Source organism: Rhinolophus sinicus, chromosome 5 (assembly GCF_057876585.1).
Source record: "Rhinolophus sinicus isolate RSI-liver-muscle chromosome 5, RSI-T2T, whole genome shotgun sequence".
Taxonomy (NCBI): Eukaryota; Metazoa; Chordata; class Mammalia; order Chiroptera; family Rhinolophidae; genus Rhinolophus; species Rhinolophus sinicus.
This window is the reverse complement of record NC_142505.1, coordinates 90,055,072-90,196,170: the sequence shown is the minus strand read 5'-3', so window position 1 is coordinate 90,196,170 and position 141,099 is coordinate 90,055,072. Positions and strand designations below refer to the sequence as shown.

Below are 141,099 nucleotides of genomic sequence, written 5' to 3'. Positions count from 1 at the left end.
CCATACCGGGCTCACCGTGTGACCCGACCACATCAGAGCCCCCAGAGTCTCTCATTTCTTTTATGTGTCAAACACCTCACCACAGCTCAATGATTCTCAGCCTGTGCCAGAAAGGGAGAATTCCCCAGACCGTTCCTGCAATGGAAACCACAGTCTGGACGCCCTGCGAGGTCAGTGTTTGGAAGATTCGGTGGAGCATGACTTGTAACTTCCATAGCGTGATTCATCACCCTGGGACAGCTGGAAACAGGAGGTCCCTGCTAGAGCAGAGAAACACGTCTCCTTGGCTTTTTCAGTTGTTACTACAGACATACGTGATATCCTGAAGCTCAGCTGGGCTATCTCGGACGTGCTCAGAGGATTGCAGAGTGGCCTGCATGACACAAAAGAGCGTTATCACGCTCAACTACAGCTGTCCATCTGTTTCACCTCTGCTTCCTCATTTTACAGATGGAAAGGCAAGGTCCAGACAGTGGAAATGCCCCAGGCAGGTAACTCAGAGTGTCTCCTGACTCCCCAGGAACTGTTCTTCCCACCCCCACTCCCACCCCTGATCCCATTCAGGCGTTCACAACCCTTGCTGACCGCTTACCCACTGCAGTGGAAGCACAGATCATAGCAGGTGTGCAAGGAATCTGATACTTGAATGAGCAGCTTTCACCTCAATAGCCTAGAGCTTTGAGGACTCTAGAGAAAAGGGACACGCATGAGCCCCAGGGGCCAACAGGACCCGTGCTGTCAGGACTCAGGACGACACAAGTGGAGATGCAGGAATACGAGTCTAGCCTTGCCACTCAACCAAAATAAGAAGCCCGGACGGTAGTACAGGTTTGTATGGCTCACTTCCCTCATGGCTTTTACTCAGTGACCCGTGTTGAGCTCCTCTGTGCCAGGCCGTGTGCCAGGTGCTGAGGATGCCTCAGCGATGAGCCTAGCGAGAGTCCCTACTATCAAGGAATTTGTGGCGGGCACACGGTACGAGAGAACCAGCACCCGGAACAACCGAGTCCTCAGTAAAGGGGTGGAGGGAGGAGAGGAGGGAGCCTGGAAGGAAGGCTTCTCTCCAAGATACTTTGCACACCCCTTTCTGACCTGATTTCTGTATGCAAAGGCTCTCTTCTCCGCTTCACAGATGGAGAAACAAGGCTCGGAGATAGGATGGTGAAAGCGCTAGTGACAGACCAGGGCTGAAAGCCACCACTCCTGGTTCCAAACTTCTATGTGAGACTTTGAGAAAAGCAAGACCGACAACCGGACAGAAGCCTGTCTCCCGTAGGGCTGGGGGCTCACCCATCCAAGCTCCAGCCTCCCCAGAGGCCCAAGATCGTGTGTGGCAGGCAGCTGGAACGTTAAGAGCTGAGAAAAGGAGAATAGGGAACTGCAAAAGTGATCAAGGGAGAAATGAAGAAGAAGAAGAAGAAGGGCTAGAAGAGGGGATTTGGGAAGGCACTGGGGTAGGGGCAGCGCGAGGACCGGAGGGAGCCCCACGCACGACACCCAATGGCCCCACTCACCCCGGATCCGCAAAGTTGCTTTCAAAACGCGCGGCCCCTGCCGCAGCTGGATCGCACCGGGTCTGCGGAAAGTTCCCGGGACAGGAACGGCTCCCGAGCTTCTCCGGGCCCCCAGGGCCGGCCCCGGCTCGGGCAGCGGGAAGCGGCACCTAGCCCTGGACTTTAGGCCCAGAATGTGCCCGGCTCCTCCGAGGAGCGCGCAGCACGGCCGGGACGCACCGCTGGGCACTCCGCGCGCTGATCCGGTGGCTCTGGAATGCACTGCCGCCAGGAACCGCCCCGGAAAGCCGGGGCCCGGGGCCCGAGGCCGCCGCCACCAGGCGCAGCTCCTCCCCCTGCTCCCCGCGGGCTGCGGGTGAGAAAGAAGCTAGCAAGAGAGAGAAGATAATGAAGAGTCTCTCGGTTTCGCAGCCTTGTCACGCACTCGCCATGTGGCCCTGAACAATCACTTCCCCCGTCGCGGGGGCTACGCTTTCTGTATTGTAAACCGAGAGGGCGGGCCTAAAACGCGTCCTCCAAGAGCCTTTCCAGCTGTAATCTACACATGGGAAAGTCTAGCCGAAGGGTTTGGATGGAAGAGCGGGATTCGGATTCGGAGCTCCTGCCTTGCAATGTACTGAGTATAGGATCCTTAACAAGAGGCGTTCCCCTCGCTGACTGTTTCATTCCCTGTAAAGTGAGGATGATAACATCTGTCTCCCAGCCCTGTCCAGAGGAATGACTTACAGGTCCAGCGTGAAACTAGTTGCTTGTCTGTTGTCACATGCTTCTGAGCATCCTGTTTATTTAGTGGAAGCAGTGAAATGGCCCAATCGGAGGTGATCAATGGCCCATTGGAGTTCAATGTCTGAAGAGACCTCCCATGCCCCCCTGCCAGTCCAGGCCCAGCTTTCACACAGGACAGTCAACGCTGCGATTTCCTGCCTGCCTCTGTGATTCACCCAGTGACCAGGACTCCCCGTCCCATCTTGGCACCCACAAATTTTAATTTAGTCGTCCAGCGTTCTTCAGTTGTCTTCTGACAAACAGGAGCTCAGGCCTTGAGCATGTCCAAAATTAAAGAGAAAATTAAAAATGATCTAATCCAAACGCCTCCTTTTACAGATGGGGAAACTAGACTGAGACTCAGAGCGGTTGAGTCACTTCCCAAGGTCACCATCTGGCAATTGTCAAAGCCAGATTAGGACTTTGATTACAGAGCCTAAATTCTATGCCACTCTGCACTAACAATTTGGGGTAGGGTCTGATTTTTTCAGGGCCTTAAGTTCAGAACTCTGGTTGCAATATTTTCCTTTTTCTATCACCAGCACCATTTGTTGAATGAAGATGCTGAGAGGAAGATGAGAGGTCAACCAAGGCTTCCCTTTCTAGTTCTGGGGTTGTGCCTAAAGGCAGTGTATGCTTGAAAATGTATTGTATTAGTCATAGTTCTCCAAAGAAACAGAACTAGTTGTGTGCGTGTGCGTGTCTTGTGTGTGTAAAGAGAGCTAGAGATAGATAAATAGAGATTGATTTTAAGGAGTTGGCTCACATGATCGTTGAGGCTGACAACTTCAAAATCCATAGGGCAAGCCAGCAGGCTGGAGACTCAGGGAAGAGTTGGTGCTGCAGCTTGAGTCCGAAGGCCATCGGCTGGCAGATTCCCTCTTCATCAAGGGTCATCAGTCTTTTTTCTTAAGGCCTTCAACTGATTGGATGAGGCCCACCCACATTATGGAAGGTAATCTGCTTTACTCAGAGTCTACTTATTAAAATATTAATCTCATCTAAAAAACACCTTCATAGCAACACCAAGACATGTTTGACCAAGTATCTGGATACCATGGCCCAGCCAAGTTCACACATAAAATTTGTGTTCCCTTCTGGCCATCGCAGCTTGAAGGTAATTATGTATCTAGAAGGTAAAATTCCTCTCAACTTCTAGAACAGACTAAAGAAAGACAGAGCTGCAAGAAACCAAGCTTTTTGGTCCGGAGATGGGGGCACTTGTGTAGACTGTGGGGACCCTGAGCATACCTCTGAGGTATATCCTGGGGCAGAGGGAGCTGAGTTGAGGGACAACCGAGAGCTAGTGTCAGTGGAAGAGAGGCAGGTCTCAGCTCACTGTAATGTCCTGAGCTCCCTGACACTGGAGGTATGCAAGCAGAGAGACGTTGCAGAGGATTTTATTGGAAAGGTGGTAGGGCTGGGGAGACAGAGGGAAGTGGGTGTACCAAATGGGCACAATCCAAAGGGCACTAAACTGCACTAAACCGGGGCTTCTTATCCTGGCTCTAGCACAAGTCTGCCATATAACCTTCAATGAGTCCCTTCCCCTCCCTAGGTCTTTAGACCCCAAAAATGAAGAGAAGAGAGTTGAATTAAAGGAAAAGGAAGGGTTCTGCTCTGTGGCTTTGAAGTGGAGTGATGGTCATGTGGTCTCATGAATGTGGTTATAATTATTTGAATCAATTCTCATGGCTTAATTCCAAAGTGGTCCATTATCACGCAATCATGTAGCCAAGAGAGAAGAGAATGCCTATTACTGGTAGATATATTCAGTCCAGTCAGTCTAATTTTTGAGGAAATGTGGGCTCAAGAAAAGAATATATACGTGTATAATAAAAGCCCTTTGCCTCCCCCCCCCAAAGGATTATTTACTTTAAAAACACTTCTTCAGCACTTACCATGTAGCAAGTGTTTCACATATATCATACCATTTCGTTCTTGCGACAATTCTACAATGAAAATGTTACTAACCCCCGTTTTACACATGAGAACACAGAGGCCCAAAGGAAATAAGTTAACTTGGCTAAGATTGCCTAGCCAGTAAGTGGCAGAACTGCTTCTAAATGTCCTACACCTAACTGACTCTTACTGAGTTAAGTGCTCTCTGTGCCTGTCTTTTACCCTATGAAATAGGCTAATTCCTGCCTAGCTCGTGCACAGTGCAAAATGCAGATGCACAATCACTCCATTAGATACATGGTAGAGGACAGCAACCGTGAGAATCAACAGGAAAAATTGTTTTGGCACCTAAACAGTGATATTCCATTTTAGAGAATATTGGTAAATATTGCTTATTTACTTCACATATGCAGGTAAGTTTGATTTGTCCTTCTAGAGTCACCCTCCACACACTTCTCCATCCTGCTTTGTGCATGGGGTGGTACATCTGTACCACATCTGGCCCACAACAAAGGACCCTGTAGCAGGCACTGTCAATGCCCTGCCCAAATTGCTTGGACCTCACCCACTTCAGTTCTCCCCAGACTTCTAACTGACAGTATCTTTGTGTCTGAGGGCTTTCTCCAAACCCACAGACGGCCAGTCTACCAGGCTGGCAATCCAAAGTACCCAAGGAATAACCCATCCTGGGAAGTGGCCCTCAAGCAGACTTTAGGGGCACAAACGCCCCAACTCCCTCACCCACTGTTAGAATAATTCTCCGGTGTGTGTTTACATTGTTTTCCAGAGTTTTTCTGTGGGCCTAAGCTCCAGTCACTCTCTATTACAGCGGGCTTAATAACACAATCTTATTGGCTGCCTTCTCTTCCTCGTATCACTTCCTCACTCTACTGGTGTACCAAGAACCTCTCAAATACATTTTCACTTAAACTTTTCAGTTCAGTAGACTTTCCTTTAAAGCCTTGTCCCATAGTCTGCTCCTGAGAAACCCAAACTAAATTAGGTTTCCTCGATGACTGGCTTCCTGTTGGATTCCGCTAAGAGGGAAGTGCCTGCAGGAGCTGAGGTATGTTGCATTCTATTTTCCACCCCAGAGTCTCCCAAAACCTAGCTCTGTCCTGGACCCAACAGTCCAACTCCTGTCAGGGGGACCTCGTCACACAGCTCTCTGTCTCCAGGTTCCAGGAAGTTAAATGCTGCTTACCCTTTACCTTTTCAGGCCTCAGGCCATAAACACCACCCCACCTTCACTTGCCCTGGGGTACTGCTGTATTCCTTGTAATTACTTTCTACCCTACTTACACTTTTGCAAATGGTCCCTTTATTAAAGTTCTCTCAAATTCTGATTTTAGCCTACCATCTGCTCCTCTTGGTACTATGGGCAATTCAGCAGGTTTGATGACTTCTGGATTTGGCCTCAGATAGTTGGCGACAAGGATACATGGGGAGCACACAAGGCAATGACAGGATGATGGAGGTGACAGAGATGGAAAGACAAGTGCACAGAGCAACAAAGGCTACCTTTTAGGATGGTGGTAAGGGAAGGTGGGTATATTCGTTACCTGTTTCTGTATAACAAATTATCTCAATATTTAGCAGCTTCAAACAAACATGTATTATCTTAGAGTTTCTGTGTAACAAAGTATCTCAAAATTTAGCAGCTTCAAACAAACATTTATTATCTTATAGTTTCTGAGAGTCAGGAGTCCAGGAGCCACTTAGCGAGGTGTTCTAGCGCAGGGTCTCTCATGAGATTGCAGTTAGGCTACAAGCTGGGTCTGTAGTCATCTCAATACCTAAGTGGAGCAGGAGAATCCACTTCCAAGCTTGTGTACTAGTTGTTACTTCAGTCCTCACCAGCTGTTGGCTGGAGTCTTTAGTTCCTTGCCACATGGTCATAAGGCTGCTCACAAAATGGCAGCTTGCTTTTCCCAAACAAGTGATCCAAGAGGTCACACAAAATAACAAGAGAGCACCCAACAGAGAAACCACAGACTTTTTTCCCCCCTTTTTATAATCTAGTTTCAGAAACGTCATATTGCCACTTCTTTCGTATGCTGTTGGTCACACAGACCAACCCTGGGACAAGAATATACAAGAGTATGAACACCACTGAGGGTTAATTTGGGGGCTGGTTTCCACAGGTGCTCACGAGTAGTAAAACACCCCATTGAACTTCCCTGTGAGGGCAGAAAGATTCACAGACACCGACAGCTAGCTCAAGCTAAAAGAGCTTCCCAGAAGTAAATTGTAAGGGGCACCCAAGAAGCACAGATGGGAGTGTGGGCAGGACTGGAAATCCCAATGACCCAAACATATAAAAAGGAATCAACTTTGTGTTCATTAAGTAAGCTGGAGAACCAGTGTAACTTCAGACAAACTACTTCCTCTGTCTGAACCGGTTTCCCCACTTACAAATGAGGAGATTGGACTAAGTTCTATGGCCTAATAGCAAATACTTACATAGCAACTTATGATGTTCTATGCCCACTTTAACTTTTATTAATTCACTTTACCTTCACAGCAATGGGCAAAGTTTGTTTAGAAGAACCCTTGGCACCATTCCCAATGAGCGGGACCCTCTCATCCATCAGCTTCTCCTTCTCAGCCTGAGATGGAGCTCTGATGCGATTCATGTGTTTAGCAACAGACTGGCTCTTCCTCTGGGCCGCTTGTGAAATACGCTTTCCTGTGCGGTAATAAGAAAGCTTTGTGATTTGGGAAAAAGTAGACTCAACAAGTTAGCTCCACCTCCTTCTTCCCATGATGTCTCAGGGAGAAGAAACAGATAGCCTTGATAATTTCTGAGGAAATAAACTTCCAGTAGCTGAATTCAGCCAAACCATGAAATGGATTGTCTTCTGGCCCAAAAGGGCCTCCCTGGTGCATGACTCCAAACTACCCTTCACATGGCCGTCTATGTGCATGACGTCCCGGAGGTGGGCATCAGGCTCTACCTTCAAAATATAGTCAGAATCCCTGGTCCAGGCCACTGTCATCTCAGGCTTGGCTCACTGCTGTCATCTCCAAAATGAGCCCCTGTTTCTGTTCTTGTCTCTCTATAGCCCAGTCCCAAAACAGCGTCCAGAGGGACCCTTGTTAAATGTAGATCATGTCACTGCTTTGCTTGAAATCCTGCAACGGCTCCCCACTTCCTCCAGAGCTCTTGAGTCAGTTGTGAATGCCAAGGGGCAAATGTGCAGGAGGAAGAGACGAGTGGACTAGAGAGTACACGTCCCTGAGTGTGCTCTTATGAGCCAGCAGTTCAGAGGCTGGCGTTTGCCTTAAACACTAACAGCGATTGGGTAACAGCTGCAGTGGTTAACTCAAGGTCACCCTGTGCTTCCTCTGTCCGAAAGTAGTGGATGCCTAGCTCACGTCTCTGCATCCTCAGCAGAGCACAGAGGAAGTGTTCCATGGTGCCACCAAACTGATGTTAGCTTCCGGTTAGTCCACCAACCACAGGGAAGGGAGTGGGGCGGAGGGGACAAGCTTTGGTTAGGCGTGAGGTATATTTGAGAATTCCCACGGATGCCAAGGGGAGAGCATTCTGGAGATGTGAAACTCATGTGCCCAAAATGGGAAATGATGCAATTCCAGCAAACTTCCAGGGCAAAATTAAACAAGTTATCCATTAGCGTCGCTTTCCCTTGCACTTGCTTTCTTTTCTTTTTAAGTGCTGTTAGAAAAGCAATCAGTTTCCTACTTGGGTATGGATATGAATTGACTGATGTGGTGTGCGGGAAACTGCATTTACAGAATTAGAGAACAGAATATGGTACCAGAAGGGAGAAAACCTGTGGGTATGTTCCTTTGACTTTCTGGACCTCAACTGGGTAACAGCTGCACCTCTGGACTTCATTTTCTCCATCTGAAAAATACAGGGATTGAACTAGGATCTTTCTAGTGCATGATGAGTCTAAGTCATTCAGTCTAGTATACGAGGTCGCTGTAGCATCAACAAACTCCAACCCACCGCTGCTGCCTGCTTTGTAAAACCTGCCAAGCACCACCTTAGCAGGCTGGCCCTGTAAGCCTCGGAAACCAAGCTTGAAGTCCTCCTGAATTCCCTCTTTCTCCCTCTGCTCCCAGTGCCTGTATTCATGCCAGTTCCTGTGCTTTGCTGCTGCCCAGGCCCCATGTTAGTTGTTATCTATACACTGGGGACTATGTTACTGGCGATTATAGTGGAATCTCATTCAGCTTAAGAAAGAAAGAAATCCTCCCATTTGCAACAACATGGATGTACCTAAAGGACACTATGCTAAGTGAAATATGTCAGACTCAAAAAGACAAATACTGCATGATTTCACTTATATATATATATGGAATCTAAAATAGTCAAACCTATGGAAGCACAGAGATAGTGGTTGCCAAGGCCTGGGGGAAAAAGGAAATGGAGAGATGTTTATTGGTCAAAGGGTACAAAGTTTCAGTTATGCAAGATAAATAAGTTCTGGAGAGCTAATGTACAACAATGTAACCATAGTTAACAATACTGTATTATATACTTGAAATTTGCTAAGAGGGTAGATCTTAAGTGTTCTCACCAGAAAAAAGAAAGAAAGAAAGAAAAAAAGAAAGAAAGAAAAGAAAAGAAAGAAAATGGTAACTGTGAAGTGATATGTTCATTAGCTTGATTGTGTTACTTCACAACGTATATCAAATCATCAAGGTGTACACCTTAAATATATATAAATTTTCATTGTCAATTATGCCTCAATAAAGCTGGAAAAAAGAAATTAAGAAAATATGCGGGAGGCAGTATGCATAGGAGTAATGCATGCGAGCCGTGGAGCCAAACAGAACAGAGTTCTGTGTTATTTATGAAACCTTAGACAAGCAATTGTAATTCTATGAGCCCCCATTTCATGTGCTGTAAAATAGAGATAATGATAAAACCTGCCTTTTGGAGTTTTTGTGAAAATTAAATGAGACAGCGTATATAAAGTTTTGACACAGTGTCCTGCAGTCAAGAGCTAAGTAAATATTAGCTAATATTATTCAGTTTCGTTTCTTCTCAGTCACCAACTCTAATGTTATACAGGTAATACAATACTAGTACAGTGAGAAAAGCATGCCGGAGAACTGATGGCAGGTAACATGGGCTCCAGTCTCTGCTAGGCCAGTTCTAAGTGGTCACTTTACACATCTAAGCCTTAGCTTATACATTAGAAAAACCTAAATGACACCTAGACCATGGTTCATTCATTAATGTCATTCCTTCATTAATCAATGCTTATTGAAAGCCCACCGAAGAGCAGTCCTCTCTTATCCACGGGGCATTCGTTCCAAGATCCCCGTGGAGGCCTGAAACCACCGATAGTACAAAACCCTATGTATGTTTTCCCTATACATACATACTTTTCACTTAAAGGAAGCACTTTGTGGCCTCTCTTTGGCATATCCAAATTGTCAGCATCACTACTCTTGCTCTTTGGGGCCATTATTAAGTAAAATAAGTGCTCCTTGCACACAAGCACTGCAATACCTTGACTGTGACATCAGTAGATCTGATGGCCAAGCCAGCTGCTAAGTGACTGATGGGCGGGTTGCGTATACAGCGTGGATATGTTGGTTCACTTCCTGAGTGGGACAGAACAGGATGAAACAAGATTCCATCACACAGTACAGAACGGCACACAATGTAAAACTTATGACTTGCTTATTTCCGTAATTTCCCATTTAACGTTTTTGGACCGCGGATGACGGCAGGTAACTGAACTGCAGAAAGCGAAACTGCAGATAAGGGGTGACTACTGCATAGACTCAGTCCTTAATGCTAAGTTCTCGAAACCTGTGAATGAATATGGCGTCTGCTTGGAGGAACTCACAGTCTAAGAAATTCCAAATGAGATAATGTCTGTGAGAGTTTCCTACAGGTCAGTGGCAAGACTCTCAGAAGAAAGTGCTGGTGTGGCCCTCAGCTTTCCAGTGCCCAGCGGACTCTGTTCCTGAGACCTTCCATCTAACTTCTGGACATTTGCCTGGAAGGTGAGGCCGGCTCTCAAAGCAGTTGTAAGTAAAACAAAGAGCAGCCTTCCTTTCTGGAAGAAACAAAGAACAGGAGATCATTAAACCTGTCTGGACTCTATCTGTAATTGTGTACTTAAGGATAGGAAAGCCTTAGTTGCACACAGGCCGCTGACGCTCACTAAAACCCTGGAGGGGAGGGCCTACGGTGGGGGCGGGGAAATCCGGAATCCCACCCGCGCATGCGCACTTTGACCTTCGCCCGGCGCAAAGCCCCACTAGGTAGGAAACCTTACGTCAAAGTCTACGTTGAACGACGTAGGGAAGGCGGCGAGGACACGCTGGCTCTCGGGTCACCTGATGCGGCGGGAGCGCCGTTGACTCCTCCCTCGCCAAGATGGCGTCTTTGCTGCAATCCGAGCGGGTTCTCTACCTAGTCCAGGGGGAAAAGAAGGTTCGCGCCCCCCTCTCGCAGCTTTACTTCTGCCGCTATTGTAGCGAGCTGCGGTCGCTGGAATGTGTGTCTCACGAGGTAACGCACTCGTCCCATGAAATGTGTGTGTGTCTGTTGGGGGATGGGGAGGCGTTCATATTAGTCACCGCGACGGGCGGGCAAGCTCCGCAGGTTGAAGGCGGGTGGTCATTTTCACAGTTTGCTGATTGGCTCTGTCTGCCGTCACTCAAGATTTGCTTGAGCTTTAATTTGCTTATAATTTGTCACTTGGAAAGTTGGAGCAGCCTTGGGTGGAGCTGAGCGGATCTTCTGGTTCCAGAGCACCCTCTGATTGGACAAACTTGACTAGGAGAATTTTGGTTGTCTCTTAGGGGGTTTGGTAATAAATAGGGTGGGTTGGGGAGAAAAAGGTGTGGGCGTGCTTAGTGCGCGCCCCTTGAGGGACGAGATACTGTCTTTCCAGGGTTGATTTGGATGGAGTGGATGCAGGCATTGTCATCCATGCCCCTCCCATCCTGGAAGTTCTGTTTTGCTTTGTCTAGAAACTGGGCCCTCAGCAGACTGCCTTGCTCCATATCCTGGCTCAGGCCAAGGCCTGCACCAGGGAAGAGGTTGGGATGGGACCTGCTGAGTGAAAAGTGCTTAAAAAACTGTTAATATTCATAGCGCTTCTCCTTGAGGGTAGGATGCTGTCCTCCACGGGCACAAATGGGCGTTGGTGGTGGTGGTGGTGAGAACTGCAAAAGACCACACCTCGTAAAAATCACCAAATAACCAAACCCAAAACTTCTGCAGGCTTGGCACCTCTCATTCATTCAGTAAGTTTGGGGTATTAAAAGATGAATAAGACATAAATCCTACTGTTGAGTAACTTACAGTCTAATGAAAGAAAAGCTGATAGTAATAGATACCATTTATTTGGTGCTTTCTATATGCAATATGCTTTACATAATCTCCTTTAATCTTCCTGCAACCCAGTGGAGTGCATACATTTTTAAAAATCATTTTACAGGTAAAGAAACAGATACATCATGTTTGCCCTGAGTCACACAGCCAGAAATTTGGAGATTAGAGGAAAGACCAGGATTAGAAAATGAGCATCCTGACTCGAGAGAATTTCAGTCAAGATTTGGACTGTTAAAAATGCATGTGAAAAAACATGTTGTATGCTATAAAGCACTTAACATATTATTTTATTGGGGGTATTTTTCACAACATTAAGAATCATCAGGGAAAGCATTTAAATAATGCCAAGAAAAATCAATGCTACATATGTTTAATATGGTGTTGGTTTTTCATGTATATAACATGGCGTTGATTTTACTTCATTAACACCGTGTGTGTGTATGTGTCTGTGTGTCTCCTTGGCAGATTCTTTCTCTTCTAGATGCTTCCCTGTTTCAGCTCCACCTTCAGAATTCTCATTTGGTGGTTATTAGGGAGCAGAGTCTTCATGACCTATAATAAGGATCTCTTCAGCTATGACCTTCAGTCTGTAACTGCATCTTTTACAGACTGGTGTGTATCTATGAGGTGGAGGCCAGTAGGGTTTGAAGAAGGATGAGACTCGTGAGGGCTGGAGCAGTCCAGAAAGTTCTGATGGAGAATCTGGGATTGGAGTTACACATGAAGGGACAAGCATAACTCAGAAAAGGGGCACAAAGGATTTAATTATATTTTGCCTTTTGTAATGAGTGAGTGCAAATATTAGTTGGCAAAACTATAGTTTATTTTCCTTGAGATTATTTGAGCAGCAATTTTATTAATTTTTCCAAAGATGGCCCTGTTTATAACAGATGATGAAAAAAGAAGCCAGTTTGTATCATTGTATTTATGTTCAAGTGAATTTGTCTTCCCATCTGCACTTGACTAGAGTTCTAGAATTGTCAAATAGAACATTTTAAGAAATGTTTAAGAAACATTTAAGAAAATAGTTATACAGACCTTAATACATACAATGAATTAAATTTTTATACTTTGAGTTAAATACAGTAAGACTATCTTGTTAGTTTAGTACTTTGTCATTTAAAAATCTCTATTTGGTTGGCTATCACTGACTTTGTACATGTTAATTTATGCTGTTCTTCAGTGTACATGTATTACTTCAGTAATAAGAAAACTTTGTCTCTCTAAGTGTGGTCAAGTTACTGTATTCCAATAAAGCTAACCTGGATAGAATGATATTTGGTCACAGCTTTACAAATTAGGTTATTTGCTAATCTATTCTTTAGCTTACCATAGAGTTGTTCTTTTATGTAGACAATATTTAAACACATCTAATACATAAAACCCTGATGAGAGGGAACAGGAAAAATCAGAAAAGAAAAATAGAAAGGTTTTAGAAAATCTGGACGGTTAAAAAAAACAAAGAAAACAGGTGACTGAGGAATAAACCTTAAGCTGAAAGCAGTTTAGGTTCTTTGCCAGATCAGTGATTTCTCACCTTCTGCTTCAGTATATTTTAAATTTTACTGTTTGGCATGGACATAATGCACAAGCTAAACTGAGTTTCTTTTCCTCTGATGTTTTGATTTCTTGTTTCTTTCTAGGTGGACTCCCATTATTGTCCCAGTTGCTTAGAAAATATGCCATCAGCTGAAGCCAAACTAAAAAAGAACAGGTAAGCTTGGGATCCATTTTTTCTGTTTTCCTCAACTCTTTTTTTAATAGCTGGTAAGAAAACACAAGGAATTAACTCTTTTTAACTAGCTTTTTTTTTCACTTTTTAGCATCACCTTTGCCAAAGATGAAATGTCCTTTGATTCTTTAAATAAACTTTTTGTTTTAGAACGGTTTTAGACTTAAGAATTATTGTGAAGATGAGAATAGAGAATTCCCACTTACCTCATACCCAGTCTCCGCTGTTGTTAATACACTTTAGTGTGGTATGCTTGTCTCAATTAATGAACCATACTGGTACATTATTATTAAATAAACCACATTTTATTCAGAGTTCCTTAGTATTTTTTCCTAATCTCCTTTTCTGTCCCAGGATCCTGTTCAGGATATCCACATTATATTTAATAGTTAAGTCTCCTTAGGCTCCTATAGTTGAGACATTTCCTTGGTGTTGGTGACCTTTAAAGTTTTGAGGAGTATGGATCAGATATTTTGTAGAGTGTCCTTCATTTGGAATGTGTCAAGTGTTTTTGGCATTAGCTGGGGGAATGTGTTTTGGGGAGGAGGACCACAGAGGTAAAGAGCATCTTTCATCACGTCGTATCAAGGGTATCCAGGCATGGGATGCTATCCATATGACTTACCACTGTTGATGTTAACCTTGGGTACCTGGCTTGAGCTAGGGCTTGTCAGGTTTCTCCCATGTGAAGTTACTCTGTTTTTCCCCTCCTTTTTCATGCTGTCCTCTTTGAAAGGAAAATCACTGTCCCAGCCCACATTTAAATAGTGGGGCGTTATGCTTCCCCTCCGTGAGGGCTATCTACATAAATTATTTGGAATTCTTTTGCATGGAAGACTTTTCTGCCCTATTTATCTATTGAATCATTTACTTGAAGCAGTATGGGCTCGTGAATATTTCGGTTATAATCCAGTACTACTTTTCTTTGCTCAAATTGTTCCACCTTTGGCTGTTGGGAACTCTTTCAGTAGACTCCTGTATCCCTTTGACGTACCCCCATTGTTTTGTGTGTGTGTTGGGGGTGGTTTGTTCACTCATTTGAGCACTTTCTTACTTTCCGGTACTACTAGATACTCCAGGCTCATCCTGTATATTTTCAGCCTCTGTCCTAGAATTAGCCACTTCTCCAAGGAGCCCTGGTTCCTTTTATTGGAGAGAGGTATTAAAAACCAAGATCTGGGTAGTAGGTGTGCTCATTGTTCCGAGGTGCCTTTTGGTTCTTAGTTTGGTGTGAAAGTCCTTTGCTTCCAGTCACATTCCTACATCTCCATGGATGCGAACCACGATTATCTTTCCTATCCTCTTTCCTATCCGTGAGAAATACCTTCTGATAAGCTAAACACTGTTTTGTATGTTGTCCACACATTAATTTTATCATTTTATCTTCAAAATATCCCAGTGAGTTAGGTACTCTTATTATTCTTGTTTGAGGATAGTATCCAGATGGCGAAATATTGCAGATAATTGGAGTTATGGAATGGAACTTCAGAGCCACACTAGAGGTGAAATCTTGGTAATCTCAGGTGGTGGGAAAGTTAAAAGCAACAAGGCACAGTGGGCCCTGAAGGGGAAATGTTGGCTGAGCACTAGGAGGAATAGTGCCTGAGGAGAGAGCAGAAAGCCCTGAAGATGGAACACTTCTGAACCATTCCAGTTTTTTAGCATTGTTTGGTATCTGTTGCAGCTGTTTTCCAAACAAAAAGTTATTTTCCAAATCAATTTCATAGGTCGTTGTATTGTTGCCTCTCAGTTTTCCATTGTGCAGTTAGTCTCTTCGCTCTAAAGGCATAAGCTGTGACATTTCTGTTTTTCTCAGAATTCTTTGTGGTCTGTACATGGCATAAAAAGAGTCTGAAATAGTTAACTCCAAACTCTTAAACCTGATTCTCTCTGTGGAGTAGATTGGGCAGGCTGTAATTCTTCAGGAACTTTGGTGATGATTGCTTTTTTTTTTTTTTTTTTTTAAATAATGAACATACAACACTTAAGAAATTTTAAAACAAAGTTTGTAAGAATCTCAGGAATACTTATTTCATTTTGCTTGTGAGACACTTCTCCATTACAGTTCTCTATTGAATTCCTAACACCTAAAACAATGTCTGATACATAGTCAGTACTTGGTAATATTTGTTGAGTGAATAAATCGTTGTATTTTTGTATCATAGATGTGCCAACTGCTTTGACTGTCCTGGCTGCATGCACACCCTCTCCACCCGGGCAACAAGCATCTCCACACAGCTTCCAGATGACCCAGCCAAGACCACCATGAAGAAAGCCTATTACCTGGCCTGTGGATTTTGTCGCTGGACATCCAGAGATGTGGGCATGGCAGACAAATCTGTGGGTAAGTGAGGTAGACTTCAACATGAGCTTTTGTGAAATTAGCAGTGCTGTAACTGCCTGCACATTATTTCTGTTATCTGTTGGGTGGTAGGTGCTAAATTCAGAGTATTTTGTCATAAATCTGCATTCCCAAATTCTCACATTTATGGACAGTATTTCATCTGAGACTAGGTTTCACTAGTTAGTTCTTAGAGTTGGTAAAACAGCTTTTATAAACCTGACGCTTCCTTAGAATCAAAATATTGATGCCGTTCATAAGTAATACATGCTCTTGATGAAACACACCATGTACAAAACTAAAAGATAAAAGTGACAAGTTAAGAAAATATTTGGGTCATATATAACAGACTAAAGATAATGAGGAGCTCTTATGAATTGATAAGAAAATGACCTAATAGAAAAATAGGCAAAAGGTATGAACTCTCAAGAGTGGAAATAAAAATGGGCAATGACCAAAACGTGCACACTGAAGGGGCCACAGTCATGTACAATGATCTCTGCCTTCACCCCAAACTGCTCAGTAACCTTGCAGAGTCCATGGAAAGACCCGAACCTTTTATGAAGTTACGAAGACAAGTTCCACCCTCTCATGTTTCCCTCCTCTCAAATTTTATAGACCTTTCTTTTTATTTCTACTCCTTTGGGTATCACAAACTGCCTTGTACTATTAATATTGTTTATATGTGAATTTTTCAACTGTTTTCAACTCTAATATCAGTTCTTTGGGAACAAAGTCCTTGTTTTGAATGTCTGAATTCTTTGTTTAGTTTTCATTGTCTAGTTGATTGGAGTTTTTATTTTCACACACAACTTGGTGAGGTAATATTTTTTTTAAAAGTTAATAAATACGCGGAAAGATACGTTCAACTTTACTAGTAATCAGGGAAATGCAAATGAAAACTTCATTGACTTTGGCAAAATTTTTTATATCTGGTAATACCAAGTGGTGGCAAGAATATGGGAAAATAGTTCTTTTATACACTACTGCCTTGAAAAGCATTTTGACAACATTTATTAAAATTGTTATTGCTTTTTTTCCTTCTGTCCGGCAATTCCATGTCCCAGGTATCTATTCTGGCACATTCAAACACATGCTCAAAGATACATGTGTATATATGAAATGTCTGTCAATGAAACAGAAAAGTTGTGTGTGTTTAGAAATAAACATCACCTAACACATTAATTACCGGTTCATCATTTGAGCCTTTCAGATCTGAGGTTGCACTTATCTTTATTAGGAAACTTCCTTTATTTTTACATTTCCCATACTTCATGGTAACATCAGAATAGAGACACTCTTTATACAGTCAGTTCAAAATCTTCACTTGCTATTTATTTTTTATATAAATAGTAGCATTGCTCACTCCCCATTTTCTTTTTTCTGACTTTCTGAAATTTCATTTGTTTAATTTCCTGAAAACTATTTAGACTTGTTAAAAATTCCCATTTTTTGAATTTTCATAAAAAATTTTAGCTTACCTACTAATATATGAGGAAGCCCGTAACAAACTCATGTCATTTGACATAACTAAAATGAAGATTGACTTTAATTAAAAACTTTCCATAGATTCTTACACAATTTGGAAGTAAACAGGAGTGAAGTTTCTTTAGATTCAACTCTGTTCTTAAAAATTTAAGCCTTGATTCTGTTTACTTTGCCACTTGGTTCAGAATGCTTGAGCGCCTGGTTGGTTTTCTGACTTTGTATATTAAATTGATAAAATATTCTTCCAAAACAAAAATGTTAACTAAACAAGTGTATCTTAATTCTTTAAAAATGTTCGTTGGTGGGTAAATATTTCCTGAAATGTGATTTATATTGGAATGATACTGTAACATCCTTTTAGATATGAGTAAATATTTGTGTGCATATGTTTTAATGTGAGTGTAGCAAGCACGTTATTTGAATTTTTTTATGAATCTAAGTTAAATGTGAAAAAACAACCTCCAAGTGCCTCAGTGAGTTAAAGTGTATTTTTCCATGTTTGTAGTTTGTCTCTATCAAGTTAAAGAAACAAAGCCCATAAATCCAAATAGATTTTTTTAGTTTGTTCCTCCGCAAGTGAATTTTTATGCTTTTTAGGTTATTAGTCATTAAGATTGGAGAATTTGTATTTCAGAACTTAAAACCTGTGCTTCCTTCTAGAAATCTTATTTCCTCTATGTTATCTTGACAGTGATGATTGAATACTGGGAGCTCTTAAAGGAGTTCGCATAATTTCATTTTTTCCATGATGTCATCGCTGTCTAAGACACTCTGAAACCACTTTAGTTGGAGCTATTTGTTTATTTATAAGGAAGCCTTTGTATCAGTAATGTGCAGAGAAAAGCTTAACAATGAGATGATTTTGTCTCCCAAATTGCTGTTTAGAATAAATTACCAATTCTAAAGAAGCAATTAGGTAGAATATTCCGATCTTTTAAAATATTACAGCTGAAATGTTTCTTTTACATAATTATTTTTCATGATTGCCTTAAGTAAGGTAACCTTTAAAATACGAATATTGTACTAAAGGATGTTATTGCTGCCATTTCTTTCAAGGGAATATAGTGTCACCTTCCACAAGAGTCCTTTTTGTTTTGAAAAAAGGTGGTTTAAAATTGTACAGATAATACACGTTCGTGTATTTATCACCCAGCTTAAGAAAGTAAACAAACAAAACAGTATAAACCCCTGTGTAGCCTTTGCCCACTGCATCCCCCTTCCTCTGCCTCCCAGGGAGGTAATCATCATGCCTGAATTCGGTGTGTATCAGGTCCATGCATGTCTTCTGTCAGTATTATGTTTGTGAGAGTAGATTTCGTGGGTGACTTAACTACAGTTTACTTACTCAGACGCTTCTTGATGGACATACAGATTGTCAGTCTTTCCTTTTGACAACAGTGCTATTAGAAACATTCTTGTGTGTGTTTCGTAAATCACAAGAATTTCTCTGCGTAACTGAAAGTAAAATTGCTGGTTTTAAGTTATGTCCATTCCTAGCTCTCCAAACTGGTTTACCAGTTTTGCTCCCACTAGTAACGTATACCCGTAGAGTACCCATTGCTCTCGATCCTCGGCAGTTAGTACATAGTAGTGTTTTTCCAAACTGATGGTTGTGAAACTATAATGAGATAATGGTATCTCATTATACTTTACTTTTTTGATTAGCTTTATTGAGATACAATTTACATATAATGAAGCTCACCAATTTTAAGTGTAGTTCTGGTTTTTTACAAATATGTGCACTAATGTAGCCACCACCACAATCATGTTATAGAACAATTCCATCACCCCAAAAATATTCCTTATGCCCCTTTGCAGTCAGTTTCTTCTTGGCTTCTGACCCACTAATAAGCTTTCTGTCACTATAATTTGTCCTTTTCTAGAAGTTTATATAATTGGAGCTTTGTAGTACATCTTCTTTGTGTCTGTCTTTCATTTAGCATAATGCTTTTGAGGTTTGCCCATGTTTTTGCTTTTTATTGTTGAGGAGTATATCGATTGTATAGATATACCACAATTTGTTTATTCATTCTCCAGTTGATGGACATTGATTTTTTCCCCCAGTTTTTGTCTCATATGACTAAAGCTGCTGCCGACATTTGCCTGCAAGTCTTAATGTGGATATATGTTCTCATATTTCTTGAGTAAATACCTAGGAGTGGAATTGCGAGATCATAGGCTAAGAGTGTGTTTAATGACTAGAAACTTCCAAACTATTTTCCAAAGTGGCTGTACCGTTTTTTGATTCTCACCAGCATGCAGGAGAGTTCCAGTTCTTTTTCATTTTGGCTCTTCTAGTGGGTGTGTAGTGATAAACTCATTGTGGTTGTAATTTGCATTTTCTTAATATGCTTATTTGCCATCTATATGTTTTCTTTGGTGAAGTGTTTGTACAAATCTTTTGCTCATTTTTTAACTAAATTTTTGTCTCTTTATTAAGTTATAACAGTTCTGTATTCTGGATACAAGTCCTTTGTTCAGTATATGTTTTGCAAATGTTTTCTCCCAGTCTGTGACTTGCCATGTTATTTTCTCAACAGTGTTTTTTGAAGAACACAGGTTTCTAATTTTGAGGTCCAGTGTATTAATTTTTTGTTTTGTAGTTTGTGCCTTTTGTGTCCCAATGAAAAAAAAACTTAGCTTCACCCAAGTCACTAAGATTTTCACTGATGTTTTCTTCTAGAAAGATTATAGTTTTAACTCTCCCATGTAAGTCTATGGTTCATTTCAGTGTAACTTTTGTATATGTTCTGAGGAAAGGGTCTAGGTTCTTTTTTTTGGATGTGGGTATCCAATTGTTGTAGCACCACTTGTTTATAAAGTATTCAGTATAGTTTTATTTTCAGCTTTCTGTAACATTCTTTTATGATTTGTGCTGTTCATTTTTTACGTAAGAAAATTTCCTCCAGACCAAAGTCATAAAACATACAAATTGCACAGTGTTGCAGATAAGAGCAGTCTCTGGGGTCAGAGTTTGAATCCTGGCTTTGGACAAGTTATTCAATTGAGTGGCTTTGAGCAAATTATCTAACTCTCTGATCTTCAGTTTTCTCCTTTGTAAAATGAGACTAATAACCCTACCTCAGAGGGTTATGAGAATAAAATGAAATGAAGTACATTTCAAGTGCGTGGCACAGAAGCTATGCAGGTGTTAGTTGTGGTGGTGATGATGATTATCATTATATTTAAAGAAAAAGTTTTATTCTGGGCATTCTCATCTGTATAATTTCTAGGACTCTTTCTTGGAAGTTCTGGCATTTTATGTTTTTAAGTTTAACTTTGTGGCCTGCAGGTGACTCATTTTTGTGAAAGTAAAATTATCAAGTTAGAAAATTTTTGTTTGATGTTCTTCTGTTTTGCAGCTAGTGGTGGTTGGCAGGAGCCTGAAAATCCTCACACTCAACGGGTAAGTCAAGAGTCATCAGAGAGAGGATGAAACAAGCAAAGTTAAAGAGAAAGACTGAAGGTCTTGCATTTTATCAGTGACGTGACCTGTGCTTAGAAATCCATCGTGTGTGTTTTGGTGTCTGTTACACATAGAAAGTGCTTCTCATTGTATGACATTAAATCACAATGGCAGTTTCTTTCGCTAAGTTAATAGAGAAACCTACATGTAGTTTTAGTTCTATACTCAAGATGTGAACTGAAAAAAGGAAACGGTATGCTTTTGTTTTTCACATACCCACCAACTAAGTTAAGGTTCCATTTGTTCTCAGATACTCTTGGAAGTATCATCAACATACAGACATGTTAACTCCTGGAAACTCCACTAATTTAGAAGATGCCCTAGGGCTCAATAGTGGTTGCTTGTAGAATCATGACTTGAACACCCTTTAAGAATTCATAGTGAACTGATCTTTGTAGTATGTATACATTAGAACTGATTTCCCCTGCTGGAACTAGACTATAAGAAAGATAATTAAACAGTATTGAAATGAAGTATGAACGATCAAGCTGCAAATTAAACAGTTTGTAATTATCCACTCATGACATCAGCAAAAAATAGAAACACTGACTATATCTTGGATAATGGTGTGAGGAATTGGACCTTTTTACATATACTGTTGTTAGTGTAAATTAGTACAGATTTCTTAAGCTCTCAGCGGTGTCTACTTACTGGACTTTGACCAACAGAAATACTTATGCACAAAAAGATATATATTCATCAAATATTTATTGAGCACTTGCTGTGTGCCACGGACTATGCTGAACAATAATAGACGTTGCCTACCCTCACAGAGCTTAAGTCTAATGGGAAGACAGAAATCAAATAACCCCCAGATAACGGAAAGCGGTAAGGAATGGGAATAAGAGATAAATTGTGTTATAGAAACATTTAGGGAAATTTCAACTAGTTAGGTCCACATATGAGGAAGTCGCTAAGATTTGAGGAGAACAGGCACAGAAGGGAAAGAATTCAAGGCAGCGGGACAGCACATACAAGGAGCTTGTAAGTGGAAGAAGCACAGCAGGTTGTAGACAAGGTGAGCGTGACTAGAGCGTGAAGCATAGCATCAGGCGGTTGGAGAGAAGTGTCTGCAGTCAGACCATGTAGACCAAGGTAAGGAGTTTGAAAGCCTCTAAAGGTTTTAAGCAAAGAGCATAACATTCGTGTTTTTGAAACGAAATTGCTACTGAATTTAGAGGACAAAAGTGGGTACGAGGAGACGATTTAAGTCCTATTATAGGAAATGGTTAAATACCTCAGGACATCTGTACAATGCAATAAGATCCAGCCTTTAAAAAGAATGAGGTAGATCTATTTGTACTGGAAGGGACAGTTCATGATATTTTCCGTATAAAAGAGTTATCAAAAGTTTCTTATATGAATTATAAAAAGACTATGTTTATTTTTATACATATAAAAGCTATATGTCTATACATGGTTTTTTTTTTAATGTATACAAAATATAACATCATACTTGTATCTGTAAGTGTAACAAACATAGCTAAAGTATAGTAGTGGATACCTCTGGTGAGAGGAAAGGTGGACTTGAGATAGAAGTTTCACTTTTTATTTTTTATGTTTGTATATCGTTTGAACTTTTCACCATTAATATATATGTATTGTTTTAATGATTAAAATAGATTTTGAGAATGAAAATGTGTAGCAGAAAATAGAGAAAATAGAGTGTGAAATGTCACATTTTTAGGAATAGGTGGTCCTGTGGCCATGCAGAAAAAATAGCAGTTATGGAGGGAAATAAGTAATGAAGTAAAAGCAGTGAGAAGAGAGCCTGAAATTTTCAAGCCTTTTCATTGCCCGTTTCTACCTGTTGTTGAACTTGAAAGTTCCGTTTCAATTCTGAAGTAGACCATGTAATGAAGACAAATTCGTTTTGAAGAAGAGGGCAAACTTGCCCACCTTAATAATTTGTCTTATATATTTATTATGTGTCTAGTAAGTGGTGTTGATTAGTCTTGTATGTTTCCTGTTAGCTTTTTCATGAAACAAATACAAAGTCTTCAATTTCTTACAGATGAACAAACTGATTGAATATTACCAGCAGCTCGCTCAGAAAGAGAAGGTTGAGCGAGATCGCAAGAAACTGGCACGGCGTAGAAACTATATGCCTTTGGCCTTCTCGGTGAGGACTTGGTACAAAAAGGAGTTTGCACTTTGTTGATCGTGACGCATATGGCATAAGGACGCTGTGACCGTTTCGGAAAGTGGCCATTGTACCTAGATTCGTGAAATTATGGAAAAGAGAGAAGTTCCTTAAATGATAGATGTTTAAATCAAGCAGTGATGCTTTTGCCATATCATTATGAGATTTAAGGAAATTTGTTTTTTCTTTCTTCATCCCCTTTTTCTCTTCTGATTATTCCGCAAAGAGGCCACCATTTATAGGCACCACAGAACTCTTAACAGCTTTTAGATATTACGGAAAGTCAGAAGAAGTCGGCAAGTGGTAGATTTTATTCATAGTACCATGGCGCCCACCTTTGACATCCTGGTTGCCAAGCTTTAGGTAGCATAACTTGGGGGGCAGCTTCCCATATTTCTCTACTATGAAACCACTGACTTTCACACGGTGCATTTGTGTGGTTAAATAAATAGCAATATATGCAAATGTAATTTGGGATAGGAATTATTTATGGACATCATTGTCTACAAGTTTGTATGCTACCAATGAGAAGCGAGAGATTAGTATTTGGAGCTTTTTGTTTTTGTCCCCAAGTTTTATTTGCTCTCACAGAACAATGTGTTTTCTGTGTGTTTGCTTGTAGCCATGCAGGTTGGCATTTAATGAATAATAATTATTGAATGGCAGTGATGTGTCGAGCCTTGTGCTAAGCCCTTTGCACATATTATTTGATCCTCACAATAATCCTGTGGAATAGATGGTATATCCCCATTTTACAATTGAGGAAATGAGGCTTGTAAAGGTGAAGTGACTTGTCATACTGCTTCTGCATGAGAATTAATTAAGCCATTGGAACTCTAAGAATTGTAAGGTCCATATAAAAATACCTAGTTTAGAATTTAAAAAAACAGTAAAACTTGGAAAGCAACTGATGAAAACCAAAGATTTTAATGAAGTTTTAATGAATGTTTCTGCGTAGTTCAATGGTACAAGTAGCATATGCACTAGCGTATTTAGGAGAAGAATTGGAATGAAATGCATTATTCTTCCAACTTTCCCATATAACCTGCCTGCTGTATGAGTTTGCTTCTATCTTATGCTGCATTTTTTTTGTCTCTGTTGCAACCCGCTGCTAATTTGGGGCCTACAGCAACACACTATTCATGTAGTGGTAAGTTCTCTTTTACGATTCTTGCTAACCCTGAAGAAGTTAGCAGATGATCACTGGTGTTCCTTCCAAGAGGACATTCATCATGTGTCTTAGACACTCTACACAGTTCTAGTCTAAGCCATAGCGTAGATTTAGATTAATAGCAAAAGAAAAAAACAACCCACACATTTTAAATTTTACTGTATTAATGGTAGTTTCAGTCTCCATGTTTGGTGCTTTTATTATTATTTTAAAAATATGATACGAGGCTGCAAATTACTTTTTCTAAAAGAAGATTGTTTTTGTTTTTTTGTTTTGTTTTGTTTTGTTTTTTGCTTATTTCCCTAAGCTTCTCATGCTGTCCCACCCAAAATTCTTTCTTTTGCTAAATAGGATGTATAAAGGTAGGACGTCTAATAGGAATTTCTGACCTCTGTTTAGGACAAATATGGTCTTGGAACCAGGCTTCAACGACCACGAGCTGGTGCAACCATCAGTACCCTTGCCGGACTATCGTAAGTTTGAACATTAAGTACCTTTGAGAAAAAAGCAGGTATCAGAATGAACACTGGTGGAATGCAATTTTTAAATAAATAATTGCCAATGGTGAAGAAGATTCTTATACTTAGAAAAGACCTAAGATGGACCCTTGAAAAATTACTGCATTTTCTCTTTTAGCCTTAAAGAAGGAGAGGACCAGAAAGAGATAAAGATTGAGCCAGCTCAAGCTGTAGATGAAGTGGAACCTCTACCTGAAGACTATTATACAAGACCAGTAAATTTAACAGAGGGTAATTTTATACATAATTCTACTTTGTTTATATTTTATAACTAATTGTACGTTTGTTACTTTGTGATTTGAGATTTTCAGCAGCATAGTTGTTAGTAAAATGAATCGTGTAGAAAATAAGATAGCTATAACAGAAATCATTTAACTTTAAGTTTCTATATGGTTGTTTTTTGAAGAACACTCTTCACAAAGTGAAGTTTTATGTATTATTTCATTTACGTTTGGTTTTGAGCAAGTTACTAAACTAAGCCTGGTTTCTGCCTTTCATGCTAGTCACCACCCTTCAGCAGCGCCTCTTACAGCCTGACTTCCAACCAATCTGTGCTTCTCAGCTCTATCCTCGTCACAAACATCTTCTGATCAAACGGTCCCTGCGCTGCCGGGTAAATATTGCATTCTGTCGAAGTGCCTTTTGTACCAGGGAAAAGCAAACATAAAATTAATATGATGGCTATCTGGCCAATATCAAAGCCTCTGAAATGTAGTAAATGCGGAGAATGTATAGTTGTCCAGGCACTATTTTAAATGCTTTCAAGATAAACTCAATCCTCATAACTCTATGAGGTAGGTACTGCTATTACTTACTCCTGTCTTGCCCCAGATGTGGAAACGGAGGTATCTGAAGTTTAAGTTCATAGTACTAACTGCTAAAAGAATGGTGAAAGAATATATAGCTAGTACTCTAGGAGAGGAAACAAAAAAGACTAGTGAAAAAGAAGCAATTTGAAAGAAAGCAAGAAAGAACAAAAATTTGCAAAATCCAGGCTCTGAGAATCTATAGAAGAAACAACAGAGTTTCTTCAGTAAAAAAATTGTAGGAAAAAAAAGGAAACCTTTTAGATCAGTCCTGTCCAATAGAACTTCATGTGACAATGAAAAGGTTCTTTATCGCACAGTCCACCATGGCAGCCAGTAGTCACGTGTGGCTATTGAGCACTTGAAATGTGATAGTACAGCTGAGGAACTGAACCTTTCATTGTAATTTATTTAAATAAGCACGTATGACTAGTGGCTGCCGTCATCAAATAACATAGCCCTAGAGTAGAAGAGACTTAATAGGCCTGTCATACTGTGTAGACTTGAATTCCTGATTCAAACAAAACATAGAAAGAAAGGGGCCAAAGGAAGGGAAGGATTAAGGAAAGAATGTGGAAGGAAAGAAAAATTTATGAAAACTTTGGGTAACTTTAAACACTGTACTTTATATGCGATTAAAAGAATTGTTCTTTTTTTTTTTTTTTTTTTTTAAGTGATAATAACAGTATGGTTACTTTTTAAAATACCTTTATCATTTAGAGATACGTACCAAAATATTTGTGGATGAAATGACATGACGTGTGATATTTTTTTAAAAATAATCAAGCATGAGGAGTGCAAGAGAATGTAGATGAAACAGGATTGGCCATTATTGCTAATTGTTGAAGTCGGGTAAGGGGTACCTAGGGATTTATAACAGTGTTCTGAATTTTTGCATATGTTACAAAATTTCTGTAATGGAAAACCTTATTAAAAGAAAGGAAAAACCCAATTTAAAGACATAGATTTAATGTAAATGGAGAAAAAATATACCATGCTAACACAAAACTCAAAAGAAAGCAAGAGTAGCCATATTATTTTCAGACAGATCAGATTTCAAAGTAAAGACACTTATCAGGGGTAAAGAAGGGCATTACATAATGAAAAAGGGGTCAATTCTGCAAGAAGTTATAACAATTTTTAACATGTACGTGCCTAACAATAGAGTGCCAAACTATATGAAGCAAAAAATTAGAACTGCAAGGAGAAATAGGTAAATCCAGTATCATAGTTGGAGACTTCAACACCGTTTTCTTAGAAATGAACAGATCCAGGGGCGGCCGGATGGCTCAGTTGGTTAGAGCGCCGGCTCTTAACAACAAGGTTGCTAGTTCGATTCCGACATGGGCCAGTGAACTGCGCCCTCCACAACTAGATTGAAAACAACAGCTTGAGCTTGGAGCTGAGCCACTGGTGGGCGGGCTTAGTGGTTGGAGCGCAGTGCTTATAATACCAAGGTCACCGGTTTGAGTCCCACATGGGCCAGTGAGCTGTGCCCTCCACAACTAGATTGAACACAGCAACTTGACTTGGAGCTGAGCTGTGCCCCCCACTAGATTGAAAAACGACTTGGCATCCTGGAAAAACATACTGTTCCCCTAATATTCCTCAATAATAATAATTTAAAAAAGAACAGATCCAGCAGGCAAAAATCAGTAAGGACATAGGTGAATTCAATTATATGCATCCATCATTGAATATTATTGCTATCTGTAGACTATTTTGACCAACAATAGCAGAGTATGCTTTTTTCTCAAGCTCACATGGAACATGGACCAAAGTAGACTACATTCTGGGCCATAAAAAACACCTTAACAAATTTAAAAGAATAGAAATCATATAGTGTCAGCTTTCAGATCAAAATGGAATTAAACTAGGAATCAGTAACAGAAAGCCCCCAATATGTGGATTAAACAACACTTCTAAATAACACATGGTTCAAAAAAGAAATCTCAACAGAAATTTTAAAATGTTTTGAACTAGCTGAAAATTAAAACACAACTTATCAAAATTTGTGGGATGCATTTGAAAGCAGTGCTCTGAGGGAAATTTATATCATTGAATGCGTGTATTAGAAAAGAAGATCTAAGAGATAGTAATGTAAGTTTCTACCTTAGGAAACTAGAAAAAGAAGAGCAAATTAAATCCAAAGTGAGAAGAAGAAAAGAAATAAGAATTAGAGCAGAAATCAATGAAATTGAAAATAAAATCAGTAGAGAAAAGTAATGAAACCAAAAACTGTTTTTTTTAAAGATCGATAAAATCAATAAGCCTCTAGCCAGGCTAACTAAGAAATAAGAGGGGACGCAAGTTACTAACATCAGAAATGAAAAAGGGGGCATCACTACAGTTCCATGGAAATGAAAAGGATACTAAAAGAATACAATGAACAAATCGATGCCCACTGATCTGATAATTTAGATGAAATGGACCACTTTCTTAAAAGACACAATCTACCAAAATTCACACGAGAAATTGACGATCTGAATAGGTTTATGTGTATTAAAGAAATTGAATTAATAACCTTCTAAAACAGAAAGCACCAGGCCAAGATGTATTCACTGGTAAATATTACCAAACTTTTAAGGAAGAAATGTACCAAATTCTCCATAATGTTTTTCAGAAGATAGAAGCAGAGGGAATACTTACTAACTAATTTTATGAGGCCAGCATTACCCTAATACTAAAACCAGAGAAAGACATTACAAGAAAATCCACCAAAAGTAAATAAGCTATGTGTCCTGTTGACCCACCAACCTCACTTTTAGGAGTCTACCCTGAAGACACACCTCTGCACAAACCAGAATGAGCAGAGATTGGGATATAGCCACATAATGAGTTCTATAAATCTATAAAAAAGAATATACTAATATGGGATATATTTTTAAATGCAAAATGCAGGTTGCATGGCAGGTACACTACCTTTTGTGTAGGAAAAGAAGGAAAATACATGTATATGAAAACAAAAAGAAAAATGCATACGTTAGGTTAGTAGACTTGGAACAGAATAGAGAAAGTAGAAACAGACTCATGCATGCGAGGAAACTAGATTTTACTAAACATGGCATTACAGATCATTGGGGAGAGCTGTTAAGTTTTGCCAGGTCAAATGATTATATGAAAAATATAAAATTGGGTCTGTCTCACACTACACAATAGTCACTTTCCAGAACATTGGAAACTTTAAAGAATAAATGTAAAGAGCAAAACTTCTAGAAAGAAATAGAAGAGAATATCTCTATAACTTTTGGGTAAGGAAGTATTCCATAAGGCAAATCAGCACAAACTATAATGGAAAAAGTTATATATTTGACACATTAAAAGTAAAACTTGCACCCCTGCTCCAAAGAAAACCCATACAGTAATGAAAAGATAGGCCATAAACTTAGAAGGGTAATTGGTAAGGCATATAATTAACAAAGGATTAGTGTCCAGAGTATGTAAAGAAGTTTAGCAGATCAGTAAGGAAAAGCTATCCCAGTATAAAAATAACCAGTAGATACTAACATACAAGTCACGCAGAGGAAATCCCAATACTCAATAATAGGAAAAATACTCAAACTTATACAGCAATCGGGGAGAATGTACGTTAAAACTACAGTGAGATACCATTTTATAATTACCAGATTGGCAAAAGTTAGCAGTTTCACAGTACCTATCAAAATAACTAATGCACTCACCCATTGGTCCACTTTTAGGAAATTATCTTACAGACACATTTACAAGTGGGAAATGATTCATGTACAAGAATACTATTGCGACATTATTTGTAGTAGCAAAGTCATGGAAACATCCATCAATTTGGGTCTGGTTAAATAAGTTACAGTAGGATACAGAGGCACCTCTGTGTGTGCTGGTATGGAATTCCAAGATAGATTAAGTTTAAAAAGCAAAGGGCAGAAGTGTATATAGAATGCTCCCGTTTGTGTTACTGTGAAAAAGAAGGATGATGTATATAGCCTATCTGAGAAAACACATGAGAAACTGGTTGGCTCTGGGGAAAGGAACAAGGGGACAGCTAAAATGGATATCTTTATACCTTTTTTGTACTGTTAAAAAAATTTTTTAACCATGTTTGTGTGTTATTCAATAAATAAATAAATATTACTCTGTTTTAAAATATGAGATCTGGAATCACACTGCTTGGTGTTTAAATCCCAGCTCCAGTTCTTACTGGCCCTATGAAGTTGCACAGATTACTTACTCTTCCTGTGCCTCATTTTCATCACCTGTGAAATGGGGGTAATAATGGTTACAGTACCTATACCTGGTACCTCATAAAGTCAACATTATATTTAAATCCACTTAAAGCAAGAATGTATAGCTTTTACGCTATTTAGAGAGGAAATGAAAAGGACTAATAAAAAATAATCAGTTTAAAAGAAAACAAGAAAGAAGAAAAATAAGCAAAATCTACATTGTTCAGCACACATAGTAAGTACTCAGTGTATGCTAGTTTTATTATTTCAATAATTCTGTAACACTGCAAAGGTATAATATTTGATAGTGTGGTTGCTTGTATCCAAAAGTCCAAAACATCGTTTTGTATATTTTGGTTATCATTAGTATACACTATTTCAGAACATATGTGGTCTTGCAGCAAAATGAAACAAAACTTTAGTAAATGCTGTTCTTCTGAATTTAGCAGCTCTGTGGACTATCAGATACGTTTTCATTTGCCTCTGAGACATGTTTTTTTCTTTCTAGAAATGTGAACATAATTTGAGCAAGCCAGAGTTTAATCCAACTTCTATCAAATTCAAAATCCAGCTGGTTGCTGTGTGAGTATTTTGGTTTGTGTTTTTGGTTACTGTTTTTTAGTTTTCCATGAGAAATGTGCTTACTCTTGGCTTAAAAAAGGGGGAAAAAACTATATCAGAATAATCCTGTTATTCTGTTCAGGTTTAGGTTTTGAATTATGTCATGAAATTTAAGGCAAATCTATAGATACAGAATCCAGGGTGTGTGTGTATCAGGGACACGGTGATAGTATGGTCTTTGGTGATGTGGCATGTTGATTATTGGATGGAAAGTTACTAGTCATTCATTACAAATTATAAAGTACCTAAGTTTAGGAATGATCTTTTAAAAAATTAAAGTGAAAAATAATAAAGTATAGTAGAGTGTCCCTGTCACAAAGTTAATTGTATTTAACTGCATTCTAATAACACTTCATTGAGTGGGATAAAAGTGATTAAGTTGGTGTTAACTCACTGGGACTTGTCACTAGAAGGGAATTTTGTGTATGAAAATCACCTATCAAACAAGAAAAATATTTTGAAAAATTAGGAAAATATTGTCTTGACTTTATGGTGAGAGACTCCTCCTATATAAGGCAGGAAGCTCAGAAGCCACTAAGGAAAATTGAGAGCTTTGACCTTAGCAAATATGAGTTGTAAAAAAATTGACAACGAAGTCCTGAGACAAATGGTAGAACAGGAAAGAATATTCGCCGCTCCGTGACAAATAAAAGTTTAATACCCTGGAATGCAGAATTCCCACAAATTGGAAAGATAATAATGGAGGTCATGATGTGCAGCAAGATGGCATCTGCCAGCAGCAGCATTCAGGTAATCAAGCCACATCCTCCATTAATAAGGTTCCCTGACGGAAGAGACGATCACACACCCAATGCATCAGAAGTTTTGAGGTGAGCAGGGCTACTGTCTCGTCCCTCTTCAGTTTCACAGCGTGCTAAGGGAAGTAAATCACTAGACTGGCTGATGGATCAAAGTCCACCGACACTGCAGAAGTAATACAAACATTACCTCAGAAATACAGAAGGAAACTTGTGTCAAGAGGAAATCGAATTTATCCAACATGACATGGATGGAGGTCCAGAATAATCACTGACAGTGTGGCTGCCATTTGTCATCAGACAAAAGACTCCTCTTTACGATAAAGGACTTCCAAAATGATACATGAAAAACTTTACATTAAACAACTTTAATAAATTATATATATAAAAGAAAACCCAAAATTTAGATGGACACTTGCATCTCCTAATTTATGTATCTTGGTCAGCTTCTCCACAAGCTTACCTAATTGTTTATATACTTTATACTTATTAAAGTATGTACACACTTCTAAATATTAGAAAGATAAAAATGGAAGGGGGATGAGAGGGGCACAGAATTTGAACAGACACCACAGAAGAGGAATTTCAAATGGCCAACGAACATATGGAAAGATGCTAAAACTTGATAGGAAAAGTTTAAAAAACTAAACAGCTCATGTGCTCATGAAAATGTGGGTAAACATTTGCATACATTGATGGTAGGCATACGAATTGCTAGTCTTTTTGGAGAGTGGTCTGGAATGTCAAGACAAACTTATGTAGATCTTTTAACCCAGCAGTATTATCTCAGGACTCTATTTTGTGGAAACAAAAGCACCAGTACCTAAAGATACATTTATAATAAGGATGTGTATTGGCAACATTTTCATGGCAAAAACTGGGAACAATTTCAATGTCAAACGGATTAACCATTAACAAAGAAATCGTTGATTAAATTGGAATACACTAGTGCTGTAGAATATTATGCAGCAATTAGAAAAAAGTCACTGGCAGTCAAAAGGCTGAGAAGTGTTGGTCTGGTGAGTTAGGAGGAAGAAATTAAAAAGGCCTGATACAGGGTCTGTCACTTACTGTATTTATCTAAAGTTATTTCCTTAATCTCTGAAATAGGAATAATACCAACCCTGCATCTCAGGGTTGTTGAGAAGAAGAAATGAGCTGTTATGTTTGCAAATGCTTTATAACTAAATCACCATAAAATATGTTCTGTCTTCCTACATAACTATTATTTAATACATGACTGGTTAGCAAGGACTAGAATGACAAACATGGTACATGTGAAGTCTGCTATCAATGCCTTTCTTGATTAAGAATTACCCTCATTACAGAAACCCTGAATGGCACGATGTATTTAGCATTAATTTCTTAGGCTTGCTTTGAGGAAAAGTGCTTTTTTCCTGACATGGCAGAATCGCCTGGGAATCTTCATACAGATCTCTGACAAGTCAGACTAGCTAAATTCAAATCCTTGACAGCAGGGCCCTTAAATTTGTATTAAGTTATTCAGGTAATCCTGATGACCAGTATGAAAAATATCTAGTCTAAAGTTAAAATACCTATTGCCTCAATTCTAAGGTAACCTTCCCCCCTCTCTACTTTTAGTGTTTCTGCAATAGGTTTTGTCTTATGTTAATATATGCACAGTTACTAACATTTATATGCACTTTGTACAAGCACTTTTGCACTTACTATTTAATGTATTCTTCACAATGACCTCAAGATACAGATATATTATTGTCCTCATTTTACAGTTGAGAAAAGCAAGACGCAAAGAGGTAAATATTTTGCCCTGGTCTTTACAGAGAGATACCTTGGTATATAATCACTCAGCTGGGGTTTGAACCTGGACAGTTTTGAATCCAGGACAAGCAGCGTATGGACAATATTCTGTGGTCTTCCTTAGAGAGGCAGTGTGACTGATTAAGAGCAACGACCCTGGAGCCAGACTGCCTGGGTTGTAATCCTGGCCACTTACCAGCCAGTTACTTCTCTTGCCAGGCCTAGTTTCTTCATCTTTCTAATGGGGATACTAATAATATCTGTCTCATTCAGTTGCAGTTCATATTTGTGAAGTGCCTAAAACATTGCCTGGCACATGTTAAGTACTATATAAAAATATGTGGTAGTGTTTTTACACCCCTACAATGCATTTTTCAATCAATCTTGGGTCTCATAGCCACTTGCCTTGTAGATTTACAGAAATGAATTAATAAAATCGCAAAATATATCTGATAAATATATAAGGAAGATATATTCCATGGCACACAGACACACATACAGGCTCTCAACTAGAAGTATACATAAGATTTCAGAAAGAACTCATTACCAGTTTGGTTTCATGTCTTAAGTTCTTATTGTGGTGGTGATGATACAATTCTCTACAATTCTTTTTCTCTGACATGGTCTAATTAACGTGAAGAAATCTTTCTTTGGTGCACTAGCTTTTAAGAAAGCAGTAATTTTAAGAGATACCAGTAACCATTAATGTATTTTTTTTTTATTCACACCAGCAATTACATCCCAGAAGTGAGAATCATGTCAATCCCCAACCTTCGCTATATGAAGGTTAGTACTTGCTGAAGTAACAGGAAGGAAGAGAAAGAAAGCTCGTTGTGCGTATATGGATGGCTGTGTGTGTTTGGCGTGGGACACAGTGTGCAAGAGATAGAAAAGAAGAAAGTTTGGAATAAAAAAGAGATTGGGATTTTAAATTTCTTTAAGCTGGGATTCTTGACAATAACATCTTTGGACGTATGCAGAAGGAGCAGTTGCATATTATATAGAGATGGAGTTGTGGGTGGGGAAAAGAAAGGAGATGATGGACCCCCAGGCATCTTTAGCTCTTCTCCACCATCTCATATATGCATACGGAGCGGATAGCAGGAATCAATTAGGTTTCTTCTTTACCACAGCCTCTCTCTTTGAGCTCCTATCTATGGCCCTTCCTTCCACACACACCCCTGCTGAATTACAGAATATTATTCAGCAGCAGCCTCTTTAGTTCTTTCCTTTCATGCTGCCATAAATGTCATGAAGATATTTATATAGTCCCTGTTCATTTTAAAGATTTTTTTGCCCATCTCAACAGTACCAAACAAGGGCAAATTATGGTTCAAGAAATCTTAAAAAGTCTTTTACAGTCTTGGTGTGCCTTTTTTTTTTTCTGTGAATACATCTGACTAGCCTGTGGTTCCATATTTTATTTATGAGGGCTTCCTTCTTTTTAGTCCGTAAGTGGAGGATTAGGTAGAGCAAGAATTGTAAACTTTAAATAACCACTTAGATAATGTACATTCCTCAGAATTTCTGCATCTGGTAACTGGCCCATTTCCTTAGTGAAGCAGCAACTCCAGAGAGTATATGACCTAATCTATAAATAACAGAATAGGAATCAGTGAGCACTTTGAGAATGCTGTGATGTAGAGGTATAGGTGGGTGTTACCGCTCAGGAGTAATAATAGGAGAAGGGAGGATGAAGCATTTGTGAAATATTTGGTATAGCAACTGAGAAAGTGGCCCTAGGTGGCAATAGTGGACCATGTCTGAGATGCTTTTCCTATCCCACAGGAGAGCCAGGTCCTCCTGACTCTTACGAACCCAGTGGAGAACCTCACCCATGTGACACTCGTGGAGTGCGATGAGGGGGACCCTGATAATATCAACAGCACTGCTAAGGTATTTGCCTCATCCTGACTCACGCTGACTTTTCCTGGAGTGGCCTCATTTGACCTGGCTTCAAGGACCCCACACTGTCTCTCAGTTCCACGTCCAAGCAGTCAAGTCCTTTCGATTCTACCTCCTAAGTTTTTTACTTTATCTGTAAATACACAATCCCACTGCCCTATGTGAAGGACTCATCATTTTTTCCTAAATTGTGACCATAACTTCCTAATTGACCTCACTATTTTCAGTCCCACTGCCTCCATTCCAGTTCATCTTTTGTCTTGCTGCCAGGGGGATCTTTCTAAAATCTCATTTTGATCATGACGTGCTGATTATTTGCCGTTCCTCTGACTTGGAGATGAAATTCAAATTCCTTGGCAGAGCTCCTCAATGTGCGTACCTCTTTCTGCTCATCCAGAGTGATCTTTCCCCAGATCCCCAAATACAGCTGTCTCTGAATCATACATATTAGTGGTTGTGATCCAAGCAGATCCAACGGTTGTGCACTTTCATGCTGGAGCATTGCATGTGCTATTCATTTTATCTAGGGGGATCCTTCTTAGTCCCACTCCCCTGATATACTTGCTCACATCTCTCAGTCTAATACATACTCGTTCTTCAAGACTATAGAAAGTAACACCTGTTAAAAGCTAGTATGCCTCCTCCAGATGCCTCTCCTTACATAGAGGATGCATAGCACTAACTAAATATTACAGTAGGTGATTTTGACTCTTGGTGTTAGTTGAATGAATGAAATGTGGCCTTTCTACATTTTGCTACTTGGTGATTCATCTAGTACTTGAAATTTTAGATAAAGAACTTTTCTCTATAGACTATTACTCATAATTCAGCATGATACTCATTAACAGAAATTGGTAAAAAGGATGAACATATATATATATATATATTCTTTTTTTTTTTTTTTTTTTTTTTTTTTAAGGAGGGTGCAGCTCCCAGTGGCCCATGCGGGGATCGAACCGGCAACTTTGGTGTTATTAGCACCATGCTCTAATCAACTGAAGGATGCCTATATTTTTAATTAGCTATTATTCAAACACTATTTATTAGTAGAGAATTTTTTCCCCTTTTTTCTTCCTTGTGCTTTTTAATGATTTCACTTATTAGCATTACTTTCAAAGAGAAATGACACACTCCTTAAGAAAACTCTGAGAGGCTGTTCCAGTGAGGATGAACACAGAAATAAGTGCCTGATGCATATACCTAGCTTGTGGATTCACTATCTTTCTTTACACTCCCCCAGCCCCATTTGTATCCATAAGTAGAAATGTGGGTGATACTGTTACCTGTTAACATCTGACACAGCCAAGTTGAGGACTAGTTAAAACACAAGAAAGAGTCTGAAGGACGCTTAACTGTTTGCCATGACCGTCAGTCAACATACCAACATTCCCATTTCGGAAAATAATGTTGGAACCAATGTTTCTTCTTTTTGTTTTCTTTAAAAACAGAACAAAACAAAAGAAACTGATGAACTGTTTCACATATACACAAAGTATAAAGGATAATCTCGCACACACCCATGTACCTCCATCCCCTTAAGAAACCAAACATTAGAGACACAGTTAAAGCCCCTGTGTCCTTCCCACTTGAATTGCACAGTAGAGGAAGCACTCCGTTGACTTTATCACTCTCTAAATTTTTTTGTCCTTAACATTTTTACTAGAAATGTCCGTATTTTTAAACCACGTTTTTAAATGTTATAAAAGTGCCATGAAGCTGTATGTTTCTTGAATCTTGCTGATGACTTCTGCATGTCTAGATCAATGTCATACTTTGCTATATTCCGCTGAATGAATGTCCTATGACGCACTGGTTCCTTCTGAGGCAGGCCTCTCTGTTTCTCTCCAGGTGGTGGTGCCACCCAAAGAGCTGGTGTTAGCCGGCAAGGATGCAGCAGCAGAATATGATGAGTTGGCAGAACCCCAGGACTTTCAGGACGATCCTGAGTGAGTGATCTTTTTGTGACCCTTCCACCCCCAGCCACAATTGGCTGATACAGGAAGCCCACTTACAGATCCCAGTATTTTTGCCTGGATTTTTTAAAATGGTTTTTCCTGTTTATAAAGATAATTACTATATAAATTTGGGAAATACATATAAAACTATGAAGAAGAAAATAAAATTTCATCACCAGAGATAAGCATCATTAACATTTTGCTGTTTTTCCTTACATATGTTTCTTTCATCATTAGTATAATTATAATTCTATAAGCACTTTTTTTTTAACCTTTGTTTTTAACATAAATATATTTTCCCACATTAATAAAAAATTTTCAGGTGCGTGATTTTTAATGATTATGAACAGGATACAATATTCTTCCCCTATAGGTTTATCATTAGATTTGTTCCCCCCCTTCCTTTGCTCCCTTAGAGTAATTAATAGATTTACTCTCTCATACCTAATAACTGAAAAGTGAAAACCAAACCTTTTCCTGAATTGGGAATGCATCAGTCAGGATCCAATCTAAGGACAGCGATCATGTCAGTTATTTGAATAGAGAATTTTATATAAAGAATTGTTAACTGGGTAGCTTCAAAGGTTAAAGAGAACTCTCAGGTGTCCCAGAGATGGCAGTTTTATGAAGCAGCTACCACCCTTAGGGCTGAGGGAACAAAGGGAAATGGTTAGGATTGTTAAAATTTAGAAGCTTGACGGAGTAGCCCCTCGGAACTGAAATGCAGATCTCTGGGGAGGCGAGCAAGGGGACACTCCTGACTGGTGCTGACATCTCAGGATGGCAGGAAACTGGTTATGTAAGAGTTAGAAAACTGCAGCTGGCTGTTGCCACTTTCTAGGTGAAGGAGCATTGCTGGAGTGATGCCCCAGGGAACCACATACAAACAGGAAGCTCACAGGGAGGTGCCAGCCTGCAAAGCAGAAGAGTGGTTATAGCAGAGTTCTGGGTCTCAAAGCAAGATATAGAAGGTGGGCTTGGACATTAGTAATAATAAGGGCTTAATATACTGGCACGGGGAACATTGAAGGTTTTTTAACAGAAAAATCAAAAGCTTCCTCAGCAAGATACTGGAAAGAAGAGAGAACATGGGATGGGTTGGAAAAATAAGGGAGGACAAAGGTGAGATGAGTGTAGTGATTACGAAACTTGGGTCATCTCCAGAAAGCCCCAGGGTGGGTGTATTCTATAGAGTGCCAGGCTCTACCCTAGAGGTTCTCTTTAGGAGGGCCAGGTAGTCACCAGAAATCTGAATTTTTATTAAAAAATCTTCCCAGACCTATGGTTGCCTGGGAAATTAGGTTAGAAAGACAGACTGACTTTTTCCTTTTCACTATTTTTACCTGAATTTTTATAATGAATCTGATACAAATCAAGAGTTTGTAGTTAGTTAACTACAATACAAAATTCATTCTCTGTAATCTTTTGCTGTATGTGGGTCCTTAAAATACATTAATTAGGTACAGAAATGTGTTAAGACAAGGTCAACTTCTGGAAAGATCATCTGAGGTATCAAATTCCAGTCAGATTAATTACATGACAGATTAATAAAAAAATGAATTATGTTTCATATACTTTATAGGACTTTTAGGTATATGGAAATTAATGTTATATAATACTGTTTAAATATGTAAATGTTTAGTTCCAGTAACTTTTCTGAGGGTATCATTTGGATAGTAGATCAAATTCTGTTTATTTCATTGCCCTCTGACTTTTTGAAGACAAGTTATTAAAGTACGAATCTCAAGTGTATGTCAGAGAAAACTGAAATGGAAACTTCAACTAAGGAGATGCTTTTCTATTGTAAAAATTCCTAATTTACATAGCTTATTTACAAAAACACCGATTTACGTTGTTTCAGAAATTCCTTTAGCTCTGGGTTAGTATCAGGGTATGTCCTATAGAAATAGGACCACATGTGCACAAAGGTGAATGTAAAGGGGTGTTCGCAGCACCTGTGTTTATAACAGAGAGACATTGGCAAAAACCTCAGTGTGTATAAATTATGGTAAATATAGAATAGAATGCTGGGAAATTGTGGTAAATATAGAATAATATTCTAGGTAATCCTTAAATAGAATGGAGAAGATTTATATGTATCAATATGGAAAAGTGTGAAAAATAGCAAGTTGCAGAATAGTGTGTCCCTTTTGTGTTGGTTAAAAAAGTAGAAAAGTAGACACTCAGAAAAATATGTGGTAGGTTAAGAACCAAAGTTTTCTCTTATGCTGAATGGGAAAATAAGGACAAAGACTTTTGCTTTTCCCTATTTGAATTTATATGACGGTATTTTACTTTTATAACATTAAAAAAATGGGATCAACATTTTGCTGAAGAAACTCTTCGTTGCTGATAAATGGGATGGTGGTCAGATCTTGTCATCAGAGATTTCCTGTTGGGCCATAAAATGACTGTAAGTCTTAGCGGCTTGGCTGACTTGTGACCTGCCTAATATTGTGCTTGTTTCCTCCCGTAGCGTTATAGCCTTCCGAAAGGCCAACAAAGTGGGTCTTTTCATCAAAGTGACCCCACAACGTGAGGAGGGTGAAGTAACCGTGTGCTTTAAGATGAAGCATGATTTTAAAAACCTGGCAGCCCCCATCCGCCCCATCGAAGAGGGTGATCAGAGCACAGAAGTCATCTGGCTCACCCAGCATGTGGAACTCAGCTTGGGCCCCCTTCTTCCTTGAAAGGTTTTACTGGTGGGCAGAGCCCAAAGGACAGGATCACCACAAACCCATGTTAAAATGCGGAAGCGCTGCTTCATCAGGCCTTGTTTGGAACGATATACCCATGCACTACTGAATCCTGTTCCTGGGAGGGTGGGGGCACAGGCAAGGCACTGGGAACTCTGGGGAATTGCTGTTTCTCTTGCTCTCACTTCCGTTAACACCAGTATATCTATGTCTCCCTGTCTGAACCCTGCACGTTGAGTATAAACAGCATAGTTCCATCCCAAGAAAGGGGATGGTTATTCCTTGGAGTGGCATTAGATTTATCACCTGAGGGACTCGTACATACTATCTCCTGATCTGATCTCACAAAGGATCACAATCTCACAGATGCAACTTAAAACGGTAATCGGAAGGTAGACCTGCTGGCTATGATCCAGCATTGGTCTCAATGTACTGAGTGCTTTCTGCATTCCATTAGATGCAACCTAGCAGTCTAAACATATCCCTTCACTCGCCATCATGGCTCCCATCTTGCCATAGATTTCCGTTTGACAGAAAAATAGAATTGTCACTTTGTCTTTAGTTTTGTGGTAATTGGAAAAGCCTGTGAAATTCTAAAGGCAATCCTACTTACCCTCTTCTTAGTAAATACGGATACTTATTTATTGGTGGCTCTTAAAATTTTTTCCCACTGGACTATGGAACTTTTTCATTTAAGAACAGTTTGAGAAGCAAGCACTTACATGTCATGTCAAGGGGGGTGGCACATTCCGTTGATTAAATGTTGCCACAATATCACAGGATTCATGCTGCCACAGGGAGGCAATCTTGATATGTCTTACTCCCTTCCCCTTCTATGCTCTGCCTCTTTAACACAATAGATGTTCTGAGTATTTGGGACCTGGAAACAGCCCAAAGAAAACTTGGTGGACAAGTTCACTTCTGGAATGCAGAAAACATTTTAAAGGTCAGATTTTTAGCATGACCTGAACTAACGTTCTTTTCATTGATTTGAAGGGGAAATTAACAATTATAATCTCTTGAATCCAAAACTGGGTATTAAGAAAAAGAACCTTTCCATTTCCTGAGTTTGATTTTTATCATATGGCATGTCACATACGACCATTTTGATTATAAACGACAAAATAGCTCAGCAAGTAGCCCCGAATACTTGCCTAACAGCCACATGCTGTTTCCAATTGGTATCCTGGGGTTGGGTTGTTAACCTTAATTTCTGTGTTTTCTAAAATGAGACTTGACAAAGTAGACAACCAGCTGTACCACATTTTCTGTAAATGCACTGTTAGCAAGTGGCCAACAGACTTGGTGAAATTTCCTGTTTACCCTGGTTTTGTTTTTAAGTTCAAGCCTTAGTTTAAAAAAAAAAAAAAATTAGGATATGTAGTAATCTAGAATACAGACAGGACATAGTATCTTGTCAGCTTCCCTGGAAGATAAAAATATTTAGGAAGCCTTTGAAAAACACTAAATTGTACTCTTAAGGTCAAGCCAATTTTATGAAACAATGTTCCACAGAGTAATACATGCTGCAGTGTAAGAAAAAATATATCTCTAACATTAGGACAATAATAAGTAAGGTTTAGCCTCTTAGGAGTTGGGGTGGGGGTTGTGTAATGACAAATTTACAGACTATAGAAATAGTTTAATTTGTTGTGACCCCACAGTGTCAAATTAACTTTTATTTCACTACCTGCTAGAGCCTACTGTGATGCCACTGCTCCACATTTGCCAGTGGAGGAAATGGGCATCAAAGTAGAATAGCTTCCCATGTTTACAGATGACATAGACTACACACAGTTGTATGTCATGTGTTTATGGCATGTAGCTGGTATTTGTTCCCAAAAATAATGTTGATGTAATAGATCTCATCACCCCTCTGTGACACAGAAACACAAAAGCACTTTTGATCATAGATTTTTTTTTTCTCCAGAAGCCAAATTAACTTGCAGAATTACAGAGCCATTTGTTTAATGTTTCCTCAAGATAGTTTTCAGTGCAGTTGGTAGTCTGTGTGTTAGTAGAAATGGCTCAACACCTACAGCTGGTGAATTCAGAGTTTTATCTGTTGCCTTTTGTATTAGATCAGGTGCAAGGTTTTTAATGCATAGTCAGTGTGCACCATGGCAGGCAAATTAGGTATCATTAGCACTAGAAACTACAATTTTGGAAACTTAAGGCTAAGTTAATTTGGATTTGTGATTTGATTAGCCCACCAAAGTTTTCTTCTGTTCAGAGTGCTTATAGGCATAATGAGCTAAATGTCATGCATATTTGTGAAGAAACATCCTTTTTGGTCCCTTTTGGGATGAGAGGCACTCCTCGATCCTTATGAATGACAGGTTCCTGTTTTGCCTTATTGCTTAACTTAATGTAGTGAAATAAAGCAGACAAAGCTTGAGTGTGTCTTTTGTTTGGTTTCATGAAGACTGGAATAGCATGGCTTGGAGTCAGATGGCGGGTAGAGTCAAGACAGGACGAGAATCAGCGGGGCATGCTCCCTTCTTCCATCTCTTTAAATGAACGAGGCTAAAACATAGCAAATCAGTTCACTGGAACATTATATAGGTAGATGTTATGTGAGCTCCTTATCGACAGCCTCAGAACCATTATATGAATGTTAGGTCTCTGCCAGCATTTATCCTGGGTCATTTGCTTCCAAAGATACCCTTTCAGATACACAAAATGGCCCAACCCCAAAAAGTAGGCACTCATCCACCTTTACCTGTACTCGTGTACCTCTTCCTTCCCTCCTTGTTCTGTAAATGAATTGTTCACTGGCCTAAAGCCAGCCCCACCACTTAATGTGCTCGGTTGCGTCCTCTGACCTGTTCAAGGACATCAGTTCAGCAGTCGGACCCCTCCTCTCCTACATGGTTTCCAGCAGTATGCTATGATTCCTCTCTTCTTACAAAAGAAATGGACCTCACACCCCTCTCCAGCCACCATCCCATTTCTCTACTCCCTTGACAGCAAAACTCTGAACTCGACCTTCCAGTTGCTCTCCTCCCATTCTCACCGGAACCCATCCCACTTAGGGTGTGCCACCCACCACTTCACCAGAGTTGCTCTTGTCAAGGTCCCCAACAATCCACTACGTGGTCAGTTCTCACTTCTTACCTACTTCGTCAATCTGACAGTTGAACTTTCTCTTTTCTCGAAAGACTTCCCTCACTTGGTTTCCAGAACACAACACTCCTGGTTTTCCTTTTACCTTACTGTCAACTTTTCTTCTGTAGTTTTTGCTAGTTCTTTCCCATCTTCCCAGCCTTGGAGTGTATCATTTCTTACACTTCTGTTCTGTCCGCTCACTCTTAGTGATCTCATCCAGTTTTCAGGCCATCTCCCAAATTTACATACCAACTCTAGGTAGTCTGAAATCTCAAAACCACAGTTTGGATTTTCTCTCACCACACCTGCCTCTCCTGCATTGGTCCCTAACTAAATGACAACTGTATCCTTGTGGTTGTCACAACAGAAACCTTGGCATCACCCTGACTCCTCTTACTAGATGTCACGTCTAGTAAGCCAAATCCTGTCAGCACTTACCTTCAAACTATGAGCTCTTTACACCCTCTCCAACATGACTAACCTGGGCCAAATCACCATCATCTATATAGACCCCTAGATTATTATCACAGTAACATCTAAACTAGACTTGAAACCACCCTGGTCCCCACTACCAAGCTTTATTAATTTTCAGTATAGCAGCCACAGCGCTAAGTCATTTCTCTACTTAAAAACCTTAGGCTTCTTAGCTTGCTCAGGAGCAAAGCAAAGGCCTTACAATAGCTAATGAGGTCATGCGTGACCTGAAACCCACCCCCGAATTCACCTATTTCTCCATGTTTACCCCGCCACCCGGCCATGAGTCTGCTGTTCCTGAGTCACCCCTTTCAGGGCCTTTGCACTGGCTGTTACCTCTCCCTGGACAAAATAATGCTGGAGGATGTGAAAGCTGTGGTGCACTGAAGGCAACCATAGCCACAAAGCACAAACCCAGCTCACTTCCTGACTCGATTGACCAAACCCCACAAAAATGGCCTGACAGAAGAGGCTTGTCCATTTCCAAGCATTAATACCACTTACCTCATCTCTACTGTTATACAAGCAATGGCTGGAATTCAAGAAAATAAAACTGAGATATACGAAGAAAAAACCAACCCATTTTTCATAGATAATCAACAAAACCATATACGGATGTGACCCAGATGTTGAAACTACTGAACAGGAACTTCAACTCTGATTAACATGTTGAAGAATCTAGTTGAAAGTATGGATAATATGTACGAACAGATTTCAGCAAAGAGGTGAAAACTAAGACAAATTGAAGGGAAAAACACAGGAGCGGTGATGAAAAATACCTTCTATGAAACAAACTCATAGACACAGACAATAGTTTAGTGGTTACCAGAGGGTAAGGGGGGTGGGGGGTGGGGGGTGGGAGATGAGGGTAAGGGGGATCAAATATATGGTGATGGAAGGAGAACTGACTGGGTGGTGAACACACAATGGGATTTATAGATGATGTAATACAGAATTGTACACCTGAAATCTATGTAATTTTACTAACAATTGTCACCCCAATACATTTAATAAAATAAAAAAAATACCTTCTATGGGCTCATCAGTAGACTTGTCATAGCTGTGGAAATAGTCAGGAAACTTGAAAATAGGTCAATAGAAATTATCCAAACTGACACCCCCATCCCCGCCTCACCAAAAAACGAATGAAACAACAGAGTATTCAAGATCTATGGGACAATATCAAATGGCCTAATGTGTGTAACTGGAGTCCATATGGAGAAGAAACAGAAGAATATTTAAAGAGATGATGTCTAAAAATTTTCAAAATATAATGAAATCACAGATCCCAGAAACTCAGATAAACCCAAGGACTTTCTCATACAGAAAAATATATACTTAACCATATGATCAAATAATCCCACTCCTAGAAATTTACAAATGAAAACCTATGTCCATATAATGTATGTGAAGGTTTATAATGGCTTTATATTTATTTATATTCATGGAACTCTGGAACAACTCAAATGTCCATCAACTGGCAAATGGCTTTTTTTTTTAACCTCCCTGGTATAACCATACAATGGAATTCTCAGCAATAAAAAGAAACAAATTACTGGCACGTGTAACAATATGGATGAATCTCAACTACAATATGCTAAGTAAAAGAAGTTAGACCCAAAAGGTTACATAGGATTCCATTTATGACATTCTGGAAGAGGCAAAACTATAGGGACAGAACGAACTGTGTGTGGGAAGAAGTGGACTGATTTGGGCACGAGGGAACTTTTTGGGATGATGGAACTATATATTTGTAGTGAATGTATGTAAAATTTCCTAACTTTACAACTAAAAGGTAAATTTTTACTGTACATAAATTGTATTTGAAATAAACCTGATTAAAAAAAATACGACGTGACTTAAACGTTTTAAGTAGTTTGATGATAGGTCAAAAATTATGAAAGTGGTACCAGAAGGCTTGAAATTCATAAAATATTGGCAGAGTGGTTGAGTTGTCCCAAAACCGGTATTAACAACGCGCGTGTTGATCCGAAAGACCCTTTTTGTTTCATTAGTTGGAAAAACAGGACTATTGTCCGTTGGATTTGTGGCTTCACCATTTATTAGTTACACGACCAACAGCAAGTTACTTAATCTCCCTGAACCTGTTTCCTTTTCTGTAAAAGAGGGACAGTCATACTTGCCCAGAGGGTAATGGTTGCGACAGTAGGTAAAATACATCCAGCTAAATTCGACTTTCAGATTAAACGAGTCATTTTCTCGTATAAATGTTTGCGATATATTTATACTAAAATACGATTGTTTATCTGAAAGTCAAATTTAAATAGACGTTCTGTGGTTCTACTTGCTAAATCTGGCAACCCTACAGACGAGTTACTGTGAGAATTAAAAAAAGACACTGGCAGGGCGAGACATTCGCCCAGCGTTTGACATAATAAACGCTCAGTGCGAGCTGACGCAGTTTTAATCCCAGCCCCTCATTCATGACTTGTTTCCGTATTCTTTCACTCCATTTTTAAATAAATCAGTTGTCCTTGGAGCGCTTCATCCCAAGCAGGGACCAACTCCAAGGAAGCAACAGGATATAATGTACCAAGATTCCAATGGTTAAACTAAGAAAATCCAATCGCGCGACGTCACGACACACGGCGCGTGGATAAGACGTAGCCGACCGGAAGCCGCCCCGGGGCCTGACGGGACTGTGGCGGTCCGCTCCCCCAATTCGGAAGCTACCTCTGCCGCCGGACGCTCTTAACATGGCGACTTCGCTGGGTTCCAACACCTACAACAGGCAGAACTGGGAGGATGCGGTGAGTGTCCCTGCAGGAGGAGGACGGAAGGAGGCGGCGAAGCCGGGCCTGCTGCGGGCGGGCACAGCTGTGGCTGCGGCGCGGCCGAGGGAATTCCGGGGAGGAGCCGGCGCTGCGGCCTAGCTCGGCCGGAGCCGGAGGCTGGAGGGCGGCCCTCCTGTGGGCTTGGAGGGAGGGGGCTTAGCCCGGGTTCGGGGCCAGCCCCCTTTCCATCCCTGCCCTCTTCTTGCTGGTCTTTTCTCCCGCCGCCCCCACCCCACCCCCGCGACCCGGCGGGTGCTGGACCTCGGGTTCCTGCCCTGCTTTATTCGCCACCCTCGCTCCCGGACTCTCCCCTCCGTACCCACTAAAGTGGCTGAGATGGCAGGGTCTTCGGAGCTTGGCCCTCAACCAGATTTCCCATTTTCACCAGGACTTCCCCATTCTGTGCCAGACGTGTCTTGGAGAAAACCCGTATATCCGAATGGTGAGTGGTCGCGTGTGAAACGGGAGTTACTCATATTCTGTCAATGTGATGGTTGTTACTTGCACGCTGTCTTTGAAGTGCTTCTCGTAGCCAAGCAGAAGTAATGATGCCCCTTTACTAACCCAAAGCCTAGGAGAATTTGCAAAGGACTGTCATACTTATTGTCTCACTTTGGAACTCAGCGACAGTCCTGTGATGTAGGAGTCATAATACCATGTTTCCCCGAAAATAAGATCTAGTGGGACCATCAGCTCTAATGCATCTTTTGGAGCAAAAATTAATATAAGACCTGGTATTATATTATGCCTGGTATTATATTATGTTATATTTATTACATTATATTATGTACCTGGTCTTATGTTATATTAAAATAAGACTGGGTCTTCCATTAATTTTTGCTCCAAAAGACACATTAGAGCTGGTGGTCTGGCTAGGAAACACGGTAGCTAAGATTTGTGGAGCATTTACCTAGAAGGTAGATCTATTAACCAGAGGCTGAGAGTTTGTCTTTTCATATAGTAAGTCAGGAGTGGATCTGAGATTTAAATTCAGATAGTCTCACTTCAGGGACCTCAGCAACTTGGGCAGAGAACCAGGACTAGAAACTAGTTTTTCTGACTCCTAATCAAATGCCTTTTGGCCACTGCACTTTGTCGCCTATTTAATGTAAGGTACCCCCATCCTTATAAAAGGTAAAATTAGTGGCAATTAACATTCAGTAATTAAGATTGTATTAATTGTGATCAATCTCAGAGGTATTAGTATGTTGATATGTTCAAGATGTTTGAACCGTTTATGGGAAGGGAACATTTACTATATACAGATATCAGCACAGGATGAGTCTATGGTAGTTACCTTCTGACTGAACTTCGTAAAATGGGCTGGCTATGGCCACATCCGTTCTGATTTGGGGACTGTGGAAACTTAGGTATTTTAGTTCTTAGGAGAGAATTTGGGAGACAAAAGTGAACCTAAGAGTTGTGGCTGTGGAAGACACTTATTTACCTGTTAGATCCATAAGATTCTTAAGAGATTATAGAATAGTAGGTGGTTAGAAAATACAATCCCCCCCACCCCGAAAAAAAAGTTCCCTTCAACCCCTTTTAGGGTGCCATGGATCTCCAGACACGTTTCTTGGGTTGTATTTAGGGAAGGAACAGACATCTGATCTTTTTCTTTCTGGAACTCTTAGTTCTTACTTTTCTATTATTTTTCTATTTCAGACCAAAGAAAAATATGGGAAGGAATGCAAAGTAAGTATGTCTGTTAAAGAGTAATGATTTAATTTTATTTTTCTTTTCTCTACCAAATTAGCCTTCACCTTGCTGGAGCTTTGAGGTCCTCCAGTAAAAGTCAATGCTACACAGCTTTCATATATCATTTATATACTCATTGGCTGTTAACTATTTAGTGTGCAAGGTAAGAAAATGAGCCCTTTGCTGTAAGTGTCCTTAACCTAGTGTCTGTGGATGGGCTTTGAAGCCCCTGAGATTGTGTACAAAGTGCTGTATGACTGCACATGAGAGGAGGAAGGTCATAGTTGTCATAAGATTCTCCAAGGAGTATATGACACTCCCCACTCCCCCCCAAAAAAGATGAAGGATCAGGTTATTAATGCTGGTTACCTCTGGGGTGGAGAGGACTTTGACTTTTTGAGTATTTCATTACTGTGTGAATTTTTTACTGCTGAGGCAGGGTGTTGTAAATATTGAAATAGCAGATGGCATTTAGACTAGCTGATTGCTACGGTCTCTTCTGTACCCTACATTTGGAGATCCTTTCTTCGAATCCCCCATTGTCATTAAGTCTCCTGGATTGATTGTCCAGGGTAGGACCATTCACACTCTGTCGCTCTTATTTTGTGTTAAAGATCTGTGCCAGGCCATTCACAGTGTTTCGCTGGTGCCCTGGGGTCCGCATGCGTTTCAAGAAGACCGAAGTGTGCCAAACCTGCAGTAAATTGAAGAATGTCTGTCAGACCTGCCTCTTAGATCTAGAGTATGGTACGTTTGCCCTGTCCAATAGAGCTGAAAGTATGCAGGTACAGGTGCCCTAAACAACAAACCAATTTTTTTGTCTCCCATGTCTCACCCTACCTCTCGTTCTGACCCGCTTTGCAATGTCTGCTGTGGTCTGCTTTTCTTAATAAGAGAAGAGCCATACTAGGCCATTCTAGAGTTCTCCTGAACAGCAGTAGGAAAAGTTGGAAATTAATCAGAACTGGCCTAAACCACCCTCATGTACATCCATGTAGCCAAGGTGAGGTAAAGGCATTGTTCTTATGATAGGTAACTTCTTGGCCTTGGCCTTCTTTCTAGATCCAAAACTTTCTCCCACAGTCCCTACCAAGAAGCTCAGAGGCTAATTGTGTTTTAGGTTTTTGTCTTAACGGGGTTGTTAGGACTAATATACTGCCACTGTTTCACAGTAACTGCTTTTGGAGTGATGATTTTTTTTTTTTTTAACTGCAGGTGACTTTTTGTTTATGAGAAAAATACTTTTTCAACAAGCATTTACTATACAATAAAATAAAAGGGAAATAGGAGTTTATATATGTTAGGTTCAGAAAGTTATTCTGCTAATCAGAGTCCTGGTCACATATGATTTATATGTTGGTGAAGGAGGTGTTCTAGTTCCGGAATACAGTGACCCTCGTATGAGTGACTGACTACCCAAAGACTATGGAGGACTGGCCTAAAAATTAACCATATTTTATGTTTATATTAAATAAATGGTGTTGCAGTAAAAGCTAGATACATTATTCATGTATAGGCCAAATCTGACTATAACCAAAGTTTGTTCATCTAGAAGATTTTCTAAAACATTTGTTTCAACCAAATTGGTGACAGTTCTGGAATTTGGACAATTTCTTAGAATGCTGTGTAGCAGTGTTTGCCTGATGGTACTAAAGAGTTTGAATAAAAATATAGTAAATCCTCTGGTACCAGATAAGAAAGTGGAGAAGGAAAGAGTGGCACTGTGTTGCATGTGCATATTGACTATGAATATTTTTAAATATACCTGAGGACTTTTTCCTGTTTTCCTTTGTACCAGGCCTCCCCATCCAGGTTCGTGATGCAGGGTTGTCTTTTAAGGATGACATGCCAAAGTCAGATGTCAACAAAGAGTACTACACACAGAATATGGAGAGGGAGGTATGCTGCCACGTTCTTGTTGTAGTCTTATATTTGATAAAAGAATCCTAGTGGATTGACGCAATGTATATAATTTGTCTTTGGAATTTGTCATCCCTGTGTAGATTTCTAACTCTGACGGGACACGGCCAGTTGGCATGCTGGGGAAAGCCACATCCACCAGTGACATGCTGCTCAAACTGGCCCGGACCACACCCTACTACAGAAGGAATCGACCTCACATTTGCTCCTTCTGGGTGAAAGGAGAATGTAAGAGAGGAGAAGAATGTCCATACAGGCAAGAGCTGAAGTGCATTTTCAGTATTTGCTTTCAGATGATGAGTCATCTAAGAAGTAGGAGGTTCTAGCTTAAACTATTTCTGCTTTAAAATCTATAAATTTATACAGCTAGTGTGGTATAGCTCATGTCTTAAGACTTAAATTTAGAAGAGCTCGGTTGTTTTTATATATAACAGAACTTTTACTTAACATCTGAGCCGTGGGAAGCTAAATTGCTGTGCCGTATAATGCAGATACTGACCCTAAAAGTTTTTACTTGAGACGTATGTCTTCACTGTCATGGTATAGCTGGCTTGAATCTCAGTGTATAAACTAAGGCCAGGTGTTTAAAGGGTATGTGAGTATGTTTTGGTCAAGACTGCCAGGCATCTGGATTAGGAGTTCTTAACTTGGAGTTGGTTACCCCACCTCTGCCAAAAAGAACTACCTATTCGTTTTTCTAGGGCTGGGTCCATAGCTTTAATCAGACTCTCAGTGGAATGCGTGCCTCAGATATGTTAAGAGCCATTGACCTAGAGAGGGATAACTATGTTTCGGTTACCTTTTGTTTTGAGGTGGATCGTGCCCAAAGCATTTCTGTGTAAGGAAACTCTGCCACCCTGAATGGATGTTTAAATGGCTTTTAGGAGGCTGGCAGTCCTTGCGTAATACAATAAATCAGTTGATGCTAGCTCTGTTTTGATAATTATGTTTCGGTATGGCCAAAGTTTTAGTTTGAACAGCATTTTAGGGCACATATTTGGGACTTTCGTAGCTCCTGTTGGGTGATACCTGTAAGTGTGTTTCCTGTGTCTCACCTTTATGCGTTCTTTCTTGAACCATAGACATGAGAAGCCTACAGATCCAGATGACCCCCTTGCTGATCAGAACATTAAAGACCGATACTATGGAATCAATGACCCTGTGGCAGATAAGCTGCTAAAGCGGGCTTCAACAATGCCTCGTCTGGACCCGCCAGAGGATAAGACCATCACCACTTTATATGTTGGTGGTCTGGGTGACACCATTACTGAGACAGATCTAAGGTTTGTGGATATAAACCTTCGATGAGCTCTTTTTGCTTTTAACGGCCCTGGAATAATACACTTTTTTGTGTGTGTGTTTTTTTTTGGCAAAAACACAGGCAAGCATGGTAATCCTGTACAAAGTACATTTTTCTTTAGTCGCTCCATAGTCAGTAAGTGTCATGCTGACTAGAATTTTTATGAAATTGTCCTTTATGATGCCAGAGTGGCAGTGTTCATCAACAGTGCTTATTCCATTCTTGCATAGGGTAATAATTACATGAGATTCTATTTGGCCTAACAGCCAATTAGAGTTTTTAAAATAGGGCACACATCCAAGTATGATTAATTATGTAGGGGAGGGCGAGCTTTGCAATTATAAAACTCTTGTGGTTTAAATTGTAGGCTTAAAGAGATTGGCATTTGGTAAATTTGTGTGATTCTTGGCTTGTATTTTGCTCAGCTAGATGAGCCATCTGGGCAAATAGTGGGAATTACCTCTTCCAAAGAAATTAAAGTGGAGAAGAAACTCCTATAATTTTATAACCTGCCCTTGTTAGCCTGTCTCCATTAAACCCTGTCTAAGTGAATTAGACAATCCCCAGGGGTTGGCAGACTTTTCCTGTCTTATTACTTCTCCTCTTTCTTTAACCTTTAAATTTTTTTTAAAAATGTTCTTGGCTTATCGTCCATGGGGCTGTAGTTTGCTAAACCCTTATCTAGGGTTTAGGGGTCTTAAGGAACCTAGTGCGGCCCCTTTTCCTCCACAGAAGAAAACTCAGATGTTTAGTAACTTTTATTTGCTCATTTTTCTTTACCTCTCAATAAGCAGCACCCACAGTAGAGTAAAGTATCGGGGGGAACCACCTGCAGATAGTTAGGCAGATAATTTTGTGGTGAGTCAGTGGAAGAGTTCATAATCCACTTTTGATCTCCTAGGAGTGTCTCTGTGTTATTAACTTTTGTTTTTCTCTGCTGGTATTCCCTTCAGAAATCATTTCTATCAGTTTGGAGAAATCCGGACGATCACCGTTGTACAGAGACAACAGTGTGCTTTCATCCAGTTTGCCACAAGGCAGGCTGCAGAAGTGGCTGCGGAGAAGTCCTTTAATAAGTTGATTGTCAATGGCCGTAGACTCAACGTGAAATGGGGAAGGTGAGAGTTAGACTATTCTGAAATACCTTTATTGAGGTTTTCAAGAAACTGTTGTAGCATCTCGGGACTAGTAAGGCTTTGGTGAATAGATTTAAATCAATAGGACCTTTTTTATTCTCTGACAATCATTCCTGTGGATGTTGGGAGCATCCTGCTTTGGAATTTATTCAGGGTTTTGGTGTAGTAATCTCCTTTGAAGAAAGTTCATGTTTTTCATGACCATTATAATGCCAGGGCCTGATCAGTGGATTTGAGAGTTTACAAATGAATTAGATCCAGATTCTGTCCTCTAGAAGCTGGTTGCCCAGTGGAGAAGAGCACCTGATTTAGGTTTGAAAGTGATGATTGTGTAAGAGAGATACAGGGAAATGCCCTGAAAGTTCAAAGGGGAACATATTTCCAACTTGGAACCAGGAGACGTGAATAGCAGCAGCACCCCTTACGGAGTGCTTCCTGTGTGCTAACTAGGCGCTGTGCTTGGCACAGATAGGTTGTCTCTTCTAGTCCTTAGAACGATTCTAGCAAATTTTGAACCCAGGTCTTCCTGGCTTCTAAAGCTTTGCTCTTATCCACTCTGCACTGTGGCATTTATGGAAAGAGTGTTTGCTGAAGCTGAGGCAAGGATTGAAGGAACTCCATATGACTAGGAAACAGAAGCAGAGGTGTGAGAGAAGGTGTGTGTGTCTGTGTCTCCCAGGTCCCAAGCAGCCAGAGGAAAAGAAAAAGAGAAGGATGGAACCACAGACTCTGGGATCAAGCTAGAGCCCGTTCCAGGACTGCCAGGAGGTGAGTGCAGAGTTTCTGCCTACTCAGTAGCTAGCTAGCTTCAGATGCTCAGCTGCCCCAATGTTCCTCCGATGTTAGAAGAGACCCAGGTCTCTGGCTCTGTTGTAGCTCTGTTCTCCCAGCAGGAACCCCCAGGATTTAAAGGCGGTGGAAGCAACGTTGCACAATTGTTTTCCCCTCTAACTGTTGGCTGTTTTCTGCAGCTCTTCCTCCTCCTCCTGCAGCAGAAGAGGAGGCCTCTGCCAACTACTTCAACCTACCGCCCAGTGGTCCTCCCGCTATGGTGAACATTGCCCTGCCGCCACCTCCTGGTATTGCCCCGCCCCCACCCCCAGGTAACTCATCTTCCTTCTTGGTAAATAAGTCTGACTTAGTCTGGAAAAATCCATGTGAAAGCCCTGTCTTTACACCTCACCATCATGTCTAATAGTCTTGATCCTTTGAGTTTGCCCCATAGAAGTCTCCAGGTAATTCGGATTTGTTAGGATTCCTGATATTTCATTTTTCTCCTGGCCTGCTGAGGAGAGGAAAGTCGCAAGTGTTCTGAAGATCTGAGTATACGTAAAATCAGAACGGGAGTTACTGGATTGCAGTGACCTATCCCCAGTTTGTTCCCTGTTCTAACCTAATCCTGATGCTCTAGAGCACCACTGCTTCAAGTGTATGCTGTGGACATGTGTCATTTCACAGAGCATTGTTACTTGTCTGCAACAACAAAAGGAGCTTGTGCCAGAATGGAAATTCATTAAGAAAGTCTTGTTACAAAAAATTGTCAGATGAACTAAGCAGTGCGCTTGGTTGTATAATTAGTTACATTTGGCCCAAGGTCTTTATCTCATTGGTGGCCGGGTCTAAACAGTGCGAGGACCAGCACTTTGTATAGTTCTCCTCTAGAAAATGTCAGTAACAGTGTGAACAGTGTCAGTAAATCGCATGCTGCCAGTTCTCCTGTGGCAGAGTTCCGATACTCTGAAGAAGGTCCTGGTTTCGGAATACCCTCCGTTCTAATAGAAAGCACTGCAGTTGATGATGACAGGGTTTCCCACCAGCCTGATTGCTGCCTCACCTCCCAAATCCTGACTGAATTCTGCCTGGTAGCATTGGCGTGTTTGAGAAATAGCAGGGGCTCAGATGACATACTGGCAGATACCTTGAGTCCTGTGGAGTTTTAACCTGGACTGAGAGGAACGATTTCTCCAACCAATGAAGTAACATAAAGAGACATTCCTAAGCAAGTCTTGTGAACTGACAGTTTTTGAAGCCCCTTGTCATTTGTTTTAGGTATAGATGGTTTTGACCTTAGCGAAATTCAGAGGTTTGAAAGATCAGGGGAACTGCAGGCCTAACAGATTTGTCCTCTCCCATCTATCTGTAGGTTTTGGGCCACACATGTTCCACCCAATGGGACCACCACCTCCTTTCATGAGGGCTCCAGGACCAATCCACTATCCTTCTCAGGACCCTCAAAGGATGGGAGCTCATGCCGGGAAACACAGCAGCCCCTAGCACATTGTCATCACTCTCGGGCTCTACGGAAGACAGGGCGCTTAAAAATCCCAGTAAATGAATCTTGGAATAAATATATTTTTCCTCCCTTTGTAGTTTCCGTGGTAGCTAAATGTGTTCAGATATGGGCAGCCAGAGAATGACACCCATGCTTTGATTGATGGACCTCAAATAAGCTGCCACGAACACGTCTGGTTACTACTATAACATTACTAATAAAACTTAATGCCTGTTCCCTTTAACTTCTGTGCGGAACAAGCAGTGGGGTGATTTGGAATGTCCAACCAGAGTGACCATCCCAATTATATGTTCATTTTGTATTTCTGGGGGTGGGGGGAATTGACCTGTAGTAAAAATCTTTTGACCATTTTTATGTCCATTGGATATTTTCCTTTTTACCATCTGGAAAAAGATTACTAGTACTAATCATTGTAGTGGCATGAGTGTGATTTAACACATCTGAAGTCACACCCTCAGAAAGACAAGTGGAAACTGGCAGACTGAGCACAGCCCAGGTCTCTTACCTCTCCTTTCCTCATTGATTAACAAAGGGATCTGGCTGATGGTTTCACAAAAGTAAATGCTGTGCTACCAAAAGAAAACTCAAGTAGAAGCTATTTTTTAATTCTATCAGTCGGATGGAAACGTGTCGTGGAGCTGTGTATCATTGAAGAAACCTGGTGTCTGGGATGAAATTATTTTAAAGAACTTCCTGTAAAACACTTTCACCAACTGTGAAACGGAAAGCATTGGAGTGTGTTTGAATGGAAGACTTGTGACCTTCAGCTGGAACTTTGACCTTCAGCATTCGCCTTTGTGTGTGGCATTTTCATTCCCTGCTTCTGAGCAGGGGACTCTGGTCTTTGAATGTTTGGGTAGAACTGAATTGTAGATGGTAAAAATAATTTGATGTTTTGTTATGTTTTTTGTTTTTAAAAAATTAAAATGGGTCAATTTTCCAAATGTTGTCATAGGCTTATTTCTAGATTTCTGTTTTCTTTATTCTTTGGCAGCTGAACTTCAGGTCAGTGGAAGTTAGAAACAAGTCATATATAAATGTAAATTTTTGCTTTAGACTTGATTTTCATCTCTATCCATTCTGTGATGGTGGAAAAGTCCCAGAGTCTGCCATGTGGTGGTTGCTTTAAAATGTCACCCTCATATTATACAAGTCATTTGAAAAGGAAACAGGGAAAGTTTATCTACAAATCCCTTTTTCCTGAAACCAATTCCATGTCACTTATCTAAAATATACACTTATGGTATGGACATACCCCATGTAACACACTTTTAGCTTCATGGGAGAATTTTCATTTTCCTCTAGAGGGTTTTATCTTGCCCTTTTTTTTTTTTTTTTTTAAGATTTAAAAATTTATCTAGAAACATAAAATTTGATTTTATTTCTAGTAATATCAAATGAGAAGCAATACAGGGTACTTCAAGTATTTTGACACATTTGAGTAGGATTTTGGGTTTTTTGTTTTTTTTGTCTACTTTTGAGCATGTAAAAGATTTTTAGCCAGTTTTGAATAAGATGTGAGTCATGCAGTGTTTTAATAATGGCCAGATTTAATTATTTATACCTATACTTACATGTACATACTCATATGTAAATATATGACTATCCAATTGTATATTCTTGCCTTTTTGAGAAGGAAGAGATTTTAAATTTTGTGCACTGTCTGGCTGTGGGTATATTTTCTTTGAAAAGCATAAGCCAGTATAAATTGTATAGAATACAATTGTATAGAATAGAATACAAACCTAAGTATAGAACAGATGCTCAGTCTTTCTTAAGTAAATCAAAACTATGAGCAATTAGACTTGACAAAAAGGCAGGTGCTTACCAGACTCCATTTCCTTTTCTTCTAGGGCACACAGTTGGGGGTACACTTGGTAAAAAGTAGTCTTTGCCATTCCCAGACCTGGTCTATGAAAACATCTCACCCAATTCTATAAGCTTTTTCCCCTTCTGGCCAAATGCACAGGATCTCTGGAAGATGGCAGAGTCACGGTGGAAGGAAACTGGGTTTTTCTGTCACTGCCTTGAGAGCATTGTGATACGAGGCATTTTTGTTATAGTAAGCCATTGAGACCTGGGGATTTATCTATTCAAGTAGTTAATGTTACTGTAATAACACATGTAGTCAAATTTGATCACAAAGACCAAAAGCCATTTTTGTTTATACTGAGTAATGGTTTAAACAGATGAGCCAAATTACCTGAGTTCAAATTCTCACTTCAGCACCGCTCAGCTCTGTGACCTTGGGCATGTTACTTAACCTCTGTCTAGTCATAATGCCTCACCTCCTAACCCTTCTCACTACCGGTAGTGTTTTGAGCGGCTCCCCTCGTAGAGAAGGCTCAGAAGGTGCAGCAGCATGACTACTGAAGTAAGAGAGTGAATGCCCATGGGCAGTGAGATGTGACGTAGTTTGGAAACCAAATCAGTGAAACGTAACCTGAGATAAAGAGATGAAAGGAGTCTAGGGTGACCCCAACACCCCAGGTCTCTGGCTTGACCACTGGATTAAGGTGGTGTCTTTCAGGTTTCTCCTTTGTAAAGGTGCTATTTTCCCTTCCTATGCTTTATTCTTTTGAAGTCAGCAAGTCCACTAGTCAGTAGGAGGGAATTATGTTCCACCTCCTGAAGCAGGGAGTATCTACATATATTATTTGAAAGTCTTCCGTAAAGAAGGGAGATTTGTCCTGTTCTCCCCATTTACTTACCACCATGGGCCTATGATTTGTTCTTTGAGTTATAATCTGTGAGTTGTCTTTTCATTCTCTTGACAGTGTCATTTGATGCACAAGGTGTTAATTTTCTGTTTATTTATTAAAAGTGTTTCTTAGGTAGTTAAAATAATGAGTATTCTCCAATTTGGTGGTATACGATTGTACATTTTCATTTTATTGTTCAAGTTTTCCATATCTTTACTCATTTGTTTGATAACTGATCAATAATTGAAAGCAATGTGTAAATATTGCACTATGATTATGGGTTTATCGTTTTCTAAGGATCCTTATTACAATAATGCTTTTTGTCAGAAAGTCTTACCTGATAGTACGGCTAGAACGCATTTCTTTTTTTAAGTTTATTTTTCAATTAGAGTTGACCTATATTAGTTTTAGGTGTACAACATAGTAATTAGACATTTATATACCTTACGAAGTGATCACCCCAGTAAGCCATTCAGCACCATACAGTTACCACAATATTATTCACTATATACCCTGTGCTGTACTTGATGGCCCCATGCCTATTTTTATAACTGGAATTTGTATTTCTTAATCCCTTTCACCTTTTTTTGCCCATGCCCTCAACCGCCCTCCCCTATGGCGACCATCAGTTTCTCCTCTGTATCTATGAGTTTGCTTCTGTTTTGTTCCTTTTTTCTGTTTTTGTTTTTAGATTCCACATATAAGTGAAATCCTATGGTATTTGTCTTTCCTTCTCTGATTTATTTCACTTAGCATAATACCTTTTAAGTCCACCTACATTGTCACAGAAGGTAAGATTTCATTCTGTTTTATGGCTGAATAATATTCCATTATACATATGTACCACATCTTCTTTATTTATTTATCTATTGATGGGAACTTAGGTTGCTTCCATATCTTAGCTATGGTAAATAATGCTGCAGTGAACATCAGGTTGCATGTATCTTTTTGAATTGTTTTGGATTTCTTCGGATACCCAGAATTGCAGGGTCATAGTTGTAAATTTTTTTAGTAACTTCTATACTGTTCTCCATAGTGGCTGCACCAATTTACAACCCCACCAATAGTGCACAAGGGTAAAACACATGTCTTTGGGATGGGATTTGACTGCTTTATCCTTTTCCATTTCTCTATTTCACATCTGTGTTATATTTTTAGGATTGGTGCTTGTGAACAACATGGATCATCCAATCTGGTGAGTCTTATCCATTTACATTTGTTGTGATAACTGATACATTTGAATGTATTTATACCACTTTATTTTATGTGCCTTTGCTTCTTTTTCATCCTTTCTGCCAACTATGCAATTGATTTTTCTGCTCACCATTGCTGCTTAGATTTTATACTTTTCTTTCTGGATCCTTCCCAAAGCGTGTTTTTTGTTTTGTTTTGCCGTTCTTTCTGGGGTAGGTGGAATGCTCTCTTTAATATTTATTTGTCTGAAAATGTATTTTGTTCTCACTTCTTGAAGATATTTTTCCATTATTGCTGTTATTCTAAGTGTTGTTCTTTTGTAGGTAATCTAACTTTTTTGGTCTGGGTGCCTTTGAAATTTCTCTGTGACATTGGAGTTATGCAGTTTCACTGCAGTCGTTCTTAGGTGTGGATTTAATTTATCCTTCTCATGACAGGGTGATGGTTATGTGAGTGTTAACCTTGTATCAAGTTTGGAAAATCACTGGTCAACTTTAAACTTCTGGAACCCCTATTAGTCGTTTGGGCATTTTCTTTTTATCTGCCATGTCTTTTAACTTCGCTCTCATGTTTTCCGTTTCTTTACGTCTCTGTGATTTATTGTGGGCACTTTTAGTTCACAGATTCTCTCTTCATGTACATCTAATCTATTAATCTACTAACTTTTTTAAAAGAAGGGATGATTTTGGTAAAATATATCATGTACAGAAAAAGTACATAAAACACAAATGTACAACTAAATATTTTTAAAGTGAATGTCTGTGTAACAGTCACCCAGATCTAGAAATAGAAAATTTCCAGCTTTCTCAGAAGCATTTTATGTGTGCCTTCACAATCGCAAACCTTTCTGTCCTCCCACAGTTACCACTATCCTGACTGTATTCAACACTGCTTTGCATCAGTAAACACATACATATGGGTGTGCCCTCCTTGGCTTACCCTTTTGTTTCTGAGATGCCTCTGGATCGTTGCCTGTAACTGTAGGTCATTCGTGTTCATTGCTGCCATATCTAATGTCAGATTCCCAATGTTTTGGCTAGCCTCTGTCCTTTTTATTTCTGTATCATTGTGTGATTTCATTTATATAAAGAACAAAAACAGACAAACGTATGGAGAGGTTTATATGAAGGCCCCCAAATGATATGAAAGGTTAATGACGTGCTTTTTCAGGATCCAAATTTTACTTATGGTTGAATAAAGAAGCAAAATACAAACTAATACATGTAGTATGATCCCATGAACACAAAGACACATCTTTGCACTTGTGCAGTTCTACCCATGTACATAGTTATCTATTCAAATAATCCTAGAATTCTAGAAGGACCAAGTTGCTACCAGTGGTTACCTCTGAGGTGCAGGAGGGTGGGAAGGTCTGTGTCGCATGGGAGGGGCTATGTGGGCAGATACCTTTCCATTTTACTTCTTCCTTTGTTTGTTTATTTTTACTATAAGCTCTTTTTTTTTTAAACAACATGAGTGCAAGTCATATTATTAGAAGAAGAAAGGAAGGAGCGCCATGACCCTCTAGAGCATAGCAGAGCCAACCCAAGGCGGTCACTTCTGTTTCAGACACTTTAATGGTTGGTTTTCGGCTCATGGAAACATGGCTTTAAAAGGCAGTGCCCAAATCCAAGGCAGCCCATTAATTGTAAGCAATTCTAAGGGTCTGGCTTCTGGCCCCGTTAGACTGTGCAGGGCGCAGTGGAAGTCCAGAGCAAAAGGCAAATGCAACCATTATCCCATGTATCTAAGAACCAGCTAGATTCCTGAACTTCTCATCTCCCTGAGAGAGTCAGGGAAGAGGCAGAGGGAGGCAAGGGGAGGTCGTTCATGTCCAAAGGGAGCCCTGCAGTGACCAGAGGTTTCCCTTCAGGCTTCAGCTCACTAACCCCCAATCACATCCTAGCAGCCTGCTTCTCAAGTGGCATCCACTGCAAAAACGTCTTTTCCAGTCAAGAGAAGTGGTTACATGAAGTCTAATAACGATTGAGTGCCTACTATGTATTGTCTGTCACTGTGCTCAGTACAACCCAATACAGGGACTTCCTCATCTTACAGCTGGAGAAACAGGCCCACATGTGAGAAATGACCTGCTCGATGGCTAACAGTGGCAGTTAGAACCCATCCCATGCAGTCTGACTCCCCAGCCTGCTCCCTTAACCTCTAAACTCTAAGGCCGGGCACCAAGATTACGTGATCCCAGAGTCAGTGGGCATTGGCTTAGCCACCCAGCGCAGTGAAGAGACTTCCATTGGAATAGGACACACCGTTTGGGTTCTGTCTCTGGAAAAGCCACTTCCCACTTTTGAACCTGGATATCCACATCTGTGAAATGGGGCAATCCTTTCTCTCAGGGTTGTACTGGAAATTAGAAATAGGACTTGTAGAGAACCTAATACCAGCCTGAGCACTGAGGCACCCAGTAGAAAAAGCAGCTGTCACCATCGTCACCACCACCACCATTACCACCTGCACTGAGAGGCATTCCTTTCTCTCCTCTTCCTAGGGAGCTGGAGTAGAGCCCCGAACTACTCCTGAGGACTAGGGCAAGCTCTACTTCAGGGCCTGCTCAGAACGGCGGGCAGAAGGAGGTGGGAAGGTTCTTTATAAGTGCCCCCCTTTGCCTCTGCCCTCTTCTCTGTGGACCCTGCACTTCCACACGTAATACAGTCCAAGCCAGAGGAGCATTTTTCAGAAATAGCATCAGACTGAGGAAGCCGACTGCAGTTGAATCCAACACCCAGGCCGAGGCCTTCCTCCAGAACAGGGTGCCCAGTCTTTCCATCCCCATGCTCACCTCCCTAGTCCAAGCCTGTTCCTTCAAGGCTTCCTGGCTTCCTGCCTTACCCTCCAATCTGCCCCACATAGCAACTATCCAGACCCTTCACTCCCCAGCCTAAGAACTTTGTCCATCATCTCAGTACAGCCCACCCAACCTGGCCCTCTGCAGAGTCACCGACTCCTCTGACACAGCCGTCTCCCTTCTCCAGAATCCCTGCGCCTATGCTCTGCATCTTCCCCACACACCCAGCTTGGCTCACTAGGAATGCCCTCCCCATCACACCCTCTTCCCTTGATGGACTCTTACTCCTCTGGGAAGCTTCCTGGAATCCCACCCCACACCCAGGGTTAGAGACCCCCTCCTCTGCCTCACAGCACTTTGTTCCTCAGTTGCCAATTAGCATGCTTTAGGGAAAATTAAGGTAATTTACTGCTTTACAAATCTGCCCTGCTGTCTTTTCCTACTCTAGGCCAGGGCCCCTCTCCCTGTCACAGTGTCTAGCACATAGTAGGTATTTAGTAAATGTTTAGCGCATGAATAAAGACCAGCTGCATCTCAGTAAAAGGAAAAGCTTTCTAAACACCACAATTAAGGACTACTGAACTTTGTGACCTTTGTGACTGGCATAGGTTTTGTGTGTGAAGGCCCTTCATATACTGTGAAGTGCTGTTCACAAGTCTTGGCTCCAGATATTCCCCGAAGTCTGCGATCGGGGAATTGAAGATGCAGGCTGGGGCTACAGCTCCTCAGACTCTGGGAGGTTGCGGACCCAGCCCTGGGCCACTCTGTTGAAGTTAGGTCTGAGGCGGAGGAGTTCCAAGCCACTGATGAGCTCCGGGACGAAGGGGGTGCCTGCCCTGGGCATGGTCTCCCCCACCAGGGCTCCTCCAAAGGGCACCGGGGTCCTGGGGAAAGAAGAGCAGCAGGAGGGGTGGGAATTATGGGACAGGAATGGCAGAATACTGACATGCGGGTCACCGTGTGGAGCCCCACCCCTGCCTCTCCCTGGGCCTCAGTTTCCCCTTCTGTACAGCAAGGTTTCATACTATCTTTAACAGGTTTCTCCAGCTCTGCACCTGGTCAGGATGGCTTGTTGTTTAGAAATTGGAGTGAAATTTTCAGCGTTAGAATTGGTTTGTCGTAGGCAAAACTCTAGATTCCCCCTAAGTTCCAGGAGGGAGTAGAGTTGAATAGTGTTTCCTTCCTCTTGTTATCTCCTCTTAGAACAATCTACTGCAAACTGGAGAGAGAAGGGAAGATTACAAACAGCATGGAGAATCAGGGAAGTACAGATGACAACACACATGCCATTTCTCACCCATATGACTGGCAAGAAGAAACAATTCGATAATGGGCAAAGTTTCATTCATATCCTGCTGTTTGGAGGGTACATTGGTGCTGCTCCCTTGAAGGAAAATGTGGCAGGATCTTTTTAACCTGAAAATGTGCAACTGTCAACCAGCAACTCCACTGCCAGCATATGGCTTAGGGAAACGTGTGTGTATGCACAAGGAAGCAGTGTGAGCAAGGATTAGTGACAAACCAGAAACAACCCATTGTCCACTGGCAGAGGCATGGACACGACAAATGTATATTCAAATGATGGAATATTATGCAGCAGCTTAAAAGGGAAACAATCTGTATGTAGTAAGTAAAGTAGGTTTTAAGAGAATAATGTTGAATGAAAAAAGCAAGCACGTTACAGAAAGAAATGCAAAGTATTAAAACACATACACGGAAAACAATGCTGTATCTCCCATAGGTACGGAGCTGCCCATAGAAAATGTTCTGAAAACCTACACACCAGCCTGACAACAGTGTTACCTTTAGGAAGGGAACTGGGATTAGGACGGTGAACAAAGGAACCCTACCTTTATCTGTAGTTGCCTAGTTCGTTTGTTTTAAGAGAATATTAAGTATATAATTTAAAAACTTTTATATTTTAAGAAAAATGAAAAGCATGGCTCATGTCATGTTTTCCCCACAGCCTGGGACCAATGGGGAAATGGGGGTGCTTGCCCCTGCGGTAGAGAGGCGAACCTTGGGCCAGGGCCTGGGTTCCAGCAAGGACAGGGTTTCTGCCTGGACCACCCCAGCTTTGGCGGCAACAGCCAGGCCCCGTGAGAACAGGCTGGGCGGTTTCCAAGCTGAGCAAGCCTCACAGTTGGGCCCTTGACTAAGAGCCCAGAGCCCTGGATCCTGAACACAGCTTGGCGACCAACACTGCTCTTCCTCCTCAGTCTGCCTCAGTTCACCCTTCTGCCCCAGAAGGCTTCTGGGCTCAGGGCTCCCTAAGACCCTCTTTTTGTTCATGGGACTGTGCCTCAGCCTGTCTTATCTGAGGTATAAGACGGATGGGGTTGTGATCTGAGCTGGCTGCCAGGAGTAAATGCTCAGTGAGGGTTTTAAATAGCTGGGCAGGCAGGGTCTGAGGGCCCCAGTAGGTGAGAGAGCACAGGCCTGCCCGGCCGTAAACCCCAATGGCTCATGGCTCACACAGAGCCTGTTGAGTGCAGTTCTTTCCATCAGGGCCCTCCGTGGCTATGAGCTGTATGAAGGCAGTCATGTCCCTCCTGAACAGTCTCTTCTCAAGGCCCATCGTCCCTAATCCTGCAGCCCTCCCTCAGAGGGCCTGGTCTCCAGGCCCAGCCAGGCCCTGGCGGCCATCCGTCTACCTTTGTCAGACAGACACAGTCTCCACGTGTGGTCTGAGCAGGTGCCAGAAGAGTTGGCCTGTGGCCTCCTCTCTGTGGACCCTGCACTTCCACACCAAATGCAGTCCAAGCCAGAGGAGCATTTTTCAGAAATAGCATCAGACTGAGGAAGCCAACTGCAGTTGAAATCCAACCCCCAGCCCAAGGCCTTCCTCCAAGTGCCAAGCTCCTGTCTTGACTCCTATAATTTGTTTTCTGGCCCCTAGGGCAGGATGTTAAATTTATTCCTTTCAAGTCTCCTCTAGTAGCTTTTCTAGCTATCACCTTCATTTCCGCCTGTAAATAATAATAATAATAGCAGCTATTATTAATATTAAGAGCTTGCCAGAAACTATGCCTATGGCTCCTTATGCCATCACAACAACCTTAGGAAGTAGATACTGTAATAGTTTCATTGTACAGATGGGGAAATGGAGGCTCAGAGAGGTTAAGTGACTTCCCCTAAGGCCACTTAGCCAGGTAAGGAGTCTGCATTTAAGCCCACGTTGAGGCCCCATGCTCTAAACAGCGGGAGCCACTCTGTGGCTCTCACCTCGGGTGTGCAGCGTTTCACTGCCACTCCCCACTTTGCTACAGCCTCAAAGCCACTTTCTAGGCCTCTTCCAGACCAGTGAGGAAAGACTGAGCTAGTCTAGGACTGGTGAGATCTGGGGCCCCCACCCAGGGAAGGACGTGCACCTCAATGCCATCAAAGACGTGGCACAAGGCAGTGAGAGAGAACAAGAAACCGGCTCTGGAGTCAGACAAACCCAGACTTGGACCCCAGCCCTGCCGCTGCTTCCTTGCTTTGGGACTTTGGGCAGGTTGTTGATAATCCTGAGTGGTCTCTTCACCAACAGAATAAGAAAAATCATAGCCAACCACCCTGTTGTGGGGAGGATCCAACAAGATGTGTGACACATTCACCCACTTATTCCCTGTGCATTTATTGAGCACCTACTATGTACTGAGGCAAGCATTTTATTAGATTCTAGCAAGAGCTCACTAAACGTATATAAAGTGTTCAGATAGAGCCTGTCATGTAGAAAGTGCTCAAGAAATGCAGCTACTGCCTTGGTTGTGACTGGCTCCTGCGCACCCTGTACCCTCGGGCTCTCTCTCCCCAAGCTGTCTGCCGCCTTACTTGTTGAAATTTCGGTACTCAGCAGGGCTAGGGGTGTGACTTCGGCCATCGCTCTGGTAGTCCCGGTAGCTGATGACGTCCTGCCACGGGCAGCGGTAGCCCTTGGGGATGACAGTGTGGTTGAACTTCTCCGGCGGGACGCTCTTGAGTGGCTCGGCATAGCCTGGAGGTGGAGCAGGGCGCGTGGGAGGTGGGCAGGAAGGGGCCTGGGTTCCTTCCTCCCTCGGCCCCACTCCCACGTCCACCTCGGATGCGGTTGGGGGAGGGAAGACTGGAGCCGAGAAAGGGGAGGGGGTGAAGCCAAAGTTGCTCCAGCAAAGAAGACCCTTCCCCCTCCCTGGAAACGAGGACTGGAGCAGGGGAATCACGAGTTAGGACGCAGGTTCTGGTCTTGGCTGGAACTCGGGCTCGCTGTGTGACCTGGGTCGTGTGGCTGCTCCTCTTTGGGCTTGTGTTAGGTCCGTGGAGGGGTGTGTATGTTTGTGAACGGGCGGGGGGGGGGGGGCGTGGACTAGACACTCTCCTCCTTCCCCCGCCTCCGTGGGGCACTCCCACGCTCCGGTCCCCCAGCTCTGGTCCCGGGACCGGGGAGGCCACTTACCTGGCGCCAGGGCGCTGGGGCTGCGGGCGCGCTCTGCTTGGGAAGCTGCGGGCTGGTTGTCCTCGGGGACCCCGGGAGAAGTATGTAAGGTGTGGAGTTGGAAGCCGTAGCTCTCCTCCGGGCCGTTGGCAACCTGGACACGGGCGGGCTCGTTGTCTTCCAGCCGCCAGGCCCCTTTCCCCAGCTTCCCCTCCTGTAGGGTTTCCCTTCACCGTTTCCAGCTGCCTTCCCCGCCACCATTTGTGGGGGTCAGACAAACCGCAGGGAGGTTCAGCGCCACAAAGGCCAGGGATCACCCTCCACCAAAGTAAGGGGGGGCACATGATCCTAGCGCCCACTTCCCAGCGATGTTGCAGGGTATGAGTTCATAGTGTAGAGCGCTACACCCCTTGCTCTGCACAGAGATGCTCTATATGTTAGTTGCTATAATAATACTGACCCTTCACCTTCCTAAGCCTCAGTTTCGCTCTTTGTAAAATTGAGATAATGATGATAATATCACTTTTTGAGCATTAAATGAGATGATACATGTGAATCACTTAGCACTGTCTTAGGCACATAGCAAAGGTAGGGGTTTTGTCACCTTTATTATTCTGACCTTTTGCTCCTTCTCAGTCGCCTCCTGTCTCATCCAGAAATTGCGTGGAGCATGGATGCAATGGCCCGAGTTCCTTAGAAGTACGTACCTGAAACTGCCTGCTGCCTTTTTGAAGCCTAGGGATAAACCATTCCTGCCTCCTTTCTCTGCCAGCAGACTAGACTGTTCCCATGACCTTTTCCTTCTTCCAGTGAGAAGGGAAAAAGGCATTCTGAGTTTTCCATCTTAGGTCAAGTCTAATCTAAATCCTGCTCGTCCAGAGCGTATGACTGTTCTTCAGCCCTTGTAGAAGCCAGAACCCCTTCCCTCTGAAGCTCATCCTGCCCTGTTTTGTGTCTGGGGAGAGATGCCTAAAGAGGTTTAACACTTTTCTAGGATCACACAGCAAGGCAGGGGCTCAGCCTTCTGTAGCTGGAGCTTGAGGGACTCTCAGGGGCCAGAGGTGCTCACGCAGCTCATGGTTTGGCTTTAGGCTAACCACTGGCCCTCTCTGGGCCTCAGTTTCCTTGTGAGCACAATGGGGATCTTACTCACCGCCCGCTGGCTGGCTGCCAACTCAAAGGTGAATTTCTGCACACGGCGTTGCCTCTTCTGGAAGAGGAGGGATCCTCTGTTGTTACGTAACGATAGCTCCTCCATCATCAAATCCTGGGGCACACTCAGCTTCTTGCCCAGGTCCAGCAAAGGGACTGTGGGGAGAGGCCAGAGCGAGCCCTTATGACCTCACCCGTAGGGTATTCGCAGCCACCTCTAAGGGGATCTCCTCACAGCACTGTCCACTGTGTGTGAGAATACCAGCTTCTCCCACTCCTGTCAATACCAGGTGTCATCATTCAGTGGACGTGTTGCCCACCTGGTGGGCAGAAATGACACCTCCGAGTTTAATTTGCATGTGTTTGACACTCAGTGAAATTAAGCTCTGCTTTAGATATTCTTTGGCCATTTGTATTTCTTCCATGAAATTCCGGTGCAGCTCGTTGTCCACGGTGGTGGAGGTTGTAAGAAATTAACAGATTCTAGATATCTTTTAAAGGTGAGCCATGGATGTGGGGCATTAAAGAGAAAGAGGAGTGGAGGCTTTCTGGCCTGAGGCACCGGAGAGATGGAGCAGCCACTCCCTGAGATGGGCAGCCTGGAGGAGAAGGTGCGGGGAAAGATCAGGAGTTCGGCTTTAGACGTGTGTTCTTTTACTTTTAAAATAGCCTCTTATTATTATAGAACATTATCTATATGTATTAAAGAACGTTAGAAAATACAGCTATAAGAGAAAAAGAAAAGAAGAATACCCTTTTCTACCACTCAGAGATCGCCATTATTAACACCTTAGGATATATCCTTTCCTATCTTTTCCAATGACTATATATTTATATATGAGTTTTTAACCAAAATGAAATCATAGCCTATGTGCTTTATAACGTCTTTTATCAATTAAAGATCTCCACCTTTCCAAGTGGACAACTTTTTGTTTTATATCACGCCAAGTCCACATTCAAAGCCCCTTAATTTTCTTCAAAACTGGTCAAATAAGGTTTGAAGAGCCTTGTAGAAATCCAAGTGGAGAGGCCAAGGAGGGAGCGGGATGTGTGAGTCTTGTGTTCATGGGAGAAAACTGACCTAAGGTGAAAACTGAGGCATCGCAAGCATATAAATGGTATTTGTTGTTGGTTTTCTTCAGTGAAAAATATTACGTTTATTTCTTATCGTTAGGAATATAGCAGGTTGGTGGCCAGGGCCTCCACATGTAGGTAAATGAGGAACCAGTCCTGGAGTCTGGGAAGGAGCACCCAGTGAAGCGGGAGGAAATCTAGAGTGTGGTATCCTGGAAACCAAATGATAAAAGCATTTCAGGGAGGGTGGTGTGATCAACACAGTCAAATGTTGCTCATGTGTCAAGTACGATGAGGGCTAAATTGACCACAATATTTAGTAACGTGCCGTTACTATTGGTGATCTTCACCAAGGCAGTTGCTGTGGAGTATTTGGGTGTGAAAGTCTTATTGGAAAGGAATCAAGAGAAAAGGACAGAGGGACAATTTAACCACACCACCAGGAAGCAATGAGCCAACTCTAGGATGTGGGACATTCTACAGGGCAACTGGCCTGATGTCTTCAAAGGAGTGAATGACATGAAAAAAAAAGGGAGGGGTGCATTTTAGATTAAAGGAGACTTAAGAGACATAGCAACCAAATAAAAACAATGGCCCTATTTGGATTCTCATTAAAACAAACTAGAAAATTGGAGAAAGTTGACTATGGGACTGGTTATTAGATAGTATTCAATCAATATTGCTAATTTTGTTCACTTTGCTAATATCTTTGTGGTATAAGGAAATGTGCTTTTTATTATTTTTGATGTGTTTGGAAGTATTGAGGACATGAAATCACATGCTCTTTGGGATTTGCTTTGGATTCCAGGAATAAAAGGGGAACCATGTGGCTTTGCACTCTACATTTGTGTGTGTTTGGAAATCGGCTAAATAAAATGAGAAAAAGAGAAAAGGAGAGAAAGGGAAGAAAGTAGAGACAACTGCTTTGAGGAACTGTGCTCTAAAGGACCACGGCTAGAGGCAGCTGTAGAATCAAGAGGGATTTGTTTGTTTGTTTGTTTTTCTTTGTGTTTGCTTGAAAATTTTTATTGTGGGAAAACACACATAACAAAATTGATCATCTATTTTTGATTAACTATTTTTCAATGTGCAGTTCAATGGTATTAAGTGCATGTTTGTTTTTAAAGAGGGAGAAATAACAGCATGTTTGTTAGCTGATGACGGGAACATTTGACAATGCAATAGAGACAGGAGAATGACTGCAGGAGTGTCCTTGAGCAGGAGAGAGGGGAGGGGAGGGCATCTGGTGCCCACCTAGAAGGGTTGGCTTCAGACAGGGGCAGGGAGAGTTCTACCACATCAAGAAGGAAAACTGAAAACGTGGACACAGGCAAGCAAGTGGACTGATATGCATGCAGGGGGCAGCCTGCAGACGGTCTCTTTTGGTGACTTGACTTCTCTCAGTGAAAGAAGCAAGGTCATTAGCTGAGAATGAAGATGGGGGAGGAAGTAGGGGAGGGAGGTTTGAGGAGAGAGGTTGCTGAAGTTGTCTAAGAGAATAGTGTGGGAGAGTGAATGAGTCAGGGAGATGGACGTGGACACCAGGCGGCCCTGAGGCCATTCAGGTGCTGTGACTCCATCCTGTGGACTCCTACACAGCCTTTTCAAAAAGGAGGTTGATGTTTCTGTTCATTCTTTCAGCAAATATAGAGAAAGTACCTTCCAGGAACAGAAAGAAATCCACTGTAGGTGAAAAGGGGGGTAAAGTAAGTTTCAGAAGAATCTGTATTCTAAGGTCCCACTCATATATTTTAAACCATTAATATATATTTATGCACATACTGCAAAATCTGCAAGGAGACATGCCTGTTAGCAGTGATGACTTATGGGCCTTAGGGAGGAGGAGGGCTGGAAATTGTGTGCACTGTTTTTTGTTTTCATTTTAAACAAGAAAAAGTGCTGCATACTTAAAAAATATAAAAGACTATTTATATGTAAATACATAATAAAAATTCTCCTGGCATTGTATTCTCAAATCCTATCTGGATGAACTGAGCTCAATATTTAAAGAAAAGAGAAAAACTATAGATAAAACCTATTTGACTAAGCAATGCTATTTCTAAGCACCCATTCTTGGGGAGAAAAAATTGAATAAACATGCCTGAAGATATTCATACAAGGATGTTTATTACAGTGAGGTTTCAATTTGTGAAAACTGGGGGTCAGTCTTATGGTGGGTGCTGTCCAGATGCCCTTTACCAGTGGCTAGCCGTCCAAAACTTCCACCTTCTGCAGAGGACTGCCCAGGTAAACAGACGTGGCCAGCCCCCTTGTTGAAGATGGGATGAATTCTATGGCGTAATTCATGTTCTGGAGGCTTCACAGGGTCATCTTGAACCTCAGCTACAGCTGAGCCCACATCCTTGCTTAACAATTTCCCCTGCGCCGTCCTGCTTACGTCACTTCCCTTCTGAGAGCATGACGTTAATAAGTCACTTGCTCGAGAATCCTCAGGCTCTGCTCTTAAGGGTCCCAACCTGAGGATAGCCCTTATGACCACCATCAGGGTGTCTGTGTGTGTATGTGTGTGTGAATATAATTGTGTATAACATATTATATACTAAGGAGCAAGGGAAGGGGAGGCAGTGAGCTAAATCATACTAGGATAGAAAGTTTGTGGTATGCTGCTAAGTGAAAAAAAATTTAAGCTGAAGAACACAGTGCATAGTCTTTAGCCCACGTGGATGTGTATCCATTTATACAAATATATATGAACAGAAGGATTGACCCAAATATGTGAGCAGTGGTTATCTCCAGGTGCTTCCATTATGAGGCACTTTTGCTTTCAGAGTCATTCATGTCTGTTTTGTCTGAATATTTTATAACGATGTATTATGTGTATACAATAAAGAAGCAGCGCTAGAGAGAAAAATCTGGAGTGGAATCTCAGCTCTACCACCTCCTAGATGTGTGACCACCTAGCTCCTCTGAGCCTCCGTTTTCTTATCTGCAAAATAGGGATAATTATGTCTAACTTACAGAGTTGTTGTGAGGGTTATGGTTAAGTAAGCAGTCTGGCATAAAGCGTAAAAGCTCTTAGCACAGTATCTGACACGTGGTAATAGTAAGTATTTTTATTATTATTACTTTACAATGGCTGTCTTTTGGTGGTGAGACCATGAGATGATTTTTTCTTTCTACCTGTCTTCAGTGTCAAAATTGTCTTTAATTAATACCCTAGCAATAGTCAATAATTTATTCATTTCCAGTCTAGCATAAATGATGTGTGTCAATATTCAAGGGTCCATAATTAATTAATTACTTAGACACAAGAAGAGAGAAGGCATTGCCTGATTTCTTCTAGTTAGAATATCAACACCTTCCAAAGTTTGCATATTTTAGCACATAAAATCATGAAATAGAAAAACAAAGAAACTTGACTCCAACAAAAGGAGGCAAGAACACACAGGATAGGTTAAAAGGACAACTCACATATACAGTCATACAACATGATTAAATGCTTCTTAGAACTCTGACTGAGGCAGCGCTGTAACAGTGCCCTGAGGCAAGGGTTTGTCCGAGCTCCCTCGGTTCCCTGTTCACCTGTGTCAGAAGCTCCTGGGTGCTTGCCTAACAGGAGAATGGACGGCCCCTGTCCAGGTCCGCTGTATCAGAATCCCTGGGGTGGACGCTGGGAATGTGTATTTTAACCAACAACGCTGTGTCACTATGATTCACACAAAAGTTTGAGAGCCCTGACTTAGTTGAATTTGTTTTTAAAATACTTGAAATGCTCTAAAGTAGGCCAAATAAACAGACTCCGAAATTATGCCAAAAATTCCGGAAGAGGTTTTATAAAGTTGATAAACACGTATTTTAGAGGATTTGTTCATTGGATGAGTTGGCTGTTGAGTGAAATGGTTTGAGGCAGATTGGGTAGCCCGCTTTTGCCACCCTACCCCACTCTCAGTGAGACCCACAGTTTCCGTCAGCAAGGACAAGTGTGCGGGGTAGTTTGGGGCCGCAGTTAGGGCTGGGTCTGGGACCAGAGCCCGCATAGCTCAATTCGGAGCTGAGGTGAGGACTTAGCTGGGGCCAGGGCCCGTCTAGGGCACTCAACCTCAGCTCCTAGGTGAGAGGACACCGGGGCAAGCCCCCTCCCAGTGCTTCAGGAAGCTTCCCAGCCCAGGTGGCAGATTCCCCAGGTACTCTGTCAGGCTGGCCTGGAACTCACACCTGTTTGCCTAGGCCTGGGGACAGCAGGCCTGAGGGGCCACAGGGTGGGACTTAGAAAGGATGGGGTCTGAGGAATGCACAAGAGCTGGGGCCACCTTACCTGGTCCTGGTTGGTCCCCCATGGCAGCCATCACTGGCTCCTTCTGCTCCTTGGGGATCATCCTGTGGGGGAAATGATCCGCAAATGGGCCCGGCGGCCTCCATTGCTCCTCACACCTCCTTCCAGTCCTTGGTCCGCTCCGCTCCAGCCCTGAACAGCCTTGCTCCACCTCAAAGTCTCAGGCAAGGGTTCTCTGAGCTGGCAGGGCCATTGAGGTCTCTTCATACAGAGAAGGAGCCTGTGGCCCAGGGAGGGCGAGGGAGATGCCTGAGGCTTCCATGCAGCTGGAGAGGCACTCTCCTCAGGCTGTGCTCTCTGGGATTAGGGGCGGGGCAGGTGGGGGTCTCAGACTGTTTGCATCCACTGCCTCAGGTGAGGTCTGATCAGTGGCTGACAAAGGTTGGAGGTTTATGTCAGGCCGAGAGGGGTATGGGTGGGTAGGCTGGGGTGACACTGGGATCTGCAAGACAGGTCCTCCCCTCTGGTCCCCAGTACTTAGCCCCGAGGCTTGAGGGCACAGGCTGGTCCAAGGAAGCTGAGAGAAACATCGCACCCTTCCTCTACCCTCATCCCTGAGCTAACTTACATGGTTTTCTCTTCTATTTTTAAAAATATAATTTTTAAAACTTTTCAGTTACCACCGACATATAATATTATATTAGTTTCAGTTGTACAACATAGTGATTAGACATTTATGTAACTTACGAAGTGATCACCCCAGTAAGTCTAGTACCCCAAGGTGCTCTCTTCTTCCTTGCCCCTTCTCTCCCGCCTCCTTCATCCCCCCATGTGCATCTAATGGCACTTTCTAGGAATCTTGGAGGAGATTTACAAATAAAATGATGTCGAGAGACCCAGAGAACCCTGCAGGTCCCAAGTCCAGATCCCCTAACTTGCCCCCAAAAGAGAAGACAGACCCTTGAGCCCCCTGACCGATTATGCTCTCCTGTGCCCCTCTGCTTTGCTTCCAGGTGTTTCTATATTCCTTCCTTAAGAAAAACAATCTGCCTCCATCTGGATGCCCCACGCCCAGGTCAGTGGGCACTGAGCTGGGAGACTTGGGATCTAATCGGTGTCCCTGACTTTCTCTGCAACCGTGAGCAGCCACTCAGCTCTGTGACTCAGTTCCCCTCTCTGTAACATAGGGCGCTGGGCTAGACCATGGGGATCCAGGGATGGGCTTCAGGGCATCCACAAGCCCCCTAAAAGTGGATGCAGATATGGCCACGTCCACATGCCTTTGGGGTGAGGGTCATGAGGTGATCCAGAGTGCTCTGGCCGGGACCACTGAGGACTGTACAGTCCAAAGGGCTGTTTCTTGATAAACACTCCCCTTCCAGAAATTCACAGACATTAGGAAGGGCCCCTCACTTTCCAGGCGTGGACCCTGCTTCCCTCTGAGGAGTGCCATTACCTATCCCCCATCTTAAATCCTGGCCACCCCCTCCCCATTAACCTAGAGTAACCTCGGGCTTAGAATCCCTCCCTTCCCAACTCAGGATTTAGGCCCCCTTGAAGCCCCACACTTCCCAGACCCTCTGCAGGGCTCTTGCTCTGCTTGGAGGGGAAGGGGCTCTGGGAATTGGCTCATCTCCGCCCACTCCCCACAGCTCCTCAAGCTCCCCTAGGAACCTGGTACCTGAGAGATGGGACCACAGTGGGCAGAGGGAGTGTCAGACCCTCAAGATAACACCTTTGTCAGGAAGCTGAGAGCTGAGTGGTCGGTGTCCTTACAGCAGTCAGGCAGTCAGGGAGCAGAGTGCCCTGCAGCCAGCTCTGGCCTCAGCCTTGTCATGGCTCACAGCCTTATTTCGGGCTGCAACAGGATCCAGGGACAGATGCTAAAAGTACCAGGCCCCAGGGAAGACAGGTGCCCCAGCAGCAGGCCCTTGCCAACAGAAGGGTTTGCACACACATACACACACATTCATATGCACACCCCAAAGTCACCTGGAAATGCTGAGAGTCAGTCGCCAGTCATTTGAGCTTGCTATTGGAACCTTAATGCCTAGAATATGGCCTGATAAGAATGCAATAGATATTTGTGGAATGAATGGATGGATGATGGATGGATGCATGAATGCATGAATGAACTGTCCTCTGATATCTTTGACTTACTCATTTCTTCTTTCCTTCCTTTCTTCCTTCTGCTTCTTTCCTTCTTCTCTCCCTCCTTCCCACCTTCTCACATTCTCTGAGCCTCTCTCTATGGACTGAAAATAAATAAGGCAGGACTCTGTACTCAATGAGCTCAGCCAGGCCCAAGTCAGACCCGTAAACAAGACTTTTAGATGCATCATGGGAAATGCTCTGGGAGTGCCCAGGGGAGGGTTGCACCAACTCGGCCTGGGGGTGGGGAAGTCTTCCCAGAGGAGGAGACATTTGAGCTGGGCCTTGAAGGATGAGTGGGAGTTCACTGGGCAGAGAGAAGGCACAGGAATTGCAGGCAGAGGCCACGTCATGTATAAGGATGGTAGGGGGTCAACAAGTAGAGTCCGAACTGGTGGGAGGAGGGGCGGTGCTGATAGATGAGGCTAGACAGGTGGGCAGGGGCCAGATCACAGCAGGCTTTTCAAAAGGCAAATGCGCTTTATAGTCATTGAAGTTTAAAGCAGTGGAATGGAGTTGTCAGATTGGTATTTTCTGAAGACATCTCTGGCTGCCATGTGGAAAATGGGGGAGGGGGGAGCTAGACTGGAGTCAGGACTTACTGTGGTCAGGGGAGGGACAGAGGGCATGCAGAGGAGGAGAGGGACTTGAGGGGAGATTGGGGGAGTCACCAAGTCCTGGTGAGAGACTTGATGTGGGAGATGAGGAGAGGGCCACTCTCATGTCTGGCCAAGCGACTAATGAAGGTAACGGGAGGAGCAGATTGTGGTGGGGGGTGAATACTGAGTTCAGTTTCCGATGAACTTGGTTTGAAGTGTCTGGAGACTGGGATCGGCAAGAGGCAGGGGGATAGTGCGTTCAGGAGAGGTTCCAGCTGAAGGTAAAGGTTGGTTCAGAGGTGCACTAGCCACACTCATGGAAGGGTGGGGCCAGCAAGGATGTACTGGGTCCAGGGCAGGGAGCACCTGTGCCTGTGACGGGACACTGTTCAAGGGCATGTTTCTGACACCTTCTTAGGCAGAAGCCCATACTCTGCTGTGGACCACTTGTACTTAGCTTCCTGCCCCTCAGGTGCCTCGCCAGCCTCGAGCTTCTAGAGAGGAAGGTGAGGGAGGTTCTGAGGGCAGTTTTGATCGGCCTCACCTAAAAGTCGGGCCACAATCCCCTTCTCTAGGCAAGTGATACCCTCATCAGGAGAGAAGCACCCTTGATGGTCTGGGTCCTGAGCTCACTAGGGTTGCCTGGACTTGGACATGAGATTCTCCTTCTGCGTAGAGTCCTGACCTACCAGGAGAAAGCAGCCCTAGAGCACTGGGCTCTGACCCAGCGTGGCCCTGCCCACTTTAGTGTCAGTGTCTTGTGGTCAGGACCTGGATAATACCACCCTGAGACATCACCTAGCCCAGCTCACTCATGACACAGATAGGGAAACTGAGGCCTGGAGAAGGAATGAGCTTACCCAGTAGATGACAGGGCCAGGACTTCAACCCAGTGACTTCTTCTATGGCCCAGAGTTTTTCTGTTGTTCCCTTTCTCTCCTCATGGTTGCTACTTTTCAAGCTCCCATCCCATGTGTGTCAAATGTTCTCATTCACCCAAAGTCCCTATGACTGTTCTATGGTTGGGGAGAAGGGAAGTGCTTTAGATGCAGCTGAAAAAGACCCAGGAGGCAGAAGGATGCAGGAAGCATTTATTTAGGGCCAGAGCCGATTTCTACAGGAGGCAAGAGACAGGACACAGGCGATCTCTAAAGGGTTACAGGAGAGGATTCGGGGAGAAGGCCATGATAGGAGAGAACAGCCAAACAGAACTATAGCTTCTCAAAGCTGCCTCCTGCTGGCTCTTCGTGGAAATGCAGGCAAAAGTAGATATTCTATGCCACTGCATCAGCCAGTGGCCTAAGAGTGTCTCTTCTCTGAAAGAGGCCTTAGCCCCTGTCTTCCATGATACAAGGGACCCTAAAGCAGGTGGGGACTTTGGTAAATGTGGTCACTCATCACTGACTAAGCAGGAGCACCCTCTCATCTTCCCACCAACAGGGCCTGTATTCCCAATCCTTAGGCCTCAGGAAGCCTCTGGGATCACTTCTTTACTCCAAAGCACCCCACCCACACACTGACTGCCATCTTGACCCCAGCTTTCTCTAGCCTTACCTAAGGGTTCCAGGTCTAACAACACCCTGATGGATAAGTCTACCCCTAACCCCAAACCACACTGTCCCTCATCTTTGGCAACATCCTGGTATCCTTTCCCCTATACACCTTTGATCCTCAGCCAATTACAACACTCTTCACCCCCTTGCCTCCCATCCCTGCATTTAGTATCTGAAACTCTAGAAGGCACCACCAGCCAACTCTGGAAACTATAGAACTTAGCCACATTCCTCCCCATGTTCTCCAGGGGATTGGAATCAGAACCATCAAGGTTTAAGGGACAGGCGAGGGCCTGCAGCCAGGCCACTGGGCACCAGGCACTAGCTAGGCCAGAGTAATGGGAAAGCGATGGGCAGAACAGTGCCCATTCCTCTGGGCATGATATGGACACTGGGGCCTGTTACCTAACAGTAGGATACTTCCTAAGGAAGCAGAAACACAGGCTGACTCTGGTCTAACCCCTCATTCTTACCCCCCACCAAGCTCACCTGCCTCTGAATTCTGCCCAGCCAATCCTCCATCACTACTTTCCCTCCCTTCCTAAAACCATGGAATGCATTTCAGGACTGGAAGAGCCCTCAGAGGTCATCTGAGCCAATCCATTCCCTACTAGAATCTCCTCTATGCACCCTGGCCACTGCTTGCATACGTCCCATAACAAGGAACTCTTTGCCTCCCTCTTTCCAAATAGGCAAACTCAAATTCAGGGCCGTCAGGTAAAGCTACAGAATAATAGATAGCTCCACATCAACTCTGAAAGGGCTCAGCTTTGTTTGAAAGGGCTGCCATGAAAGGACCCAGAAGAGATAGGTGGGTTGGAGGAACCTGGAGGGCCAAGTCTTGGGCCTGGGGGAAATCGTCGCCTTACTGACTCCTCTGGCTGCATAAAAGATGCACTGGGCCATCTGAGCTGGGGCGGAGAGAAGCACGAGAGGGATCTGGGAGGAGGAATCTTCCTGCCTCTTCTCTCCAGAGGAGCCAGAGGGGCACCTTGAGTCGGCCTGGGAGACCTCTCTAAAGGTCACCATGATAAAAATAGAGCTTGTCTGGGAAGGGATGGAAAACAGCTGCTCCTGCCTGGGACTTGGTGCCAGGGAGGCGGATGGTCAAGCCAGGGACTGGACAGGGAACTTAGGCCTAGGATCTTCTGAACACACCCCTCATTTGCCAGACTCCAGAGAGCAGAGCCAGGAAGGGAGGGAGGAGTATGGAAGCTGGAATGCAGCAAGTCCAGGGGTCCATATACACAATGCCCTGCCTCTTCCAAGGGGTGTGTGTGTGTGTGTGTGTGTGTGTGTTGATGGGAGGGGGCGTTAAGAAGTTTGAGATTGCTTTGGCCAAAGCCCCATTAAACAGATTCGAAAGCTGAGGGTCTGACAATGGAAGGGTCTTGCCCAAGTTCACAGAACGACTGAATGAGAGAGTTAGGGCTAGAACCCAAGCTTGGATCACTACAGCACCCTCAAGCCCAGAGCTCTTCTCCCTGACCCCTTATCTCCGGGGCTGTCCAAAGAGACCAGACCCCTTGGGGGCTTGGTGCTGGGATCTCCCAAGCCTGATGATTTTTCTTCCGGCTTGGACATCCCGGGGTGGGGATGAGGTGGGGCGGAGGAGGCATTAGGTGGTGCAGGAGGCTTCGGCGGGGAGGCTGCCACGTTTGAGCCTCAGGCTGCCGTTCCACCCGCGGGGACAGATGTTGTAGCCAAGGATGCCGGGCGACTTCGCCCCGGAGTCCTCAGAGTCGAGGGACACGTCGGAGTCCGTGGGCGAGCGGCGGTAGGGGAAGGGCCTGGGCGCCGCCGGCAGCGGGCTGCGGGGGCTGGCGCAGGGCGAGGGCCCGGCCGGCAGCGGGCTCCGCGGGATTGGGGCGAACGTGGCCCCGGGGGCGGTGGCCGGGCCGGGCCGGGCGGGCTGCGGCGAGCGCATGCGCGGCGGCGGCGGCGGCGGCGGCGGCGCCCTGGGCGGGGAGAAGGGCCGCAAGCTCTCGGCGCCTGCCGGCCGCGGGGAGGCGCTCTTGCGCCGGGCGGCGTTGATGATATTTCGCGCCAGGAGCGCCTGCAGTTGGCGGCTGGGGGGCCGCATCTCGGTTTCAGGTCGCATCGGGGATTCGGAGCGCTCGCTCCACGAGGGGGACATGGGCGGTGGAGGCGGCGGCGGCAGCGGCGGGGGGCTGCTCATGCTGCTCCCTCGGCCCGGCTCCCATGGTCCCGGGCTCACCCAACCGTCCAGGCTGCTGGGGGGCCGGGACGCACCCGGCGTCCAGGGCGGGGAAGTGGGCAGGCTCTCGCGGCGGTCCTGGGGAGAGAGCAGAGAGGGCGAGGGCAGGCATTAGTGCTGGGGTCTTCTATACCGGGGTTTCGGAAGGGGCTGAGTCTGATTTGTCCATTGTAGAGTCGGGGAAGCCAGCGACCAGAGATGGGTAGTGCCTGCAGTAAAACGTAGGCGCCCCCACTCTCAGCCTAGATGCTTGAAAAAGCCCGTGCTGCCTGCCCCTGCGCTTCACAGGGAGGCAGATGACTGGTGGTGAAGAACTCGCACTTGGGAGACAGACTCACTAGCTGAATGAACCAGGGTAAGTTGCTTCAGCAGCAGTAGCAACTGGAAGCCTCTGGCCTTCAGTTTCCTCCTCTGCAAAATGGGGGCCTCATATCATCACGTATCCTATAGGGTTGTTATGAGGATTAAATGAGATAACTCATGTAAAAGAATATTACATGTATTAGAAGATTGCCTGGGAGAAAGTAAGTGCGCACTAGGTGTCAGTTACCATAAAGAAATACTGGAAGGATATACATGAAGTTAACCAAAGTGGTTCTGTTAGGAAATGGGGTGAGCAGGGCAGGGTACACAGCCACAAGGGTGGAAAAAAAGGCTTTTACTGTATTACTTTTTATGTAAGTTTAGGTTTTTTGAACCATATGGGTGTATCTATTCAAAAATTAAAAACATTGATCATCATTAAAGATGGACTTAGGCAAAAGGCCTTCTCAGCCCTAATCCCTTGCCATGTTGCTATGGTAACCTCCTACTTTTTCCTTGGATGCCTGGAGCAGGGAGGAAGTTCCCACTGACAGATGGAAACACAAAAGGAAGTTGGGTCATTCCTCCCTAGGCAGCATACTCCCCTCACTGGACTCTGCCTGCATGGGGCAGGGGAGTGGGAACATCTTTGCGATTATAAAGCACTGCTCTGCTACATACTGTTGTATCTGTTTCCTGCCTACTTAGGGGTTTTCCAGTCTACAAGGTTAAGTCTCATCCTTTATCACTCATTAGAGCCTCACAACAGACTGGCGGGTAGCTGGCATTATCATACCCATTTTACAGTGATGAAGGTAAAGTTCAGAGGTGTAATAACTATCCTGTGTATTCTGCCCTATTAGGAAATGTGTGTGTGTGATTATCTGCTACTCTAAGGTTACATCATACTTAAGCCATTTGAACTGGTTTGAAAGTGCAGGGAGTGGGGATCTGTGCCCAGCATGTAACTGCTAAAACATCCAACTGTCCATCCAACCAGATCAGCAATAAACCAGTCTACTCAAGCCTCAATCCAATCCAAATTCAGCACCTGTCATCCCTCAGCATTCGGAGCTAGCCAGTCCATTTAGTGCCTCCTACCCGATCAAAAGGTAGGACCATTCATAATGTCCACTATCTCAACCAATCAGTAATCAATCAGCCACAACCAAGCCAGACAGCCTCTCATCCAATCAGAATCTAATATTTCCCAGTCAAAAGGAACCAATAGACATAAAGTATATGTTTTTCTGCAAACAATGCAGCAATTCCTAGATGAGTCCAGACCCAGAATTTAAGCCATTTAACCTGAAGAACGCTGTACAGCAGTCTGAACAGACTTTTCATGGGATAGTAATGCTGGAGTGACCCTTAGGGATCTCCTGGGGACATCCAAGAACCCAGTCGAGTAGGGAAGTTAAAGCTCAGCCTGGGATCCATCCCCTTTTACTCGCAGGGTCAGAGTTGTGTCTAGGTGAGCCAGAGACACTGGGAGCTGCTCTGTCTGTGCGGCATCCCAGGAAGATTTCCGTCAGCCCAGCTGTGGGAAGTGGAGCCAAGAGTTCATGATCAAAGCCCATCAACATGCTTTGAGACAGAGTAACCAGGGCTCTTCAGCCAGGATAGTAGGCTGGGGCAGGGGGAGCTATGATAACCGAAATCTCTAAGGGTTGATTCTGCCTTTGGTGGCTACAAGGAGAAGGCTAGGGCCAGCGAGTGGAAGGAGTAACAGGATTTACTTCTCAAGCCTGGATTGAATGTCGAGGGCAGTGGTGAACAGCTCCTCGTCATTTGGTGGTGGGCCAGAGTCTGACCTCATCGGAACTGCCATGGCTGGGACTGACTGTGTGTGCAGAGGAGGAGGTGGGGTACACGATACAAAAAGGCTGTGGGAAATCAGAACTGTTCACTTTCTGACAAAGATCTCAATGCGCTGTATGCATGAGAACTCCGTGGAAATACACATGGGTGAAAATGCAAAAGGCAGCACCCACTTAACTCAGCACCAGCCACAAAGAAGGGCATCTGTGTGGGGTGAAGGCATGAGTCAGACAGAAACTATCAGAGACCAAGGAGAGCTACCTTCCTGACCACCTGACCTATCCTTTATTGCATGGAAGGGGAAACTGAGGCCCAGAGGTGGGCAGAAGTTGTCTAAGGTCACACAAGGAGTCAGGTGCAGATCTGGGACTAGAACCCAGTTCTTCTGACTCTCGATGGCAGTTTGTTGCTCTCCACCAGAGGCAGAAACTCAGTGTTTTCAGGAGGCAGGTGGGGACGAACATGAGAAATGGCCCGCTTTAGATAGTACCAGGGCGAGGAGGAGGGGACCTGACGAAATGGGAAAGTGTATTGCTCTGGCTAACGGCATTTAGATCCCACATTTGAAGAACTCAAACTTGCACTATGAAAGGTTGTGGGTTTTCCCCATTCTCCTAAGTCTTTTTGGCCAAACTCCGAAAGAGAAAACAGAAGAACGTGATTTCCATAGGATTCTGGTTCCTGGGGAAGAGAGGGCAGCCCTCGCTTCCAAGCCAGCACTCATCTGTCCCCACTGCTGATCCAGACACACAGCAGATACAGGCAGCACCGAAACACACCACACGTTCACACACAGTAACTGAGCAGTCCCACCCTACTTCCCAGGCCAGAATCGGAGGTGGGAGAGAGACCTAACCACCATTTAGCGAGCGCGAAAGAAAGAAAGAAGCAAGACAGATTTGAGGCAGAGTGTATTGACAACAGGAGAGAAAACAAAGTTGGGGAAGGGCTCTGCCAGCCTGGCTGCAGGAGTTGCAGGATGGATGGTGGGCTCTTCCATTGCTGGCCCTCAAGAATTGAAGGGAGCAGTGGTCTAGGGGCAGGGGCTTTAATCTGTCCTGGGAGTGGCCTGGCATGAAGGAGCTGAGCTCACTCACGACTCCCCCACATGTGCCCCTGTGTTCTGGGCAGAATGAATTCACTGGGAAGCCACCCCCTGTTCCCATGGAGATGAGCCTGGAGCTCACGAAAACTGCAGGCTCAGCCCAGCATGGGCACCGCCTCCACCACCCCTCTTCCCGCTGGGGAGCCCAGAAATAGGGCTGGGAAAGAGAAAGTGGGTGGTGCTCGGTCGGCCCCAGCCTTGGGAAGTTTCCATCTGAATTCTGCCTCTTGTGTCTGTATTCTCTCACCCCCACAAAGCCTGGTTTTGGGGGGCTGCTACCCATCAAAGGTGTCAGAGGTGGTGAGGCTCTCAGACTATCTGACTCAATAACCTCACTGTATTACGAATAGGAAAACTGAGACTCAAATATACACATGGAGTCAGTCTCTTACTCCCAGCCTTTTCCTCAAAATCTTAAAGTCTCCATCCTGTGCCACTGAGCTGCTGTGGTCCTGCTCCAGCCCTTGCCATGTCCCCACTGCCTCTAGGCAACGCTGTGCCTCAGCCATCCCAGCCTACACTTCTGAGCCCCTGGCTCCTACAGCAGCTCATTCCAGCTGCACCTTCCTCAGGATGCTCTTGCAGACATCTAACCTGCATCTGTACTGTGGCAACTGCCCATTTCCTTTCCCTCTCTTCCCAGGGGACTGTCTTATCACTTACAAGGCCTTTCTCCCAAAGCACCAGCCTATCCTCTCAATCCTCACAAATTGTCACGGCTGCTAGGGTCCCTATTGTATAAATAAGAAAACTGAGGCCCAGAAACGGAAAGTGGCTTGGCCAAAGTCACACAGCAAATGGGAGGCTGAGGTGGGACCAGAACCCTCCTCTCCTGCCTCTCTCCCTGTGGCCCCTTCCGTTGTACGAAGATGGCTGCTTTAAATCGGGCAGATCTCGGCTGAGGTTGAAGCCAAAACAGCAATGGATACATGGCTAGGGGCCTCTCTCCTTGCCGCACCCCACACCCTCCTACAGAGCTCTCCTGTCAGGGATCCCCCGCGACCTCCCTACCCCAGAACAGTGAGGGCAAGCCAGGTAGAACCAGGACGGAGGTCTGGGATGAACTGTTTTAACTGTCCCCAAAGCAGAGCCAGGTGTTTGGAGAGGGCATGGAGGCAGCTGAGCAGCAGAGCAGGAAAAGCGTCAGGCAGCAGTGGTGGGCTGAGTCATCATCCAGCAGAAGAACCCAGGACAGGAGAAAATGTGGAGGCCGAGGCAAAGCTCTCTGAAGCAGAGGAGAGGAAACGGTGTCCAGAAGGCAGAGGTGGAAGAGACAGACCCGTGGAGGTGAGAATCCAGCAACAGGCAAGAAAAATGCCAGGAGTTGAGGCCACAGTGAGGGTGGCCCCACGGGGAAAGCTGACGAGACAGCCCCTTGGCTGGCTGGTTCCACAGGCACTGGCAGGCTCTTTGCTCCAGAAGCCCCTGCTAGGGCCCCCTTCTAGGCCATTCCCCAGCAAGACGCTGGCATCCCTACAGCTCACGAAGGCCAAAGGAACCCCCAGCCGCATCAGGGACTGTCTCTCCATGACCCTCCTCCCCACACAGTAGCAGACTTCACGTCCCTCAGACATGGAGTTCCCTCGTGGTAGGGAACAGGCAGCTGCAACTCAGAGAGGGGAGGTCACTTGCTTAACATCACAAAGCTAGCTGGTGGCAGCATTAGCCTTGAGCCCTGCGTCCATACTCCTGGCTCAGCCCTGTGACACTTCCTGCCACATCTGCTCTCCATCCTGCCCTCAGAGAGGGGGCCCTGACAGGCAGTGGGATCCCTGTGGGGTCCGTTACTTGAAGCAGAAGGAAGGCTTCCACACCTGAGCCTCGATCCCAGCATTCCGAGTGGAGAAGGAAGGCCTGGGGGCCTGCTTGGCTCGGGGGGACCAGGCCCTGGAGGGAGACACGGGGGAGATATCACTGCTGTAGGTGGGGCTCATGGTGGTGGGCTGGAGGCCATCCTGGCCAGGGGCCGGGTAGAGGCCTGGGGAGGACCGGGAGGGCCGAGGCAGGGCAGGTGACCGAGGGAGGGTCGCCTTGGGCAGGCTGGGCACCAGGTCCAGGGAGCTTGGCTTGGCGGGTGAGGTGGCTCTTGGAGAGGCCTTGGCAGGTTCCTTGACGGGAGACAGGACAAAGAGCGAGGGCCGCAGCTGGTACGGTGGCTGCGGCTGCTTGGTGGGCTCCGGGCGCAGGACTCCATTCTCAGGCAGGTAGCCGTGGTAGAGGGAGGCAGGCGGGGTCCGAGCTGGGCTTCGGGATGCCACGCGGAGGCTGCCAGGGGCATTTATGGAGTACTTCCAGGATGACGGCAGGGACATAGTGGGTGAAGGGCAGCGAGCCAGGTCAGCATGGCCCGAAGACTCGATGACGTACTTCTCCATGCGGGACTGGCGGCGAGCGTAGAGCTCAGCCCCCTTCCCAGAGGCCTCGGACAGGTTCTGGTTGGGTTTGGGCTTCGGTTTGGCCTGGATGCGTGGGGACTTGAGGCAGGAGGCCCACTCGGGGAGAACATCCTCGGTCGCGGTGGGGCTGGCTCTGTCCCGGGGCGCTGGCTCCTGCTGGAAGTTGGAGGCCTCGGCTCCCAGCGCAAAGGGCTCTTCCTCCAGCCCGGCCTCTCCCTGGTCCCTCTGCCTCCGCTTCTCATCAGCCGTCTGTACCAGGTCCAGCAGGTCTGGATTCGGGGTCACCTTGGGCTTCTCCACGAAGGTGAACATGGATTTCCGGCTGCCCCTTCGGGCCATTGACTCCTCCAAAATGCCCGTCTTGCTGGTGGGAACCACCTGGAGAGCCAGATGGGAAGGCTTAGGGTCAGAGCTGGGGTACAGGGCAGAGTAAGAGGGGGGAGACCTAACCCGGGAAGCCGGGGGGGCTGTGGACAAGGTCTCGGCATAGGTGGGGGGTGGCGTGAAGTTCCCCAAAGGGCGTCTCTCCAAGGCAGGGCTTCGCTGCGCCACAGGCCTCCTCTCCACCATGGGGCTGTGGGACATTACGTGTCTCTGTGGTCGAGGGCTCCTGTCTGCCATGCTGTGGGACTGGGGAGCTGGGGCCTTCCCCCCGAGATGTCGTCTCTCTACCATGGGGCTCCGCTCCATCTGGCTGGTGTTCCCTGGTGCCTGGATCCCAAAGGGCCTGGCCGTCCTGTTGACCACGGATGGGGGCTTGGCCAGCGTGAGGTGGACCTCGCTGTACAGCTTGGTGGGTGTGGTGGCAACGGTCTGCCGGGCTGTCTCTTGTTCGGCTGCGGCTGCTGGGGCACTGGGCTGGACATCGCTGAGCAGGGCGCTGGACGTGAAATCGGGGGCTGGGGGCCCCGAACTGGAGATGGGAGCAGCTTCTCTGGAGAAGGTGCTGGCAGGTGGAGCTGATACCTTCTCAATTAGGAGTGTGCTGGATCTCGCCTCCACAGCCAGCTCCTGGGGTGGCCCACTAGCACACAGGGTGCTGGGCTTAGAATCTGTCACTGTGCCATTTGGTGGGAGTTGTGCGTCTGAAGAATTCTGTTGGATGCTAGAAAGCGGCCGGCTCTGAGGGGTCACAGCGGCCGGTGGGTTCTGGTTAACATCTGTGGCTGGCGGGCTGTGGTTACTGTTAGAAGCTGGTGTGATGAGTGTGGCACTGGGTGAGGGAAGGTTTTGGTTGACGTCTGCAGTTGGGCTGTGGACCTCAGCCGGAGGCAGGGTTGGTGGGGTCTGCTGGGCTTCTCGGTTCTGGGACAGGTGAAGCCCATTGGCCATCAGCAGGGCTGCATTCTCCTTTAAATAGACCACCAGTGGTACCTCTTCCTCCTCACTGGCCACCTTCTCCAGGTGCCGCAACAAGCTGGCTTCCTCTGAGCACCCCTCCATGCTGTGACCAGAGATCCCTACGTCAGGGCTCTGGCAGTCGGGGTTCCTTGGAGGGCCGGGCTCGGGGAGTGAGGTGGTACTCAGGCTGAAGCCTGGGGCATGGCCTGTGGGGCTGGCAGGGGGCACTCTGAGGGACTCCTGGATGGGCTTCTGTCCCCCCCTCCGGCCGTGGCTCTCCAAGGTAAACTCGTTCACCCTCTGCCGGCGCCTGTTGAAGAGCTGGACCCCGCGGGAGTTGGAGCTGGGAGGGGTGGTCAGCTGGGCAGCGATCTGCTGGCTGCGAGCCTTGGCCTCTTTCAGATCCTTCTCGGTGAGGCTAGTGCTCCGGCCCAATGCTGCAGGGAAGGACAGGGGCCCAGTTAGCAAACGGGAATGCAGAGCCATGGGGTACACAGATAGTCAGATGATCACCGTACCCTCCTACAGAGGGTCTTTTCCTCTGCATTTGATCTTTACTCACTAGAATCCCCGCTACTCCTAAAGATCCTCAACCCAACCATCATGGCCCAACTCAAATGCCACCACCTTTGTAATCCTTTCAGGATTAACTGGCCCCTCATTTGGAGTTCCCCTGAAGGTTGCTGATACAGCACTTTACCAAACTCAGGAAGAACACCTCACCCAGCAGTCCAGGCTCCACTACATCCCTGACTCCTCTCTCACTAGGCACTGCCTTGCTGGCTTTCTTTGCCTTGAAAATGACAAGTTTGTTCCTGCCCCAGGGCCTTTGCACTTGTTGTTCCCTCTGTTTGGAACAATCTTTTCCCAGGTGGCATTCCATGTGGGTTCCTTCTTGCTACTCAGGACTCACTTGAATGTCACCTCTCTGGAGGAGCCTTCCTCTTTCCTATCGTCTGCCATTATTTTATTTTCTTCATGGCATTGGCCACAATTCAGGATTAACTTCTTTCCACGTGTCCTTGTTTATGATGTCTCCCACCCACAACCTAAGCTCTAAGGGGGCAATGATCTTGCTTGATTTGTTCAGCACTCTACCCCTGCCCCCTAGAATAGTGCCTAGCATAAAGTGGGCACTCAGTAAGCATGACTGAATGCGTGACCGAATCCCTGGGACATTGTCTATGTGTCTTTCTTAGGATCCTTTATACTTTCAAACTCATAATATAGTCTTTTGCTAACACTGACACTACGTCTTATTAGAATACGTGATACATTCACATGCTCTAAAAAATAAAAAAAGTAAAAAGGTATACAGTGACAAATGTCCCTCTACCTGAGCTGCACACACTACACATCAGGTAAGAAGAGTTATTATTATTTTTCTATGTCCTTGCAGAATTTCTTCCCATTTTTATGTAAACAATCATTTTAAAAATCTCATATTTTAATATTATAAAAGTAATGAATTGGGCTAATTTCAGCAGCAACTATATTAGAACGTTGCATTACTTCATTATATTCTCACAAGAACTCTAGGAGACAAGCAGTACTTGCCCCTGTTTTACAGAAGCGGAATATGAGGTTGAGACGTGTAAATAACGCACCCAAAGTCACATAGCAAAGGGGGGCAAAGCTCGAGTCAGAACCAGTTCTCTTTGGGTTCACATCCCATGCTGCCTGCTTATCCCAAAATGTCCCTTTGGGACACATAGGGGACAGAGTCCGTGGAGGTCAGAGTTCATTCAGTCTGAGGCCTGAGGTCAGGGATCAGGCTGAGGTCAGACCCCCATAAACCTGTAAGTTCACTGCACGCAACCATTTCTTTTTATATCCCCAGTACCCAGCTGGCACAAAGTCGGTGCTCAATTTATGCTTATTGAACAATGTCTAAACAAATGACTGCATGAACAAACTGACCGATGGACAGATGGATGGGACAGGATGTGGCCAGGGTGAGCAGCTCACTCAGTGGCTGGGAAAATTCCTCCCTCCGTCACTCCCCTTTGCCCCCACTGTGGGAAGCTAATTAGTTCTTGAGGAATCTGACCTTGCTCTCCCTCCTCCCTTGCCCTCATTAGCACTGGCCATGACATGCTGAGTGACTCTCCAGGGACAATCTTTCTAGGCATCCTGCCAGGGAGGCTCAGAATTCATGGACTCGCAGAGCTGGAAAGGCCCTTTTGGAGGAGTGATTTCACCACCACTCCCATTTTATAGATGGGGAAACTGAGGTCCAGAGAGTGGCACAGGGTAGAGCTCCCACCAGGGTCAGCAGGGAGGCCGCACAGAGCAGAGTGGCCACAGAGAGCAGTTTCACTGGGACCAGGCCAGCGGCCACACGCTCTCTGGCCCCAACCTCCTTTCTTCTTCCCATCAGGACCTGGCTCCCCACCCCCCAAACGCACACACCTGTGCCCACCTGTCCAGAACAGTGAGGGCACACAGCCTGCGCCATGTGCCGCTGCCCCCTGCTCCCTCCTGGTAGGGCTCCTCTCTTGCCTGCATCACCCCATCTATAAAGGATGAAGGGTTTGGGCGTTTAGCCAGTCTGCTCACCTAGGTGGAGCTTAGGTTGGGGAAGCCAGTCCCTCAGGAAGGCCCTGAGAGGTGCTGGGCTCATGCAGTGTCTCTGTCCTCTGCTCTGCTTAGAAACCAGGTCTCCTGGCCCAGATCTGGGCTCTGCCATTTACTAGCTGTATGACCCTGGCAAGTCACTGAACCTTTCAGACTCAGTTTCCTTAACTGAGAAGGTGATAAAAGCACTAACGTTAGGATTGGGGGGCTACAATGAGCTCAGGAATGCCACGTGGCTTACTGTCATCAAGCCAGGTTGGGGGGGAAGAGGGCTCCTGCTGCCCTGGGATGAGCTGGTATTGGTGACCCCACTCTACTCCCCGGAAGGGCTCAGAGCTTCTTCTAGCAAAGGAGATTCACTCCACAGGTTGGGGTCCTCAGAAGAGAGGTTGATGCTTTTAAGGTCACACAGCAGGGGATTCCAGAGTTCTGGGGCAGGGGACAGGGATTACTGCCCCAAATCACAGAACCTCAGAGTCGCAGAGATGGCTGTCACTGGGTCCAATTTCTGTGTCCCTAAAACCATGCCCCTGTGGGTATAAGCCTGTGTTCACACACTCAATGGACAAGGAACTCACTACCCTGAAGAGGTGCCTTCCACTGGTAAACATTCCTCAGCTACAAAGTTGCTCCTTACGTTAACCACCTCTCCAAGTGGTTCTGCCCCTATTGCCACAGAGAACAAGCTTCCTCTTTCCAGCCTGACAGCCCTGCAGAGATTCACAGGCACATCCCCGCGGGGCATGGTCGGGATAAACGTTCCTAGTCCCACCGATATTTCTTATGACACAATGCAGCAACCGCAGCTAACACTCACTGGCTTCTTGCTGTGTGCCTAGACGTGTGCCTTACGCATACTGTCTTATTCAATTCCCATGACAACCCTCTCCATGAAGCACAAACTATTATCCACTTTTTAGTGATGAGAAAACCAAGCCTCAGAGAGGCAAAGTGAGCTGCCTAAGGTCACAGAGCCAGAACGTAGTGGAGCTGGTTCACCCCTGGCTCTGCGTGACTCCCCAGAGCACCCCGCTTTCTGACCAGCAGGTTCCCACAGTGCGAGGCTCATAGAAAGTGCTTCAGTGCTTGAATAATCCAGAACTCCTCATGTCCCTGCACTTCTCTGTATTTCTCCTCACTTCTGTTTCAGTCCTGTCCCTAGGCTGGTTCTAAAGGTCATGGGTTTAGAAAATGCTCAAATGACAGAGCATGAAGGCCCTCAGGGATAAGCTGTCCTGGGAGGCTTAGAGAAGGAAAGAGTCACAGAGGAGGCCATGGGCCTGGACCCCGTCTGCTGACCCCCAGCTAGGCTTGGAGCCTCCCCCATTCTGCTGTTCTGGGATGAGAGAAACATGGCAGAAAAGGCCAGGGGAGAGACGTCCCCGATAAAGCTCCCGTGCCCCCAACCCCAGCCTGCAGTGACTCCACCGAAAAGGAATTCGGCAGGAGGCTTGGACCAGACCCAGCCAGTAATCCAGACGGTTTTTGCCACCCTGCATAAACAAAGCTGAGAGAAGGGGGGCTGGGCAAACTACGGGCACTCCAGGGTCCCCCACTGCAGGGCACCAGGGGAGGCAGTTCCATCCAAAATTCCCCAGACTAGGGAACTGCCACCCCTGGAAATGCCCAGCCAGGGAGTCCAAGATTGTACTCCCTGGCATCAGAGAGGCAGGAGGTGGCCAAGGGCCATAGGGGGCAGGAACCCCGCTGAGCCCCCAGTCTTCCCAGCTGTAGCCTACACCTGTGAAAGTCATGATACATCCCCCATTCTCTAAGTCTCTGCAGGGCCAGGTTGGGGTGCTGGCTCTTAAAGACCCACCCTGGACAATGGATCAGGAGCTTTGAAAACAGGCCTCCAGGAGACGCAGGTGTGAGGACAGGCACAAGGAAGAGCTGCCCAGGGACAGGAGACCAAGATTCAACAGGATGAAATCCCTAAGGTGGGGTGGGGTGGGGGGAGCAGGCAGCCCTGAGCGGCGTTAGCATAAGGTTGCAGTGGCTGGAGCCGTCACTGCAGCCCAGGTGCTGTGCTCTGCACTTCACACTCATCGTCTTGTCCGATCCTCCCAACAACCCCCGGAGACAATTCTTACTCTTCCCAGTTTGCAGACGAAACCGGAGCTCAGAGAGACTTGCCCAGGGTCATACAACTTGTAAGTAGGAGAGCTGGAATTCCAAACTCAAATTCCGGGTGTGGAGCCTCATTTCTTAACCACTCCGCCCTCCAGACCCTGACTGTGGAGGGTGGGCACCAACAGAGGCTCCCGTGCCCTGGACAAGGGTCTGCCGAACCCTCTGTGTCCTCATCTCATGATCAATGCCCCCAGCAGCGCCCTCTCCCCTGCATATTCAGCTGCCTTGAACAACTCATTCTTTCTCTCCCTTCTTCCTCTCAGAAGAGCTGATGAACTCATTCTTACTATGGTAGAAATGACTGCTAGGACATACAAGACTAGCGGAGGGGAAGAGCATGGTGTCAGGAGTCCGGAGACCTGAGTTCTAGCTGTGCTCAGACAGGGATACACCCTTCCTCCCACCCCATCAGCTCTGCAGGCAGCTGCCTGTTCTACCCACCATCAGGCCTGTCTGGACGAAGGAGGGAGATAGGCCAGGGGAAGGGAGTCCAGAGCAGAAGGTCAAGACGGGGAGAGAATTCAAGGAAATGTTTCTTCACACGGCTGCCGTCAATGGGAGTGTCCAGGCCCTGGGTAGGGTGGAGTGGGACAGGGAGCCAGAGGTAGGAATAGAGGCTGGCTGGAGGCAGCCCACTGTGGCAGCCGGGGAGTCCTGGCAACGGGACAGGTAAACAGGCTGGGTGAACTGCCCCCCTGGTGGGGTCAGGAAGGAACCAATGGCTGGCCGCTGTACAACCTCTGGCTCAGCTGGGGGCAGGAAGATGAACTGGGCCTGAGTAATGACCTGGCTACCTTGCCAGCCTCTGTCCCATATCCTCCCAGTTAAAAGGAGGAAATGACACAGACTCTATTCCTGGGGGAGTTCTCCGTCCATGCCAAATCCTGGGGAGTGCAACCTAACTGAGTCCCGGCAGACTGCCAGATCTCCTCTCGGGAAAACAATAATTCATACTAAGGTGGGAAGGACTACCAGGACATGGGCGATGCTAGAAATGGGAATGGGGGCCCCAGAACTAGCTCCTGCCTTGCCTCTAACAGGCTGGCAGAAGTCACCATATGCCTCTCCCTTGATGCCCAGAAGGGAACTGAGACCAGAGAGGGATGCCGTATGCCCTAAGCCACACACCCCAAACCACAAAGGCACCTCTGAGTGCTTGCCTTACTCACTCTGGTTGGGTCCTCCCTGCAGCCCAGCTTTTTCCTGGGTGCTGAGCCGACCTCGGTTCTCAAAGCCTCCAGGAAAGGCAGCCAATGGCCTCACTGACTGAGAGGAAAATCCCACATCGACAGCCAGGCGGAGGAGCTGGATGTGACTTTTCTCTTCCACAGATGACTCAGCCCAGCTCTTTATCAGGAAAACCGATTTTGCAACAGCCTTTTACATGGCCTCTCCACCTCCAGTCTCTCCCCCGCCAATCTACCCACCCCACACTGCCAGATTCATTTTCTTCAGCTGGGCTCCACTCATGTCTCTCTCCTGCCTCCCCATGAGGACTTGCATTCAGGGCCCCTGACGTCAGGGCCCACCTGAGAACTTGCTACCCTGCTCTGTGCACACTCACCAATGACCAGAGGGAACCCAGTGGCTTGTGGTTCCCGTACCTGTGCTGTAAATTCCTGCCTCCACTGTGGGGTTTGCACAGACACCTCCAACGGGAGCCCTTCTTTGTTTCACATCCTTTCTGTATGCTCCAGCCTGCCCACCTAACTCGGATGCTACGATCCCCTCCAAAAAGCCTCCCCCGACCCACCAGTATTTTATATGTACCACTCAATAACCTCTTTACTTTGCACTTTATTCATTTTAGTGAGAGTTACCCTTTGGGGCACGCTTGCCACATGCCAGGCCCTTGCTTCATTTACAGCAACCCAAGAGGTCAGCAGGACCCTCATTTCCGTATTGGAGAAGAAGTGCTCAGAGGGGTGAAGTGACTTGCTCAAGGGGGCACAGCTAGTCAGAGGCACAGTTGGCATTCAAACCCAGGGTGGCCCAGGGTCAAGTCCAGGGCCCATCACTTGGGCCACACTGCCCCCTCCCAATGTCTTGCTTTGCAGCAATCGGGGTTTGGATCTACTTTCTCCCCACAGGCTGCCAGAGGCTCGAGGGCAGGGGCGCCGTGTTCCTCCCTGAGCCCCCACACCTTCGGCAGTGCTCACAGAATAGTGAAGTTGATGAGGAAGACAGTAGCCAACATGTGAGGAGCACCAGACACTAACTAACGGTTCGCACCAGGCTAACTAACGGTTTCACATGTATTTTCTTATTGAATCCTCACAGCAGCTCATAAGGGAGGCTCCCTTACCTGTTTGCCAGAGGAGGAAAATGAGATCCCGAAAATTAGTGAACTCACCCCAGGTCCTACAGTCAGTCAGCAATGGGCAGACAGAGTGGAATTACCGCCGGGAGTCTGACTGATCCCAAGCCTGGGCACCTCCTCCTAAAGAGCTCTGCCCACAGAGCACACTCACGTTCCCCACCCACTGTCCCAGGCCCAGCCCAACTGCCATTTCCTCCAGAAAGCCCTCATCAGTCCATCCAGACTCCTAAGTCAGTGCTCCTCCCCTTCTCAACCTTGCCCAGGAGCATCAGAGCAGGAAGACTATTGCAGAAAAAAGAAAGCTCAGAAACCACGACTGGAGGGGAAGGAGGCTGGGCCTGACCCAACTCCTGCTATCTGCCTGCGGGCAGCGAGTTGGGATCAGGCAGAGCAGGATGGGTGTGTTGGGGGGAGCCTACGACAGACTCCTAAGTTGGTTTGGGCCTTGGCTGGCAGTTCTCCCTGCAGCCCCACTGTGGGCTGACCAGGTCCTGCTGTGGGGTCGACCTCTTCCAGGGGCCAGGCGCCACCACTTCCCTCCTGCCTTTTCTACCGGCCTAAATACTAATCTACTATTAGATTTTCAGGGACTTGGAAATGGTGACCCAGAGAGGGGCAGGCTCAGCCCCAGTTGTACAGCAAACTGGCAAGGGTTGGTTCACCGAGAGCCAAGCTCGCAGCCAGGCTCCCACCTCGCAGTCCAGCCCTGCTAAGCCAGGCCTGCCCCCTAAGCCTTCTTACTGCCTCAGCCTCCAATATCCTAGCCCCAGGAGCCTTGGATGCACAGAAAGGACGGCCACACCCTCCCTTCCAAAGGAAACACTTAATCCAGGAGACAAAAAGGTGACGAACCAGGGCGGGGGAGTGCCGGTTTCCCCTAAACTGTGCCTTTGTTAGGGGAAGGGCTGGGCCTAGGTCATTTCTGGGTCCCCAGCCCCCAGCCCAGGCTACTCTGGGGCCCCTGCAAAGATGTAGCTCGTCCTCTTGGCCCTTTCGTAGCCTGGGGCAGCAGCTGGTCTCCATCCTCTGTAAATGCCCGACTCAGCAGAGGCCATCACTCCCAGAGGTTTAATAAGTGTGGAGTAGATAAATGACTGAAGGAGGAGACTCCCACAGTCCAAAGCCACCTTCACCTTTTGTTCCACCGTTCCTCCCGGCCGACGAATTCTAGAGTCGTCTAGATCCCAGATATGTCTAGATTCTAGATCAGTGATCTAGAGGGTGGTTCCTGGGGGGCAGGGGGAGAAGGAAGGAGAGAGGGAGCAACAAGTCGGTGGGTGAACAGGGAGATGAACTAGCACATCACAGTGTTAGACCTGAGAGCAGAATATTCTACTAGGTGCCAGGAGAATATAGAGCCTAAGAGTGAGATGAATTAGGATGAAGCAATCTGGGAAATATTCCTGGAGGGGGTGGCATGTGCTCTAGGTCTTGAAAGATGGAGATGCGGAGGCATTCCAAGCAATGGGACAGCCCAGCAGAGGCTGGAAGGCTCAGGGCAATCCCACCCCACTCCCCTACTCACATCCCACCCATACCCCAAATCAAGACCAGGTGGACAGGAAGGCACCTTTGCCAGGGGAGCACACCTGGTGGGCTTGCCCAGAGGCTGAGGGTGAATGGATTGGTCCAAGTAGAATTCCATAGGAGCTATGAAATTACAAGGCTCATGCCCAGAGGCCAGAGGCACTGAGGTGTCTGCCGTGGGCCTCTGGGTGGGTTACATAACTGCCCAACTGCCAGGGCCACATATTCAGCCAGGACCCTCTACTACCGCAGCCTCTGCAGCCTCCGCCATCTGTCTCCGCGGCTTCCCTCTTACAGACGAGGCCGCCCAGCAGCCGAAAGCGAAAGCCAGCGCCCTGTGGTAAATTCCCCACATTCCTTCCTCACAGAAAAATAAATAACTTGGGAGGAAAAAACGCAGGAGGAATGGTAATGACGTCCCAAGCACGCTGGAATCGCAGCGCTGCTGGCGAACAGCGAACAGCGGAGGGAACCGTCCTGGGCTGAGGCTGTGTCGTTGCTGCTTCTGCCCAGGAGGGGTCCTCACCCACGGGGCTCGCAGCCCCTCGGGGCGCCTCCAGGCTGTGCTCGTTAGCTCCGGATCCCAGGCTCCCTGGCACCTGCCAAAGAAGGCCTGAGAATCCACCCCTAGGCCATGGCAGGTGGCCTACGCCAGGCAAACTTGTGAGGGGCCAGGTGCACTTCATTTTTATTATTCAGGTTGCTGTTTACTGAACGCTTCTTATTTTCCAGGTGTTCAGTTTAAGTATTATTATTTCATGTTGTTTTATTTTATCTTCTCAAATTGTGAACTGGGCATATTGTTATACCCACTGTACAGATGACAAAACCGAGGCTCAGAAAGGTTTTGCGATTTGCCAAGGTTATTTGGCCAGTGGGTGGTCAGCGGTCTCCCCTTCCGCATCTCACTCTCATGTCCATTCAGCCCACTTGCCCTCCCCCAGACAGCCCTCCTTTACTGAATCCAACCAGTGGTGCTGGCTATTCCCCTCACAGGTCTCGCTCAACAAGGCACCCTGTGCAACCTTTAGTAAATCACTTCTCTCTGAGTGCCAACTTCCTCATTGGTAAAACAAGGATGATAAAATCTGCTTTCCAGAGCTGCTGCTGAGCAAATGAGATGCAGAAATGATTTCTGTAGTATAATAATAGCACTGTGCACACCTGAGAGGGATTTAACTCAGCCTTTTTGCACAAAACGCATCTCTGCATAACTCTACCAGGCTAGGGCTCTGTCTGTCTCCCTCCCTTCTCCAGCCCTCTCTGGGTCTGGTCTCACTCTCCTGCTTACCATTAGGCACAGCTCAACTTCCCTCACCCTCAGCCCCTCACCTCCCCGGCATCTTCTGCAAGGGGACCCCAGTGCCAACCTCTAGCGAATGTGCTGTAGCAGAGGGAAGTGAGTTTGAATCCCAGGTCTGTCTCTTGCGCGATGTGAGTGCCCAGGCTCCCTTGGAGCAGTGCCCAGGTCCAAGACTCTTGGGAGGAACGTGCAGCTGAGGCTGGCTCCTACCACTCGGTACACAGCCCTGCAGCCAGGAGGGCACCGAGGCCCTGGGTGTGCCAGAAGCTGCCGACCCGGCCATGCTCCCATGCCATTCACCAATTACCAGGCATATTTGGCTCTCCTCCAGCAGGAGTCTCTTGCTGGAGGAGAGGCTGAATTATCCAGTCTCGCCCTCCCTCTGTCCCTCAAACTGCAAAAGAAAAAGACAGGAGATCAGAAGATTTGGTTCCAGTGTCTGTCCTGTCACAATTTGGGTGAGACATTGGACTAGTTCCTGACCCACTTTGGACTTTAGTTTGTTCATGTGTCCTAAGAAGGGACAGGACTGGCCAGTAATTCCAAGAGGGTGATGCCCCCACACCTCTAGTGGAAGCACAAGGATTTAGGTGGTACCCTGATAATTAAAATCTTACTAATTATGTACATTTCACATGTGTATTGGAAAATTAGTATAACAAACACACCAAACCTGTGAAATGTATAGTACTGCTTAGGAAGAGGTAAAAGTAGGTGTTTCAGTAACGAAAGTTAGACAATTTAAAGAAAATAAGTATAGGGGAGGCATGGACTCATTCATTCAACTATTTATTGCACACCAACTAAGGGCCAGGCACTATTCACAGCCATGAAGGGGAAACAGACAAAAATCTCTACTTGCATTCTAATAGGGAGCAAGACAATAAATATAGGAATAACTAGACAAGTAAGTCAGATGGTAAATGCTATAGGGATGGGAGTGGTTGCAAAGGTAAATACAGTAATCAAAGTAGATGTCACTGAGAAGTCACATCTGAGTAAAGAAGTGAAGAAGGTGAGGGGTGGGGGAAGCATGTATGTGCCCAGGGAAAGAGCGACCAGGCAGAGGGAACAGCGAGTGCCAAGGTCCGGAGGCAGGCTCGCACCTGGCAGGTCTGAGGCTGGGACGCATAATATGCAGGTGGGACACAAATGAGGAAAACAGGTTCTCTAGTGGCCCATCTACCTCTGCCCTTTGGGATCTCAGGGAACCCCTGCCTTGCAACCATTTGTACACACACATACACACATACACACACACACACACACACACACACACAGACACCCTGCAACACACGTGTTCTCAATAGCTTCTCACTGTAGCAGCACCTCCTCCCTTGCACACACACACACACACACACAGAGCTGCTGCTTGCTTTACACCTGCACCTGAAGTAGAGTGTGCACGTGCGCACACACAGAGGGCAGAACCCACACGAGAATGTGTACACGCTGAACACCTGCAGGTAGGCACGTGGACACACAGGTACTCAGGGGGCAGACAGGCATAGATGCACCTGCACCTCATGGGCGGGCACAGGTGTCTCCCTCCCGCCAGCCTGCCCTGTCTCCAGGTCATGGAGTTACCAGACAACCCTTGCCTGGAGGGCACATGCTACTGGAGAATGGCGAGAGCACCACCAATGGTGTGCTTTCAAATTCACCTCCTCAGCATCTCTGCACCTCAGTCATGGCTTCCCTTTTCCAGGGGTACATTCAAATCTGCCACCTGGTGCTCCAGTGGCCCAGGGGATCATGATGCTGTGGGGAATGTCCCCTTTTCTCCTGCTGCTGCAATTAAACAGATAAACCAGGCAAGGTGCTGGCACAGCTCTGTCAATGTGACCAGCCGCTACCAGCATCACCACATGTCCCAGCATCCACACCCCTGGTGTCATCCCTTCCCGATACTGGGGGCAGCTGAAGAGTAGGAGGAAAGGGCCGGGCTGGGAGCTGCAGGCTGGACTGGGAGCGCCAACTCATTGTGAGGCCTCCGGCAAGTCCCAACCCCTCTCTGGCTCAGGTCCAAAGCCGGCCGTGCTGCAGAATCCCTCAGGGAGTGTCCAAAATGCAGATTTGGGGGCTCCTTGGGCCTTATCTCCTTGTGCCATATGGTTCTGACCTCCAGCCCACAGTGTCCGTATCCTTTCCTTCCAGGTTGACAGAAACTCTGGACACACATGACTTCTCCAGTAACTCGGGGTTCACAGAGAAGGGGAAAACCTCCAGCAGTTAGTGTCCTTCCAGCCATAAGGGCCTCCTCACTGGGCAGCGCAGGGGATTCCCAAAGCCCCAGCACTCCATCTGCCATTTGATCTGAAATGGTCTTTCCGTTCTAGCCTGAGTTCAAGGTCCAGCTGAGGAGATCACTGCCTGTGGTGACCTTCAGCAAGCTTTGTGTGTGCTGAGCCTCAGTTTCCTCTTCTGTAAGTCTCCTAACTGCTACCCTGCAGGGTGCTTGTGAGGATCAGGTCTCATGTGTGCAAAGTACCCAGCATCAGGTCTGGCACATACACTCCTGCGATGATGGAGCAGCATTACTCACAGACTAAAGTGTGAGCTCCTGAAAGGCAAGAGTCCCGTCTCATTCATCAGGTCACCCACACCTACCACATGCAATATGTGCTCAATAAATATGCGCGGATCAATGAAGAAAGGACATCAGCAAAGCAACTCTCTCCTCTTCCTAGCTTACCGTCGTATTTCATGACCCATTTCCTCACCCAGGCTGGAGGCACTGAGCGGGAATGGCCAGGGCCGGAAGGGATGGGTTATGGTACCTGGGAAGTGCCCTCCCATCTGCCAAGGCAGTGACGAAGGCCGCCCAGGGAGAGCCGTGTTCTGAGAGCCCTGAATGTAATCCTGTTGACTCAGAGGCATAAATTATGTACTAGCATGTTCTCTTCTTGCCACCCTGTCACGCTAAGAATAGCACCGGCTCCCCTTTCGGGATTCCATGGAGAAGAGAGCAGGGCACCAAGATGGGGACAAGCAGGGAAAGACATGCTAGGCTGTGCACTGGCAAGCTCCCTCCTTCCAAGTCCATCTTTCCAAACCCATGAGACCGAGGACCCTGGAGGTCAGAGCTGAAAACACCTTAGAAGTTCCTGGTCAGGAACTCTCAAGTGATAAGTTACACCCCTGCACCTTCTTCCACCAGAACTGTTTTTTCTTTTCCTCCTCCCTCCTGATGCCCATTCTAATAAAGCCCGGTCCTTGAACCCACCCTCCCACCTTCCTCCCTCTCCCTCTTCATGTGATGAATAAGTACAGAGTGGGCTCCCCTTACATGTTTCATATGTGAAAGTTTGGAGGGAGAGGGAGATTCTATAGTTTTTATTTTGACTTTTTGTTAAGTTTAAAAATGACCTAGAACAGTGCTTCTTCTATTGTAACGTGCATAGTAATTACTCAGGGATGTTGTTAAATTGCATTCTGATTCAGGAAGTCTGGGGGGGGCCTGAGAGTCTGTATTTCTAAGAAGCTCCTCGATGATGCTGATATTGCATCCATGGGCCATACAATGAGGATAGAAAAACTAGCATATTTCTCTATAACACAGAAGGAGAAACTGAGGTCCAAAGAGGGAAAGGGATGTGCCCTCCTGATTCCTCCTAGGGGGGCTTTGGGGTTGCATGGAGGTGGCTGGAGTGGAGTAGAGGACAGGCAACAGTTATAAGCAGTGGGAGTTAGTCCAGGCCTTCATTCAGCCCGAAGCTCAACCTCCTGGGGTCCACAGGCCCCCACAAGGAATAAGAGGAAATAAGAATGCACCTTAACAGAGGCACTCAGCATGAGTGACTGCAGCCTCCTGCCCAAGAGCATGTCCTCACCAGCTTGCATTTGAGACCTAAAGGACCCAAACCCTTCTGGAAGGTGGGATGTAACAGCTGGCCATGAAAATGCAAACAAGATCCAGGGAGAGGACGAGATGGCCTGAGCACTCTGCATTCAGTCCTCAGAGAAGTGGCTGGGGAAGTGCAAAGGGGCCCATTGGCAGCATTATGAGGATGGGCATTGGAGGGAAAGGAAAAGAAAGGAGGCAAGACCAGCCTCCCACGCCAGCACCAGGAACAGCTCCTCCTTCCTAGGACGCGCCTCAAACTCCTTCACAGGCTCCAGGCCCTGCGTGACAGCCCCACTGTCCCTTCGCCGATGCTGCAGCTCTCTTCAGGATGCTTCCCCCTCCAGCCATGCTGGCTCTCCTTCAAGGGCTCAGAAAGGGCCAAGTCCTTCTCACCTCAGGGCCTTTGCACTGGCTGCTGCTTTTGCCTAGACCCCCTTCTCCCCTCAGCCTTCTGCTTTCCCTTTCTGACCACACTTCTCCATCCTTCAGATCTGTTTACAGGTCTCAGGGAGGGCATACCTGCCCTCAGAGGTCACATTCCAACGCCACAGTGCCCTCTGCTTCTCCTCCAAACTTTCATTAGATTTGTAATTCCGTCACTATTTGTTGTAGCGTCAGTCTGCCATGCCTGATGGTGAGCAGCCCCCGTAGGGCAGGAACCTTGGCTGTCATTTCTCTGCTGTGTCCCTGCCCCCAGCCATAGCTCAATAAACATTTGTTGACTGAATGAGGGAATAAATGAATAAAAGCACTGCTCATGTTACTACTGCAAAGCCTTCACCTCCATGGTTCCAAGTGACCTTACCTTACCCTGGAGGAGTTGTACAGAACTGGGATTTGCAAGATTATCTGGGCATATAGCCTTCTGTTCTGCTACACTCCAGCCGAGTGGACTTTACAGTCACGTGAGCTCTCTGAATGGGGTCTCCAGCACTGTTGGTTGGGTCTAGACGAGAGGTGGAATCAGAAAGGCTCTGAAAGCTGCAAAGAACTTTAACTGGGAGCACTCTGCCCATGTTGGAGGCTCAGAGGGGGAAATGGCCTTATTCAAGGCCACACAGTCAGTGTGTGGTGATGCCAGACCCCCCTGGCACAGCTTAAAGCCAACAGCTGAGCTTCAGGCCCACCCAGGCACAGTGAGGGCACCATCTGCCTGGAGGCTGGGCAGGGGTGGAGATGGGAGAGGAGAGGTGGCTGGGAGCATTCAGCCTCAGGCACAGAGCCAGGTTGGGGTGGGCGGGGCCCCCAGTGGGAGCCTTGACTGAGGCCTGGCAGCTGGGCACGGGGGAGCCAACTGGCACAGGCTAGGTGGTAGCATGCTTGCTCCCCGTGCGCGTGACAGTCTATTTTTTAATCAGCACCCTTCCCATCCCCCAACTCCATGTGCCCTCCCAAAGGGCCCCATGACAGAAATCGTGTCCTGGCTGAGACCAGGCCCACCTTGGGGATCGGAGAGAGGGTCCCCAAGTCCCACCTCCCAATGGTACCCACAAGTACTACGCAGTCCAGGGGCAGGACAGGAGACCCAGGGAGGAAGGGGGCCCTCTGCCTGTGACCTGGGGCCTGTCTCTGGACTCCCTGACCTCAGTTTCCCCCATCTGTACAGTGATGGGAGACATGCCAGACTCCATGCGAGGTCATAACAACTCAGACTCTTGGGATCCACTCAAGCTCCACAACACTAATGATGCCCACTCGCCAGGCCCTGGCAGAACCTCCCATGCCCACACGTGATCCTCCCTGACCTACTCCCAGGGGAGGTGGGGAGGGGAAGAAAAGAGACTGAGCTGGCTCAAGGGCCAACCTCAGAACCCCAGAATGCAGACCAGTGAGGCTCCTCCCTCCGGGACCTGAGGGACAGGGACGAGGAGGATCAAAGAGGAGTGCTGTGTGCTCTCAAGCAGGTGGTTTGGTCCCTTTGCGCCTCTGGCACTGCATCTAAAGCAGGAGAGACCGTGCTGTGTAGTCGTAGTTAAAGCTTACAGGCCTCGGGTTCTGACTGCCTGGGTTTGAATCTGGCCACTTACCAGCTGTGTGACCTTGGGAAGTTCACTTAACCTCTCTATGCCTCTGTTTCCCATCTGTAAAATGCTGATAATGACAGTACTTATTTCATGGACTTGTTGACATCTAAAGAACTTAGAAACCCCTGGCACATAGTAATAAATAACCATAAACATTAATGATTTTTCCAGAACACTGGTTCTTACCGTTTGAACACTCTTAATCTCTAAGAGATGTTATTCCAAAGGATAAATGCAAGTCTCAGGTCAGCCGACTCTCCTGTCTGTGGGGGTCATCCAACCCGCCCCTTCCTAATCCACCCTGGTGATAGCCCATCCTGCTGACCCCATGTTTTTGGAGTCTGTTGAGCTCTTTCACACCCATGACCCCTCATATCCTTCCTAGCCCGTTTTCACAGAAGCTCAGAACAGAAGCCTGAGCCCCAGAGGAAGCAAATAATTTATCCAAGACCACCAGCCCGTTAGCTAAGATTCAAGGTTCAAGTACCCATTCCTGGAGCACGGACCAGGCCTATTTCCACTATGCTGTGCTCACCTCCCAACCATCAAACCTGTTCCTGGCCAAACATCAAAAAGTAATTTATACTGAGATAGGAGTCTTGAGCGAGTGTGTCCGTCTCCTCAAGGGCTTCTATTTTAACAGAGATCAAAACGTGATAATCCTATCTGATAAGTAATAGTTATTTTTAGCATGTATCATCTCATTTAATTTTGAGAACAACAGTGCAAGATAGGGTCCATTATTGTTTCTATCTTGTAGATGAGGACACAGACGCCTAGAGAGGTTATATAACATGCTCAAGCTCCCCCAGCTAGCCAGGAGGACGATGGAGGGGCTCAACCACAGAATCTACGTCTCGGTCATGCAGGAAGCAGGTAACACAGGAGTGGACTGAATTTCGCTCCATCTACAGCAGCCCTGGGAGGAGGGCCAGGGTAGGGTAGGGTCACACAGTACTATACAATCCTGCCTCAGCAAGTGGAAAAGATGAAGCTAGGATGGTGGAATTTCAGGCAGTAGCCAGTTGGTAAAGATTTCATTCTGGAGAGAGAGGGCTTTTGTAAGCCTCTGGAATTACAGAGCCTGGAGGCTATCCCCACATTGACTCCTCTGGGTAGCGAGCCCCAGTGTCCAGGGAGAGTTCACAAAGGACTCTGAGCTCACATACACTGGCCTAACTCAACAGAGCCCAGCCACCCATCTGACCAGATCAAGGCCCCAGGCTCCTATGGGTCTGCAGCCTGAAGCTGTAAGGGATAAAGGCATTTTCACAATCACAGCCAATGCTCACCCCTCCTCCCCCACACACACACATGCAGCTCCTAGTTTAGACCTTTCACCATCCTCTGAAACACGCTTCCTCCCAACCAAATCCCTCCCATTCTAGATCTAAGTTCTGATCATGTCTCCTCTATGAAGCTAGCCATGACCACACCTTCAGATAACATTCAGGTCTCTGCTCCAATGTCACCTACAAAGAGAGGCCTTCCCTAACCACCAACACAAAGTAGCCCCTCTAATTGCTCTCCATCTTAGCAGCATGGCTTACTTTTTTTCATGCTACTTTTATCTATAATTACCTTGATGATTTCTTTGCTTCCCTTTTTCTCACCTATCTTCCCAATTAAAATGCAAGCTCCTTGAGGGCAGGGACCTGACTGTAATCCCAATGCCTAAGGACCCACCCCACCCCACTGCTAGCCGGGGACACTGAGATCCACAGAGAGCAAGAGATTCACCCGAAGTCATACAGCAAGCAAGTGGCAGAGGTTGCCCTAGCACCTAGCTCTGTACTGCAGCTCAGGGCACTTGGCCCGTCCCCATCCCCACTCCAGTTGACCCTCTGTTGGCTTATCTTGTGTCTGCCTCCCCACTACAGTGGGGACCACAGCCTGGAAGTCCTTGACAACAGCACCCCTCCACTTCCCCAGGGGCCCATGGTGCCCCAATCTGGGCAGCCCTCCCTGCTTCCCCCTCAGTTCCTCCCTTCCTGGCATCAGCAGCTCCGATGAGCTCATGTCTGGAAGCCTGGGAGCTGCCCTGAAGGGATAGGTGCCTCCCAGGCCAGGCCCTTAGGCCTAGAGGTGTGTTCAACCTTGTGGGATGACAGCCCTGGCAGGTGGAGGGAGCGTGCTAACCCCTGCCCAACTCACCTCCCAGAACTGTGAAATGGGCTCGGGGTTACATGTCAACAGTTGAGCAGGGGCACAATGGGGGGAGGGGTGTGTGTGTGTGTGTGTGTGTGTGTGTGTATGTGTGAGGAAGAGACAGAGAGAAGGCTCCTGCCATATGTGCTCCATCCCGCTTATCAAGGAGCTGCTCTCTTTTAAGGACAGGGTTCTGCTGCCTTCTACTCCCAGAATCACCCCAGGCAAATCTCTCCCCATCCCTAGCCTCAGTCTCCCCAACTCTAAAATGGGGAGATGAGATAAAATGCTGACTAAAGAGGCTAGGGCTCAGTTGGGAACCAGGCGCCTGAATGCCAGAGGATCTTTTTCTTCTTTTTCCTCTTTTTATCTTAGGGGAAGGGCAACAGCTAACAAGGGAGGGAAGGAGTTAAAGGCCTCATTTTAACCATGTAAATGCTGATTCCAACCACAGCTTAATTTAGTTACTAGTTTGGGAGGTGGGGGGAGGGGGTAGTTGGCTCATGGTCTGCAAAGTGGGGGCCAGCCTGAAAAGTGGTAATTGGGAACCAGGTGGCACAGCAGCAAACAGTTTGTTTTGGGGAAGTTCTCTGAATATCAAACTAGAGTGATCCTAGCCCATGCTCCTATTGTACACTTGGGGAAACAGGACCAGAGAGGAGGAACCAACCCTACGTCTCATACAGAGACAGAGGCACGGGACCCCCACACTGGACAAATACGGCATTTTCAATTCTGTTGAGAGTTCCTATTCCACTGCCTGAGGTCCGCGGTAAATTGTGGGAGGAGGAGGTGATCGGTTTGTTTGTGGCTCTGCTCCTAATACAGTGTGGGGCCAGGCTGACACCAGCAAGGCTTCCAGTTCCTTGCCCCAGAGTACCTTAGCCCCTCTGATCAGCATCCTGTCTCATCCTTGCAACGTGACAGGGGCGGGGCACCCTCGCACTGCCCCTACAGCCACCACCAGCACTGCTATCTCCAATGCACCCTGCCCACTCTCTCACTGGGAGTCAGAGGGCAGGGGGATTGCCCAAGATCACACAGCAAATTGGTTAATTCCAGTGCCACCTGCCACTCAGGGTAGGGTGCGGAGTGGGTCAGATGCAGCTTCCCTGCTCGCTCTTGTCCCTTCTAGACAACCCAGACATGAAACAGGCATGGGGGGGGGGTCGTCCCTGACCCTATTAAAAATAAGCCCATAAGTTGGGGTAGGAGGAAAGGAGATCTATTCCCCAGAGCCCACAGAGAGGTCTTATCAGGACCCTGGATGGGGCCCCCTGATTCCGCAGAGTAGCGGTTAGAAAGGAGCCTTCCCCCCTCCACTCACGGTCACCTATAGGGCCTCGATGCTCACCTGGCAAATGGGACAGGAGTATCCATGTTGTGAGAATTGGATGTACAGCCCTTAGGACAGTTCCCCATTTCCCCTAGGTGCTCAGCAAAGGCTTCGATTTCCCCAGGCGGGGCTTGGGCAAGTGGTCCCCCGTGGTCGTGGTCGGACAGTTCCGCGTCCTGCATGCCTCGCAGGCACAGCCAGACCCCGGCGCTAGTCGCCCCGCCCGCGGGAAGGGGGTGCGCGGGCCCAGCACACGCCGTTCTGCTGCCCCACAGGCGCCCATGTTGGTCAACCCCGCGCAGACTACAACCTTTCGTTTTCCTAAGTCCAGGCTGCCCGACCTTTCCCATAGCGGGCTGTGGGGCGCAGACCTCTGGCTGCTGCCCACCCGTGAGCCTGGGGCTGCTCAGTCCCCGATCGGCTTGCGGGTTGGGGCTAGTGAGCTGAAGCTCCCACGCAGCCCCTGGGAATAGCTTCCCGGCGTCGGGGAGTCCTGCGGCTCCTGAGCTGCTCCAGAGCTTCGAGATTTCTCGTCCCACCCTCCACCCCACCGTATAGATGGGGAAACTGAGGCCCAGAGTGTAGCAGCGACTTGGCCAAGGTCCCCCTGCGTGCGGGAACCGGAGCCCAGATGTGCCACTTCCACCTGGGCAGTGCCGGGTACCGCACAGGTGGGAAGAGGCGAGGTGCGCTCGGAGCCGGCACCCCTGCGGGGCCAGCGCCCCTCACTCACCTCCAACCTCCGCGCGTGCTTCCGGAGCTCACAGGCGCCGCCACCTACGCGCACCTGGCCGCGTCCGTCAGGGCGCCTCTCCCCGAGACCCCTGCCACCGCCGCCCCGCGCCGGGCGCCCCCTCCGCGCCACCGCCACAGCCACCTCCACCGCCTAGCGGGCTGCTCCGGGACCCGGAGCCGGGAAGGCTGGGCGGGTGGCAAGGCACGCTCCTGCCGCCCGCTCCCCGGGGCCCTAGCGCCGCCCCTCCGGCCTCGCCCAGCCCTCCGAGGTGCGATTCGCCCACCCCGCCCACGGGCTCGGCCTGCCGTCTTCCGGCGGGTCCCCTCTCTTTCCTCCCGCTGAGCTTCACTCTCTGCTGCCTGGTTATCTGCCTCTCTGTTTCCTCCTCATTTTTACATCTCTAGGTCGGTCCCTAAACCCTTCTGCTTTCTATTTCGCTCAGTTTCTTCATGTTTCTCCATCTATTTCATTTCCCCTCTTTTCTTTATCCCTCCCACTACCCCTGCTAAATCTGTCTTTGTGATTCTGTCCCCATAACTGACACCATCTCCCACCTCCCCAGCCTGTTTCCTTTCAGACCTAGATGCAGTACCCTCAGACCCACCTTTCCCTCTTCTCAGCCCCACTACTAGAATAACTGTGGATCTTGGTAGAATTTAGGCAAATGGGGATTGAAGAAAGTTGTTGTCTCCCCAGCAGCCTGGGGTCATCCCCTGACTTAACTGGTGGGCGGGCAACAACAGCCGTGATGCTGTGTGTCCCTCTTGGGTTTCAGTTCCCCATCTTTTCATTGAACTAAACACCATTCAGACTGAGCTCACAGTGCCCCATGGCAGCCGTCAGTGTGCATCAGAATCTCATGGATGCTATTAAAAGTCGAGATTCCCACAATTCGGTGCCCCCTCCCCAGTGTAGGGGGGATGAGGTGGGCTAGGGAAGAGGACTGATAACAAGCACCCTTCACACTCCCAACAATTTGGAAACAAAACCACACTTGGAAAAATGCTGGCCTGGGTTTTTACCAAAGATTCCCTGGGTTCGAAGTACCCCACCCCTTCAACCAGGGTGGTTCCACTTTCATCATTTTTTTTTTTTTTTAAAGGAGGGTGCAGCTCACAGTGGCCCATGCAGAGATCGAACCTGCAACGTTGGTGGTATTCGCACCGCGTTCTAACCAACTGAGCTAACCAGCCACCCCTCATCTGTCTTTTATGTGAAGATTCTATGTTTAGATTTCTGCTAAAGGAAGTCAGAAATGTGCTGATGTGAGCCCACCCCACCTGAGGTTCTGTGAAATGCAGAGCTGCGGGTGGCCTGGTTTCGGGACATTTCCCTGTCCCCAGTGGGCAGGCTCAGAGTGCAGGAGGTCAGGTGACAGGGGACAAACAGTCCCTGGCTGCTCCTATCCCTCTGCTTGGCTTCATGGACCACAGAGCATTCCTCTGACCCTGTAGCTGCTCTTGTGCTGAGGCTGCCCCAGTGAGGGTAGGGGCGATTGGCTCAGGCAGGGTATTGCCTGCCCTGTGAGTCCATGCCTAGGAAAGTGGCTACAGCCCAGCCTGTGGGAAAGCAGGAAACAAACTGTGTGGGTGAGAGAGACAGAGAAGAGAAAGGCTAGGATTACTGTGTGGGTGAGTATAAAAGAGAAAGAGATGGGGAAAAGGAAGGAGCACAGAAAGTGGCTCGGGCTGCATGTAGGTGTGTGACAGTGGGTGTGTAAAAGTGGATATGCCTATAGAGGAAAATGTGTGCATGCAAGAGAGATTTCAAAGTGTAGGTGTGTCAGCAAGAGAAAAAGGAGAAAAGAACATGCTTTTAACTTGTATCTAAGGAGGGAATCTGTGTGCTTGGATGTTTCAGGTGGGATTGTAGCAATGTATGCACACCTGGTACACGTGAAAGTTAGTCATGCATGGGGGAGTCTGTGGGAGGGCGTGTGCCAATGTATGCCCCATGCTTGGATGTGTGACTGTCTAAGGGCATGCATAGGTGTGCACGTATGTGCAGATGTGAGTATACACGTGTTTGCATAAAAATATGGTGTGCATTCATCACGTTTGTTTACGTGTGTGTTTATGGGGGTGTGAGCATATATGTGGGAGTGCACGTGAGGTACATGTGAACCTGTGAACCCTGCTCCTCCACCATCGCCCTCCTCTTACAGTCATAGTGTGGGGGCGGGGGTGGGAGGAGGAGTGGGGGGTGCCCTGCCTTTTTGTGTGCCCTCTCCCACAGGCCTGAGGAGCAGGGGCCTTGTCCTTGGCCCAGGGACCACTGTCAGCTCTTGTCATGGGTGTGGATTCCTCTGCCTCAACTAGACAGACGTGGCCAGGGGCTCATCTGATAACCCAGATCCACACCCCCGTCCCCACCCAAGTGGCTCAAGCAGTGACCACTAGAGTTGGCAAGTCCTCCAAGTCCTATAGATGCCCTGATCCCCATTAACAAATGGCCTGGAGAGGAGAGAGGTGGCTCTCCCAAAGCCATGAGTGAAGGAGGGGCAGTGTAGTGTCCCAGGTCTCCCTGAGTGTCTCTAAGAGGGTGGAAAGGTGGCTTGCAAGAATCCCCCTCCATTCTCCAGAGACTGAACAACCTTTTCCCAGCCCCAGGTGGGTGGAAGAACAGAGCCTGCTGCCTCGTCTCCATGGAGACAAGGCAGTACAGAGGATGGTGGAAAGCAGGGGCCAGATCTCCCTGGGTTCAAATTTCAGCTCCTCCGCCCACAGGCCTGAGACTTTGACAAGTCACTTAAACTTCTTATGTCTTAGTTTCCTCATCTGTGAAACAGAGATAACAAAACTATGAACGTCCTAGGGTTATTTAGAGGATGAAACAAGTAACCCATACAAGGCATTTAGCATAGTACCTGGCAGCTGAACTGGGAGGCAGAAGAAGCTCTGGGTTCTAGATCTTGCTTTGCCACCCACTTACTGTGTGCCCTTGGACAAATTGCTTGCCTTGTCTGGACTTCAGAGTCTCCTATAAGATTATGTACACAGTAATCTCAATAAGTCCTTCCAGTTATGACCAGCTGACTTTGTGGAGAGGCCAGCTGTAGCGTAGGACTCTCTTGGTGAGCTGTGGACTAAGCAGTGCTAACTGAGGCCTGATTATGGGCCCTACATGACACCTTTCTTCCCACATATATTCTCCCAAATTGGCAGCAACTGACGGCAGGGAACTTGAACTGCTGCCCACCTCATCTCTCTGCATCCCGTGACCCTCGAGCCTGTCAAGGACCCCATTCTGCCCTGCTCAGCTGGTACTCAGGCCTTAGAGAAGTGGTACTGGTACCCACCCACCCCAAGGGGTGGGTGTCCAAAGCAGAAGATGTCATGACCCATACTTAAAGCTGCCAGGGAGCACTCAAGAGAGGCAGTTATAATTGCAGAAGGATGGGTGTAATTGTCTGAAGACGCTTATAATCCTCTGGCGGTAATGGGAGGAAGCTTTAAAAGGAAGCCCTAATCCACTAATAACCTGGCAGTTCCATAGACCTCTTCCCTCCGGATCTCCGGGCAGCGAGAAGGGACTCTGGCCACTCCCTTTCCCAAGGGAGCAGAAAGGCCAGTGCGGGCTCTAACCCAAGACCACCTGATTTCTACACTTCTGCAAGACCCAGCTTCCTTCCTGCTTTTACTTCTGAGAAGTCTTTCCTGCCCATTCCGTCCTCCTAAAGTCACTGTTTCCTCTGTCCTCTGTCCCTAGAAATGTTTAGGACAGAACTGGATAACCAACTGACTGGACATTTAAGTGAGGAATGAACCAGACTGTAAGGCAAGAAGAACACGATCATAGTCTCAGTTCCAACACTGATTATGTAACTTTGGACAAGGGACTTCAATCTCTGAGCCTCAGTTGCCTCACCTGTACAATGGGTAGAATACCTGCATTGAAAGAGTATAGTAAGATCAATGAAATTGAGATACAATGAAATGACCTAGCTCCATGTGAGAAGCCAACAGGATTTACTAAATGTATTCCCTGCTTCTCCCCTCTCCATCCATAGTCTCTTCCACTCCACGTATCAGGAGACAAGACTCCCTTATAAATCCAGAATACAGTGGTAGTTCAGGGCAAAGCCCCCTATTGAAAAAAAACGGTGGTTTATTGATGTCTTAGCAGCTTGCTAGTCATGAGTCTTGGACAAATCAGTTATATTCTCTGAGCCTCACTCTTCTTATCTGTACATTGGAGATAATAACAGTATGTTCCTCATGAGGAGCATTATGAGATTAAATAAAATGACATATGTAAAGCTCTTAGCACAGTGCGCTTGGCACATAAGGGCTTAACAAGTAACAGTTGTTGTATTATTGAGCTGATGGTGAGCATTTTAATTATTATCAACACGTTCACATGCCTACCTAGATTATTCTAAAATCTCCAAAACACTGCCCCATCTAAAATCACTGCAACCTCACAACAGCTCTATGAGGGAGACAGGGTTCATATTTTTATTTCTTTCACAGATAAAGAAACTGAAGCTCACCAGGGAGAAGGGATTTCCTGGGTTTGGCTGGTTGGCATCGGTTCCAGAACCAACACCCATGTCACCTGACCCCCAGCCATCATGGTCTGTGAGAGGGGAAGGAAGCAGGCACTGGGATTTTAGGCTCTACGGGAATTGAATTTGGGCTGACTCTGGGGTGAGAGCCCACCTCCAAGTTCAAGGCTACTGGGCCCTCCTGGGGTCCTTCTTCCTGCCCCAGATTCATTGAAGGCCCCTCCTTGCTCCTGCCCAGCTCCCTGTGTGACCCAAGCATGGTGGGGTGGAGGGGGTGGCTACTGGGGGTGGTCAGAGCCTGGAAAAGATTATTTCAGAAAAGAGAGTGGGCAGGATGGCTGGTGAGATGCCAACAAGGGCGTCAGCAATGCCTGCAGAGAAATGAAATGTCCCTGCAGTTTGCTGATGCACAAGGCCTCCCAGGCTGGTGTCCTCTGCATGCCCTGAGCCCCCAGGAGGTGCTGGCAGCGGCTCCTGCCTGAGCAAGCAGGGCCCGGCTTATGTCCTCCCATCTGGACCCACTTCAGTGTTTCCATGGGCCCAGCGGTGGAGGTGATTCAATGTGGGTTTCCCTGCTCTGCCAACTCCTGCCGCCTGTGAGAAAATTATCATTCCTTCCTTCCTTCCTTCCTTGTTTCTTTCCATCGGTGCAGTACACATGAAACTCTCCCCTACATGCTGTGGTTGGGTCCTCCCTGAAGCCCAGGTGATGTGGATCCTGCCCCTGCCGTTTCTAACAGTTGGGAAACCGAGGCCTGGGCGAGAAATGTGGGCCCAAATCAGCCACTGACGGGCCTAGTAACCTGGAGCACTTCTTCCTGACTCTGGGCCTCAGTTTTCCCACCTGTAAAATGAGGAGGTCCAATGAAGATCAAAGGCTTCCGTCTCTACTCGTAAGCTCCATGAGGGCACCAACCACATCGGCTTTGCCCAGTGCTGGGTTCCTAGCATCTCAAGTAGCTGGCACTCAGTATGTTCCAGGGGTGGTCCCGCCCCATCAGATGCTCGCACTCAATGGTCATTTGTTGCCACGAATTAATAAAGGGCAGACAAGAGTAAGAGAGGGCCTTTTTTCCAACCAAGCATGATAGCATGGCTTTCTCTCCCTGCCTTCTCACATGCCCTCTTTGGCAGAGAACAAAGTGGGCTTAGATGTGGTACAGCTGGAACTGCATGTAGCTTGTGTCTCCACAGCTGTGAATCTGGGCATGCCTGTGGGACTGTGATGGACTGTGAGGCCTCACGGGGAAAAATATGGTCAGGAGCCCCTGTGTTAAGGACCTGTGCAGTCCTCTGTGACTGGCAGTCCAGGGAAAAGGGGCGTGAGCTTACCTGGTTTCTGGGGAATCCTGGACCCTGAGCTGGGGCTGGGGCTCACTGTCATCACCTGCCGGGCCTTCACTATGTCCCAGGCCTGGCTGGTCCTGTTGTCATGCTGAGGTCCCCTTCGTGCCTCCCTGGAGCAGCTGGGTGGCTGGATGCCCAGAGCTTTGGGCAGCTCTGGTGCTCCTTGGGTGTCTCTGCAGGCAGAGTTGTCCCCACTTCTGCTGACCACTCTGTCCTCCTCCAAGTCCATGAGCCCTGCTTCCCCCTGCAGGCCCTCCTCGCCACCACTCTCCTCAGCCTCCAGGGCCAGACACCTGTAGTTCCCATCAGGGATCCGGAAGGTGCAGGGAGTAGGTCCGCCTTCGCTGGGTCCAAGGGGTGGAGATGGGAGGTGGGGGCCCAGCATGGCGCTGCCTCTTCTCAGCGATGCAGATAAGCTGGCGCCTGGGCTGGGGACTGGGCCACCTGCGGAAGCCCTGGTCTTTGCTTCTCTCCAGGCCTCCTCTGGCTTTCTGCAGCTTTTCCTTCCTCAGCCGACTCACAGGACAGGGGCTAGGTCCCACTGCAGGCCTTCCTGGGCTGGGTGGGCTGGTGGGCCCCCACGTCCTCCTTCTTAACCTGTCTGGTCAGTGAGGCTTCCTTCAAGATGATCTGTTTGTATAGGGAGAAAAGAAACAGCATATGAGACAGCTCTTGGGTTGTTCTGGGTTGAATTCTGAGACCTGTCCATCTTAGGGTGGCCCTGAGAACTGGCTAGGGTTTGAGGTCCAGGTCCTCACATTCATGAGAAAGTCTCAAGCTTCAGTCACTTGACATTCCCAATTTTTGCTATATTGTTATGCCACTTGACACTTTATTTGCTTGATATTTTCCCGTAAATCAACTTTAAATAACTTACTTCTATTACTTTAGACTTAAGCAATAATTGCAGGAAAACCACAAGTATGTTGTGCTAAGTCGTTTTTTCCCAATACATATTAAATAAATATGTAGTTATTTAAAAATGTCTGGACACCGCCTAGAAAGAATTCTCTCACATGCCATCAAAGGTACATGAGCCACAGGAATCACAGGAATGGTGGGGCAGAGAGCACAAGACTGGGCACAGGGACCCCTGAGAAGGCTGTGCATCAAGGGAGATGGGCTTTGAGCTAGAATCCCAATTCTGCCACTTGTGTGATGGGCAGCAAGTCACGTGACCTCTCTGAGCCTCAGCTTCCCCATCTGTAAAATGGGAACTGTAGTATCTCCAACATAGTGTTGCCCTCAAGAGGAAGTGAGAAAATGCATACAGAGGACTCAGCACAGTTTATGAGATGTAGCTTAATACGCGTTGGCTATTCTTTCCTTCCACAAAAACGTCTTGCACTCCTATCACATTTCAGACACTATAAAAGGTATGGGGATACAGTGGGGATAAAGAAGATAGGGTACTGTGGCTCCTGAAGCCTTAAAATCTGGTGGCACGAGGAGCTGTGAATGATAACAGGGAGAATAATAACAACAGTATGAGGATTTAGAAATGATAACTGCGATGATAATCCAGGAGGCTTCCTATAGGGATGTGAGGAGGGAATGGATGGGAGAGAAACTTGGGCGGAAGAACTGACTGGGCTGGGAGGCAGATGGAGAGTGGGTGTGGAGGAAGGGGGAGGAGTCTAGGATGCAGCTCTGGTGAGTGTGGTTTCGTGATTTCATTAATAGAGATCAGAAATAAATGGGAAGGAGCAGGTGTTCAAGGGAGCAGGAAGATGAGTTTGATTTGGGATTTCCGGGGGAGATGAGAACAGTCAACTCCACGTGGGGGACTGGGGAGCAAGGGAGAGTTCCAGGCTGGAGACAAAGATCTGAAAATCATTTGTGGAGGCACAGGGCAGAGGGGGACGAGATGCCCCAAGATGGGCAGGGAGAGCTTAAGACAGGGCCCATGGCCAATTACACTTGGGAGGAAACCTTGGAATTTGCAAATCTTGATTCTACCACTACTTAGCCGTGTGAACTCTGGGGAGTGTGAACTCTCAGGATCTCACTTACCTGACTGCAAATGGGGAGAGAGAGCCCCACACAGGCACTGGCTGCCCCTGGGCAATGAGAATCCTGAGAATTGTGCAAGTCTGTGGATATTGGTGACCTCAGGGCCTGGGCTGACCTCAGCTGCTGTGGTACTTGACCTGGAGGCCATGCTTCCAACCCCAGGCAGGGTCAGGCATCCTCACCCCACCCCACCCCACCCCAACAGTCTGGGTCAAGGCCTCCACTTCTGCTTGGAGTTGTGCCAGGAGAGTCTGCTGGGCAAGAGGACAGATAAGCACATTACCAGGTCCTGAGGCAAATCAGCACCAGCCAGGGGAAGACAAACAGGTACCGGCATCAGAAAGCTCACAGGCACCTGTCACAGCAGCCTCAATGACAGAGAAGTCAGCACAAAGAAGCCAACCTTCTGTCCGGAGAAGAACGGGCATTCACGAGATTGAACATCTGTTCCATGTGGGTTATTCACTTAGGTTATCCAAAGAAACCCTTACAACAACCCGGTGAGAGAGGTACTATTGTTATTATCCCATTTCAGAGGTCAGGAAATTGAGGCTCGGAGAGGCCAAGTGACTTCTGGCCTAAATCACACAGCTAGGAAGCAACAGGGCCAGGATCTGACACCTTGCCCATGATGGTGGGCATAGAGACAGAGAAGAGATGGCTTCAGGACCTTATTACTCTCCAAATTCTTTCTCACTTACCGGCTGCTGCCAGATTTCTGTCACTAGAGTTTCAAAGAATCTTAGACTCTCACGAAGGGCCAGTAGCATTCTGAAGAGCTCTAATTGGCTGTGACCCTGGGTAGGTGCCTTCTGCACTTTGGAGTCAGTTCACCCAAAGGCACAATGGTGGGATTGAACCAGAGCATGCTGGGGGTCCTTCCAGTCCTGGCATTGCAGGATGCCATGATTCTAAGCACCGGGAGCCCCCCACCCCGCCACCTGCACCACCATAGGGCCAGGTGGCAGGAGGCAGAAGGAGTGGGCATGGGGAGCAGGGCTCCTCTGACGCCCTGCAGGGGCCTCGCCTCGCTCCATCCCTGCTTCTGTTTTGCTGTATTTGACAGTGGCCACGGTTTCCAGGAAAGAAGAGAGAGGCGGAAAAGTTAACTTTCCACCACCCACACAAATATTTTTGGCTGGCGTTGTCTTCATGCTGCCAAGCCAGGAGGGAGGGGTTGGCAGGAGCACTCCAATTCAAGTCTCCCTCCCAAGGAGGGAGGACTTCCAGCCCAGCCAGGGGTCCTGGGCACGCCCCATGTGGGCCTGAGGCCTGGAACACCCACCCTGCTCAGGAGCAGAAGGAGAGAGGTGGGGGTGAAGCCCAGATGGAGTTGGGGGTGGGGCTGGGGTGTCAGGACCCATAACAACGATGGCAGCTGCCACTTTCTGCTGAGCATCTGCTAGTGCTAAGCCACGCCCTTTACCTAACACTTCCTACGGGTCAGGTGCGAGTGCTGTCTAAAGATGGGGAAACTGAGGTGCAGAGAAGTAAATTCCACATCCAGGGTCAAATGGATGGTGAGTATAGAGCAGGATGTGAATTGAGCTGCTGGGCCCCATGCGCTCAGTGGCAGCAGACGGACCCTGGGGACGCCACAGCCACGGAGGCTGCAAGCTCAGGCATAGCACACCCGTCTGTGTGGGCACATCTTCATCGCGGGCAGCAGAGGGCCTGCCCCAGCCTCAGCAGAAATGGGAGTGGGGGTCCTCTGATGCCAGCGCCCCCAAATCCACACCCCGTATCTGGCCACAAGCTCTAGATGCCAGCCCCAACAAGGAGAGCTGATAGAATCCAGCCAACCCACTGTCCAAATCTCAGTGAGGGCGACTCTGAGCCTAGAACGGGGAAGGGCTCACCCAGGTGGCACAGCAAGTCACAGGCAGGCCTGGCGCTGGAACCCAGGAGCCCAGACACCTGCGCCAGCTCCCCCATAAGCCCTGCTCCCTCTGAGTGGACAGCCTCCCCCCTCTCCTCCCCTGACCTTCCATGAGTCCAGGCAGGGCCCCCAGGACCAGAGGCCTAACTGAGGGGCTGGAGGCAAGAAGACCAGGGCAGAAGATGTCGGCTGAAAAAGGGCTGGTATGCAGGGATCCATGCGAGAGGAGAGTTTTCGAGCAATTTCCTCAGCATCTGGCGCAGTGCCAGGCACACAATAACAATAACTGATAATAGCTGATGTTTATGAAGTGTTTACTATGTCAGGTGCTATTCTAGACACTTTGCGTGCATCATTCTGTCCTGCTCACAACCCTATAAGGAAGGTGCTATTATTATCACCATTTTACAGATAGGAAATCAAGCTCACGTGACTTGCCACGCTCACACAGCCAGCAAGTGACTGAGTCAGGGTTCATATCCTGATGGTCTAGCTCCAAATATCACTCTTATTCATAAGGCTGTACTGCCTCAATAATGTAAGTTGTTACTGAATGAATGAGTGAGTGAATGAATGAATGAATGAGGGAGGAGAAGGAAGGATGGGAGGATGGGGAGGTTGGAGGATGTGAGACTGGGACGGTGGAAGGGACAGAGGGAGGAGATTATCTCTAATGCTTGGAGCATTGCTGGCACATAATAGTCACTCAATAAATATGTAGCAAGTGGAATAATGTATTTGGGGTGACTGAAGCATTAACTGGATGTATAACCCAGGGATAAAAATGGAGTTCCCCTGGGAGAAGGGGTAACTAACTCAGAATTGGTCCAGACGGCTCAAGGTGTACCTACTGACCCCACCCCCATCTGGCAGCATCTCAGCATCAGCAGTGAGTTGGGGTAGAGGGTAGGGGGGGAGTAGTGTCTGGGCTGTCCAGAGCTGAGTTCTCCCTGCCACGAGGAAGAAAGCTTCTGTTGTCACCAAGAATCTAAGCTGAGAGTATGTTCCTGCCTAGTGCTTCTCTCCCACAGAGAGGATGGGAGCCAAGGTGAGGGTCTCTTCCCCATGGCTCTAAAGGGGGAATCCCAAGCTCTTCCAACCTGCAGAACTGGTGAGCGTGAGGAAGTGTGATGACTTTGCTATGTGTTCTTGGAAGAGTCACTTCCTTTCAGTGGGCTTCAGTTTCCCCAGCCAAAAAAGGCCTTGGGCAGAGTGGTTGGTGGGATTGACAGCAACCAAGGTTGAAGCTATTCCTGAATCCTCTTGGACCTGCCCAGTCCTAGCATTTCCAGGGGGCAGAGTCAGTCCCACAGGGATGTGCAAGTATGACCCCAGGTTACCGATCCCTCCTTCAAGTCCTACAGGACAAACTGAGCAATCCTGGCCTCCTTCCTTCCTGTCTTAGCCTCCCGCCATCACTGCCTTGGCTGCCCAGCCCGCTTGTACCTCTCCTCCTTCCTCCCTACTTCACTCCTCTCCTCGGGTCCGGTCCACCTCCTGGGGAAAAGGGGACCAGTGTTGGACTGGCATCATGTGAACCTTGGGGGAGCTCTGGAAGCATCAGGAAACTATCCCTTGGCGAGAGGTGGTTGTGAGGGGCTGGGAAGAGCTCCCCAAGCTGGAACACGGGGTGGTCTCAGGAGAGATAAATGTCAGCCAGGCCTCCATGTAGCCTCACAATAGGGTAACTTTGGACCAGTCACTCGTCTCACTGAATTTCACTTGCCTTCTTGGTAGAATGGAGACTCAGACTCAGTCATTCACTTATTCATTCATTCAACACGTATTCACAGAATGCCTGTTATGTGCCATTCTCTATTTTAAGTGCTGGCGGTATTCAGTGAACAAAAGAGAAAGACACCCTGCCCACGTGAAGCGCACATGTTAGTTGGGGTGGATAGATAATAAATAAATAAGAAAGTGTGTCAGATGGTGATAAGTGCAATGGAAAAATAATTAAGTAGGAAAGCGGACCGGGGAATGCAGTGTATCATTAGGACAGAGAAAACAGTGGCATTAATACAAAGACCTTGACAGACGCCATCCTGTGTTTTGGATGGCGTAGGTATTTCCAGTTCACTATTATGTTAACTTCTCATATGCAATTATAAATACAGAAAATCAACATTAGGTGGCAAAACTCGGGAGCAAAAGCCCTGGGAGATATATTTCTTATGCTAATATTCTGATTATTCAATTGCCACTATTTCAGAACCTTCATGTTGCACTATGACCACGCCTGCCATTTAAGACTGAGTATTTTTTACGATCCAATATGTAAAAACATAATTTCACACAATAACCTTATTTCATAGAGAACTTTCTTTTCCAAGTTCATTAAATTGATAGCGAGTCTCCTCAGTGTAAAACACATACTATAAAATGAGTTTGAGGATAATAACAATGCTATCATATAGTTGTTGTGAGGAGTAAATAAGTTACGTTTGCTAAGGGGTGACTGAAGATAGAATCAGAACAAGAGCGACAGTTTATTAAACACTGTACTGTATGCTGAGTACTGTACTGTACGTTATCTCAAGTATGATCGTGTTTATTCTCCCAAAATAACCTCATGAGGCAGGCACCTAGTACTATTCCCATTTGACAGATGGGAAAGCAGAAGCCCAGGGAGGGTAATCTCTGCCCATCTTCCCAGAGCAGGAAAACAACCAAGCCAGGACCTGATGGGTGCCTGGATTTGGGGGAGTTACTCAGGCATTCTCTTGAGCATCTGAGGAGAGGCCATTTTGCACAGGCCAAAGAACCCTTCATTCTGGCCCTGGCTCTGCCATGCCCTCTGTGACCTTGGTGACAACCAGCCACACAATGATAGGTCTGGGCTTGGGATCTCCAAGTGCCCTTCCAGTTCTGGATTGCCCATGAGTCGCTGCACCCAGCATGTAGAGGTATGTGAGCACTTTCCAAATGGATACCCTGAATCCAGCCTGCTCACAAAATCAGCCAAATCCCCTGCACGTCACATCTATTTCTGCCCTGCTAGGTTTATAAATATGTGGGCCAGGGAACCAGCTTCAGCAGAATTGGAGAGACTGAAGTCATGGCTATAAATACAGGGCCAAGGCTGGCTGGGGTCGGGCAGGGGGATGGCAGGGCCGAGGCTGGCCTGAGAAATCACACCCCAGTGGGCCTGTGTGCTGTCCGGGCTCTTTCTGGACACAAGAAACTGGCAGCCCAGAGGACAGGGACTTGCCCAAGGCCACATGGATGGTAAGGGTTAGAGGTGGGCCTGGGGCACAGCACATGCTTCCCATGCCACCTATTGCTCACAAATCCCTCTCACCCTAACTTGAGGGGCCAAAATGGCCTGGCCCAGTTTGGACAAGAGCAAGATATTATGATTTACGTTTATAAAATAAACCTCTACCGATACATATTACTTTTTATCTGTTGGGTATATTGGGGTTCTCAATGTTTTCATTTGAGAGTTCTGTGACTAAAACTACAGAAAATTACTAACTATATCTAACTCCCACTCAATAGGACCCTCTTTTCACCATGCCGAGTGGCCCAGCCACTGCTGGAGCCCCCATACTGATCCAGCAGCCCATGGTGTGAATGACTTCCCAACTCTGCCCTCAATGACATCACTCTGGTAGTTTGAAATTGGCCATGATGGGAGTCGTTACACCATGGAGATGGGCAAATGCTACAAAGCAGGTTTTCTCTCCCCTTCCCTCCTCCCCGAGAACCAGTTGTTAAACATTTACCAGCGCACCGCTGGGTAAGTCCTTGGCTATTGAATCCCTACCATGTCTGCTTCCTGGTTGGCTGAACTTGGGCCAGTTATTTTACCTCCACTCTTCCATCTGGAGAGTAGGAACCTTCACCACACCTGCTTCATAGCTACTGTGTTTCCCCGAAAATAAGACCTAGCCGGACCATCAGCTCTAATGCGTCTTTTGGAGCAAAAATTAATATAAGACCCGGTCTTATTTTACTATAAGTATAAGACCGGGTCTTATATAATATAACATAGTAGAATATAATATAATTAATATAATATAATATGTAATATAAGACCAGGTCTTATATTAATTTTTGTTCCAAAAGACGCATTAGAGCTGATGGTCCAGCTAGGTCTTATTTTCGGGAAAACAGGGTACTGTAAGGGTTAAATAAGCTTGTGCCCCTAAAAGTGAGCACCACAGTTCCCAAACTTGCCTGCATATTAGATCACTCGAGGATCTTTTATACATTTCAAAATGCCGGCCACACTGCAGACCATTCAATCGCAACCTCTGGGGGCACCACTATATTTTGAAATTTCCCAGGTGACTCCAGTATGCAGACAGGTTTGGGAACCACTGGCTCACATTGAAAGCCCTCAATAGCTGTCCAGGAACCAAAGAGAGATAGGGGGAAGTGCAAACCCCTCATTCCTGCTTCATTTAATTAATGGGGTTTCATGGAAAAAAAATTTTGTATTAAAAGAGTGATGGGGATATTTTTGTTTGTTTGCTCTGTTTAAAGGCTTAATCTGCCTAATGCATGGCAGGAGGTGCTACTTCCAGGGACCCCAGAAGGAGGGGGCCTTTGCCCCCTCCCTTCCAGATGTGTGCCTGGCCGCCCCACACACTCCAGGGCAGATGGGCCCCAGGAGGCCTCACTTCATGTGGTGCTCAGCTGGCTGGCTGGGGAGCCGGAGAGACTTCAGCCTGGTCTCTGCCTTTCCTCCTAGAGAGAGTTAGGCTGGCTCTTCTCAACCCACAGGCCAGAGGCTCACAGCTTGGCTCAGCCTGGGAAACATCAAGCTGCTGGCTTGGCGGACTCAGATTAGAAATAGAAATATCAGTGTTGATGACAGGGGCTTGGGGCCTCAGCCCAGCTTCCCCCTGGACCACCAGTAATAACAATAATCGTAATAGTAGCTAATATGTATTGCATTCTCCTTCTGCACTAGGATATACCCCAGTAAGCACCTCAAAGGTAGTCTAGTCTAGAACTATGCTATCCAATATGGTGGCCAGTAGCCACATGTGCCACTATGCACTTGAAATGTGGCCAGTTCAAACAGGAATGTGCTCTAAATAAAGAATACACACCAGATTTCAAAGACTTAGTATCTAAAGAAGCATGTAAGATGTCTCATTAATAACTTTCTTTAGATGTATTATATGTTAAAATGATGCTATTTTGAATTTACAGAAATGTATTATTAAAATAAATTTCACAGGTTCCTTTTTTCACCTGTTTCTTTTTTAATGTGGCTGCTAGAAAATTTAAAATTACATATGTGTTTGCTTTTATTTCGATGGACAGTGCTGGCCTAAGGTCAGGAGGGCATGCTTTCCAGTGCCACATCCCAGGCCTTGAGTGGTATTCTGTATTCTGCCACTTACCAGCTGTGAGACCTTGGGCAAATTATATAACTCTCTGTGTCTCAGTTTCCTCATCTGTCAAACTAGGATAATAATAGTACCTACGTCTCCTGGCGCTTGTGTGGATTTAATGTACCCAGCACAGAGAAAGCACTCAGTAAAGATGAGCTATCAAGGGACCATTTGGCACTGGGCTAAGTGATTTCATTGGATTATCTCATGCCTCAATAGGTGCTGAGCTCCCTGTCACTGGTGCTGAACAAGCAGTCTGAGAAACTCCTTGGCAGGCTCCAAAAATTGAATGTGGGTAGGGGAGGCATTAGATGAAATGGTCTTTGAAGACAGCTCCCACCGCTGACCCAGCATTATGCTCCTGTCTGCCCCTTGCTTGGCGTTCTCCACTAAATCTCTTCCTCACCATGTCCTCCTTTCCTTTCCCAAATTTTCATTCAAAACAACGGAAAGTAATAAACACTTATTGGTGCCACTGGGGGCCAGCGTCATACAGGACACTGTGGGGAGAACAGAGGGAAAACAGATGTGGCTCCTGCCATCAAGGAGTCTAGTGTGGGCGGAAGGGTGTAAGACAGGGACTTGAATTTCTACAACACAAGGTGGGGGAAGACAAGGGCCATGAGGGGCAACTTCACCTCACCAAGCCTCAATTTCCTCATCTGTAAAATGGGACCAATGATAGCACCGTCTCCTAGGCACTGTTGTGAGGATTACATGAGGTGATGACAGAGAAGGACTGGCCCGGTGCCAGGCACACAGATGGGCTCAGGAAGCACTGACTGTTATGCTGGTTCCACAAGGCCTGGCATCGCATCAGTTTTGCTCACCATTCATTCATTCATTCAGCAAGCAGTTTTGAGCTCAATGGAGGACTCTGGTATGTATTCAGTTAGAAAGTCCTCAGTAGAAAGGTGGAACCTCAGTGAGTGGTGGAACCAAGATAAAAGAAAATAATAATCACTACTCCCTGACATGCACACATACAGGATGAAATAAAATAATGAAAGGGAAAGATGTTTTGTCAACAGTTATCCAAAGCTATTATTAAGGACGCTTAGGACACACTTGTTGAGATAATGGCTGGCTGGATAAACAAGTGAGTGTATGAGACACCGGACACGCCAGGTCTAGGGGATTGAGGTACAGTCTCAGGGGTCGGAGCAGGTGAGGAAAGGAAGCTATGGCAGGGGAACCTGAAAGAGGAAGCTGGAGGGCACTGAGCCTAAGTCTGCAGAGGCAATGGTTTGTGCAACCCCAACCCCTACCCCTCTTCGCCGCTGAAACCTTGGCTCAGTAAGCACTAAGACATCCAGGCCTGCTCCGCCATGCTGACCATGGGCAGGTCCTCTTTGCCTGAGAAAAAGGCAACATCATGTCGCTTCCTATGGCAGGGACAGTGAGGATGGTGGTGCTGCCCCCAGTGCCTGGTACAGAGCCAGAGCCCAGTGCCCTTGGAAACAGTGGGGGGCAGTGATCAGCCAGTGGGCTCTGTGCTCTGGCGGCCGGCTTTGGAGTGGCCGCTGAACAAACTGCATGACCTTAAGAGAATGTCTCTGCCTCTTCCAGCCTGTTTTCCATCTGCAAATCAGGGCTAATTACAGTGCCTGCCTCCTAGGGCTGCTGTGAGGATTAAACAAGTTCGTATAAGTAAAGAGCTTAGAGCTCAATGGTAACGTGTGCAATGCATGGTGAGTGTCATGGTGATTGCAGTGAGGGCCTGTGTCGGTGTAAGCTGTTGGAAGGACGGAAGCAAGGAGGTTGAGCTAGAAGGAGCCACAGAAATCCTCCATCCGAGCACCTGCCCTCCAGCTTGGGCCTTCCGTGCTATATGTCTGTGCATGTGTGTATGTATGTCTGCATAGGTGTCTGTATGTACACGTCTGTGTCTTGTGAGTGTGTATATGTGCATGTCTAACTGTGTGACTGTGTGTGCCTGTGTGTAGTTGTGTATGTGTGCACGTATGTGAGCATGTGTGTGCACGCACACATGTGGTGGGGGTTGTTGGAATCTGCAGAGTTGTCGGGAGTGGCCCAGGAGGTGGCTCCGCCAGACCAAACAATCCCAGCACTTCGAGCTCCAGGCTTTCCTCTGACTGTTTGCTTTCTTTCTCTCCTTTCCAGCTCCCCTTTAACCAGTTCCTGCTTCCAGTGAGTGCAGCTGGGAGAGGGGCCCTGGCAGGGTAGGTGCGAGGCCTCCCCTTCCTCCCTTCTCACACGTTTCCCACCTTCTTGGCTCCACCCTCCGGTCCCCGCCTTATTGCCACGGTCACCCCACGCAGGCCCCTTCTCCTCTCTGAGCCTCAGTTTCCTGGTTTCCTCCAGTAGGAAATCATTGACTACTCCTTGCCGCAATGGGAATGAATAGCACGGTCACTGCCCACGTTCTGCCCGGGGACTGGGGCACAGCATTCCCCCAGGAGGTGTTTGTGGCAAGATCTGAAACCAGTCCCTGTGGGAGAAGCCCTCCTGGGGCTCCTTGAGCCTCGCATCTCTGGCTTTACTCTCTACAAAGGCTCTGGCCCTGACCCAGGACTAGAAGGACTATTTGAGAGGAACTTGAGGGACAAGATCTTCTGGAGTCAGCCCAGGGCTAGGCCTCAGGCCTCCAGGTTCCGACCCAGCTAGGTAGTATTCACTGAGGACCTACTATGTGCCAAGAGCTTTAGGTTGGCTCACTTAATACCCACAGTGACCTGGTCCTGTTTCCTCACCTCAGGGCACATCACTCGGTGTCTGTCCTTCCGTATGTAAAGCAATGATGACACTCTCCTTAAGTCAGCAGAGTTAGTGATGGGCCCGATACCTTTGACCTACTGTTTATCAAGTGCCAGATGCAGTGTGTGCCAGGGCTCGTGTACCATCATCTCCTGAATCTTCATGACAACCCATTTTGCAGATCAGGAAAGTAGAGCTAAGAGAGATGCAGTGGCCTGGCAAGGTCCAATAGCTGTAGCAGGAGCAGAGCACAGGTCCACCTGACTTCTTTTTTTCCTTCCTTCCTTCCTTCCTTCCTTCCTTCCTTCCTTCCTTCCTTCCTTCCTTTCTTTTTTTTCCCTCCCCCAATCCAACAGCAAACTTCAGCTTCCTTTTGCCTGAAGTCCATATTGTCACCACTGGACCCGGATGTGTCTCTGTAGGTAAACTGCTCTGTCACTACTCCACACTCGGCCTTTCCCAAACCCAGGAAAAAGAAATCAAGGTGAAATTTAAGAGAGTGATGCCCCAGGGCGCCATTGTGGGTGGGTAAGCTAAGCTTAGCTAGAATCGCCAGCCTCAGTCTGAACCTGTGGCTTAGCCCACCAAGCGTGACATATTTAAGGGGACCATGGTCACATGAACAGTTTCATTTTCTAAATGAGAATGTTTCATTAGGAGGAGGTTCCTCTTTAAGACCACATCCTTCCCACGAAGCAACGCCACCTCCCACGCCTGGGCAGGCAGATCTCACTGTAACGAGGAACACAAAGCTGCCCAGTGCATCATAAAGCTGGTCAGTCTCTGTTTGCCCTTGGACTTGGGTGTAGATGCAAGACCCACAAGGCCAGTAGGATGTGATAAATTCTGCAAGCAGGGAATGTGTCCCTGACCCTGGACAGCTGCTTCCCTAGGATTTGAAAAAGCTTTGAACCTGGGCCCAAGGAGTGTAGATGACTCCATTCCTGATCCAGGAAGCCTGACCTAAAACTCACAGGATTCTTCCCCCAAGAAAGGCACCCTTCTAGAGAAACAAGAACCACTTAGAAGTAGACAGATGTTTCATCTTAGGAATGAGCTAGAGAATTACTTCAGTCTCGCTGAGGAGAATGTCTCCTGGGGCTGGTAGGGACACTGAGACCCCAAGAGGGCAAGGAGCTGGCCCTGGGCTCCTTCCTCTGCGCCTGCTGTCTCCCCAAGAAGGTGCCATGAATTCATCCTCACCCCAGGATGCCATCCACATCCTTGAGCCAAAGTTTGGTACCCTCTGCCTGTTGCAGGATGAGACAGGAAAGGACCATCTAGGAAGCTATACCTCCTGCAGGAGGGCAGGGTCATGCTTTTCTAGAGAGCTGGGGATGAGACAGATCACCAGTGAACAGCCAGGGCTAAATGATCACCGTTGTGAATAACAATAGCAGCAACAGAGAGACACTCAGAAAGGGGGAGGCATCCCTGGGCCTGTCCTCAGTGATTCCAGCTCCAACCAGCCCAGCCTGGAGAAGTGACCACAAGGCTCTGACTCCCCACACCCCCCGTAACCTCTCAGTGCACCCCTCCCAGGCCGCTCCCATGTTGGCACATAAAATACAGCCAAGTGGCCGGGGAGCTGGGGTTGAATGGCAGGAAAGGCTGAAGCCAGGGTGGCCCCTCGCCTACCAGCCCACCCTGGCAACACAAAGCAAGGCTGACGCCGGACAAAGCACTTGAACCTGTCAGTCAGGGAACAATCTCTTTTCCGAAATCCTTGCCTTTGACCTTGGGCACCCAGCCCTGATCTGGGATGGGTTGATCTTTTCCCAGCTCTGCCTATTCCCATCCCCAGTCTCTTTCCACACAGCACACACACACACACACACACACACACACACACACACATTCAAAGGTGACAACTGAGCTTTTCACTCCAATCACAGAGTTACAGGGCTGCTAACTTATGGGGACCAAAGGATAATCTGTACAACAGATCAGCAGATCATATTAGGGTCCTAAACAGCCCAAACCAACACTCATGAGTGTTTCAAATGGTAGAAGCATAAAGAAAGCCTGGTCCCAAAATGGATAGGACCCTAGGGATCTCCTAGCCCTCCCCAGTCTTCATGCATTTGGATAGTTTACACTTTTATTTAAATCCACTCACTGGTTTGATGTGCTTTTATATATTTTTCCCTAACGTTGGTGAAAATAACACACAATCCTTGTTAAATGGAAACTGGCAGTCCACGTGGCACCATTTCATGAGCGGCCAGAGCGGTGTGCACTGCACTTTGGGAAATGCTATCTTGGCCCCACCTTGCCATTGTGAGAATGGGGAAACGGAGGCTTGGAGACAGGAGAAAATCTGTCCAACATCCACAGCAAGGCAGTGGCAGGGCCACAACCCAAAGAGCCCAGATCCTAGCCAGCCTTGCTCCTTAGGGAAAGAAGACCCAGGACTCAGATGCCCCTGGGGTTCCTGGGGTGCCCCCACTTGCCACACAATCAGAGTGCAGCCTACAGCCTTTTCCCAAGGCTGAGCCCATGGCCCAGTAATCCTCCAACCCCCTTCCCCCACTGTCTCCCTGATGCCGTGGGCAACCTCTCCCCTCTTTTGCTTTCCTCACCTTCTAGGGCTATCGTGAATATGCCACGCTCCTGGAGGCAAGCATTCTGAAAAAGATGAAAACAGATGAGGGAGAAAAGATTGTTATCAGCCCCTTACTCTGTCTCAGCCTTTCTCTCTGGGAAATGGGTAGAAATTTGGCAGGTGTGAGAAGACTGAACTGGGCTGGAGGAAATGGAATGAAGGAGGATGGTGGCCACAGGGGAGTCCCAGCATAGAGGGGCTGCCACCAACTCAGCTGGGGTGTCTCCTCACCCCAGACGACCCTCCCAGGAGGCAGCCAGCAGACTCCCAGGCCCTGGGTGACAGGTAGAAGTCTGCCCAGGACTTGGGTCATAGGAGGCCAAGAGAGAGAGGCCAATTTAGCCCTGTGGGCAGGACACTTTACTGACCTGGAGATACACTGACGTGTTGACACACACACTCATCCATGCAACATGTACCCACACACAGAACTCAGGCATTCACTCTCTTGACACGCTCTCACTTGTGCAGATACGAAAGACCCCAACCCTTCCTGAAGGGCATCCCCTCACACACACATACACATACACCCTGGGACACACAGCAGGGCCAGCCTACATCTCTCCTCCCCCCAGCCCCAAGTCCCAGGCTTGGCGGCGTCTCTGTCCCGCTGCCTGGAGACACATGTGGTTTCAGTTAGCAAGAGAGCGGGCATTTCCGTCCCAGACAGCCAGGCCCTGCCAGGGCCCCGGCCCCACCGGCGCCCCGCACGAAGGGCCACCTCGCCCCCCACTCCTCCACTGGCCATCCCGGGGACCCAGAGACCCCAATCCCCTGGAAGACCCTGCTCTCCTCTTCCGAGGCCTCCCCTCACCTGGAGCCAGAGTCCGCACCCGCTCTCGCAGGGCCCGGCTGTGCCCAGACTCTGGCCACGGCTGCCCGCCTACCTCCTCTCTCTTGCTCTGTCTCCAGCAGGCTGAGCGGGATGGGAGGAGGGCAGGGTGTCAGGGGGGCGGGCGGGAGGGAGGGGAGGGGGCGTGTGGAAATGAAACTTTAATAACAGAGCCCCTTTTGTTTCCGAGCATATGGGATATTTCATACATACTGAAGACATTAGCCGTCTATATTTTTAAGGTCTCGGGCTAAAGGATGAATAAATACAGCCCATGTTCTGCTCGGCACACACGCACATGCAGAGTGCTGACTTCTGGAGCATTTCAAAACCCAAAGAAAAAGCCCCCAGTGACACTGGACACTTAAAAATAAATATGTTTCCAAAAACTCAGGCTCGCCTTGCCCCCTTTAACAGCCACCTGGAGGCCCTGAGGTTCCTTTTCTCTCCCTGCCCTCCCTCCACCCCTTCTGCCTTCCGCTACATAGCAGGAAAAGCAAGCCCCTAGAATCAAGCCCCCCACTCCAATTCTCTTTCCCAGGACCCCTAACACCCGGCAGGATCCCAGAGTGTCAGAGTTCTGAAAGAACTTGAAAATCTTTGCCCTCCTCATTTCAGAAACAGGAGCCCAAGGCCCAGAAAGGGGCAGGGACTTGCCTGAGGTCACACAGCAAATCAGGATCTTGAGCCAACGGGCAGTGCCTTCTTCTTTCAACAGGAGGGATCTCCCACTTCCCCACCTCAAGGTTGGGGGAGGGGAGACCCTAGGGCCCCAGAGGGAGGGCTGAGGTGTGGTCTGGGAGAGTGCCCGCCTGTCTTTCCCACTAGACGGCCGCTCTGGGCACCCATCCAGGGGAGACGTCAGCAGGGCTGGGAACTGGGCCGGCCCCAGGAAATCCCCTTCAGGCCGGCAGATCCCAACAGGCCTGGAGGCCTCAGGTGTCGGAGCCTCCCTCCCTGATAGTTTGGCTTCAGGTCCTTTGTGCCCTCTATCTGTCCTCTGGGAGGAAAACCTGAAGTCCAGAGAGGGCTACGGTCAAAGTCACACAGCAAGACGATGGCAGAGTGGAAAATCTAACTTGGGTCTTCAGAGCCTGCTTGCTGGCATGCATTGCTAGCACGCTTGGTTCTCCAGTTCCCTCCGGTCAGGGTGCCTTCCTCCTGGTCGCAGATTCCCCCACTACATTCCCCCAGCAGTGCCCACAGCTCCCCATTTCAGTTAGAGTTTAGTCCCTTCTCACCAACTGTCCAACCATTCATTTAGTTAACGCAGTGCTTGACGCATAGTAAGTGCCCGTAATAAATGTGAACAATTTATGGTGATGATGCTGGCTGAGTTTCTGCCAGGCACCAGCCCCGTGCAGGCATGGTGGCTGCATCAGTTACTGTGAGACAAACCCACACCTTCCTGGGGCGCACGGTAGAGAAAGAGCCTCCTTCTTGGCTCACCTCTTCTCCCCATTTGGGAGAAACTGAGGCTTAGAAGCTTCAGAGGTCCAGAAGCTTCCCCAGGCCACACTGGTGGTAGGTAACATGGCTGGTCTTCCAACCACGACTTCTTAATGCCAGAGTAAGTGCTCAGAATCTTCTGGAGGCTCATTCACCACTTGGCCCCAGCCCTGGACCCAAAACTGCCACCACCATGTTACCACTGAGTGTCTGCTTTAGTGAGAGTAGACAGGCAGAGCACCCCAAACTCTCCATGAAAAGGGGCTTTGATTCAGGGACTGGGGAACGGGGCTCTTGGCCTCCTTCTGCCATTAGTGGCTGTGTGAGGTCCCCTCTTTAAGGATATAGTTTTTCTCCTCTGTAAAGTGGAGATAACCATTTCACTGAATTATGGTGATTATGTGGTATCAAGGGGATGAGGGGGGCTGGGTTCTGCATTAGGAAGGTTTCCAGGGAAGTGAGAGGTGATTTCTCAGTGCTAATTGTTTCATAAGATAACAATAAAACAGCCATTCGTGGAGCACGTACTCTGGGCCAGACACTGTGCTAGTGTTTCACGTGTGTCGCCTGCTCACTCCTGAACACCTGACGACCGTACAAGGCTGGTAGGGAGGCTGGGCTGTTGGCCTGACGCCCCCCAGCCTCAACATGGCCGAGCCCACCAGGCTCCAGCCCACGCTCTTAACTGGCCCTTAGGTCAGTGTTTTCTATCCGCAGGGTCAGTGTGAGCCCCTGGAGGGATGAGACTGAGTCCCTGGAGGGGTGAGGTTCAGCCCCATACTTTCTATTCTCCCCACCTTGGGGCTGAGCACAGTGCTTTTGTTCTTAATTGGTATTAATGAATATTTGCTGGAATGAATACTAGAGTGGCCCTGGTGAGTCTCTGATGGAAGGAGGTGGCGGTGGTGGTAGTGGGGTGAGTGTGTGTGTGAGCGTGCACGTGTGTGCATGTGTGCGTGCGTTTGTGCGCATGTGTGTGCATGCGTGTGCATCTGTGTGTGTCTGTGTGTGCATGTGTGTGCACGTGTGTGTGCATGAGCATATGCATGTGTGTATGCATGTATGTGTGCGTGTGTGTGCATGTGTGTGTGCGTGTGCATGTGCGTGTGCACGCGCGTGTGTGTGTGTGTGTGCCCGCACATGCACACTGCTTTCTCAGCCTGGCGAGGCTTGCCTGGCCCTTGCGGAGCCCATGACCATGTTTACTATTCACAGGTGTGATCCCGCTGCTGATGAGCATGAGGGTTTTGACCCGTCAGTTTCTAATCCGGCCCGACTCACCCCTCCTTAGGCAGCCTGGTGGTCCCCTGCACCCAGGAAGTAACTATATTGACGTGCACAGTGCACTCCAGTCCAGAACTCCTGGGCTCAGGGACCCTTTTGTGTGTATGGCTGGTGAGGGGTGGGAAAACAGTTCTTGAGCAATGGGCTCAGAGTAAGAGATGATAAATGCAGACTTAAAGAAACAGGAAACCCCAAAGCCCACTGCCCCCCACTTACCAACATAGCAGAAGCTACAGGAAGACAGCAGGGATGATTTTGTTTCCCCAGGAGAGTGCAGTAAGACACTGCACATTGTCCCCAAACCCTCACTCTCACAGGCTGGCAAGGAAGCACCAGCTTTTCCCATCCAGGCTCCCCTGCTAGGGATCAGAATGTAAGAAGAAGTCAGGAGGTTACCACCCTCAGACTCCACTGGCTGGGCACTTGGCTAGGCCAATTGGTGTAAAAAGTCATATACCATCTTCCTCCTCCCTCTGGCTTCTATGTACTGATTCAGGTCTCAAATGAACAGAGAGCCTGAGACAGGGCAGGAGGTGGCAGCCCCTTCTGGGTCCCCACCCCCTGCTCAGCAGGACACCGGTGACCAGGCCCTGTCTTCCCAGGGACCTCAGGAAGGCACCCTGGCTGTGAGAGGTGTGGCCCACAGGCCTCGGCACCCTCATCTCTGGCAGAACAACCTTCACCAGGGCCTCCGCTGACATATGAGCCGTCCTGATCAGATCACCGGTAATTGAGTTGCTTTGGGGGGTAAATTCCATCCAGATGTGAAGGGCAGGGTGGACTTCCTGAGTAAAGCGGGGGGGGGGGGGGGGGGGTCCTGATACACGGGGGGGCCATGCAGCCAACTTGCCAAGCACCCAGACGGCCTCGGCTAGAACGTCACCTTCTGAAAAAGCCAAAGGGAGAATTTCAGGGCCAGGACATCTGAGTCCAACTTCCTTAGTGGGAAGATGGGGAAACTGAGGCCAAGAGAGCCTAGAGAACAGAAGAGAGTGGTCCAGCAATAACGGATTCCAGCTCTCCTCCCTGGCCAAATCTTTTCAGGCTGGGGGTGTTTAGATGGAAGCAGGCAGGGTAGCCCCTTCCCCAGAAATTCCCATCAGGCCTTGGATTGGGAGGTCAGGTGTGGGGGTCAGTGAATAGGGAATCTGCTGGTGCGGGAAGCTCTAATCACCTCCAAACCAGTGAGAGCTCTGTGTTCCATTGGCAGGGATTGTGGGTGTGGGGAGAGAAGATTCCAGGGGAAGCCCATAAAAACACGTCCCCACTGCTGCCCTCCCTTGCACATCGTGGGAGAGCCTGTGGCTTGGGCCTCTGTTCCCAGGGGAGACCCCTCCACGCTTCTCTCCTTTGGCCCCCTCTAGGCCACATACCTTCCTGGCTCCTTTGGGCTGACTTACTGGAAGGCAGGAAGAGGCCAGCCAGCCCCGGGGAGGTGGGGGTGGGGGGCACATGAGAACTTGGAGAGAATGAGAGGAAATGAGGGGGGAGTGGGCTAGGGTGGGGGGAGATTAAGAAGGGAATTTTTTCCCTCCTGCCTCATGTTTTGGCTGCCTTAGTGTGAACATGTCTAGGTGCCTTATCGCGAAGGCCAGCGTAGTCTGCATGAGAAAGAAAATAGTGTCTGCAGCGGGAAAAATTACATCTTGATAAAATATCCCTTTGGAATGGCATTGTGGGTCTCTTATCAGCAGTCAGCTGGGCCCCACATACCTCTTGTCTGACTGTGCCCAGGCCCCCAACCCTCTCTTTTACTTCCCCTGTCCTCCTACCCTGTTCTTTCCCCCAGAAAGTGGCCTGGTCCAAAACTGCCTGGAAAGTCAGGAGACCCAAGCTCTAGTCCTGTTTCTGTTACCGATGCTGTGTGAAATGGGCCAAATCCCTTCTTCTTCCTGGGCCTCAGTTTCCCCTCAGTTAAGGGCAGGAGGGATGGCTGGTCTGGATGGTTTCTAAAGATACTTCCAGGATTCACACTTTGTGATGTTGACATTTTCGTGCTTCGTGGTTCTGTGTTGTAAAAATTTCCAACCTTCACTCAAAAGTCATCACATGCTCAATGTTTCTGATCACACATGTGCAAATCCCCTTCATTGCCATTGGACACAGGAAGCTGTTGCCTCAACCCCGGGTAAAGCTACCTAACTCGGAGTTTGTGCAGCTGAGAAGGGGGTCCTCCTAGCTCCCACCTAAGAAGTGCTGGAAGGAGAACATAAGGCTTGCAAATTTGGGGACCCAAGTGTTTTTCTCAAAACACTTCCTACATGGAAATACATATAGGAAACAGGCAAGTAAAGCAACTGGGTTGCTCTCCCACCTGCCCTTTCCCCCACACTCTGGGGGTGTGCACGCCATGGACGCAGTGGATGGAGGCTGGGACGAAGCCGTGGGAGACCCGGCTCAGCCACTGCCTTGCTGTATGACCTTGCAAGAGCCTTTCCTCTCTGAGCCTCAATGTTATCATCTGAAAAAAAATGGGAAGGATAGCACGAACCACCAGGTTATTGAGAGCTAAAGTAAGTAGAAAATAGGAAAGTGCTCTGCAAACAGTAAGAGCTTATTATTATAATATCAGAATGTAGGCCTTGGAGTTCCAAATGTCAGACCTGGGAGGGCTTTTAGAGACGGCCTGTCCAAGTCTTTCCTCATGCAGTTGGGGAAACTGAGGCCCAGAGGGAAGGGAGGGATTTGGCGAAGTTCACGCTATAAGACAGCAGAACTAGGAGCGAAGGAGCGAGCTGGGGAGGCAGTGGGACCACCCTCTTTGGCCATGTTCAAAAGTAGGAGACGCCATCTGTTAGGAAGGCCTGTCCATAGGATGGGGAGGATTTTTAGGGATTCTGCTCAGCTTGGGGATTCCATATGCGCCCTCTGAAATACTCAGAGTCTGGGCCTTCCCCTTTTCAGCCTCCCAGCCCTGCAGGGCAGGAATAGAGAAAAAGCTCTTTTGTGTAGCAGCCAAGCCCCAGCTCTGACCCGTATTTTTTTTTCCTAAAGACCTTCCTTCTGGCAGAGAAGCCCCAGCTGCACTCCCCCAGCCCTACCCAGCCAGCTTCCCCTGCCACCTTCCACACCACCCTCAAGCCATGCTCCTTGGCCTGCTCACAGGATTCCACAGAGCACCTCTGTCCTCTGGCCGTCTGGGTGGCAGCGTATGGGCAAACACACGCGTGATAGTCCGCAGGCTGGAGAAAACAGGGCCAGGCTGCCATAACCAGGCAGGGAACCTCCCTCCTTCCAGCAAGGACAGCCCCTACCCCATACCTGACTTCTCTCATCATCTGCTTTCCTAGGCTTTGTCATTCCAGACACAAGTACTGCCAGAGCTGGCAGCCCTCTCCAGGCCATGAGTGGCACATAAGCAGTTCCGGGATCACCATTCCACTGCCTGTTTTCCTGCTGAACCCAGACACTGCCTCAGAATCCTTCTCAACACAGAATCCAGCCGGTACAGACTTGGGCTAGCCAGCACCAATCAATCTGAACAGGTAGAAAAATATTTTTACCGATAAGAATAGGCCAAGCCATTCACAGTACACAAAGTAGAGCTAAGGTCAGAAAGGGGAGGGGACATGCTTGAAGGCACTGCAAATTAAGCACTGAACAGGGACCAGAGCCCCGATCTTCAGGGCTCTTCCTGCAACTCCTACTGGCTGAGCATCTGCAAGAAAGGCACTTCCTTCACTGTCCTGGTTCTGTCCTCACCTCAGCTCCCAGCATTCCCCAGGGGCAACCTTTTCCCTGTTCTCTGCCTCAAGATAGTACACAAGTCAGGCCCACCCCAGGTAGTGTCCCCAGTCCCCGCCCCTAAGCTGGTTTCCCTGCAAATGAGGAAGCCAGAAACCAAGTCCTAAGAGGTACCGTTCAAAGAAATGGGTTTGTGCAGACTCCAGGGCGCTTTCCTCATGGTGGACAAATCTCTGAAGGACTGTGCTGGGACCGAGTGAATCTACAGAGATGGGAGGAAGGAATCTACAGAGATGGAATGCTATAGGAAGGCAGATTTCTGTTCAGTCTAAAGAAGGGCTTTCTCACAGTCAATTTGCCCAACAATGGAAAGAGATACCTTTGGAGGTAGTGAGCACCCCGTTACTGGAGAAGTGCAAGCAAGTTTCAGATTCCTACATGGGGTGGGCAGGGCCTGGAGGAGGTGTGAGAAGAGATGCCCTCAAAAGCCCTTTTGTGTCCTGAGAGGGTGTGATTTGGGCAAACACACGCAGTCACTCATGCTCACAAGCCACAGTCCCTCAAACACAAGCCCTCTGTCCTCAGAGAGCAGGGTCAAGACTTTATCCCCAGGCATGTCCTCAGTCCCTCCAGCTCTGGGGTCGAAGGGGGGAAGGGTACTCAGAACTCCAAGATCGCTGCCCTGCACTCACTGGCCCAGGGTCCAGCCCCAAAGTCTCCTTCTCCATGGAGCCTTTCAGAGTTCCCCAACTGCAGTGCTCTTCCCCCTCCAAATTACCACACTCGTGTTTGTTGGTTTGATTCCACCTTGAATCAGAACAGCCTTTCTCAAGATTATTTTTGGTGGCACAGGGACACTGCATGCAAACATCTAATCTCTCAGCACTGAGAAAGTTGTCCTTTGAAAAACTGTTTTTCATTCACCAAGGATAGGGTGGCTAGATTTAGCAAATAAAAATACAGGCTGCCCAGTTAAATCTGAATTTCAGATAAACAACAGTAATTTTTTTCCAATATAAATATGGCCTATGTAATATTTAAGATAGGCTTATACTAAAATATTATTCATTGTTTATCTGAAATTTAAATGAATTGGGCATCTTATATTTTATCTGGTAGCTCTAATCAAGGAAAAAGTCTTAGCTGGGTGCTAGCCTGTCTTTCTCTCACACTTGCTAATCTCTCTCTCTCTCTCTCTCTCTCTCTCTTTCTCTAAATCAAAGAGAAAGCAAATCTCAGGGTCTAGGTAGAATTAACATTGTTTTGTTTTCATGATATTTAATTTATGCGGCTACTCTGCGTGGCAAGGGACTCAAGTCTTCCATTTACAGTAGCAACATGAAGTTCCTTTTTAAAGAAATGCATTCAAGTTTTTAAAAGTGGGTCAATTTAAAGAAATATGTTATATAAGTAAAATCACAGGCTAAACACCAGATATGACAAAAAAGAAACCCAGAAATGTGGAGCCCACAGGACAGGCGTGGGGCTACCTGATAAGGTGCTCTCACCTCCCCGACCTGTGAGCTCCTAGGGACAGGGTCCCTTCCTCCCTAGTCATGGTCTCCTATCCACACAGGCACAGTGGCTGGAATTCTCCAGCCCCCAGGGCAGGCCCGAGGGAAGTGCAGAGGCTCTGCCGGCTGCATGTGTTGCAATTCTGGGGGAAAGGTTTCAGCCCGTCCTCCATCACTGAGGTCCCCGGAGCCCCTTTATACAAAACAGCCTCCCCAGCCCGGGCTTAACTTCAGAGAGGCTGTTTCTGAGGAGGCAGCCGCCAGGGACTTCTCCATGTGTTTCCAAGTCAAATCCAAACCTTTTCAGCTTTGCCAGGAAACCACCCCCCTTCCCCACTCCTGCTGCCTCCGGGAGTCAGGGCGGGAGTCAGGGCCACAGGGCCGTGGCCTCCCAGACGCCCCACCCCTAACTCCCAGCCCAGAGTCCACTGGTGCCCTCACCCCAGGCCTGGCACTCTCTCCTTATCTGCTCCCCACCCCCTCCAGCCGAGGCTCAGAAGAGAGAGAGCCTTGCAATTAGAGATGGGGAGATGGGAGAGGAGCAGAAAAGCATCTAATTCCCTTATTGCAGGGCTGGGCCCAGCCCCTCCTTAGAACATGAAGGGAGGGGGTGGGGACCCGTATTAGCGAGTCTACTGCACGGGAGCTCCTCCTCGTTAGAAACCCTTCCCTACTCCTTTTTATCATCATCAACAGCAACTATGATAAGAGCTATTCTTGTTGAGACGCTCCATGTATCAGGCACTGTGCTAAGTATTTTCCTGAATCTTCTCATTTCACCCTCATGAAGACCCTCTGAAGTGGGAATTGTTATTATACTATTTTAGAGAGGAGAAAGTTGGGACTCAGGGGTGCTGAGTAATTTGACCAAGGTCACACAGCTAAAGGGGACAGAGCCTAGGATTTGAACCCAGGCAGGGTGGTTGCAGACACCCTCCCTGAACCCCCTGCCTCAGCTGCAGGCTGTCAGTATCAGAAAGGATCTAGGAAGCGAGGTGGGGAAACTGAGAGACCCACAACCAAAGGCTGCCAGGCTCCATGTGATCCCAGCAGGAATCCCCTCCCCCACCGCCCCCAACATCTGCTCACCACCTGAGAGGGAGCACTTCACTAATTCCCGGTGTGGCCTGGGATAGCCCCTTGCCCTCTCTGGGCCGCTGTGTCCTCCTTTGAACTCTATCACAGGGGCACTGGCCACGTTGAGATGGTCCCTCTGCCCCCTCTAGGAGCCTGCAGCTCCAGCTGGAGTGGAGCCAGGGGAGCACATGGGTGTGGGTAAGGCCTGGGGACCATCTCAGCTTGACTCCCCTCTGATCCTCAGCAAAGAAGCTTCGCCCCAAGGCAGAGGCAGGCTCAGCCCAGACATCAAAGGACCTGAGCCGCTGGCGCTTTCATGGGAGCCTTGTAAAGTAATAGGAAACATGAGGATGACACTGTGCCCCAGCCCCAAGGCAAGACTTGGGAAAATGAAAAGAAGAATCTCTTGGCAGCCCTCTGCACGGGCTTTGGCTGAACTCGAGTCCCTCACAGCTGCCTCGGCCTGTCCTCTCCCCACCAGGCTGCTTGCAGCCACCCTGGAGGATGGGGGTCCTATGCATGGCTGCGGGGCTGGGGCCTCTCCCCACAGCAAAGGAACCTGTGCATGGGGGGCCCCTTCCTCCCATCGTCCAGGGGGCACCAGAGCTGGGAGCTCACAGACACTTAAAGTGAACCCTCACGTGAAGATCCTTGAGCTGCCTCAGACCTCAGGACTGGGGGGCTCGTCATCAGATACCTTCCTCTCTCCACCCCTGCCAAGTGCATCAGGAGCAGTTGATAGGACTTTCAGGCCTGTCACTCCCCTGCTCAAAACTTTCCCAGGGGGCAATTTGGTGACGTCTAGTGAATGCTGGGTTCATGTACCCTTTGATCCAGCAGTACCACTTCTAGGCTATTTATCTGACATCTGTACCAGCCCATGTGCTCAAAAGTGAATGAACAAGGACATATTCATTGCAGGATTGTTCATGGAAGCAAAAGTCTAGGAAAAAAAAGTCACTGTCCATCAGAAGAAACTCGCTAATGAAGTGCAGAGCGTTCATACAGCTGGACGGCACGTGGCAGTAACGTCAATGCTAAGAAATGATCTGCAAAGCATACAATGCAACGACATAGTGTGTAGGATATGCTCCCACTGTGTAAAAAGGAGGGCTGGATACATTGAATAACTACAGCCTAGAATATCTCTTTAAGGGTATGAAAGACCTGGCAATAGGGGTGTCTTCTAGGGAGGGAACTGGGGAAAGAAGAAGGGAAATTTTTTTTTTTTTATTGAGCATTCAGTTGTACTATTTGTTTTTTTTCCCTTACAATGAGCATGCAATATGAATTTTTTGGTGTCAAAAATATATATATATGTGAGGGCCAGCCCGGTGGCTCAGGCGGTTAGAGCTCCATGCTCCTAACTCCAAAGGCTGCCGGTTCAATTCCTTGAGTCCCGCAAGGAATGGTGGGCAGCGCCCCCTGCAACTAAGATTGAACACAGCACCTTGAGCTGAGCTGCCTCTCGGATGGCTCAGTTGGTTGGAGGGCATCCTCTCAACCACAAGGTTGCCGGTTCGACTCCCACAAGGGATGGTGGGCTGCATCCCCTGCAACTAGTAACAGCAACTGGACCTGGAGCTGAGCTGCGCCCTCCACAACTAAGACTGAAAGGACAACAACTTGAAGCTGAACCGCACCCTCCACAACTAGATTGAAAGGACAACAACTTGACTTGGAAAAAAGTCCTGGAAGTACACACTGTTCCCCAATAAAGTCCTGTCCCCCTCCCCCAATAAAAATCTTTTTTAAAAAAAATGTGAAAGCCTTTGGAAAAAAAATGGTTCCTTACTCTAGAGGATAGAGTCCAAAGGCCTCGCCTGACTTTATGGCCCCAGGAGTCCCTTTGACTGCTGCCCAAGCCTCTGCTTCTCTGCCCCCTTCCTGCACCCGACCCCACACATCTGTCATGGGGTATTGGGCTGCTCTCTCTCTCTCTCTCTCTCTCTCTCTCTCTCTCTCTCTCTCTCACACACACACACACACACACGCACACAGAATGAGATCCCTTCCTCTTGTGTCTCCCATGGTCCTGTGTCTGGGGCCTCTGAATACACGTAAGACCTACTTTCTTCTGGGGCTGCCACAAAGTCTCCTTGCTTGCCAACATGTGGAGCCCCTTTTTCTTGGCCTTGACTGTAGCGGAGTTCGCACCTCTTAAACATACTTCCCTCCGCCTCCCCAACCCCCAGCTTCAGGGGCTGGCGTTGCACAAATAGGTGAGAAAGTTCTAGGCAGGGCTGTGGAGCCAGAAGCTCACCCAAGGGGCCCTTCCACAGCCTGCATCCTTCACCCCTGGGGCACACCTGAGAGTGGGAAACCATACACTAAGGTGGGGCTGACAGCCAGGTTGGCTCCAGAGAGGGGGACCCTGGTCCTCCCCCTCCAGACCTGGGGCCTCACCTCTCACCCCAGGGCCCTGGCATCCACCTCCACTGGGCTTTGAGAAAAATGCGGGGAGGATATTTGTATGAGGCCTGACAAAGCCCAGTGAGGCTGGCCATCCCAAGAATGCAAGGGAAACCCTAGATTTTACAACCTTTTCTTTTAAAGAGAATATGGAGGCCCATTGACTTGTCCCAGGTCACACAGAAATCATGGAAGACACTGGACTGAAACAAGAGAACCTGACCCCATTTCCAGGGATTTGGGGTCACCTGGCTTGTTATGTGATCGTGGACAAATCTACTTCACTTTTCTGACTCTGCATCTAGAGTTTCATGATCATTAACATTTTAACACTCTAACATTCCAAAGTTTCAACTATCCATCTTTCCACTCATGCATATACCCATCCACTTATCGATTTATCTACTCAACCACCCATTCATCTACCTACCCTTCCAGTACCCCTTCATCCATACATCCATACATCCACCCACCCACCCATCCAGCCAGCCAGCCAGTCAGTCATCTATTCATACATACACACATCTACCCATCCACCCATTTATCTGCTCAACAAATATCTCGGGTTTTACTATATGCCAGGGCCTGTAGATACTCTGGTGAACATGACAGATACTCTTCCTGCCCTCTCAGAGCTAGCAGCTAGAGGGTGCACAATATCAATCAAATAACCCTACAAATGAGAGTATAATTGCAAACTATACTTGTAGAAGCCCCAGTTCTAATAGTGCTATTCCAGAGGAGTTTGGTGGCACCCCCAGTGTGTGATGCCAGTCATGGGGCAGGTATCAGAGACGGCTTCCCTGAGGAGGGGTCACTTGAGCTGAGACCTGGAGGAGGAGGAGGAGGCGGTTAACTAGGAGATGGGAAATTGGGGTGGAACGTGAACCCACGGGCTGTGGTTTAGGAGGTTCCTGCCAGAATCCCTCAGTGGGTCTGCTGCCCTGCGATTGATTCTAACCTCTGTGATTTGGGGATTTGCCTGAGCACGTCACAACGCTGGTCTCCGCTGCCTTACCTTAGAGACAGCTGGTACAGCTACGGTGCCATTTCTCCCTCCTCCATTTTCTAGCCTCTGCGGGGCACTCACCTCTGCCAGCCTGGCATACTGGCCTGCCGTTGCCCCATATGCCAGGGAGCTTGAAACCGATGCATCCCGAGGACCTTCAGAGCCTGGTACCTGTGCCCAGCTGGCAGCGTCCCTCTCTGGCGTGGCACAGCCACTAGGGCCTCTTGGCTCCACCCTCCATGGGGCCTCATTAGTGACAACAGGGAGACCTTTGCCCAGCTGAGGGCCTCCCGTGGCTCCTCTGGGGCCAAACCTGGCAGAGTCCCTAGATCACCCCAGATCTGTCAGCTCCTCCTTCAAGAAAAGATCTGAGGAGTGTCAAAAGCTCACACGGCCCCTTAGCCACGAGTCTCCCCTTGGATCGGTCTGTCCCCTTGCTGGTGCTGGGGCTCACAAGGGCATTCCAGCCTCCGTGCCTTGGCTGCAGCCATGCCCCCTTCCTAGAATGCTCCCCTCTCTCCTCCCATCCTTGCAGAAGCCTTCTTGCTGAAGCCTTCACCTGTTGGGTGCCCCAGTCTCTTCCTCATTCGAGGCAGTGAGTGCAACCTGGTGGGAGAGCTGGGGTTTTGGAGAAACAGTCCTGGGTTTGAGTCCTCATGAACTGCGAGCTTTGCTTTCTTTATCTGTAAATGGGAGAAAGATGGTAATAATAGTATCTACCTCAGAAGAGTAAATAAGAAGAGGCTTATAAAGTGCCTGGTGTACATAAGCACCCAATACATTGGCGCTACAGTTAGTGTCTGTGCTGCTGTGAACCCCTGAACTCGGCACCCCACGGCTGAGCCGCGCATTTGGAATCCAGGACAACCATTAGTTTTCCTGGTGGGCCTGTGCTGTTTCCCTGGCCTGGGCGTAGGGAGACTTGGCTATTGGGCCTGGCTCTGTCCTCGCGCCTTGCGTGACCTTGAGCAATCCGGTCCTCGGGGCGTCAGATGACTATCTGAGTTCTCAGCCTCTCCAGGATGGGCACCTGGGCTACCTTGCCTCTCTAGCCGTGTTGACCTCAGTGCTGGGCACACAGTAAGTAGGTCCTCAAAGTTGGCTTGAGAGTAAATAAGTTGGCAAAAGAGAGAAGGAGGGAGGGAGAAGGAGGGGCACATATGGAAAATTGAAGGACTCAGCAAAGGACCCAGGGACGTGGGGGGTGGGGGGGCGGGGTGCTGCCTCCTTCCACTTCAGAGCAGGTCTGGGAAAACTCCGGGTCTGTGAGGAAGCCAAGAAAGTGGTTTACAGCCTGGATTTACAGCGTGTCCAGCTGCCTAAGTCTGGACAAGCCGGGTCTGTTCAACTGTGTACCAAAGGCTGGGTGAGGCCTGCAGGAATGTGTGTGGTGAGAACGAGGGCAAGGCGCTCTGCTTACCACTTCTGTGACCTTAGGCAAGTGACTTCACCCCATCTGTGTGAGGGAGCGAATGACAGCGCCCGTTGTGGGGAGGATTCAACAGGGCCTCGGACGTGCTTGGCACATAGTAAATGCTCAGTCAGTGTGGTATTAAAATTATTATTGCTGTATTATCATTATTGTGTGTCTAAGTATGACCGTGTGCGTGAAGCAATGAAAGTGCCGGCTTCAGTTTGTGTGCATATGTGCATTGGTGAAAGGAAGAGAGTGCAGATTCTTGGGTTCCAGGAACCTTTGTGAGGTCACCTCCAAGTGACCATTCCCCTCCTCTAACGCTTCTTGGAGAGGTCACAGCTCCGGCTGCATTGTCACACACACTTCTCCCCAAGGACCCAAGGAGGCCGCCAAGCCCGCCTTAGTAGCCCACTCTAAGGCTGCACTGCTCACTCGAGCCTGGTCTTCCCATATCCAGTCAGTGGTAAGCAGGCTTGTCACTGCACAGGCCAGTGCCTGGGGGAAGGGCTCAGGAAATTATGTCCCGCTCTTGTGTCTGCTACAATCCCCACACGAGTCGCAGCAGTCCCTGGCAGCAGGTAGGGTTACAGAGAAGCGGCTGTCTTTCACACCGTATGAACTGGCAGAGAACTATGAAGCCAGCTTCCCCATTTTGCAGATGGGCAAAGTGGGCCCAGACAGGACTTAACCCAAGGTCTCAGTTCCCGTCTAGGACTTCCCCATCTCATAGTGCTGAGAAGGATGTGTTTCTGTGCTGGCCAGTGACCCTAGCTGCCCACAGCAGGCACCGCCAACCACCTGCCTCCAAAGGTGGCGCCAGGGCACGATAGACATTGTGGGCAGGCTCCAGGGCGAGCAGGTGAGCTGCATTGGCGGAATGAAGAAACGAGGGTCTGCATATGCGAGTTAAATCGGTTCAGGCTTTCTGGAAGTCAGTTTGATCATGTGCCCTCCAAAGCCTCCATACAAGAAACTTTGACCGATTTTACTTCTTGGAATTTATTCTAAGGAAATAATCCACATGTGTACAAAGGTGTAGGTACAAAGAGATTTAGTTCTGCATTGTCCATATGAGGGAAATTGTGAAAATCCCCCAAAAGGTAGCACCATGGGCCAGCTGCACGATGGAGGCACCAGCAAGCTGGGTGGGGGTCTACATTTCTGAACATGCGTGGAGGAAGGCAGGCTGCAA

The 141,099-nt window shown here is 47.1% G+C and overlaps 5 protein-coding genes, 1 long non-coding RNA gene and 1 pseudogene across 21 annotated transcripts in view; 4 read left to right on the top strand and 3 right to left on the bottom strand.

The window, feature by feature from the left end:
* The window catches only part of SMIM3 (small integral membrane protein 3), a 16,098-nt gene extending 14,193 nt beyond the window's left edge, over positions 1-1,905 (bottom strand). Inside the window, exon 1 of the mRNA XM_019734407.3 lies at positions 1,515-1,905. The gene's annotated coding sequence lies outside the window, so the exon portion shown is untranslated. The remainder of the gene's footprint in view (positions 1-1,514) is intronic.
* Positions 1,906-6,844, top strand: LOC109448753 (uncharacterized). The gene is made up of 3 exons (XR_002137595.3): positions 1,906-5,247; positions 5,534-5,726; positions 6,706-6,844. It is a non-coding gene; the product is annotated as an uncharacterized LOC109448753 (long non-coding RNA).
* A 3,621-nt stretch (positions 6,845-10,465) lies between these two features.
* On the top strand, positions 10,466-41,490 carry DCTN4 (dynactin subunit 4). 2 transcript variants are annotated; one of them, XM_019734382.3, is made up of 14 exons: positions 10,466-10,686; positions 13,158-13,228; positions 15,412-15,590; positions 20,438-20,481; positions 22,556-22,663; positions 23,814-23,834; positions 24,255-24,328; positions 24,492-24,604; positions 24,877-24,986; positions 29,887-29,960; positions 33,268-33,322; positions 34,325-34,432; positions 36,290-36,387; positions 38,873-41,490. In XM_019734382.3, the coding sequence occupies exons 1-14, from the start codon at positions 10,552-10,554 to the stop codon at positions 39,084-39,086; spliced, it is 1,404 nt and encodes a 467-aa protein (XP_019589941.1). In that variant the 5' UTR covers positions 10,466-10,551; the 3' UTR covers positions 39,087-41,490. The 2 variants fall into 2 exon arrangements, with proteins under 2 accessions (XP_019589941.1, XP_019589942.1); XM_019734383.3 differs by lacking the exon at positions 23,814-23,834 and having other exon boundaries at positions 10,468-10,686.
* LOC109448752 (alpha-ketoglutarate dehydrogenase component 4 pseudogene) lies at positions 29,968-33,261 on the top strand (annotated as a pseudogene).
* A 3,507-nt stretch (positions 41,491-44,997) lies between the features above and the next one.
* On the top strand, positions 44,998-54,760 carry RBM22 (RNA binding motif protein 22). Of its 3 annotated transcripts, none has more exons than XM_074313787.2 (11): positions 44,998-45,445; positions 45,858-45,911; positions 47,135-47,330; positions 47,782-47,914; positions 48,966-49,066; positions 49,171-49,343; positions 50,170-50,370; positions 51,341-51,505; positions 52,203-52,291; positions 52,495-52,626; positions 53,667-54,760. In XM_074313787.2, exons 3-11 carry the CDS (start codon positions 47,268-47,270, stop codon positions 53,795-53,797), a joined length of 1,188 nt encoding a protein of 395 aa, XP_074169888.2. In that variant the 5' UTR covers positions 44,998-45,445; positions 45,858-45,911; positions 47,135-47,267; the 3' UTR covers positions 53,798-54,760. The 3 variants fall into 3 exon arrangements, with proteins under 3 accessions (XP_074169888.2, XP_019589977.2, XP_019589976.1); XM_019734418.3 differs by having other exon boundaries at positions 44,999-45,445; positions 47,226-47,330; XM_019734417.3 differs by having other exon boundaries at positions 45,012-45,445; positions 47,135-47,164.
* Positions 54,761-57,948: 3,188 nt separating this feature from the next.
* MYOZ3 (myozenin 3) lies at positions 57,949-75,050 on the bottom strand. Of its 3 annotated transcripts, none has more exons than XM_019734431.3 (6): positions 73,532-75,050; positions 71,414-71,475; positions 66,065-66,219; positions 64,933-65,065; positions 64,332-64,494; positions 57,949-61,399 (listed from the first exon to the last, which is right to left on the bottom strand). In XM_019734431.3, exons 1-6 carry the CDS (start codon positions 73,873-73,875, stop codon positions 61,231-61,233), a joined length of 1,026 nt encoding a protein of 341 aa, XP_019589990.2. In that variant the 5' UTR covers positions 73,876-75,050; the 3' UTR covers positions 57,949-61,230. The 3 variants fall into 3 exon arrangements, with proteins under 3 accessions (XP_019589990.2, XP_074169889.2, XP_019589988.2); XM_074313788.2 differs by lacking the exon at positions 73,532-75,050 and adding an exon at positions 73,364-73,440 and having other exon boundaries at positions 58,875-61,399; XM_019734429.3 differs by lacking the exon at positions 73,532-75,050 and adding an exon at positions 73,053-73,267 and having other exon boundaries at positions 58,875-61,399.
* Positions 75,051-75,198: 148 nt separating this feature from the next.
* SYNPO (synaptopodin) lies at positions 75,199-138,587 on the bottom strand. 11 transcript variants are annotated; one of them, XM_088798735.1, is made up of 5 exons: positions 126,044-126,133; positions 125,207-125,252; positions 110,649-111,293; positions 82,936-85,295; positions 75,199-77,970 (listed from the first exon to the last, which is right to left on the bottom strand). In XM_088798735.1, exons 3-5 carry the CDS (start codon positions 111,046-111,048, stop codon positions 77,293-77,295), a joined length of 3,438 nt encoding a protein of 1,145 aa, XP_088654861.1. In that variant the 5' UTR covers positions 111,049-111,293; positions 125,207-125,252; positions 126,044-126,133; the 3' UTR covers positions 75,199-77,292. The 11 variants fall into 11 exon arrangements, with proteins under 11 accessions (XP_088654861.1, XP_088654863.1, XP_088654862.1 ...); XM_088798737.1 differs by lacking the exons at positions 125,207-125,252; positions 126,044-126,133 and adding an exon at positions 138,572-138,587; XM_088798736.1 differs by lacking the exons at positions 125,207-125,252; positions 126,044-126,133 and adding an exon at positions 126,719-126,839.
* Positions 138,588-141,099: the final 2,512 nt, after the last annotated feature.

Bases quoted from the DNA above. Each gene is read 5' to 3' on its own strand.
- DCTN4 (XM_019734382.3), top strand. From the start codon at position 10,552: ATGGCGTCTTTGCTGCAATCCGAGCGGGTTCTCTACCTAGTCCAGGGG. The intron at 10,687-13,157 runs GTAACGCACTCG...GTTTCTTTCTAG, and splicing joins TGGAATGTGTGTCTCACGAG to GTGGACTCCCATTATTGTCC. The intron at 33,323-34,324 runs GTTAGTACTTGC...CCTATCCCACAG, and splicing joins CCAACCTTCGCTATATGAAG to GAGAGCCAGGTCCTCCTGAC.
- RBM22 (XM_019734417.3), top strand. From the start codon at position 45,392: ATGGCGACTTCGCTGGGTTCCAACACCTACAACAGGCAGAACTGGGAG. The intron at 45,446-45,857 runs GTGAGTGTCCCT...CATTTTCACCAG, and splicing joins GGCAGAACTGGGAGGATGCG to GACTTCCCCATTCTGTGCCA. The intron at 49,344-50,169 runs GCAAGAGCTGAA...CTTGAACCATAG, and splicing joins GGAGAAGAATGTCCATACAG to ACATGAGAAGCCTACAGATC.
- SYNPO (XM_088798737.1), bottom strand. From the start codon at position 111,048: ATGCTGGGCCCCCACCTCCCATCTCCACCCCTTGGACCCAGCGAAGGC. The intron at 85,296-110,648 runs GTAAGCTCACGC...CCTTCCCTGCAG, and splicing joins CAGGATTCCCCAGAAACCAG to CATTGGGCCGGAGCACTAGC. The intron at 77,971-82,935 runs GTGTGGAAGCCT...CTCTCTCCCCAG, and splicing joins ATGCTGGGATCGAGGCTCAG to GACCGCCGCGAGAGCCTGCC.
- MYOZ3 (XM_019734431.3), bottom strand. From the start codon at position 73,875: ATGACGTGGCCTCTGCCTGCAATTCCTGTGCCTTCTCTCTGCCCAGTG. The intron at 66,220-71,413 runs GTAAGGTGGCCC...CTCTCCCCACAG, and splicing joins GGGGGACCAACCAGGACCAG to TCCCTTTGCTGGACCTGGGC. The intron at 61,400-64,331 runs GTAAGGCGGCAG...TTCTTTCCCCAG, and splicing joins GAGTACCGAAATTTCAACAA to GACCCCGGTGCCCTTTGGAG.